The sequence below is a fragment of the Thunnus albacares genome, chromosome 12 (genome assembly GCF_914725855.1).
Source record: "Thunnus albacares chromosome 12, fThuAlb1.1, whole genome shotgun sequence".
Taxonomy (NCBI): Eukaryota; Metazoa; Chordata; class Actinopteri; order Scombriformes; family Scombridae; genus Thunnus; species Thunnus albacares.
In genome coordinates, this window is record NC_058117.1 from 9,171,808 (window position 1) to 9,290,537 (window position 118,730).

The following is a 118,730-nucleotide window of genomic DNA, read 5'->3' on the forward strand; positions in this document are numbered from 1 at the left end:
CTATCACTGTGCCCCATGTGTATTTATGTGTGCGTTTGTCACAGTCAAAAGTAGGTGATCAAATAAATTTCATAACACTCGAGGATATTTGTCAACCACGTAACACTGTGGCCTCACTAAAAGCTGTGGTCTATTGCTTTTCTCAAACCATTTAACATCTAAAAAAGTCAATAAAGAAGACAGAACTCCTGGGTTCTCTCTAACCTCACATCTTCTATGCACGTAGAAAACAAAGTAATCCATCTCTCCAGTCTGCAAATAGGCTATACCCTCCTAGCACTCTGGTGTGTTGGGAGGTCAAATAAAAACATAACCTCTCAAATCAACTGTATAAAACTGCACTCTGAAATATTAGACAACTCACCCTTAAAGGCTGTACTCTGAACCAGAGAGAAAGCACAAAATGTAGGTGGTAACCTTTCTTGAAAACAAATCAGATGATGAAAAACCTTACAAAAGAAAAATCCATCGATGAAAATGTTAACTACGACAGACAGCTCCAGTAATGACATTGATGACATTTATGATTGATTCTAATATGAATCTGTACAGATTGTCCCAAAACGCAGGTGCTGTCCCAGTTTCAGAGCTCCTCCTTCCTAAACAGTGTTCTCAGAGCTCCATCCCCTCCACCCTCCCCCCACCCCGGGAATAACACAAAGCCCAAATTAATACATCAAGGACGAAACGCTTTCACTAGCCCGTCACAAAATATAAGACAAACGGCACACACCTCACTTAGTTATCAATGCAAAAGACAACTCAAAAGAGAAACCAGTCTGACTCTATATTCCAGCTTCGGTCAGTGTTGGAAACACATTACTGCGCATTAAGTATTCTGTAATTAATTCTCTTCAGAGAAAAATAGAGCTGGCTCCAGCACTAAAAAGGTATGAAACTATTTTTTGAGAGAAGAATCATGTTCAACTTATCAATGCTGCTGTTTTTTTTATATGGAAATTGGCATAGGACATGGATGTGAATGGCTGCATGTAACACTTGATGATATGTTGTTCCTCCCTTCAGCAAACTCAGTCCAAGTCACCCCTGACCTCACTGTGTGTGCGTGCGCCTGAGCGGCCATCTTTCCCCAGAAGCAGCCCATTAGGGTCACTTCGCAGTGGAGAGCATGGGCTGCTCCGTATACCAGTGAGTCCCTGGGTCTGGCATGCTGCCACCAAGTGGCAGAGCGATGAACTGCGGGCACGTGCCGCCTCCCGCTCCCACAACTCCCATGCCGACACCCTGCGGGTACGGGTGGTGGTGCGCGTGGTGTCCCATGCCGTCAGTCCGCCCGATGTGGATCTCATCCTCCTCGCCTTCGCCGGTGGTCTTGCGGTAGACGGGGTTGTCGAAGTTCATGCTCTTGGTGGAGTTGCGCCGCCAGTTGCGCCACACCAGGTAGACTCCGGCACAGACCAGGCCGAACACCACTGTGGCAACGATAGGAACTGCATGCGTTTAACACACAGCGGCAGGGACACGGGGAAGGGGGGAGCGTTAACGAGGCATAACGAGTTCATGGCATGAAATGACGGGCACAGAGAGGGAGCAGAACAGGCATGCGGGGGACAGAGAGGGCAGGGGGGCAGTGATAGAGAGGTTGTGTGTGTGTGGGTGGCTCGGATAAACATTGGGGTCAAAGTCAGGTCACACACCAAATGTTTACACATTTTTAACACAGACTAAATCAACTGCGCGAAGCACCATTAGGGGCCTGGCTATGGAGTAAATTATCCTTAGGGAGAAAAAATTAAACTAGCACATTACATCACATTTCCTTGGTAACTCATCCACAGCAGATCTGCCCTTGAATAAGCAATTTAATAATGCTTTATTAAATTACACCAATAAAGCTTTCATGCTTTATTTAATGCTTTTTTTTTTTATACCGTGCTGTCTGTTCACCTTATGAAGTATATAATGAGGACAATCTGAACTAACTGGCTGGCTCATTCTGCTCAGATTAATATACGTCAGTATTACGTATTGTTGTTGCATGCAGTACATTTTGCTTGTTTATGGCTCAATCTGTCGATGCACAGAGGAAGTGCTTGCAGTAATATGTTCTACATGTACAGTTTGTTTTCCTGCAGTCTTTATATTATTTTATTTTATTTAAAAAGTGGTGTCAAAGCATGAGCAGCTTTACTCGAGGGGAAAATATTCCCAAGGGAAATAATTATCTTAATCAAATTGTATTCCTATTTGAAAGGTGGGTTACATTACCCAGAGTAATAGCCATACAGATTTGGCTAAACCAACCCTTTAAGTGCTTTCTTACTGAGATAAAAGGTCTACCGACATGGAGTCCTCTGGCTGTAGCAGAACCCAACACAACAACACAGTGTGAAGTGAATAATGCAGTGTGGCAGCGATGTCAGACGCACAGAAAATGACTCCTGAGAGATCTCAGTGAGGAAGACCTGAGGGCCAGGCTTCTCTCATCCTGCCACAGCAGGGTCAGTGTGAATGGACTACAGAGTGGCCATAGGCAGCAGGTAGACAGCAGCTTTATGCAGCCCTGCACGCCTCTAGTACGGACAGACAAACACGGACAAGGAGGCTTCGGGTGACTTACCAATAGGGATGACCACTCCCAAAACAGCCACTGTCAGGTTCTCGCCCAGGAGGAAATGCTCACTTCCAGCTGAAGAGAGACATGAAACGGGGAGAGAGGAGTTAGAGCGAGAGGAAGAAAAGACACCGGAGTGAGGGAGGATAAGAGTGAGGAAGCACAAGGGATAAAAAAAAAAAAAAAAAATGTGTGAGAAACAGGGTGAGAGATAAGCAGTAGAAGCAGGAGAGGAGAGACGGTGGAAGAGAAGGGAGATAAAACACAGAGGCGGGGAGTGGGTGATCATGCGTGCACGGCCGTGAGTGTTTTACAAAAAGAGACAGATATGAGAAAAAGAAGGTGCAAAAATGAAAGAAGGGAGAAGAAAATGATGAGTTGGTTGGCATTTGCCAGAGTGTGTTCCCTATGTGTGCGGGCCTTGTGACCTTGACACTACCCCTGACCTTCTAAAGTTCATCCATCAAGGACTCCAGTGGCACCCCACAGCTCACACTCATTTACATATCACGTACTAACTAATACTCGTACAGTATTTATGCACACTTACACCAGTGCACGCACCCTGGCAGACATGCCTACATCTCACACGGAGCACAATTTATGGAGGGAAAGGCGACATTTTCAAAGCGACAAGGTACCATCCATCACTCCTATTAAAGTCAGTCGAGCCTGGTTGTTGGGGGCTTATAGATATCTTATAGATAGATATCTCACTTTAATGTCGTCATTACGGTGAGGGTGAGGTTGTTAGCTACATAATGAGTGTGAGTAGGACAAGAGGATGAGGTCCTTCGCAGTAGATGAGGACGCTCAGGCGAAAGTGTCGCTTTATCAGAGGACTGCACCCCATCTCCTGTTAATTCCTGAATGGGCCACTCTGCCTGTTCCAAGTAATACGAGGTCAAATGAAAAATGTTAATCACCTACAGTCTGGCTGGAGGTCTTGAGGTGATAAATCTTGAAATCTGAATGTAAGAACGTGACTGTGGATCTGAATATCAGAGAATGAATACTCACATATCTGTTTTGAAGTATCTAAATGAGACTTATTTCCAGTATTTGCAGAGGTGTTTTCAGCATATTCACATACAGGCGGGGATGATAATCGTTTTCTTACAGTGTTGTGAGACGCTGCTGTCCCCCGCAGGTGTGGTGGAGACGACCATAACGGTGGCAGTAGAGTGAGATCCCAGCGCCTTCGACTCCTGCGACGACACAGACTTGAGCGTGCTGAGTGGGGTGAGGGGCTCGGGGGATGCAGAGGGAGCTGTGGTCAAGTGTGGGGTGGCGTCCGCCTGCGATACACCCCCTGAGGGTGGCGGGAAGTCTTCAGCGACAGTCGCTCTGGTGCCAGGTGTGATCTCAGAAAGCGAAGATGTTGGTGACATGTCGTTTCTCGGTGCTGCTACAAGGACGGAGTAAAGGAGAAACCTTTAACTCAAGAAACTGAATTATTGTAAACATGTTAAAGCAGATATGGAAATGTGAAGTAAATCAGAAGTATTTTTTAGCTGTATAAAATATGGTTGTCTGCTGTGATTGGCTCAGTGGTACTGTAGGATCCATGAATAAAAAACGTCAAACATCACTGAGCGAACCAAAACTCAACATTCACCAGTTATTTATCTTTTGCACTTGTTCTTCCAGTATATACCGCTATATTGCATTAAAATCTCTGATATTCTATAATGCTTCTTTCAGTCAGAAACATTCCTGTTTATCATCTTTGTAAATACAACTGATCTCTGGTCTGCTAAAAGCAGCTGTCTCCTCCTTTGGGGAGACAAGATAGCACGTACATCATATTAAGTTGTGATGAATTGCATTGCACAGTGGCCCATGTTATTGTATTCACTTCCTCTATGTGTTGCTTAGCAACTATCTTTTTTTAATTGCAGGTTCAATAACCATGTAGCTTGGAGGAAGCGTATTCAATAATAAATTATTAATTAGTACCCACTGCAAATAAAATATTTATTGATTTATTACCTCTGTGATAAAATGCATTCATCAATAGTCATTCCAAGACAGCAAACTGTTTCAGGCAGTTTGCCCCTCAAGTGCTTACAAACTTGTACTTGACAAACTTGTACAGTTAAATAACCTTCACAAATTATGACCCATAGATTATTTCAAAATTTGTTTTCTTATTATACTCATTAAGTACACCACATGACTTATACTGAGCTAGTAATATAATACAATATGGAAGACATGCAAGATTATCAAGTCATACATTTTTAATCATGATTTCCCAGATTAACCTTAAATATTATTCATTGCATATTTATAATGTTTATTTTTATGAATATTATTCTGTCTTGTTATCTCATTATTTTAGCAATTTCTTCAATTTCTTTCTGTTTTGCTTTGTTGTTTTTATAATAAACACATACAGACACTCCGCATTACACAAAATAAGAGCTTCTTTGAGCTGAGCAGAAACTGGTTATCGACATGCGGTGTGCACTGTGGCCCTCTGCCCAACAAATCCCTTCAGGTGCTATTGATTACCAAATAGTCTCAATTACCACTCATAAACTCCCTCACCTGGCACACAGCCCCTCATATCAGGCCCCAGGTCCTGTCCGTCGGGGCAGGCGCATGTGTATTTAGGAGAGTGTTCGGTAATCTGTGGAGCCTTAAGACACAAGTACTCGCAGCCTCCATTAGCCACACTGCCCAGATTACAGCTGTCTGGGCCTGGAGACAGTAACAGAGAGAAAAACACATACTGTAAATAAGATTATCACTTATTCAACATGGTGAGATAAAGAGAGTCAGGCAGAGACAGAAGAAGGTATTGTTCTCCGCTGTGAATTCCCTTTAAACAAAGCCAATTATGTTGTGTACACAGGATCTAAAAGAATAAAAACAATAAAATCTGGCAACATACAGAAACTTGTTGTTTTTTTCTGTGCCAGGTACAACCCTACTGTGTTCATCCCAAAGTCTTGTTCAACTACAAACTAGGATGGATATTGAAATGGAAAGATGGTGATGAAATACAGTGAAAGATTAGAACATAAACAGGCATGAACGATGCGCTGGATGCTACGAATAAAAAGAGACAGGCAGACAAAGATAGATATGGAAACTGACTCACTGAAAAGAAAATGCACAGAGACGAACACAGCCATCACATTTATGATTAAGCGCTCAGTTCACTTCAATTCAAATCTGGATTGTCCTGTAAGAGAAAACCGGGTTTGGAGGCAGGGCTCTGACAGACGTGTATGAATGTACTGCGGCTCCCGATGCTTTGATCAGTCTACCACATTCACAAGCCTCACTATCATTTATTCACGGGCCTGAGTCAACAGGGACCCGCGGAGGAGGAAGCTTGGTCACAGGGATGCGATTTAGCTCACACAGTCACATTGCGGGGAGGAAACTGTGTGACGGCACATGAACAGAGCAAAGTCACTCACACCTACTGTGCACGCACCTTGCGGCTGTCTGAGCTGGTGGAAAACCACAATGTCGTGGGGGTCATTGAGGTTTTCAGCCAGTGTGTGGATGTCTTGTCCAGTCAGCCTGTTGACCATGAAGACTGCTGCCCTGTCTCTGTCTGTCCAGTAGATACGATCCTGGATACAGGGAGAATCATTGCCTTAATATGGGTAATAGCACATATTTTATAGCATTGACAGTATTACAGCATGAAGCAAAATGTACTGATGCTGCTGATAATGGAGGTCGTTTTCTGAAAGTCATTCATGTAAGGACGACTTCGATTTGAGGGACAATGTTCTAAAAATAAGTCATCTTATAGTTTGCACAGAAGACAGAAGAGGGGTGAGTCGAACAGAGGAGCTGCGGAATAAAACATGAGTGGAGATGATTGAAAAGACTGTGACTTACACACAGAGAGAGCAGAAACAAAGGAAGGATGCTGGGAGATTACACATGGCAAATTGCTAGCAATACCGGCTTACAGAGCTCATCATTCTAATATATTTGATGAAAAAGAATCAAAAGGAAGTTACAGCAGAAGAAAGATGCAAATATTTGTTGCCACATAAAATCCCATTCATTATTTTTTTCAGAAGAAAGAGAGTTACTGTTCATTTGGCTTTTAAATTTTTTAAATTTGTCAAATTTCAGGATTCAAATGTTTCCTATTTAGATCAAAATAAAAGCTCAGGGGCATTTTTCTTAAGCACAGCTAATTAATTTGTTTGCTTTGTTTCCCTTGTTCATTCTCTCAGCAGTTTACAAAGACACAGTTACAGACAGGAGTTGAAATTTTTTTGCAGTTGCCTTAGAAACTGCAGGCTAATCTCCAGCGAGTGGCGAGACAATAAGCCTCGCCACACAAGTGTGTGTGTGTGTGTGTGCCCATTTGTTTTGAGTCAGTCACTGAGTCAGAAGTAGATGGTAATGCGAGGTACACTACAACAAGCTCCACTCAATAACACTGATGTGTATGTTCAACAGAATTGCTCACATCCTGAACAAGAAGGTCACCTTGTATTCACAACAGGGCAGAGAGCACAGAAGCCCTGGATCGATTATGTATTACACCAGAGGGTATCTATCATCATTTCTCTGAGTTACACTACAGTGCTGGCTGCAGGGTGGACCAACGGCACAGAGTAGGAGAGTAGAGTAAAACAAATCTTCAAGGTTATGCTATGGATGGATTGGAATTTTAAGCCACTGTGACAGTAGAAAACATTTTTCTGTCAGAAGAAAGCATTTTAGATCAAGTCTGGCCTGTTGCTTCTGTGACAGTAAAAAGGCTTAGTGTTCTGAAAGTCACCCAGGACAAGTTTCCTAACCTTTCAGCTCACAAACATAATTCAAACAGAAGTGGATATTTTAAAAAAATGAGTCACTGCTGCTGAATGAAATCTGTATCTCTCTTCCCACTGAGACCAGTTCCCTCTGGGTGGAGTCCCACTGAGGAGCAGGCCACTAGGGCGATGTCATTACCATCCATTTGGGAATTTGCTGCAGTAGTAACAAACACAAAAGGTCTGTGCATAGAGTGCACAGCTGCAGTTTGCGCAGCTTTCTTTGTTAGGACATTGCATCGACTTCCATTGACGTTGGTCCTCACGAGGACTACTGGTCTCGACAAGGTCGGTGTTTATACCAGGAAAGGTCCCAATGAGGTAACAAAAACGCACACACAGATACGCAGGCACAAACACACATAAAGGCAGGCAGTGGATATGCTGTACTGCTTAGCAAAGAACCAGATCTAAGGGTGCTCTCACACCTGTAGTTCAGTTCATTTGAACCAAAGAAAAAAGATGCATTGTTGTCTTTTAGTTCGGGTCCGGTTCAGTTTCACATTGGCTTGTTATAAATCAAGAGCTATAAGCTATGAGCACTAAGTCATACAGACCGAATGGTAACTCATTGATTGAACAGATTTTGGCGGCTGTTATCCTGCATCATCAGCACTGCAATAAAACAGACAGACCACACACAAGGACACACACAGGCTGAGCATGTAGTAAATTGCATTTAACAGCCATTACATTTAAACTCCCAGTCACACTGCAGGCCCCTGCGAGGCTAATGAGAGAGACAGAGATATGATGAGTTGTGGGACGCTGGATGATCTCACGGACAGCTGCCCAAAATCCTTGAAATCTATTGCTGAGTGTTGCAACATGAGGGACTGAATCTATAAAGAGACAGACACACACACACATACACTAACCTCAAAAACAGCTACAGCGTAGGGGTGTCCCAGTCTCTCTGCAGATGCCAAGTGTGTTCTCCGGTGAGCTCCATTCAGGTCCACACTGGCTATGAGATGCAGCTTTGAATCCACCCAGTATAGACGCCTGTTGGCTACATCTGAGAAACACACACACACATACACACACACACATACAGATAGGACTTTCCCGAGCTGAGTAGAAATTGATCGCCTTCACGGTAAGCACTCCTGCACTCTGACCAACAAATCCCTTCAGGTGATATTGATTATGTTTTAAAATGTCAAATTCTCACAATTACACCACTGCAAGTTTTACTGTGTCGATCCATAATATCTGAAATACGTCAAACATCATTCCAAACCAAATATGAAAACTTTATAAATCTATTTTTTCCCATTATCTTTTTAACATTTATACATACTATTTCAAATACTTTCGATCTTTACCTACAATATGCTGATTGAGTGTGTTTTCAGGACTGTGATTCAGGCACATTTAGCAAAACACAACAAATGACAAGAAAGTGTGAAATACAGTACAGTAGGAGGAGTTGAAAAAAAGCGGTTTTCCTCTCACCTAGAGTGATACCATTGGGCCATTCAATGTTATCAGCCACCAGCACCTGTCGGTCCACTCCATTCATCCCAGCCTTCTCTATCTTGGCTCTTGTGCCCCAGTCTGACCAGTACATAAAGCTGGGTGGAACAAAGAAAGCATCATTATTGTGTTATTATGGAGAGCTCACGATGGTTTGTGCTGCACAGCAAGAGATGTGAAAATAATAATGTTATAGTGTATAAGTGTTATTGATACAGCTGCCATATATGCTTCTAATGGCTTAAATTCTTCTTAATATTAGATCATGTCATACTTATTTAACTATGCACAGCTTTGTTTGTGTGTATTAAGTAGTAATCTTGTGTGCATAAGGTTCTTTTAAGTTTTAAGAATGACTAAATATTTCCCAGACTGATCTTTTATAAGTCTGGGAAATCTTTTTTTAATTAAATCACTGACCTCTTTGATAAGTTCACAGCATTATATTACTACTTCCTTTCATGCGGATGTTGCCCTCGCAGGAGGAGTGCAGTATATAATTGCGGTTCCAGAATATTTTTATTGGTTCCTTCTACTAATATTCAAGTTTATTATCACATAATTTGCCTTCCCTTGTACACTGTTGCTTTCCAGACCTGCACTAGACATATCTTAAGCAGCCCATTAAGAAATAAACATGGAAACATCTGGTGCGATGGCAGTTATTTGCAGTAGGTTTAAATCAACCCCAGATGTTTCGACTAGCACATACAAATGCAGTTATAGTATGAGTTCAGTAAGTTTGAACGGTTATTGAACGGTTATTGTGCGATATCATTCATCTACCGCCGCAAAACACTCAGTGGTTTCTATGTAAATGTTTATTATCAACATCAAATGCATTTTCCTGCTAAGACAAACTACCATTTGGTGTCACAGTAAGTAATCTGTGTGATCTGGATTCCTGTTGGGCAGTTATGATTGGGCCTGCAATGTGCAGAAAATATTCGCTGTATGTATGTCTCAGTTTGAGCTATGAGCCTGTTTATTTTAGTTTATTTTTGTGCGTGTTTGTTTTCATCTGGGTTTGGATCACCAGAACACAAAAGCTGCAAAAGCACACGCTGGCATAAATTCATAAAGCTTCCCAGATTAGGAGCGATCATCTAGGACAGAATTTCTAAAAAACTATTGAGTCAGGATGCTAAATAGGTCATAGGCTTGTTATGCTAGATTCTCATACACAGCAACAAGAGCTCTCTCATGTTTATGATTAGACTTGGTCCCACAACAGGATTATATTTATTCAATTTCAGAGTCCCAGGCTGAAATCACTTAACAAATCTTTGTCTGGGGTCACTGACCATCATCTTCAATGTGACAGAACAGGAGAAAACAGGATGAGTACAGTGTCTGCCAGCAAAGTTATAAAGTAGAGGTTAACCAACATGAATTCAGTTTGACACCATTTTATGCTGACATATTGTAAATCGTTACACAGTGGGCCAACACACACACACACACACACATCCTCCTCACCCATGATGGGGATCCAGCGCTATAGCTCTGGGCTCACTGAGGTCGGTGTTGATGAGGACACGTCTCTTGGTGCCGTCCACCGAGGCCACGGAGATGGATTTGTCCCCGGAGTCGGCCCAGTACAGGTTGTGTTGGAGCCAGTCGAGAGCCAGGCCCACAGGGGTCTGCAACGATGAATCCACCAGCGGCACCTGCTGCGAGGGGTCGCTGGCCTCATGGATGAAGGCACTGCAGGGGAAGGATGGGGCGGTGAAGGACGAAAGGGAAGAAATACGAGTGAGTAAGGGATTATGGGAGAGAGTGGGGGACAGCGAGGGAGGGAGGAGGGGGGGGGAGTATTTTGAGGGGAGGAGAATATGTATGGGATCATCTATTGCAAGCCAGACAGTATTGCAAAATCAATGTGAAGTGGAGGGATGTTGACTACATGGGATAGAGTCTAAATACTGTATCGCTCTTATTACATGGCAACCTAGCTAAAACATTTATCATTGTAAAATATGGAATTTTATCATTTCATTACCAGTTTAAATATTTTACAAAATTCTCCCCCCAAAACAACCAACCATAGAAAAAATATCTAGCAATATACAATAATAATAAACAACTAAATAACATTTATTTAAGAATGTTTGTCTTTTTGGAACTTTCATTTGATAAGAAAATTGAGTGGATAAGAGAACACATACAAAACAATCACAGGACAAGTGAATAGCTTACAGATTATGTATTATGACTGCTGACGTGTATACTAATTTTCCATTCTCCAGTGTGCTGTAAAGCGACTGCGGAGTGAAGAATGGGACTGGTGTGAGAGCTGTAGCCTTGGGCCATGCGCCGAGCAGGTTCATCCGGGGGTTAGCGTCCTTCTTAGGTGGACTACTTATCAGAAGAGACAAGGCCTCACTCTGGGGTTGGCCCTACTCGCTAATGATTTGACCCTGGCAGAGGTGTGAGGTGAGGGCTGGGCAGCTGCTCCCCAACAGGAATTTCAATTTAAGTTTCCCCAGAGATCTTTTCTCTTAACATCCATTTTATAAAGAGAACATAGTGCTCCAATTAAAGTACACTCTGGGGAGAAAATGTAGTTGGGATATAGGATAGGAATAGGAAGTCTAGGAAGTCTACATCTAAAATAATAGCAGGTCAGAGCCAGCGACTCAGTGGATTCAATTTCTAAATCTTCAAAAAAAACTGAACAGGTAGATGCTCAGTACAACATGCACATCAAGAACAGTGAAATCATGTTGGGGTGCAACAATAAAGGATTTGGCTAGTTCAATTTCAAAAATAAATTTGAAATGTCACATTTAGTTCAAAATCAGAAGTTAAAAATGTCAGCAGCTGTTTTAACATTTGAAACCTTAACATGTTCCAGCAGTTCATCTTTGGAAAACAGGGGAGACAACATAGGGCCAGACTTTTTTTTTTGCCTAAGAGAGTTTCTAAAGATCGAGTTAATGCTATGCTAATAATGTTTAACAAGTCTATTATGACAGAATGAAGCTTAATCATGCTGAAAATTGATCAAAAGTACATTTTGAGGATTATGAACACTTAAGAAGTAGGCTAATGGTGTGTACAACCACTGATAACTGCATCTTGGAGGTAAAAAAAATCATTTTCATACACAGAGCAACAAAATCCTTCCTAGTACAGGTGAGAATATTTGGAAAGCAATATAATAACCAAAAGCATATTGCTGAGTCCATTCATGCATTACCAGATTCAGGAGTCTAATGTAAAGTCATGTATGTTGCCAAACTCAGGCTTCAGGTTTGTGATCACAATTAATGGTTGGAATTTAAATTTAGGCTTCAAATTTAAGGTTTTTTTTTCTAATCTACACTCCGAAATCTAAATGAAATTTTTCTAATGTAAATTAAGGTTTGGTTTTCTAATCTAAGGGGACATTCAAACTCATTCGCAGTGTCGCGATGCAATTATAACTTTCCAGAGCAGTAAAATTAAGTCTCATAGTATTAAAACCACTGTGCAGTGTTTTAGTGTCTGATAAACTTTCTAACTCATGAAACTCAAACTGGATTCCCTGGATTGTGTTTCATTTTTTCACCAGTGTCTAAAGCAACTCGCACACACCAACGCAGCCCCTGGTGCTTCTTTAAACTCAAGGCTGTTTTCGGGCTGAATGCCCACTAAGATCACGTTTCTAAAATAAATTTATTAATCGCAACTCAAGGTTTCACTCCAAAGTCAGTTTTCTGTTATTGATATACCTGTAGATTTTCCGGTGAAAGCGATCACACCAGAAGACACGGTTGTTGGCCACATCAAGGTCCAGAGCCACGGCGTTCTTCTGGGTGGACACCACCTGACTGTAGTCCCTCTTCACCAGGTCGATGCGTCGGATCTCATGTCGGTTGGTAAACAGTAAGTAAGGGCTTTTCCCTGCACACAAAGCAAATAAATATTTATGGCTATTTTTTTGTTTTTTTTTGAAAATGGGCACAATGGCAAACATGTACTCAGGGCCAAAGCGCTGGTGCTTTTAGCCAGCCTAATTTACATACCAGTTACAGTGAAGGCCAATTCAGAAAATGGGCTGAGGCAGATTTAATATAATTTTAGTATTGCATGAGTATCTGCTTCAATAATGGTCAATCAAATCAGCTCTGAGTTTGATAAAGGGCCAGAGGAACAGGCCAAGTTGGTATGTCCTATTATAAAACTGCTCTCGTCTAGAAGCTGCACAGATCCCCTCTTTGTTGCACTCATGATATGATAACAATTTGGCAGGCAAGTGCAGTGTAATACAACAATTCTAACCTTCACCCAGTGCAATCAAGCTTTGAAAAACATTCTGAAAAAAAACATGGTCTGGATTTAGATCAAATATGATATGAAATAATGGCTGAACCAGCACTTGTGTCAATAATTACACCCAAAACATGCAGCACTATTCTGCTGCAAAGGACATAACTAGAGATAAGACGCCTATAAGCCTGAGATCTCGGTTTTTCAGGACAGCATTGAAATGTTCGTGCGCTGGACTCCGAAGCGTTGACCCTGATGGCAAATGCTGTGTGTCAGAGAAATGATGCAGACATTTCTCTACAGTAATAATACCTCTGTCAAAAAGCATTGCAGCTTAATGTGGTGCTGCGCATTTGTAGCACTGAAGTCAATACTCTAAATGGCATCTTTTAACACAGATAAATAACACGACAAAGCTTGTGTGATACAGCTCAATATCCTCCTCTAACAAGAGTGCGGGGACAATAATCTTTCATTAAAAACTGCTGAGTAGTTGGTGTATTGATCAATGTGCCTGTAGGCATCATTATGTTGTACGCAGCTTATTATCTTCTCCTGCCGAATATAGATCAGGAGCACCTTAGCATTTGGCTGCGCCTCTTTAAGCAGCAAGCTGACAACCTTCACACAGGTAGAAGAACTAAATAGACGTAAGTGAGAGCACGTGCACACACCCACACAGGCACACACACACACACACACACACACACACACAGAGGCACTACTGCAGAAAGAAAACTAGCAATGCAGACCAGGGGCTGCCAAGTTTTGACTTCAGCTTGGAACGAGATTTGTTGCCGTGGGGGAAATTTGTACTTTGGTAGTACTTGTTTTTGTTCATAATAAAATGAGCACTATTCATGGTCAATTGACCCACTTGATCTCTCTCTGGCCTCATGAGCCAACACTTTTTTCATAAGACTTTTCCTTTTTATAATTTGTATTATCGGGTTGCATTTTTGATATACACTCCGTATATCATATATATCCCTAACGAGAAACAGACACCTGCACTATAACATTATGTAGCTTTAAATGGTAGTAGGTTGCAGGCTAACAGGCCATCTTCAAGGTCAAACAAGGATACACAAGTTATATAAACAAAACAGCCTTACAACACATCACAATATTGGATAATTAAACCTGGTTAAACCTGAGGGTTGCTGTTATCAATACTCACAAGGCCGTCTTCAAAGTCTAACAATTGCAACAAAGTACAAACAATATGGATGAATTACATAGCCTCACAACTAACCTAAAAACCTATCATTGAGAAATGTGAGAAAGTCTCACAGAGACAGAGACACAGAGCGTCCTCGTAACCATAGTAACTCATTCTCACTCCTTCCTGCATGCACACAGCACAAAAGGAGAGGGAGGGATGCTGACTGAGATTACTCTGAGCAGCATGCATGGGAATAAATTACAATATAATAGATGTGTGTATATTTCTCTTTCCCCCTGATGGTCTGAATAAGTCGCTGCTGCACGGTGCTGCTGTTGTGTTGTGCTGCTCTGTCTTCTCTGCCTGTGTGCTGTCAATGACGTTATCAGTTATGATTTTGTTTTTCACCGTGTGAGAAAATGGACATGCGGTGTGAGAGCGTGTGAAAAGTGTCTTTTGTCTGAGTCTTACGGTCAATGCGTGAGACTTAGCAGCCCTGCATACATTTCCACTGAGGGCAGATAAACAACCTTGAACAAAGTTAAATCAGACAGATTTCTTGCCCTTGTTGTAGCAGCCTACCAGAACAATAAGGATCAATTGCTCAGTTCCCTCAACACACACTCTGCAACTGCAACAAACTTGAACCCATAGATGCAACAGAATTAGTATCTTTTAAAACCTGCATTGTGTCTGTTACAAGGCCAGCTATGGACTGAAGGTCTCACCTGGTATCTCAAATGCATCTCGTGATCATTTGTGATTCGATCTCCCATCCCACACTCCTATTTGATCTTATCAGAGAGGAAACTATGACTACTGCTAGCTACAAAAACACACATTAGTTTTTGGCCACAGAGCTAGAGAAGAGGACAGCAGTGGATATTTGCATACTGGATAAACAGATTACACCGAAAAACACAACATAAGACAACATTGGAAACAAAGTCCTGGACATGACAATGTAAAATCACACTGTCATAGACAGACACAAAAGATTTGCTTTGTCATGCTATTGGCACACAGAGCTATTTGCACTGAGCACCTAAATCTCAATGTGTCCTTGTTTCATTTTGGGTGCGTTCAAGCCTATTTTTAGAGCTGTCCACTTGTGGTGGGGTCATCCAGGATGCATTTTAATTAGGCCCTGATCTGAACAGGGACCTTAGACACATTGATATTATCACGTCTTAAGGTTTATTACCTTATAACTGTGGCAGGAAGAAGTCAAGTGAGTAACAGATACAGTAACAGAGTGTGCCTGCAGGGAAGGTTTTATCACTCTGGCTAGCAACTACAGCCCACCTTTGTCTTGTAACATCTATATTGAGCCTATCTCTCTCTGACACTGCATGGTAATAGGGTGGCAGCTGCAGCCAGTTGTCTCTAGAGGCAGATATGAAATTCTCTCATTAATAGCTTGCTTGCCTCAGTTTGCCTTCTGACAGTCTGTGTCGTAGCCTCATTGTAGTATCGTATTCCTAAATGTTCCCTCTTTCTGCCCTTTCCTTCCTCTCCTAGCCCAAAGTCTGAAGGATGACATTGCTGTTCAGGACTATGCACTCTTAAAAACTGTCCATTACAATGACAACATTTCCAACCCCTCTAAAGGGGAAAATGGTCCCAAGCTGGTTTTACGGGCTGTCAACAGGAACAGTCGTTCTCATTGCTTCAAACCCAAGCAGTGGAACTGTGATTTCACTGCTCTTGACACACAGCCATACATAGAGTTCTCTCCTGGCCACAATAAACTGATAGCAAATGCACTGGGCAGTCATGCACGGAGAAATACACAAGTGTAGACAGGAGGCAGGGGGGAGGGCAAATACAATGCACACACAAATACAGTGTGTACAAATGCAAACACACACACACACACACACACGCAAAGTGCTGACTTTTCTTAGAGACAATATGGGCCGAGTTTAATTGAGAGAAATGAAATCACAGCATTTGACAGCCACAGGGACCAAATCACCACATTTCATTTGACTCACTGTTTCCTGCCAATTAAGAAATGAACACTTTGGGGGGAATGAAGTGTAAACATATAATCTGGCCTTTCACTGTAATCCTTTCCCTAATAGCTGTCGGCCATAGCTGGAGGTCAAAGAAAATGAATTGGCCTCTTAAGCAGTTCACTTTTTTCTCCACTAGTCTGACAACTGTCGTCAACAAGTCGACCTGGCGGCCAGATTAAATTTGATGTAATTAGCTTCCACTGTGACTGAGCCAGGTACCCCTGAAGAGATGCTTTACCTAATTATAAGTGTTCAACATGGTTGAATGCATCAGTATGTCACTCATGAAACTGTCGAACAAGATGGGACAGATTTGGCCCGGGTAGAAATCGAGTGGTTGCCTTGGTGACGCTTGCTATTTTTTCTTTTCTTTCGTGATTTAGCAATTATGTCAAGTACACAAGCAAGTGCAGAGCAATGATAAGAACCTAACAGCACAAAGATGTTAATGATTATGAGATGAGAAGAGTTTGACACTGTGGCACAAAACCTAGAGGAGAGTGAAATGTTGCACTAATGAGGCAGCGCGATATCTGAGAGAATGTCTCGTTATCAACAACACAGCTTTTTTCCGCGGAGGCAAATTTTTATTTACAACTCAAATAGATTTTGCTAGCAACTATGTGAGCTACATGAATCTATAAACTGCATAAAAATAGGTACCCTTTAATGCACAACATTTTTAAAACATTTTGATTCTCAGGACCTTTTCAATTCTCTAGAACCTACATGAACTGTAGCCTCAAAATAAGACACCTTAACTTAAATCCTATCATCTTAGATACGCTGCACTTGCACTGCAGATCATTGATCAATAAGACTCACCCTCTGCCTTGCAGGTCTTAGTGACGGGGTCCATCTCATAACCTTCATAGCATTCACACTTAAAATCTCCCTTGTAGTTGATGCAGATCTGGCTACAGGCGTCAGGGTTCTCACACTCATCAATGTCTGCAGGGAGGGGAGGGAAGAGAAGTTATCAATCAACTGAGAGACAGAGAGAGACAGTCAGGCAGAGACAGACAGTGACTAATTCACCCTCATGAGCTGCACCAGATGAGAGGGCAGACTAGATTTCAAAAATGTAAATATAGCAATGATTTTCAGTAGAATAAAAGCTGTAATGGGAGCTAAAAATGCACATTTATGGCTTCAAGTGCTTGAAAAACACACTGGCAAGTTGTCATTAAGGGGAGAAATAAGTCCGCAGGGTGTGTTTGATCTGCCTCCTTCCAGCAGATCTCAGGCTTTTTTTTCGGTGTGATGGGGAAACATTAGTGTTAAAATTTTGAGGAAGGGTGTGAAGGCTGTACTGTGTGTGTTTGTGTGTTTGTGTGTGTATGTGTGTGTGTGAGAGAGAGAGAAAGAGAGAGAGTAGTATGATGGTGCTAGTTTCCCTGGGGAGTGACAGGCTGGGAACACCACACAAAGAGACAGCTAGGGGAGCTGAGAGTTGCCCAAAGCAACACACACACAAAGATTCCTACTGGCCAGCCTGCCACTGTTTTTGTCTATCTATCTATCTGAAATGTATGTTTTTTTATTTACCACCACAGGTCTTTTTGTCCAGTAGCTGGTAGCCAGTGGGGCACTGGCACTCAAAGCCTATTGGTCGGTCCATGCAGACATGGGAGCAGCCGCCGTTGTTGATCATACACTCATTTAGTCCTGTGAGAGAAAGAGAAGAAGCCAGTGGTCAGATGCAGCCAATCAGAGATGAGGCAGGGACATTACGGCCGTCCAGAAGGTCATTTAAAATGTCAAAATCAGATTTAGAAAAGGCCTCAGGCTCATTTACTGTAAAATATCTCTGAACAGGATGTAGAGCGGTGAAAGGACTGGTGATATTCAGTAGAGACACAGATATATTAAGAGAAGTGGATACAGCATTGAAGGCGGGCCCCCGTTCATTCCTATGAAAGTTGCTCAGTGGCCCATGAAGCCAAAAAAGCTTGACTTCTTCCAAATAGCTGTGGGGCCCATAGAGCAAGCACACCAGCGACTTCCGCCAGCCGAGCCGGCTACTTCTGATTTAACTTGAATGGGGATAAAACAATTCAATTGTGTAGCTTTTCTAGTCTTTCCAAATGTTATCAGACCAAATTGATCAAATTCTGATAGTCATTTCACGGGGAGTTGTGATGCTCAAAGAAATTCATCCGCTGATTTACAGCCGTGTCTTACACAATGTACGTCTATGGGCCAGTGTGCATCATGTAACGTTGCAATTACACGGTTTGGCCACTATGTTAAATTGGCATCAAAGCCCAGCGCTGTTCCTGGGGGCTTGGGTAGAGGTGTATAAATGTGTGAGGCCCACAGGTTGGGAAATTAGATATCATCATCATCTTCATTTTATCTCAGCTCCTGTACTCAGCTCTTCTCCATCCTTTTCGAATCCTTATCAGATGTTCTCAAAGTGGAGACGGAATCAAAGAGACACAACATCACACACATGGTAAGCTCTTAAACTGAGAATCAGGTCCATCTGCAGGGGATATGAAATCTGTGTGTAGAGGGGATTAAGGCTGCAAACAGGGATCCTGAGATTCTCCGTAAGGATCACAGGAGTGAGTGAGGACATCTGCACCCGACCTATAATGAATTCTCCATTCAATGGAAAGAAATTACATAAAAATTGTACATTTTTATGGATTGAGTTGTACAACCCCCAACCCAGGTTGTAGAGTGCATCCGTAGGCACCGTTATTCTCTCAATACGCGACGACACTTGCGCAAAGGGAAAACATGGCAGGTTGCAGAGATGTGGATACAAAATGTGTGGTCACATTTTTGTTTATGTTTTTATTTTGGGAATGTTATTTCTGTGAGAGGAATATTCTAATATGAGCCACAATGGTCAATTATTGCCTCTTAGTATAACTACAAGGCTTCTTTAAAATACACTTTGAGCATTTCAGGGTTGCCAGCAGGAGGCAGTGTGGCGCTTTGTTTCTCTCTTTGCGAACAGACTCGTTGCTTCCTCATTCTGCTGAGCGACACTGCGCTGAACAGAAGCACCCGTCACCTGCCTCATTCTTTCTCCTGTTTTTACAGGTTTGTGAAGCTTTAAAACTTGTATAACTACATACATATGCTGCTTAACATTTGAATTAAATGTTAGATTGATTTCGTAAGGGTAATTAATACGTTTTTATCATTATGCTAACAAAGACAAGGAGAAAAATGTGTCGCATGTGACTCAAGATGGCGCCGGCTGTAAACTTATCATTGGGATCAAAGTAAGATCCAAGCATGTTCTAGTTTCTGGTAACAGCACATTTCATCTCAGGTTAAATACTATTTTTCTTGGTTTAACAGCTTGTTCTACATGAATATATTATTGGTGTAACAGAGTTTGATGTATACATTCTTGAACACTATAAGTACTTTGAAAAGTTAGATGGTGCAAATCTTGGTGCATTCTTACTGAACTGACATAGTCATTAGTAGCAATGCTGTTTTTTTTTATTTGCACTATAAGTGAGGCTTAATAAGGGAATATGAGAGAACCTAGAAATTCTACATTTAATGGTAATGTTTAGTTGTGTAGTTGTGATCTAAATGGAAACATTAGCTTAGTTAATGGACTGAATGAGGATTCATTAATGCAGTAGTACACTGATTGAACTCAGCTTTATTTTAGTGGTAAATGGAGAAATTTGTGTTTTATCTGAAAACAAAAGAGATTGTAATTAGCCTGTTTGTTTTGTTTTATTTTTTATATTATGGATCTTTTTACTGATAAAATAACATTGAAATACAGAAAGAGAAAAAACATTTTCCATATTGGAAAATAAATTCTGCTGAGCGAAGGTGCACTGAGCAGAAGCACCGGTCTCAACCTCACCTGTCTCAATCATATCTGGTTATGAGTTGTCAGTCTGAGACATGTTACATGGTTATATAAGACATGGTTTATGAATGACTTGATACTGCAGCAAAAGTCAAATTTAAGTCAAGTTGAAATTCTTGGGTCAGTTTTTCAATTTCCTCCGCATATTTGTTCAATACAGCTGAGAATGAAATTCCATCTAGCTACTACATACAGGCCAATTCATAGAGAAGAGTTCCTGTATCATTTCACTGCTGTGTACTGAGAGAGAGACCAATGAATCATTTGTAGAGCTCTCCAGCACACTTTCCTGTCCATGTTTGGTTTGAACAAAAGCCAATTGTCTGAATGAATCATACAAGGTAAACCAACGGAGTGAAAGCTAAGTTCACCAGCAAAAAAAAAAAAATCTCTAACATTTCTTTCAACAGGATGCAGACTTTGCTTTTTACACAAACAATTAAGCATGGCTACACAATGAACAACAGACAACTGGAATGTGGTGATAAAGAGAAAAATGGATTAAACTGCAAGAGAAACCACATTCGTCAATACCAGAGAGTGAATGCTTAATTCTTTTAACAGCATCCTACCAAATCTAGTGTAACACATTTGTCAATAGCCAGTGAGCTTTATATTCTAACCAATATATCAGTCATTGAAAGCAGGGCTACTGTATGTCTGTGAATTAGTGAGGGACAACTGAGGAGAACAGCATCAGCAAACTCTCCAACGAGGACGTAAAAAAGAGCACTGAGGAGCTAAAAAATACAGGGCCCTTAAGTACCAGTTCAATTTTCACATTTTGTCATCTCATGAATACACTTTCTTGTCACATAACCGCCATCTTTTGATCATTGTATTGTGAAACCATTGCACGAATGTAAATCACCTTGCCTGCATGCGCATGTGTTCCTGTGTGCCCATGCACAAAACAAACAAAATGAAGACCCATTCATAAAAACACTGCTCAATAGCACTATTAGTAGTCAAAAACTCCACAGGGTACCATTAAGGTTTCATTCAGTTCATCATATCAATGAGCTAATCAGTAGACATGTTTTTCGAGGCATGTGTTTATCAGGACTACCACGTAGCTTACTTGTTGGCTAGCGCAAGACATTTTATGACACTGCTGATGGTGTTACCACACATCATTTATGCAACAGAGACCACATGAATGCTTTGCTTCCCTACAATTACACATGCTGGTGCCTCATAAATTGCTAAAAGACAATCCTTGAAAGTGTGGTCCTTGTCCACCATACCACACAATGCAGAGTTAAAGCTACAACACCAGCAATACACTGATTGCGGGGCACCAAGATGAACTGTTCACCTAATGGATTGCTGAGGAAAGACAAAAAAATATTTTTAAAAATTGCACTGCTCCATCACATTATTCTTTATTTATTGTGACAAAAATGGAGAAAGATAAACTCTCCAAAGATTGACTGAAGGTTAATTTAGTGAGAACATTTTCATCTCTGCTTTGTGTAAGTGCCAGCAGACTTCGAGCAAGGCAACTGCCAACATTAAAGTCCCATCTCTAATTCAGCTGGATGGCTGACAGCAATCTGCCACTCACAGTAGCTCACACTACTCTCTCCTTGTCAGTTCAGAATTAACTGCAGACGCAAGAAAAGACCAAGACGTGGCTGTATTTCAGGACTCACTCATTCCTGTTTCTTTGAGAGAAGCTGAGTTGATATCAAAGATGCCCCGGGAGAGATCCAGTGTGAAAACATGAGCAGCTTTTTCCACACCGCCTCCAAGGACAGCACTGATTTAGAGGTCACTTTTCTTTTTTCCCATGGGCAAGAATACTTGATGTCTCTCCTTCTCTACTCCACCGCTATCTCTCTTTCTCTCTCTCACCATGGTAACTCATCATGTACTACCCATTTCCAGCCTTTCCCTTTAGCTGAAAGTGGGACGTGATGGTGCAGTGTTAAGAAACAAATGGTGTGCCAAGTAATGATTCAGTACTGTGGTAATATGCCATTATTTCTAATGAGATGGAAAAAACAGAAAACATTTGCTTGAGCGCAGAGAAGAATGCATTGTCTCTATTTTCCCTGATGTAAGGCTGATGCGGTAAATGCAATCACAATGAACATCTTTTCATAAGTGTGTTTCGGTGCAGCGGGGAGCATTATTGCCTGTGTGTGTGGTTTTTGTGTGTGGGGAAACATCTTGCAAATAAATGGTTGAGCGAGCAGAGCGATGAGCTAGGTGTGTGTGGACACACTTTTAATGAGCTGAGAACAAGACCTGAGTTGAAGGAGAGAGGGAGGGAGATGCGAGGGAAGCGAGGGAGGAAGAGGAGGAAGACCGAGGAGAAATGTGGAGAATTACTCCCTGGAATACCTGTTTCAGTCTTTCAATTTCCTTCCCTGGCAGAGGTCAGTCCACTCTGCCAGCTGTAACTTTTCCCTTCCCTACTTCTTTATGTTCCTCTGAGGAAATGTCATTTTATGAGTGAGTATGTCTGCTTTTCAGTCTCTCATTTCAGGTATTTTCTCTAATGAACACTGGCTTTTGTCCTTTGACTCAAACATCACTTTCATTTAATAACGGCCAGTAAATAGATTAAGAGATGAAGATATATGGAGACACTGTTTACACTCTTTCATTTACTGTGAGAGCAGAAGGTTTGCAGAGGAGATGTCTTTGTTAAATCCATGTTACATGTCAGCTACACAACAACAAAACTATTTTTAAGTGTGACAATTAGCATGAAAAAGACTGAAGGTGGGTAGAGTTTTATGTTTCGTATTTACAGAAACCCATCTACAGAAATCAAAGAAAAGCCTGGAATCACCTGCACTGTTTGCCAGAATACACAGAATATAGCTGTGGGATAGATCTTCCGATTTTTTTATTTTAATGTTTTCACCGACTTGTTGGTGACCTATTAAACTGTGATCTAAAACTACAAGGGTGGAGCAACTTGAGTTTTCTGAATTCATGATAAATGCATTTAGATAAATAGATATATAAATATAAACAGACCTGGAAATGTGAATGATACATCCCCTTTAAGGCTTTCACTCATGAGTCTGTACAGTTTCTCATTCATTTCAACTGAAAAACTGATGATTCAAGTGAGAGCTGACTGAATTTACCGCTGAATTTCAGGAGCATTCCTAGTATACATAAATATGGATCAGCATGTGAAGGGGACTGTGCAAAAACTGTGTGCACAGTTGACTTCACTCGCATAAGTAAATGTCAAATGCTGAAACACTGTGTGCAAAAAACAACTAGTAAATATTCAGAAAGATAGTATTCCTGGGCCACAGATCACCAGATAGACACAAAGCAATGACCAAAGTCCAATAAGGGAACTATGTCCTCTTACTTGAGGAACCAGCCAGCCGGAGTAAGGAGGGGGAATGAAAGGGATAAAATCGATGTCATGTTGCTGTCGATTTGCAGTCTCTTGAGATGACATTACACGTTTGTCAATCATGATCATCCCCGCTTCATATTTGGGTGAGGGCAAGGGGGAATAAATCCGGCGCTACGATTGGTCGAACTCTTCTTCTTCTGCTTTGCGGCAGGCTAGACGCTGCTGCCTCTTGCTGTTAGGCTCGAGTACTGCACATGCACAATTGAACTCACAGTGGTCACCAGCTTTTTGCGTAGTTTAGGGTGACAAATCATACCAGCGTACTTTGATGTCAAAATGCGTACCTGCTACACAAAATGCATACAGGTTGGCAGGTCTGCAAACACACACTCTCTCTGGATACATGAATGCTGAGTGCAAGGTGTGTGTGAACTCAGAATAATTCATATTAAAACAGAATGAAAATCATTGTTGTTATAAGAAACATTTTCACTTTTATGAATCTGGATGTGATGGTAAACATTATAACATTATTCGTGAAAACAATGAAGGAAAGTTCAGTATGGTGTGATGTGTGTACATGAAGCCGTGTCCAGGAACTGCAGGACAAAAGCTGGTTCACTTTCTGTGAGTAAAACTAAAGATCAACACTGTCTGTGTGGTTTCTCTGAGCTCTAATCATTTCTTTTATTCTGTCAAACATCTGTGTGATCATTCAGACGTCACACTCTCTTCACTAGTTGAACAGACAAACATTTGTTACAGAGAAAACCATCTGTCAGATACTCGACAAAATCTTACGCCCATCTCACGTGTTAGATCATCATTTTCAAGCTCATCAGACACCATGGCAAGAGGAGAAAGCAGGGTCAGCAGGGTAAGATGTTCAAACCAGGACACACCACTGCACTGCTACACAAGACTATGCATGTTTTAATGGCTTCATATTGTGTCTAAAGCTTAGAAAAATACACTTTTCATCAGCACAGATGAGATTACAATTCATACAAATTTACAATGTTGCCTTAATTAAACTCATCTCACACAGTCAGTCAGATGATAATATGGATACCTGTAAATGTCTGCCTGGATAAATACCTCAGATTAACATGAATACATAAACAATAAATGGGATTTATTGAGTGGTTCTAGTATAAAATGTATTTCCTCTCAGTAATAACAGATGACTGTTTTCCTGGAAGGAAAAACAGCCATCAGTGATATAAAAACATCTTCATGTATTTCTGTGTTCATGTTGCACAGGACTATAACAGAAGCAAGGAGGACATGAGGAGGCACATGGAGGCTGAGAGAAGTTGAGGACTGCTGCTAAGATCATGGTCCTGAAAGAGAGGGAGTCTTGGACAAGTGAGGGATCAAAGACAAAGAGATCAGCAGGGCCAATGGAAAAAGAAGAATATGCACCATTGCTTACTTTGACACCTTGGCCCTGCTGAATGAGACAGAGTCAGCTCTAAAACAGAGCAAGCTGATCTGTGAGACTCTAGAGGAACAACTCTGAAAACAACTGGCTGACAGGCAGGCAGAGAGAGAAGATAGACTCCAGAAGAAGCTCTCTGAATCAGAAAGAAAGTCCAGAAAGGAGCTCTGTACACTGTGTGAGAGTTGGGAGAGGAGGTGACAGCAGTGGGAGAAAGAGAAGAGAGAGCTGGAGGAGACGCTGTTGACCAAAGACAACATCTGGATCTGCGAGGAGGCACAGAGGAGAGAGGAAATCCAGTGCCTGACAGAAAAAACCTCCAGCTTCAGGTTTTGCTGCCTCAGCTCATCTTTTTAATTCTAACAACTGATTTCAGATCATTTCAGAGCTTTGAAACTGAACTCAAAATATGTTGTTTTTCTCTTTTCAGGAGCTCCTGATGAAAAAGGAGAAGAAGACAAAGAATAAGAGCTTCTGGAGCTGGAGTCACCAGAAATAACAGCAACAGCTCCCCAAAAGTCCCCTGTAATTGATAAATGATGATATGTGATATAATTAGATCGTTGAAGCTGGAGTCAGGAACCATCCAAAGGACCACAAGATAAATCATCAATCATAAGAGAGACGAGAAGACAAAACCAATTTCTGATACACAAATCTGTATCGAAATGTTACACTTTTGTCTGATCTTAACTTTTTCTGAAATACTGAATCATGTGAGCAGCTATTGAAATTAAATCATGTGAGAGGTGTAGAGGGTGGAAATGCTAACAACTGATTGACATCTCAAATGTGACGAGGAGCCACAACTACACACTGATTTTATTTATTTATTTTTTATGTTTTTCAGTTGATTTATATTTAAATTTCAAGGAAATCCACTGTTAATAGACAAGTTGTTTTTTTTTTAAAGTTCAATAAATGCATGTTTCCAAAATCAATGAGTAATCATGTTAAATAATCGAATGATCTCAATATTGACCAAAATAATTGTGATTAGGATTTTCGCCATAATCGAGCAGCCCTAACAGGAAGCAAGATCATCATAGAGCAGAAGAAACCTTTTTCTATCATTTGATGGTAATTAGAACATGCATGCGCTTGTTCTGATCAACGGAGACTGCTGTTAATTTGAGCGCATCTCCGAGGCCTTTGAAATGCAACGTAATAGGAGGGAGGTAGTCACATTTTGTTATGGCAAATATGATTACACTGCTACATTAAGTGCTTGAATCCATTTACAATAGATATGAACATGCTCTCTCATTGCGCGGGGCTGAAACAAAAGCTCCGCTGACACACGGTAACAAATGATTGTGTAATTTCACAGCCATGCTTTCCCTCATTTCATACGACTGGGAAATGAAGAAAACGCTTATAAGCAAACCAGATCAAATGCTGTTAATAAACTTTATTTGCATCAAGGGTTTGAAGAGCTTTTATTAACAGCTGACAGGAAATGACTATCAAGTTACTGTGTGCAGAAAAACTCCTCTTACCGCACTCTTTCTTGGGCTCATCTGATCGGTCCTTGCAGTCCTTGACAGAGTCGCACACTTTGGAGCTATCGATACACTCTCCGTTCTTGCACAGAAACTTCAGGGGTCCCTCACATTTGGTGGCTGCAAACATAAAAGCAGAAGACAGATCAGCATCTACGCTAAAAAATCGCGTTCACGTCTATTTGCATAAGCTGTTGCAAACTGATTCAGAGTCTCATGCCTCAACGAGAGTGTGAAGTCAAGTTGAATATCTCTAGAGGTTTGCCAAATTATTAAAGGCTCACAATGACAGCAGAAAATACTGCCCACTCACATATTCATATTATACCACATTAAAAACCTAGTATGATGAAAAAAAACTAGGCTTTAATTTGGTCCAGTTTCACAGGGCCACTGCTTAATTTCCTGAAAAATTATTTTGCAGTACGCTGGTAAATTATGCATCATAGTCAGAAGAGGGAAAAAGTCATGAAATTGGCTCACAAAAAGCACCGCAGTGGATCCACACAACATGACATCAGTGGCCATTAGAGATGTCAAGTAAAGTCAATTTAATTTATATAGCGCCGAATCACAACAGAGGTTCTCAGAGCACATAGAGCAGGTCTAGACAGTACTCTTTAATTTACAGAGACCCAACATTCCCCCCATGAGCAAACACTTGGCGACAGCGGTGAGGAAAAACTCCCCTTTAATGAGAAGAAACCTTAATGCATTCAACAATAATTTGTCCAGAAAAGTCCCAGGTTAGTTTCTTTAATAGAAGTTTCTTGTGATTTTCACGAAATCAAAACCAATTTTCGATACTATTTATGGTCAGCATTTTTCTGTCATGGCCGTTCAGTGTAGTTATATTCTGTAATTAGCTCTCTATCTAGTAGTTTTCATTGTTAGTGGTGAAGTCTGCCTTTGCCTTCACACACACAAGGGATTGAGAGGAAACCACACATGCATAATTTGATTTCATTAATACCAGCCTCACTGTTTAATCTTCACTCTCTTTACACCATATCAGAGCAAACCCAACATTTCCTACTGCTGCTGCTGCTTCACCTTAAAAGCCTTCAACTCAACTGGCGAAACTGGTGGAAACTCAATGTATTTGTCATCACGGTTTAGGGCTGATCACTATCATTCATGAAAAATGCTTCTGTAATACAAGATGAGGTTGGTTTCTGATGTTTTTGATGTTTTGATTTTAAAAATTGCAGGTGTGGTAATGGAACAAGATAAGCACTACTTTTACTGCTGTGTGGAAAACTACTCGCTTCGTGCATGAAATCAGATCACGGTTGCTCATGGTGTGATGAAAAAAAAAAAAGGTAGATTACTGGCTGGATTCTTTATTAAAACATGAGTTTGTTTAGCTGCACTGTAAACAGATGTATCAGTCATTCGTCTTTTGTTTTCCTGACAAAGCAGCGCCTCAGCTTGCTGCAGCATTACTGTAATCCACACTTGCTGTTACCGTCAGTACACACAGGTGTCACCAAATCAACCAGGACTGAAATCTTAAGGATTACAACATAACTCATATTCGCTATTCATTGATTTTTGTTTCATTTGTGCACAATGTAAAGTTAGACTTTAGATGAAAAACACTTACACAACTACACTTTTATCTCTATAAATGATCTTAATGTCAACAACAAATATAGCTAGAAGGCTTTGGTCAACAGTATTATACAGATCATATCCTGTAGCTATAAAATAATCACCATTTCAAACATCCTCTTATTTTATATTTCATCATAAGCAGCTACAGTGTATCATTATTACACAGGTAGGCATTTCTACTGTGACTACCTGCAGACAGAACGACAAAAAGGCAGACAGATTTAAACAGACACAAGCATAAAAGAAGAAGACAAGTGAATAAGCAGAGAAGAGGACATATTCTGGCAGCCAGACAGCCAGACAGATGAAATAGGTGAACCCACCGTTAACACAGCCGGATTCATCACTGTGGTCAGGACAGTCGTGGACTTTGTTACACTGCCTGGTGCCGTGGATGCAAGAACCGTCACCACACTGGAACTCATCGGGACGACACGTCAACAGGGCTGTAAAGAGGTACACAAACAGACACACACACACACACACACATGGAATTGGACTTTTAAATCCCCTTTAATCCTTTCAAGAGGAACACAACATCCTGGGGTCCAATCCAAACCACAAGAACTTTTGTTGCATTTCACCCCATCAGTCTTTCATGAGCCTCTCAACTTTCACCTGTCTAAAAAAAAACTGCAAGACATGCCCCAAAACACGTGGTTTAAAAAAAAACCTTTTTGTAGAAGCATGCACAAAATCAAAAAAACGCAATAACATAAACGTCTTCATACTTCTATCTATCCCCTCGCAGCCTGCGTTAGGTGCTGCCTAGGACAGAGACAGCTAACCTGAGGGCGTGTGATGAATGATTTTCAATATAGTAACGCAAAGATGGAGGCTGCATGAAGCTACGGCAAATTTCATTAATACCCCAAGCACAGACAAGCTTTTCATCAAGGGGGCCCAGTGTGCTCATATAACTTCTCTCTAAACCACACTAAAAAGCAATATATATGGTTGAGTGAAATATGATTTAGTGTTATCACAAGATGAGCAGGAGAGAGGGAATGAAACAGGGCTGCTGCTGGACACACGCATGTTTATTCACATGCATACACACCACACAAACATAATTTTCTCTTTAATGTGTTTCTCTGTATTTAGAAATCTATATATCTGACTGGCTTAATAACCTGCATACAGACACATGCACATGCTGTATATATTCTATAAGAACAGAGTAGCGACAAAGTCAGAAATGTATTGATGCATCACAGCAATAGCATTTGTCTTCAGCTGAAGAGTTGGCAGAAAATTAAATTTTTTATGGCAAAGCAATCCTCGTACGAAAGATAGTGAAGGTAGAAGCATTGAGGGGTTGCTCTGTAGCCTCTGGACAAATACATGGTTGTGCCTTTAACTGTCTCCGGGCCTCTCCCTTAATGCAGGGATGCAGTTGGCTAACAAAACATCAATCTCATCTAAGTGCTGCTTATATGACACCACAGAGTGCGAGAGGTGGGTTTGATGTGTGCACCGCACATCTTGATAATGAATAGTGAGACTATCTGGGCTTCACACTCGAGCTTAGTGAGACAAGAGCTTCAGGGCTCCCTCATCCATGACCAGCTAATAGGAAAACCTGTTTTATCACAAGGCCCCATCTTCACATGGCGTTTATCAACAGAAACACATTCTTAACCAGACATTTAGGGGAAATGTGCTAAATGACAAAGTAACACCTCAGATGAGGGAGGCAATATTGTTTGCTGAGATTCTTCCGATCCCTGAGAAAACAGGTTTAATATCGTGAAAGTAAAGTAAAACTGACCTTCAGCGTAATTACTTCTGAATGTGTTAAAATTTGATTGGTCTGCAGCTATCGTTGAACAAGATGGATAGATAAGATAAGTAATACTATGTATGCTACTGGTTAAAATATTCACAGTGGTAATGCAGTATATGAAGAATCAAATAAACAAAAACAACCCAGAAATATCATGACCTGTTAGATTTAAATGAGAAATGAAAATTGAAAAGATATCCAGACTAATGTAACCAAGAACAAAAGCTTTTATATGTAACTATGGTTCTACAGGCGGCACCAAGCTGAGGAAACGCACTGTGTCCTACTTTCATACTACATACTAATTGTACACAGACTGTACTGTATACTCATTTATAGTCAATCCATTTTACTAGTTTTGTACAAACAGGAAATGATGCGTGCATATGTGTGCAAATGGAATTTCAAATCCCAGTTTTAAAATCTACTACCAGATAATCTTTCCTTGTTTTCCTATATCTCTCTTGAGCTGTTTTCCCAACATTTGCAATTTGATTTCATGTTTAGCAGCTATGAATTGCTCCTCTATTTTCTTTGTGCATTGTATTATGGGATAATAATGTACATTTACAGCACATTTGAAAATCTGTTGTTAATTAGTATGCCTCCTACCACAGACTGAACACACTACACATTCAAAACTTGCTTAGAATTTGTATGTAGTGCTAAATTGGGATGTCGTTTCTTCATTCAGAGAACCGTGGTTACATATGTAGTGATCTCTGTTCTACTAAAACTACTCGACCCAGATACATATTCTCTGTACGGAAAACACTTACAGAAAGAGGAGCACTGTGCTGTATCAATGCAAGCAGAGGACAGCCTTTTGAACATGGGTGGAGAGAAAGTCTTGACACAATAGAGAACATGAATATGGTCTTGTGAAATAAAAGAGAGAAAGGAAAAAAAACTACACAGGGGAGCATAAGTGTAGGGAGGCGAGGACACGAAACAAGACAAAAACTCACGGCAGTCAGACTCATCAGACTTATCCTTGCAGTCGGGATCTCCATCACACTTCCAGGTCAGCCGCACACACTCCCCGTTGGCACAGCGGAACTCCCCGGCAGTGCAGTTGGCCCGGCGGTTGGTCAGGTACGGGACCCCATCGCCGCCGCAGCGCTCCGGCCCCTCGTCTGAACTGTCTGAGCAATCGGGGTCTCCGTCGCAGCTCCACATGAGTGGCACACACTCGGAGGTGTTGCAGCGGAGATGGTTGGGCCCGCAGGTCAGAGGGGAGGTACATTTGAGCTCATCGCTGCCGTCTCCACAGTCGTCGTCACCGTCGCACACGTAGACGGTGGCCAAGCACTTGCGGTTGGCGCACATGAACTCCCCGCTGGGGCAGGCTTTGGCATCTGGAGTACCAAGAGAAAGAAGAAAAACCTCAGGAAGATGTTCGAGCAGCGAACGAGGGCTGCATCTTCTTCCTTATCAACATGGAAGCAAACGAGGGTGTCGCATTTATTTACAGTTTTATGGATCTGCTCTCAATTTCACAATCAGAAAGACGCATCTTAAACATTGGCTACAGGTATAGGAAGATGAGAGAAAGTAAGACAAGAGATGAGAATCCTATTGGCTTGTGTCAATGTCAAATAGCATTTAGCTCGAAGCGCCCCTGTGAGTGAAATACAGGGACATTTTCTCAGGTAGACTGAAAGTCAATATTGATATCATAACTGGGGAGGAGACAGAAAGAGCGGTGGAGAAGAGGATGTCGGTGGTTATCACAATAAGATAGTGAGAGACTTCATCTCCTGGAGAGAAAGATAATAGAGCACTCTATGTCATCAGCCGGTCCCTCTCCTCTCTCTGTGATGGATCTAAAACGCGGTACTTCCTCCTCTGTCAAAATATGGCTATCTTTCTAGTGTGTTTGCTTTCTTTGTCTGCTCTCTGGCTTTTCTTTCTCTTATCCGGGACCAACAAGGACAGATTGGTTATCAATATGCTGTTATTAGCTGAAATGCCAACATGCTATAGGTTACAGTGAAGTTGAGAAAAATGATTTGAAGTTCCAAGACTACCTAGTCATGTCTTCTAAGCTGAATACCCCATGCTCTCCCAAAATATTTAAAACATTATTGTCACAAGCTTGCAAAGTACAAACAACCTTTTTCAGCTTGTCCATTTGACAATGAATCTACAATTTAATACATTTAAATATATGATTTAAATGTAGCGTAACCTCACCAAATCACAACAATTCACCAAGAGTCAGAGGCGTAGATGGCAGTTGTTGTCAGTCTGATAAACTATGCTAGTTAGCTTTTAGCAAGCTAGTTTATCTGGAGTTATTTTTTTTCTTCATTATATATTTAGCTACTGCCTTATTTATTATTTATATATCAAACTCAATTACTATGATATCAGAGAATCAAAATAGATGTTTCAATTACAGAAAATATGTGGGAGGAAGTGGGTAAACTGGGCCATACATCAGTTTGGTAGTTCCTGCACATTTTTACATGTTGTTTTTTCAAGATTTAAACATTTCTATGGCATAATAAGATTTAAACTATATCAAAAAGTCTGGTCTTGACTCAAGTTTTGACCAAATATTTAGTTACCGCATTTTGTCTTTGTAGGGTATTAATAAACATTGTTCTTTCCTGCATTAAAGTCTTTCTATGAAAGAGGGAAACCTTTGTACTGTACCTCTCCTCCTCACAAAGTCAACCTCAAGGCTCCTGTAAGTTCATTTCTCTTCCTCTCTACCCTTTCTAGCTTTCTGTCTCTCTTCAGTCTGGCCAAAAGCACTCCAGTTGTGAAGAGAGTCGGGGTTCCAACTGAGAGTCTACAGCTGCACAGAGGCCACAGGCCAGCACAGGGAGAAGCATAATTTGATATTTACACAAACCACAGGGAGTTCAGTTTCGACACCGCTGCCTTTGGCTGTTAAGGCTGGTTACTGGAAACAATTGCTGTTTTAAAACATTTTACACAGAATCAGCACATTGTGAAGTAGTAGCATACTGTCAGTGACCTGCAGGATACACCTCACATCTCCCACACATCAACTGCCTTACATATACCCTTTAGCAGTACTTGGTTTGATCCTAGAGTCAAGATTTTATGTTCATACATATTTTTTCCACTGGTACTGATGCGTAGATCAGGGATCAGACCAGTACTCTGAATAGGAATTAAAGCATCAGAATTTAACCATTGTTAAAAATAATGATAAGCTGCGTGGTTGTCCTCAATAGGCTGTTTAAAACACTAAAAGCTAACAGGATCAAAACCAGCTATAAAGAGAAATTAAATATTCTAGTAGAGTGGAAAATAATAGGCATTCCTACGTGCAAGATAGTGTCCTAATTACTATACTATGTAATTATACCATATGTTAAAGTCACTATCTGTTTTCTCCGTTGCAAACATCTGTGTTTAATTAATTCACTGGTACTGACATGATTGCCACAGAAGCACGGGGAAAGCTACTGAAACGGAAAACAAGTGTTGTAGATTCAGTTCAGTGAAAGGGTTTATACTCATTAATATTAAACAAGCTCCATCTGATTCTGATGTGTTTTATAACTACTGTCCCTGTTATGCCTCTACTCTTACTCCAAACTAATTTGGCACTAAATAATTAAGGAGATTCAATAGACATGTACATTATTACACAAGGGGAAGACCATTAGTAATGTACATGAGTGGCCTGGTTACACTGGAGAGAGACTTTGTTTTCCACTGGGGGCACTGAGTAAATGAATTTCAGACTTTTGAGCAACTTTGAGCCCACAGAGCGCCTGTCTATGATGTTGTACAAGTCTGTGGGTTTTAAATGATAAATAAATTGCAGTGGGACCCAACATCTTACTGAGTGGCTTGTTTTTTCAGATTTATTATCCATTTATCTAAATAATTAAGTTTTGGCATTTTAAACAAAAGCTGGAAATACCATGAACATTAAATGGATGTGTATACACTGTATATATGCATACATTGCATGTTAAGTATGTAGATTGTATTTATGTATACTTATAGATACTTATGGATTTGCTGTAATGTTACACAACCTTTTATGCATATATGTGTGTATTATTAAACTATATTCAAATCAAAGGTTTTTAGCCGTGCTAGCAGTGAGGCTCTAGTGTACTGATGTAAGGAATCTAAGTGTGGTGCCGCCACTCAGCTTTGCTGCCAATTTGTCCCAGTGGCAACTTGCGGTACTGCATATAATGGAAAGGTAACGCATACCAAGGGTTGTAGTGAGGTGCTGATCACTGGAAGTAGACTTGAGATTAGGAAAAAAGTGTTACACACTCTGGCTCCTTATGTATTTCTCTTTTATTCAGATGACATTTCAGCCCTCAGGCCTTGTTCAAGATCAACAATCATAGTAGGACACAGGCACTGGTATGTTATAGAGGCCACATCCTAGTAACACATCTGATGATTAGGTAATCATGTTCCACCAGTAAGTGTGAGAGAAAGCAATCAAGAGGCCTTCAGTGAATCAAAACCTTTAAAAAACAATGACAGGAACTACAGCCAATCAAATCACTTCAAATCAAGTGACATACCAAAAATAAAGATGTAAATTTTACATTCCAATTTTTTGGTTAACTATATTAAAATATGTTAACTCGCAGTACTGCGGGCTAAAAATCATTTTCCCCATAGACCATCATTATAAAAAAACTCCATTGGTTGGTCCGCCGCTTTGGTCCAGATTGAAATATTGCAGCAACTATTGGATTGATAACCATGAAATTTAGTACAGAAATTCACTGTTGCCAAAGGCTAATCTTAATGACTTTGACAATCCCCTGACTTTCCCCTAGCACCACCATGAGGTGAAATGAGTAAAATGTCTAGTTGTTGCTTTGGTGGATTTTCATGACATTTTGGTGCAGGCATTCATGTCCCCCTACAGATTAACTGGAATGACTTTGGTGATCTCTCACCTTTTTCATCTTGTGCCATTATCAGGTAAGAAAATAGCTTTATTATTATATTATATAATTAGCAAATGTCAGCATGTTAACACGTGCATGAACATGCTAAACATGATACCTGCTTTAAATTCACACGTTAGCCTCGTATCTCAAAGCACCAAATACAGCCTCACAGAGACACTAGCATGGCTGCAGACTCTTGTGGTGGAATGAAGAAGCTGACAAAAAGGTGGAACAAACCATTATTTTGACTCATTCATTTTTGGCATAATGTTGCACATTGCACAAAGGCAAGTAACACAAACTAATAATTCAACAATTAATTCACAAATCATAGAACGCAGCAGACATCTACAGTCATTGGCTGTATGAGTTCTGACTGTGCTGCTTTTATTCTACTAAAATGAGCACCTTCTGCTCTCTTTCTGAAACTGCTGCTGATCACTTTCAAAGTTGACTTTTACAGTTTATTACCAAAACGAAATTTTCTACAGACTACCTGACCTTAATACTTTTTGTTATCAAGGCAAACACACCTTTTGTTTGCCAGCTATAATGAATAACTAATACAAAAATCCATCAATATGTTAAATTCACAGAGAGCTTGACACTGGTGGCACACAGTCATAACTTGCCCCGTCTTTATAATTCCTTGGGTGGGAGAACCTTTACTATGACTACCGCTGTGGTAGTCAGGAGCTGACAGTGTAACCCACTTTACTTTTTCAAGCGGCTTTGATGATGGGAGATTGTTGCCCGCGGCAACCAGTGGCTCAGATGTAGAGGCAAGGGATGACTGGTCATTCTACTCACATTAGCATTACAGCTGATGTAGTGTGTGGTGTGTGTGTGCGCGTGATGAGTCAGGATACAGGACGGAGAGACAGAATAAAGTGTGAAAGATAAAGAAATAATTTTAAGTGCAGGAGGAGGGGAAGTTACGAGATCACATCACAAGATCACGTGTGAATGCATCTTGTCAGGCTTTAAGTTATGGCCAATCAGTGTCGCGAATCCAGCTGCCTCACGAGGTCCAATCACCTGCCAAGTATTTTTTGAAAGTGCCTGCCCCTTTCCAAACAGTTTCCAAGGACGACTTCTGAGATGGTTCTGCGTAACAAACCATCTGGCGCGTCAGGTTAGAGAGGAAGGGGGAGAAAGGAAGACGCAAGATGAAAAGAAAGATATACATGTTGTGTGTAAGCATGCAAAATTAGAGTCATTTATTATTTATCTGCACTTGCACAAGTATCTCTGAGCATATCAGTCACTGTCTGAGCAACTTAACCTCCTCTTAGCATTCTCATAGATATTCATAAATATGGGCTGAAGGAACAAGGAGCTGAGGTCCACTGTAGCCAAAGCCTTGCTCTACTGCAGCAAGGTCACTAGAACATACACACACACGCATCCGCTAAAGACAAGAAAGGTAGAAACACACACATTCACACACACACACACACACACACACACTCTCACACTCACACTGCCTGCCAGTTCAGACAGGTCACACTACCTCACCAGGGAAATTGCTCAGTGGTTGACCTTTACTGTGACGCCACACATACATTTACAGAGCAAACACAGCTAATAGAGAGGAGACAACTCTCTCATCTACAGTAACAACCAAGAGCAGAAAATAGAGGATGAGATGGAAGTAAGTGCACATTAATCTCCACATCACTGAAGGTTGAGGACACAGTTCAATTTTCTTGCAGAGCCTCTCTAGAGTTGCTGCTTAATGTAATGTTGATCAGGGAAAGCTTCCTCTGGTGAGGTCTAGATTCTACTTAATACATAATTCAACATGACTCAATTAGCAGGATGCCTCTGTAAGATTTACTTTTTCAAGTACGCGGCAGGCTATGCACTGTGTAAATTTCTACTAATAGCAGAGCGCACTGGGGCCAACTGGGTGTATTCCTGCTCTGTCAGTTTCGAGAGTGTAACCTCTACACACACACACACACACACTTGGGAATATACAAGTGAAAGTATAAAGTATGTTAGAATGGTGTGTTAACCGTGAGCAGGATTAAACCTGAGTATGCTCACAGAAGCAGGAGTGTGAGAGACCGTACAAAGAAGGCGTATGTTGAGGGAGCTTTCACAACTTACTGGTTCGGTGCAGTTCTAACCAAGTCTGGTGGGTTTGTCCTATTGGTGTGTTTGCATAGGCTGGTGTGAGCACTGGTAATTCAAACTTCTGACACTTGTATGAATTCAAAAGCTAGACTAAACAAATAATTATTTTGCTGATCATAGTTATTCAAGATAATTTGATTCTTTGAAAATGAAGATTGGTTTCAAAAGTAAACAATCGAATGTTAGGCTTGTGCCCTACTCCATGTATTTTGGCAGTAAAGCACAGACACTTTTTGTTTGACAGTAGCAAGACACCTGATTCTTGTCCTCTGTTTTTACCTGTCTGTCATTATTTGTGACCAGTTAATCAATTCTTACTTCCCAGAGAGGATAAATAAAGCCAGTAGTAGCAGTGAAGTGGAGCGTGACTTGATATGACAATAATCAGAATAAACTTCCTGGTGGGTCTACATAGCACTGCAGGACGCCAGGTCACTGAATCTGTTCAATTAATGATTTATATGTCAGGTTTTGTTTTTTGTTTGTAAAAAAAAAAAAATCACTATAAACAGGAAACAAGTTAGCTGCATATGCTCGTAATACAGAATACTTAGTTGATTAAAAAAATATGGTTTTCATACTAAAATACTTATTTTTAATGCAAGGTAACAATAAGGTATTACTACAAAATAATCTTCCTTGTGTAATTATTTTGTAAGTTTATTCTATTTCCCTACTGCATTGTGATATGACTACTATGATGATTTTTATGAATACAGAAGATAGAGACTCAATAATTTTATATTTCTTCACAATCCTGTTTTCCTTTACATTCAGATTTTCTTACACACTCTACTGACATTTCTCATACTATTCACAAAAACTATGCATAAAGTGTAAAATAAAGATGAGTTGTGGGCTGCATGTTTGTATATGAGAGACATGAAGAGTTAGTGAATGTGAAAATACTGTTTATCTTTTAGTTTTTGAGGGAGATCATCAGGTAGGTGCTTGGGCGCTAGTTGTTGCTCATATGTGTGCATGTAGCTGTATCCAGGTTTGCTGTCAATATGGAAGATACAAGTTCACTTCACTCAAATTCACAATAGGAAAGTCCTATAACAGGAAAACATTAATAACCCTGGAGCAACACTATTACATAGCTGTTGCAGAGTTTGAACTTTTACTATCTGGTGTTTCCCCAATTTGTGAAAACTGCTCACAATCAAAGATATGAGGCTGATGGTTGTCATTGCCATCCTGAGTTTCCACAATATGTTCACCAGGATCAGACAAATCTTCCAAAGTGACAATGGTATATTAAATTAAACATGTTTGTAACAGTAGAATGTTGTAAAATAACGACTCTCCTATTAAATGTTATTCCTCGTTTGTTGGTTTTGGCATTTCTCTCGGCGGCACAATTAAACGCAGCACAAAAGTCTGGCATTCTGTACCGTGTGAAGTGGACAGATCTCTACTGCAATATGGCGGCAGCTGAGGCATGTCCCATAAACCGGATGCTGTATCTACATGTATGTATTTATAGCATATGCTGGTGTATGTACTGTAATACTGGGAGGTAATGTGGAGGTGAACTATTTTGAAACCTCTTCTAACACAGAGGTGGTGCTTTAGTACCCATCACTTCTATGTAACAGGAATATGAAGAAAACAGAAACCCCAGAAACCTTAGTCATCATTTTGAAATTGCTGACAGGAGCAAATGCAATAAACTGTTTACTAAAATGCTTTATTCGCGCTCTTGTACGACTGCTGCTGTATCATTTCACACATCTTCATTCATTTATCTTCTCACTCTAAAGTCAAACATACAGCAGAATTAAAGCCGCTTTGAAGTGAATTCTCCAGATGCTCCTGTACCAACAGCTAGGCCGCAACGAACAGACACACTAAGGCGTACTCAGACCAATTGGTAATTTCCACCACTCCTCCCTCGCCACACTTCATGACTGTGAATGTGAAAGATCTGAAGGCTTCAGTCTGCAGTCGTTAGAGTAATACAACACGCTGTGTTTTTGACACATAAGCCAATTATCATCCATGGCCAGCTCTAATTCTCTGAATTGACTTCTTTTAAGCTTGTATTTACACAGGTTTTGTGTCATTTACAACACTTTTAACCACACAACACACTCGCCACTGAGAACGTTGATTTGACAAGTCTGTAAAACATGGATTATTGTTAAAGGATTTGAATGTTCACTGCAAATGTTTTTTTGTTTTTTTTTGCCAAGCAAGGCCAAAACTGTATGGGTAAGGTCTGCTTACGTTTAGGCAATTAAAACACTTATACACACTTATATGGACATCAGACTACCTCCTGAATTGGCATGACCATTGGACCCGTTGGCCATAACTGTAATACAGAATTGTCCAATATGAATATCATTCCTTGAGTCTCTGACATAAACATAACACTAAAGAACCAATGTCTCGTACCTTCAGAATCATCTGCAGTGAGGTAATATTTAAAAGCTTCTTCTCCTTGTTTTAATCTTCCAAACTGGCATTGAGCCCAATCAGTGTTCAGATAAAGTGGCCCGAACAGCACATAATAGGTTTAATTTGCAATGCTACCTAGTACAGTGCTGCGCTGGTGTCTGAGTCGACTTCTCCCTGCTGGTCATGCTGAGTGGAGTTTACCTCTGGAGGGATTTTGGCCTTTGCCTGGGTGGGCGGCTGCCTGCCGCCTGCCCCCATGTCACCACTGAGAAGCTTAAGACTACCGCATCAATACAGACATTAGAATGAAAAAAGGATTAGTGCAGGCTAGACTGGGTCTCAATGGACAGTGCAGTGAAAAGCCATCCAAGCTAAGAAGGCATTAGATCTAAAGTCGATAGAATCACGACCACTTGAGTGTGCGAGGCCACTTGGAGACGGTAAGCCACTGACAGGCCACTTTGCAGGCTGATCTGGGAAAAAAAATATCTTTGTTGCACAACAAATTACAAGCATGACAAGCACTTGAATCTGGTATCTTTAAGAAGGAAGGGGCTTAATATCTATTCAAGAAGACACTTTCTCTGATTTATATCAATAAAAACTCAAAATTATGTATATTATAAACAAATAAAACACTAATTGCTTAGAAGCCAGCCAGTCACAACACAACACACACACACACACACACAAACAACTGTATGTGTGTGTGTGTGTGTGTGTGTGTGTGTGGATGTCTGAGGAAACGACATCATTTATATAGGATAATAAGGATGGCTTTTTTCCTCTCCCTCTGTGCATTTCCGCCACATGCAATTTTGCTCAATCTTCAAAGTCTAAACATCACACCCCCTACAGCTCTGTTGCCTCAATCTATTTTTCTTGATGTGAAGAGGCAAGAGAGAGAGAAGAGAAGAAGCTGATTCTTCACGGCGCTTCAGAAGTAGGGCAAGGATAGTCCCTGCAGGGGGCGAGGGGTGGGGGCAGCAGATGACTGAGTTGTCTGATTGGCTGGTTGGGAGGTGATGTCATTTTGCTGATGGTTCTGAGGGCCCTTGCAGTAGAAAGGCTAAAGACTCAAGGTTTGAAATGTAATGACAGGAAGCTTGAAAAAAAAAATCAACAGAAAGCTCCAAATATCTGGTATTCCACACCAAACATCCTTCCACATCAAAGGGGACTTTGTTGTCAAGTGCAACCGTCTTAAATCAAAACTCACTCTAATTATATAGAGCGTTCCCTACTGTGCTTTAATGTCTTAAGCCGCTGGATGATAAGTGAGATCAGAAAGGATGAAACCCTATAAAATACAAAAAGGAATACGAAAGAAATACAAAAAGGAATCTGAGTTCTTACAAGGGCCTTTATTTTACTGACTTCAAGCTTCGTCTTTAACTTCTGACATCGTCACTGTATGAATTTAAATACCTTCTTGAAATGCATTTAGCGGTGTAAAATAAAAGTAAAACCAGCAGGAGAAAAATGGTCCATTATGGTAGAGAACTGAGCCCCGACTCTGATGAACTCACCGGACGCGCAATCTTCCTCATCCGCCCCGTTCTCGCAGTCCTTCTCTCCATCACATCTCCATGACAACGAGACACACTTGTTGGTGGATCCCCCACAGTCAAATTTCTCTGGAGGGCACGTCTGCTTGCCTGTGGGCAGAGATAAAGGAGATAGGGAGATTAGTGCACTGGTTTTATGGTCCCATAAAGGCAGCAACAAAAACAAAGTACAAGACACCGCTGGACTTGATTTTCTATCGCCCACGCCATGCAGTTAAAATTCATCCAAAACTCCACCACTCCGCCAATTGATTTTACTGTCTGGACTGCAACTAAAGGGACGTGCAGAAAGATCATGAAATATAGCAAATGCACAGTTGGCTTAAAAGCAAAAGAACAGCCCAGCCCCCTCCTCCTTTTCCTGCCAATCTGCTCTAGTTGGCACAGGATGGGTTTGATCCAGATTAGATTGCGTTTAATATGAAGCATGCTGTTAATTATACATCTTTGCTTACAGTGCAGCCTTAAGCCTCCCAGAATGAAATCAGAGGGTCAACCTACATGGCAAACCATTTATCTTTGATCGTTTTATTTTCATAGTGCATTTTAGAATATCACCATCCTCCACAGTTGCATATAAAGGTGAGTTTGCACACTTTTCAAGGGTCTTCTTGAGTTTTTTTTATGCAAGCTCACTGAGGCAGCATTGTTACAGCTAATAAACAATGCCGGAAGAGGATCATTTGTAGGATGATGAGTGAGAACAAGCTCCATAATGAATACCATTTATGAGGTTATAACAGAATCTCTGCTGCTGTCACTAACAATGTTAGGTGTAAACTGTATGGTGGGTAATTGGACCAGACAGAGAGAAGGTCTGCCAAGCCATCTTTCTAAAAAAAAACAACAAAACAAATAACATCTGTTCATATAGAAATACATTTGTTAGAACACTGCACTTAGGCTAAAACTGAATTCCCTTTTATCTGATGTAAATACAATATGCAGGAGATTTTAATTATTAATTGTATATTGTTGACAATAACGGAGTAAGCTTAAGTTGTAGTGAACATTTTAGTTTTCATCTGCAAGGCATTTTTCTGAGTATGAATGACTTTAATGTTCATTTGTAGGTTTTTATGACTGTGATTTCAATTTACTACAATGTAAATTCATATTCTGTGAGATCAGTGTCCAAATTATTTATATAATAGCATGAAGTGCAGTAAAGTTGTTGCATTATCTACCAATAGAACCTTTTCTTTAAAGTCAGAATAATACTGCTAATTTGCCTTAAAGATTAAATTATAGCCCGACCAATATCGGATTTTTGGTGCTAATACCAATAATCATGTTTGAGAGTTTAAAAATCAGATGATGATATTTTGTCTGATATCCATTTTGTTTATTCAAAAATCTTTTTATTGGTATCCAACCAAAATGTAATTTACAATATCAATGCTCTCATATAAATAAATAAATGTCCCTAGCTGGAATCAAACCAGGCACTTTGTGATCATATGGTGTGCATCTTACTGGAACTGCTAAGCCACCGGGATGCAATACATTCATTTAACAGACATGAGAGTGCATTCAGAAGAGCTAAATCTCATCAAAACTGCACTCTCCCAAATAAACAGCCAAAACAGTATCGGAGAGCTACATTATCATCTTTTTTTTTTTTTTTAAGAAATGAGATGGAAGTGCTGGCATGGTCGAGGTGTAGTCTGAAGAGCTGGGTTTTCAGACTGGGTGAAAGATGGGCAGTGACTCCCCTGTCCTGACTTTACCATTGTGCACCCTGGGGCAAGAACAGAAAAGAGTCTCAACTGAGATGAGCAACCACGAGATCCTTTCCGTGACAGGGCTGCCAATCGTCAAGAGGCAAAGGAAAGTTCAAGACCTGAAGAGTCTTGAACTGGATGCAAACTGCATCAGGGAGCCAGCGGAGCGAATGGAGAAGAGGAGTGGTGTGACTTTGGCACTGCATTTTCTTTGTACTTATCGGACAACATACTGTATAATCCAATCCAAATGATCGGTGATAAGCTAATACTGGCTGATACATCAACCGAGCAGATAGATAAGGTAACCACCCACAGATAAAAACCGTTAGATGTTGTCTGAGTATGAAGATTTGTTTGCCAACCCTTCATTTCTGTGTGTGCAACTGTCCCTGCAGCATAGATGGGTGACAGAGGAGAGGTGGGGAGGGAAGGCTGGAGAGACAGCTGGTGCCTTGGGAGACCGAGCAGCAAAAATGGCTGACGCAGCTAGGCCCTGACCCCAGAAAATAAAATAAATAAATAAATAACACTGGCCACTGCAGTGCTCTCGGGGGGACGTGAAGTGTTCCTGCTTTAGAACACTTCAGGCTCGGGGAACATTGTATTGCTCTACTTGGGGAGTAGTGACACCTACCTATTCACCATTTTACAGTCGACAAATTGTAGTTCTGAAAAAATTGCAGTGAACAAAAGCGAACTGTAATTCATGCTTTGTCACTCGACATTTTTGACAACTATATCGATCTAAAACGTTGTGCAGCACAATGTCCTGCTGTTACACTGCTGAAGAGTAAAACAGCAGGTTAAGGTTACTCTAAGACATGAGTGAAGTCACAGTTAACCTCTTCCATCTGCAAGGCTGCTACTACCCTCATGATTTATTTACGTGATGAGTTCTAATGAGTTCTTCTTGTTCTGATTCATGTTTGAGGAAGTTTGTCACCAGCACACAAACTATCCAGTTAAGCTGTGTGACAGAATTTGATGTTGACTGCAACAATGCAAAATTATTCTTGTACACAACAGAGACAATTATGATATAATTCACTCTTTCAGTAAAAAAAAAAGTGAGTAAACAAGTGCAATACAGACAGGGAGGAATGATTGGCTAAAATGAATGATTACAACCGAGTACTGTCTGAAAACTAAAAGACAGACCGGCTGATCAGGGAGGAAATAAAAGAAACATTTCTGAGATGAAACAGACGAGGAGGTGGAATCTTTCAGAGAGGTAATAACATGCTGTCTAAAGGAATTCAAACCAATGTAAGGTCAGAGAGGACCTGACAGAAAACAAGAAACAGACCGAGAATATGAAAGCAAGGGTGATGAGAGAGAACAGAGGACAGAAACGAGAAATACAGAGGGCAGCATCTGAGAAAAAAAAAATGGAATCCATAAGAAGAAAGTCAGGTCAAGAGCAAGATACTGTATAAAGGGGAAAAAGATGAGGAGACAAAATGCTGCCTGACCTTTCACATTCTTATCCTAAAGCAAAATCAAAGCCCTCCATACCAAGTGGAAAGAGATGAAGGGGGAAAGGCAGGCAGAGAGAGCGTGGAGCAGAATCTGAATCCACCAAGCGGAGGTTGAGCTGTCCTGTCCTTTTAACCAATGACTCTTTAATAAAGCTCTGATCCTCCCAAATCCAAACACAGAACACCAAACCTCACTACGACAAAGCAGTGTTACATCACTGCTCCTTCTGACAGGGATAGATTAGAGAAACCATAGATTTTATAAAGACATAGGTAATGAGTTTTTGCTTGAGGAGGAGGCAACATAATAAAAGCCAATTACTCAGACAAACCGACTGCCTGGCTGTTGTTTACCATCAGGGTGAAAAATGAGGATTCATCTCCACTGTGGCGTTTTGGCAGGAGATCTGTTTACAATTCATCACCTTTTACAAGACCCGAGGCAGCATTCATCCCAGCAGCGCATTGGTGTAATAGCTTTAATTTTTATTTGATCACCACGATTGACCTTGTTATTGCTGACAGCCTCTTACCATAAACCTGGCTGTCAATGAAGAAGTGTAGAAATTCTTCAATTTGTCAGTTGTCAGTGGATATGTAGTATAATACTGTGATACATGAACCCTTAATAAGCACTGTAGGGCTGAAAATGTGTTGAACTGATTTGCTTCAGCTTCATAACAAAACCACCACCTACACCACAACATGACACAGACTTCCTGAGGTAACAATTTGCAGCATACTAATGTAAAATATTTAATGTCTATTTTGCTGCTTTCAATCATTAATAGATATTGTACAGTGGTGACTCATCCTGACAGCTTTTACATGTGAATTTGTGCGCTCAGCAGATCGTGACCGCCTGACTTTATACAGCTGCCTCCAGTTTGTTAAACCAGTGGGGAACCATCAGGACCCTCTAGGCCCTTAGAGAGAGCTTTAGATATTCTAATAAATAATATTTGAAAAGCCGTCTGTTCTAATTTTAAAAGTTCATGAAGAAATAAACCCTTCAAACCTGCCTGCTCAGTTTCTATTGGAAGGGTTAAATGAAAGAAGCCCCTCAGAATTTTGCTGCCTCTGCAGTTGCTGGGAAGATGGTGGTACAGCTATAAATTTACAGAGGGCCGAGCAAAAATAATTCAAAGAGACTAATTTAAAATGACAGTAAAACTGACCGATCATATCATCCCTCTAAATGAGTGGGCTTTGTTATTGCTAACTTTCTGACAAGTTCCATCCGCTGTGGGGAGCGCGAATCACTAGCTAGAAAAAAAACGGTGATAAACTAGCTAGCTATCTATCCTGCTGGTTCACGATGGAAGCCATGAGTAAAGTTACCGCTAGTGAGGAGAATATCGGTATCCACACCATTTTCAAGATTAACTTTAAATGAATCTTGAAATGAAAGTAATGCAGTCATCAAAGGGTAAGTTATTTAAAATCTAATAGGGCACCGTGCCAACTGATCTTATTCTGGTTGCCACTGTTTATTTGGGAAAATGATCATAATGCTGAATTAACGGTCAAACTGTAAATTTACCAACTCAGCAGTGCATAATGATTGCTGAACTGGTAAATAATTCTGCATAATGACCGTTTTCCCAAATAAATCATAACATATATATATTTAACAGGCCACTGCACCCATCTAATAATATTACTTGTTAACACTAATAATAATTACTTGTTTGTGGTGGTGGGTTCCAAAATGCCATGACTGCTGTTCACTGTCCATGGTTCTGAAGTGCCTGTCGCTAATGGTTGCATGGTTGTGTGCACGCTGTCATGATGTGTAGGCTTACATGAAATCTTGTTGGTTTTGTGTGGTAGGAGGTGGCTGACGTGGGCCCATTGTCACCGTATTCCGCTGAAGTGCACACACAGCTTGTGTGATGATGTGATTATTTGTAAGGAGGATTTGCATTTTGCTTAAGAAATTAGCTGTTTTTTGTTTTGGTGATAACGCTCACTCTCTCCATGCTGTTTGCTTGTTGCATTGCTAGGGCTGGACTAGCATCTTAATTTTTGTTTCAGAGCTGGAATTGTCACAGGTAACTTTTGCAGCACATAGCTAAAAGGCTTTGATGCCTGTTATGTGTGCATTTATGTGCATGCCTCAGTGAATGACTGCGTATTTGCATCTGTGTGCTGTGAGCATGTACACCTGTGTAGGTCAATGTGAGGGTGCTGATGCTCTAGAGGATAACTCGGCCGCTCTGCCTCAGAGCTAAAAAGGCACAAAATGCGACATGAGAATGTAGCATGAGTCACAGTTAGATTCACTGCTTCATTAAGTTGGGTTAGTGTGGCCATGTCCTCCTCTCTGAATTATAGATCCGGTACAGAGGAGAACACACTTGCTGCTTGCAAACTACAATATGGGAAATGGTTATTTTCAGCAAAGAGCATTTAGCAAGTTATGTACTGTGGCATGACTTCATGCACTTCAATATCGAATTCTGTAGGGCTGCATGTTCTTTTATTTGTAGTTATCATTTATAGTGATTTAATTTTAAGTGAAGTTTACTTTTCAAACTTCAAACTGTAATTCCACCTAAGTGCATATCTTTGTCACTATGAACCCTAACAAAAGAGTGAGATCGACACGTCACCATCCGAGACAGAGCCCCCAACTGAAATTCAGTACAGGAGAAGCACACCTGTGTTTACTCATGAGCTCTGTTATATTAATTGTTTGTGTAACAAAATAAATAAAATTTGAATAACAGTATTGGCCTCAAAAATCCAACATCTCCGGGCTCTGATGGCATTTTGATCAGCCAAGAGAAAGAACCAAGATGCATCACATTACTACTTTATGTGACAGGTGTGGTGACACATGATTAATTTACTATGCAATAAAATATCATAAAAGAGACGAAAGAGTCAACAGGAAAACAACACTTTCAATTGGAAGACTATACATAAGACTCACATAGCATATATACAGTAGATTCAGTGTGTGTTTCTGTGTGTGTGTTTGCCTGTTCTCGTTAGCACCAGTGTGTGCAATACATGTGCAATGTAAACATCTTTACAAAGACAATCTTCCCCCATTATAAAGTCAATAAAAAGGCGAAGCTTTATTGTTAACTCCCCCATTAGAATTTCAGCAGAGTTTGAAGCTCAATATCTACAAAGAGGTTTAGAGAAGGAACTTTTCATCAAAACCTCCCTCAGAGAAATATCTATAATCCACTATAACTGGCATAACACTCAGAAGACCAAATTGAGGGTGGAATATGGTGGATTTAAAAAGAATAGTTCCTTCTGTTTGACTATTCCACATTTCTCCTAAATATACGCCAGTTCAGGGTTATGTCCTCATGTAATGAAAGACTCCTCAAGGAAGAGGATACACTGTGAAGTTCCCCCACGCCTGTCAAGGCCTAGAAATGAATTCAAAAACAGAGAGGACAAACTGGCATGCAGAACTGAGCTAAACTCAGCAAGTTTGTCAGAAAGTGTCAAGTTGCAAACATTCTTCTTGTATTGTTAAATCCTTAAAGGGCACCTATTATGCTTTTCCTTATTTTCATTTTCATACATATAATGTTACAGTGTCAGATGTTCATATTAAACATGGCCAAAGTGTCAAAATAATGAAGTAAACATATGTAGAGGTAATCCCTGTGAGCAAAAAGCACTGGCTTCAGACTGTCTGACTACTTTCAGCTGGCTCGTGACGGATTTCTCTATATGGTCATCTACTTCATGCATAGAGCGCAAATTCACTGCTCCACTCTTCTAACATTATGGGTAGACTTGAGTTGAGCTGGCATGCTTTGAGTGTTTTTCCATTACACAGCAAGACAAAGTAGTTTACTTGTTGGAGGTGTGCTTTTTGTCTATAGCTCTTCATCAAACATCATCATCACTGTGGCTGTTTCTGCTTGTACCATTCCTTCCTGCATTATTTCTAATTGATCTGCTGAACAAAGAGCTCCAAATATCTCTATATGTTGTTGTGTAGACCGGTTTTTTGTGCTGCTAACAAAGCTCTGCCAATATTCAGTGAGGAACATGTTTCATTTCCTGTAAATTTTTCACAATAAAAGTCTCCCTTTACTTAGTCATTTAAAAGCTTTTAATATAAAGCAGTAAATCAAAAAATGTTGGGTTTGCATCGGCAGTAACTTAACACGACTCTGATACGGCTGCCCCTTGGCAGCCTTCCAGAAAGCTGGCCAATCAGAACAGAGTGGGCTCATTGGGTGGGGAGCCTTAAAAACACAGGAGCTAAGACTGCCTGTTAAGAGACAGAGGCTGAACTGAAGGGAATCATCCAAAGTTACACTAGTAGAGTCCCAGAATGAAAATATAGAGCTGGAAATGAGCATGGGCAAAAAAGAGCGCATAAAAATGTCACCAGTTTGGTGAGGGAGCAGAGAAGCAGCTGCACAGCTGGTTGCTGTGGCCCAGTTCCTCCTTGATTACAGATTAATCTAATACAAAAACTATGAGCTCTAGCACTTTGCATGTTTCTTCAAAGAGTCATTCATTTTTCAGTGCTTGTGAGTAACTCACTCAGTGTGGCCCAAATGTGAATTCTTAATATGCCAGTGTAACGCTACTCCAGCGTGTAATTGGGAATCCACTCAGTGAGCCAGAATGATTGTGGCACAGATGTCTGTAACACGGAGGCCAAAATGCCTTTGCAGCGTGTGTGGGTGCCAGTGTGTGTGCTGTATGTTTGTGCACATGTGAAACAGAAAACGAGTACAGAAAGTACGGGAGAGTTGGTTGAGGGGCAAACTGAATGAAAAACAAGATGAGATTTCTGCATGTGAGAGTACAGTCTAGGTTATTGAGCTTTAGCATAACTGGAGCATGACGCATTAAAGGTGTATGCTGAGCTGTATGTAATTAGCCCATGTAAAACAGTTGTGCAGTCACTGGTCCCTGCTATTTACATAATGGCAACTTTCATATCTCTTTGCAAACTATCACATTTAAGATTGGATGCAGCCTGTGTGAAATTTAGCCCTTCCCTCTCTTGTTATTAAAGCAAGACAAGCACCACTTTAGCAAAGTTTAATTGATTAATGCAAAGCTTGGTAGTTTTTGATTTAAAAGTGAAATGTTGCATGGGATTGAGGAGTTTCAGGCAGTTTGCTGTTGTGGATATTTTAAAGTCAGAGGTTGTTTCTGGCATTTTCAGTCTAATCAGAAAAATGCAGCACGTCAAGAGCTTTTCGCTGACAGATGTACAGTTCTTATTATAGCTTTGTAATCTTACCAAGTAGCAGGCTGGTACCAGACAGGTAATTTACCATCTGAAATTAGGTTAATGAGATAGATGATAAGAGAGCAATTCATGAGTAGGTTGGTTGCTGTTTCTGAATATGCTGCATGCATATTCGTACAATGTCCATCCTTCTCTCTTCTCTTCAGTGTGATTATGGCACAGTTGGATCCCCTCAAACAGAAAGACAGCTGTGATGAAGTGGATCTCATTAGCAATCTCTCTGTTCAGGACATGGCCTCGGCCTGACACTTCTCATTTGAGCACATCATCAGGAGGGCTAGACGCTGCATGGTGAGGACAACCTGTGTTTTAGTTATTCTTGACTTTTTGGTAGGAAGGAAGATGACATAAATGTTTCCATTTGGCCTACAGCCCAGGAAAATGGTTAAAACAGAAGCACCGTATTTCTGTGTGTCAAAGGAGAAATCTAATCAACCAATTTTTGTTTGCAGAGCGAAACAAGAACCCCCCAAAAAATTCTTCACTGTTGGTGTTCAGAAAATTTTACATTACTACACCATGTGAATACATAGAGATTTCCATATAAATGGCTTTCTTCCCAGCCCAGATCTCTATCTCTTTATTCTGCAGCCAAGAGATGAATCCTTCCTTCATTTATCTTTAATTGGATTTCCAATATAAACTTGTTATCCTTCAGAGGTCCCTTTATGTCTCCCTCCTTGCACTCAACTTTCTGTGGGTGACATTAGAAGCTCGCTACATTATTCATCGAACCATCCCACACATCCACGGCCAATAAAATGGAACAAAACTAGAATGAATATTCCCTGAAAGATTCATTCCCACACTGCTTGGTGCAATTTAATTCCCTCCCACAACAACTTTTAAAAAGAGTTTAAAGATGATCATGTTGGGTAGAACCAAAATATCTAAAATAGGTTATACCAAATTAGACACAACATCATCTTTGTCAACGTCCTCTATCCTATCTGAAGACTCTGAAAGACATCATTATTAAAAACACTCTTTTAAGTCCTTCTGCTCCAAGTTATAAATGACTCACTCTTTGCTAGTCATCCTGTAACTGTAAAAAGTTTGGGGGAGTGTTTCCTCCATTTAAAATTATTTCTTAATCTATGAGGTTAACTTAACTTTGCAATATGTTGTCATATTATCCTCTAGTTCACTTTATACAATATTCTTAAATATATTTAAATATGTTATATGTATCACTTTTTGTGATCTCTAGTATCTGTGTTTGAAACTATTTGTTTTTTGACAATAGGCATTTTCTCAATCTGTATTCCTCTTCTGAATCATCATCACATACTGTCCTAAATCATCCAAAAATCCACATTTGGCCAAGTACAGCTCAGAAGTGTTCTTGCCAATTTTATTGAGGACGCTCTGAGGACATCTGAGGTTAACAAGTATCCCAGCACGCAATTAGCATCACACAGCAGCAATGGCAATGGGGCAGGCAGCCAAACCCTGTTTTTTATTTCAATATGTGGTCCATTTTCAAAATAATGCCTACTTAAACATTTGTTCCAATGGATCCACGGTCCCCCTGAATCTCAGCAAGCCCTTTGTTAATATTACTTGTGGGACAGATGGGTGGAACTTTAGTGTTTTAAACCTAAAACATAATTTCTTTTGTAAGACAAAAGTCTCAGACTCAGTGTGTAAGTGTAATATTTGATATTGGCCAGATTGGTTTGGCTGAAGGTAAAGTTAAAGGTGCCCTGTGGAATTTTCTTGTAAACAAGGTTTCTGTTTATTTTCAGTGTTACTCATCAAAACTCATTGTGTGAGGTCTAACAAATGTGTTGAGTGAGTAAGGAAATACTTATAAAACGTTTGCAAGGCAGATTTTTCTTAAACATTTGAAACCTGTATTGTTTACATCTATGGTTACTTGCTAGCAGTCGTCTTCTTCTTACCTGCCTTTGCTGTTGTTTTGTTTGCTTTCTTGATCATGAAATCAGTGCAATGTCATCAATCTTGTGCCTACAATAGATTACATACCTTTGCTCTTTGTCATGTTAGCCAGTTGCCTGAAGAGCTGGTAGAATCGAAAATGCCTTTTCAGTCTAATAAATTTCAGGAGCTATGTTCCAGTGTGCAGATACTATCTGCTTTTCCCCAAGACATTATTATTTTTCAGCGCAGTGGTCAGATACAGCCCTCCAAAACAACAATAACACTGTATTTTACTTCCAACTCCATCTGATATCTGTCACCCCAAGAGAATAGCAAGCAGCCATGAGAGAAACAGAAATTAGCATTTAAGGAAGAAAGAAAACAATTAATAACAGACTCAAGCCTCCCACTCAAGCCCCTGCTTGGTTGCGGAAGCGTCAACTCACCTAAGCTCCATCAGGGCTTGTGTGTGGGTGAGCTAGACTGACACAGGTTCAAAGCGAGGCAGCCAGAGATCCTCAGCTCTAAAAGCTCGGCAGAGAGGTAATCGAGGCCTCTCCTGCACTCGCCATCAGACAACACTGAGTATTGGAGTGCGTGGGTGAGTGGTGACTGGTGATGGCTGAACTGTCACCGGAGCCAAGATAGCAAGGGAAATTAGCAACCTGAATGCATTTTCTGCAAGAGTCAAAATAAATCTTGCCTCAAACAAGATGAAGGCGTGACAGCATATGCAGATGCAACATGCAAAATGCCAACATAATTATTCAGCAAAAGCTTCTCTTTTTTTTTTTGCATAAACAATTTGGTCTACTGTAATAGTAGATCCCACTGTGCCCCTCAAATGCTCCATTTGAGATCAAAACAACACAGAAAAACCTTAAAGAGGCTCCTATTTTTGTAGTTGTCGTTGTATTCACCAAGTTAATTGCTGATATCTGGTCATGCGGTGACATCACTAAAATGACATCCAATTGGACAAGAAGCACAAGCAGTCAGATCCAAATTTGAGCCACACTTCTTTCAAAGAAATGGTTGATACTTTAGGTTTTACCTCCAAATAAGCTGGTTTAGATCTTTTTTGCTTGTGACATCTTATTGCAAAGCAGCATCTACTTGCAACGCCTCGTCTCAGGTTGCATGTTGTCAAATATAAAGTGTGATATTCCCTTGTTAGACTGTTTCATTTGAATACTTTTTTAAGGCCTGAAAATATAAAACTATGAAGTATTTTTCAAGACAAGAGCAAAAATTCGAGAAGGAGAGATTAACTCAAAAAAGATGCGAGAAGTTGAGTCATTTCACTTACTGCAGGTCTCCTCTGCCTCATCAGAGCCATCGGGGCATTCTGGTTCCCCGTCGCAGCGCCAGCGTCCTGGGACACACTGGCCATTCAAGCAGGCGAACTCTGCAGGGGCACATGTTTTCCTGGCTGCTCAGAAAGAGAGAAGCAAAGACAGAGAATAACTTAGTGAGAACAGGAAGTTAAAGACTGGGTAAGAGCATGGTCAATCTGAAGTAGGGCTTAATCTGTAGTGAAACTGGTCACATTATGTGAATCCCAGCAATCATTCCTCTCATCGTCGGAGATCATCTCTCACATTATTCCCCTCTCCAGTGCTCTCTCTCCTGCAATCCCTCACTAATTATCTCCACTTTGCCTATTTCCTGCACTCTTATTCATTGTGCTGTCTACCCCCCCCCCCCCACCCCTGTCTCCCTCCCCCGCCCTCCATCTGCTGGTCTCCAAAAACCGTCTAATCTCTCCTTCAGGTTTTTCATCACAGAGCAGTGAAATGGATGCTGATTACCTAACACTGCAAGCTCCGGGAGGTTAAACCTTTTAACCTCCCTAACCTGTTTACCACAGAAAGCTACAGAGCCTAGCAAGGCCACAGGCTGATAAACATGCCAAGTGTGCTGAGAATCGGAAATCAAAAACATGTCAGGAAAAGGCTTATTTAAGCAACAAGAAGAGAACTGAGACTGATCAAATTTTTCACGTAATAGCCCAAAGGTTTTCACAGTTGCTACCGAAATCTTGCACACCTGCTGTGTTCAAAGACTACTACACACAGACTCTCCACCTGTAGCAGGCTAGGCTGCGAGCTCGGCCAGACAGAGCCAGACGCAGGCTGAGGTCAGAGCCATTCAATTTCCTCAGCCTGCGTCTCCAGGAGGACCTGCAGTACGGTCTAATAAATCACTGGATAAAAGGCCCTCAGCTGAGCTCTCTAGTGTTGTTATATTGCCACAACGGTACCTAAGCTGGCCCCCATCTTGGCTGTGATACTTCAAATTACATGTAGCGTTTAGGGATGCGCAGGGAGCTTAGATTTAGCTGAGCAGCTGTGTGGGAAGAGAGCAACCTGTGATTTTTCAAGAGTCTTTCTTTGCTGTGTTCGCGTTACTCCAACTACTGTTCTCTCTTGATATTGTTACACTATCAAGGGCGGAAGAGATAAACACTAAATCACATTTAGTTTCACTGACAGAGATCTGAAACTTGTTTTACTTGCATCTCTAAACAGTCAATTATTTTATCAAAAGCACTGTCCTTCACTGTCTCATATTTGATTGATTCAATTCTGTCTTTTTGGAGAGAACGTTATACATACACATTGTCACCTGTGATTCTATATTTGATTTTTTTTTTTTTTTACTTGTAAAATACACCTGAGTGTTTACAGAGCTTCCTGTACGGCACCGATCGAATTGGTTAATGTAGCATGAGAGGCCAATTTCAGGGCAACAAAAAAGTTTACAGTAACTGTGAGTATATACTGTAGTAGTAATTGAAAGCGACCTAGGTGAGCATATAAGTATTTTATCAAGAGAAATCGTCTCGATTATACCAGCTGGACGGTCAGGACTGCACTGTTTAGTGAGATTTTAGTGCATGAATAAAACTGTAAACCTGTAAATGTTGTTTGAAAAGTGAGGAGGAGATGTCCCGCCACACAGCTTTTTCTTCATGTCACACCCCTGTCTCTCTTTGGCTCTAAAATCTCACTGAAATCTAATTCTCACATTTGGAGTACGGGTTCACCTAAGCCTTATCTATGACTGTGGAGCAGCTACGGGATTGTCTGCCACCAAGAAGCACTTTGATTGGAAACTGCTTGTCTCTAATTCTAAATCTTGTTTAATTGCCAAATTCTCATGTGTCAGCGTGCCAAAGTCAAACCAATAATGGCTCATTTTGGCTTGTTGGTGCCATTAAAATAAATTAAAAAATATCTGATAGCATCTGTAACAGGACATGTGTTTCAGCTGTGAATGTGTTTTCAGCTTTTAACCACGACCCTCGTTTCATTCCACTTCAAAAATGCCAATTAACTTCCTCCCTCGCTTTTCCTGAAAATCGTGACGAACTGACCCCATTACACTAATGAGACAAACATTCCCTGTTCATTGTAACGCCCCCCTCTCCTCCCTTTGTTCCTTCAATCGTAGGTCTATCCCTCTATTTTTTTTACTCTATTTTCCTAAAACCCCAGCCCTGTGTCTAAGCATGTCACCACAAAAAATAAACACATTTTTGATTGTTATTTTTCCTAAATCAGATATCATGGTGCAGGTTTTCCGGAGTGGAGCTTAAGTGCCACTTGTATCCTCATTAGAGAGCTGGAATGTGGGCCTTCGTTAAAACAGTAAGGACAGATGATTATGGAGCAAAGGAGGATTGTGACATCCTTTTAACCAACACCTCCCTCAAGTGCATAAATGCATTAGTGGTGTGCTCACATTATAAAAAAAACCTAACTTTGGTGTTTCCTGCTTTAATCACAAGCACATATGTATCAAAATCTTTTTGTCACTCACGTAGGGAGGTGTCAATACACACCTAAAGACCTTGGGACAACAAGTTTAAAGCCATCATACCTCTTACAACAGAGTAATTAGATTCATAAGACAGTCACCCATCCTCTATAAAACCTAAAAGAAGATATATAAAATACATTTTAACTTCCCAAACAAACCTTCCATTCTCATACATCCAACCAAATCCATGTATGGGTATTAATATTGTGTTAATTAATCTCAGTCCCATGAGATGAACCAAAAGAGAGATGAAGGCAGAGCAGACACCCTACAGCGCCGCAGCGTGTGCCGGTTAAGACTGTGCTTAAGACTTCGTTTGAACTTATGACAAAAACCTTAAAAATCTCAGGTTGATCCAGTATGTGGCCTCTGCAGGTCAGATGTGCCCACGTGGCGCGGTTTCTCTTAGAGTCTTAGCTCCTTACCCAATCCAGCCAAGCTCGCTACTCATTTCAGTCAAGGTCTACAGGGGCCATGGTTCACTTGGCAATAATTACCCAGGCCAGCTCACGCCATCTGCTTGAAATGACTTTCTGTTTTAATTAGGAGAGATTTTAAAATGTTAGACTCGTGGGGGGGGGGACGGCAAGCATGAGGTTGGGCTGAAGGGGAAAGTGACAGTAGAACGAGAGGGGAGCAAGCCGTTAGATAGAGAGCCGAGAAAATAACAGAAGTGAGTAATAGCTGCAGAAATAGAGACGGACATACACAGTAATAATGCTTTACGGAATCCTAATGGAAAGTGTGATACTGAATAAAAACAGACAGTATTACTGTAGATGGCAGAGATAGCACTTACTGAATGTTAATCCCTGTGACATGTACTGCACACATGTAAACCCACCCACTCTCACTCTCTCTCTCTATCTCTCACACACACACACACACACTATATCTTCTTGTTTGGTAGACTCTTACACGGAGACACTCCAGTACATCTGAGAAAAATCTAAGAAAAAAAACAATAGCCATTCAGTGTTGTGTGAGTCACCTATCATGAGCATTACAAATGGGATGTGACACAGACAGAATGAGGGCCCTGCACAGGGGAGTTCACCCAGCCATGTTATGTCTCCTGGAGGAGGTACAGTGGGAAGGAGCTCCACGCTCCGACAACCCCACCTGGAGCCTTCTCCTGCAGGGCCGATGTTGTCAACATTTTACTGCTTCTACTCCTTTTCATCTTTCTTAGACGCTATCCATGCGGATGTGCATGAAAGGCTCATATACAGCGTGGGTTTGCTGTTACATTTGGCTGATGTTGAGCTTTATATGAAATCAGATAAGGGCCAGTCAGTGCTGCTGATGTGACTGATGTGAAACTATAATATTCCTCAGCAGCTTCAGAGGTGTCAGACTGTAAATCTGCCATGAAATCTGCCTCATCCTGTTTTGAGGGGCTGCTAACCAATTTTCAACATTTTTAGTGATGGTAATTAACGGTCAACCGGTCCATCACTTTGGTGCAGACTGAAATATCTCAACAACTATTGGATGGATCTCCATGAAGCTTTATACAGACATTCATGATCTCCAGAAGATACGCTCTATTGACTTTGGTGATCCTCTGACTTTTCCTTTATCATCACAATAACCTTCGTGGTGAGTGAAATCTCTCAACTATTGGATGTATTGCCATGAAATTTGGTGCAGACATTCATGTTCCCCTCAGAATTATTTTCATTAACCTTGGTAATCCCTTAATTTTCATCTAGCTCCATCATAAGGTCAAAGTCAAAACTTTAATTTGTTCAGTACTTTGATTAAATACCTCATCAGCTGTACTTTGTATTTAGTGTTAATTAGCCAATAGTAGCATGTTGAGCAAGGTAAATATCTGCAAAACATCAGCATGTTAGCATTGTCATTGTGAGCATGTTAGTGTGCTGATGCTACCATGTAGCTAAAAGCACCTCAGTGTCTAAAAGTCAAAGGTATTGAATATTTGTACAAAACATAAACTCAGAAACTTCAAAAAGCCATGCCGGCCAAACCTGTGTTTGACCAGTATGTATGTATGTGTGAGTATAGATCTAATGAACGTACATCTTAATGCACAGTGTGCTCAATCAATCATTCAGTGATGTTCAAGAGTAGCGCAGCAGACAGCCTTCAGTCACCTGACATTCACACACACATACACACATTCACAAACTCTAACCCCTTGAAGAAACTTTTTTTTTTAACCATGAAGGATATTAATGACAGCTCTTTCCATTTGGAGGCCATGAGAGGCTTAATAGGTAATGCAGTGATAAGCACATTCTCCTGGGCATTAGAAGACAAATGGCCTCATTAGCCCAGAGTGAAGTACGGGAGTGTTGTCGAAGCAGGAAACATAATGTATCCTGTTGGCTTAAGCCTGCATGCAAATGACTAAACCTTCCAAAATTAATGGGATATCATGGTAGCATACAAAATACAGCATGGCATCAACAAGACTTGGGACATGCTGTTCTTGAAATTGCTTTTTCAAATGATTATAGAATCTAACTAGGCTAATTTGAGGGTTGGGGTTTGCTAGAATAGCCAGATGCACAAACAGAAATGGTCTACTTTGGTCAATTTCAATTTATATTCTTAATATGTCTCTGTTTTTGTATACCAAGGCCCACATAGCTGAATTAAAGTGTCCTTCGAGTGAGTAAATAATTTCTTCTGTTGATGCAATCCTTTTATCTGTCAATAGAGGCTAGGTATTGTCTCCCATCAGTCAGTCCTGTGCTAAGAGAGCTGTGAGCTAGTGGAACCAACAGGAAGATGAAAAGCCACATGAGGCTGAGCTCTAACTCAGCACTGGTTGATAGAGTATTGATCTAGAAACACAGAGCAGTGGTATCTATGGATTCAATCTCTCTTTCTCTCTCTTGCTGTACCTTTTTGCCCTTTAGAACAAATTGGGCAAATCAAATGTTAAAGATAAAGCTAAAGGTATGACATCAGAGTGCTTACCCTATAACCACTGTAACCTAATTGTGCTGCAAAGTAAATAACAATTATTTGTTCTTTATCTAAATCGAGGGTTTAGTGATAGAGGGTGTTGCACTGTATGTTGTAAAGATTGTAAAGTTCTCCGAGGCTAATTTGTTATTTGTGATTTATGGTGTACCGTATAAATAAAACTGACTTGACTTTTCTGATTGAAGAGTCTGATTGGCCAGAAGTTGTGCATTCTTTTAAGACAATGACTCTGATGATGCATCCTCATCACCATTCATATAATAATACTCTATTTGAACTAGCAGGTAAAAATCCATCCTAAAATAGCAACGTTCATTTTAAATTTGGGAAGAGGAAGACAAAATCATGGATGCGGAAAATGAAAATGAAAACACAAAAAGCTTTGGATTTTTACAGAGGAGGAGCTGAAGACAATAATAGAGAATATACATACAGACACATTATAGGGTTTCTTCTGGTAGGCTGCCAGCATTGGCTGTTACTAGGCGACGGCTTGTCCCAGTTGTTGGTTTAGTAAAGTTGACTAAGATAGTGGCTCGCAATTTTACCAGTGTATTCCCAAACTATATTGACATATAATTACTGTCACAGTTTGCCATTGCTTTGGTTATTATTAATATCAATAAGTCAGCAATCCTGCAGCATTTCACTTTAGTTGAAAATAGCCATGTCATAATATATTTATGCCTTAAAATGACTAATAAGAATCACAATGAAGATTATCAAAAGGAGTCCCAGTCTTTATTGTAGGCCTGCTATCAGACCTGCATCACAATACGTTCAGGATGTCAGAGGTAAAGGAGGCTGCTTGAAGCTACTTGCTGCTGTTCACTCCCTTGTGTTTCTTCAGACCTTGTGTACTTATCAAAGACACATACTGTGCTAATTATAGCTCACAGCCTGCTATAAGACATATTTTCTCTCTCCCTGTCAGGTCACATTGGCACAAACACTTCCTGACCAAGGAGGAGCCTGCATGGGCAGCCTCCGCCAGCAGAGCTCCTTAGTGCCTCCAAGGGAGCCTGAGAGTGATTTATAGGAAGACAGTTTGGTTCAGCTTAGCTAAACCCCAAGAGATTTACCTTGATGCCTGAAGTGTGACAGACCAATATTAGACAGCGATACAGGTGGTTGTACACCGCTGTCTGAGAGAGGGCAACAGCGCTGCTGAGCCACATCAACATTCAGAATATATCTTGATTTATAGAGCTGCAAGCTGTTTTTAAGCTTCGATGCAAATTTTTTTTTATTTATTTTTTTTTTATTCATGCTCATGTGACGGTCCACTTCCTTTCGCTCTGCATGCTCATATGGAGAATGCATGGGGGTGAATGCAAACACACAAATACAGAATATACACATACCACAGAGCGGTGAAATCAAACTGACATATTTTGCCGAGATAACACTTACATCACTGTTTACAAGAAAGGCTTGCTGCTGCTCTGAATATCAGTAAAAGCATAAACATATACACACACACATACACGCACATGTTCCTGCGCTTCACCGCGTGATGCTTGCTCCATGTGTCTGACCTTCTGCCACTTTTTTTTTTTTTTCCTGTGTTTACTGGTTTAGAGAAGCAAAATATGGTTCATCAAAATGCATATGTCAACATTTTCATCCTACAGCCTGGCATCTTAACTGAAACACGCTGTACCATAATTCAAAATACAGGGCAAGCCAAAACCACAGGGACCTCTGCACAGAGTCAAACATGCTGAACACTCTGTTTAAATTTAATTTAGTCAAAGGTGGCTGGTAAAACTTCAGGATTCTGGACAAGAAGCAAGACCTTGCCCATACACTGGTATCCGGTTCCCAATTGTGTTGAATGTACTATCAAGCTACAGCAAACAGGGCCCAGCAAGTTTACAGTGACAGTCTGACTTCAAAATGACATTGAGTTTTCTTTACATGCAAGACAAGAATGAAGAGTGAAACAAACGAAGCAAAGCAAACGATCAATTATGGAAATGAAATGAATAGAACAGACATGGCTGTGTCTTTTGCTTCTTTATCAAGCGACATGGACCTCCATGATGCATTTCTTTCATGCAGAGGACTCCTGAACATCCCACAAGGATCCAACGATAATTCATGCTGCCTGTGAGGAGTGTTGTGAGATAATGAATTGACCTACATTAGCAACAACAATACACATTTAACTCCACTACAGCTGCCTGCTTATTATTTTTTACTATACAGCCACTGCAAAGAAACATCATGTGACGTACATCAAATTGATATCATTTCCATTTTTTGCTCTTGTGAACTGTCAGCGTGTAGAACAGTATCTATATCATCAGGAGACATCAGAACGTGGCTGTAAACACAAATATAATACCCATAAAAATTGTGAGTAGGAAAGAAAATAATCAGAATAAAAGAATAAAGGTGAGACCAGACAGAGGAAGGTGATTCAAGCAATATATGGCCTATTTCAAAGTGTGTCATACTTGCTTTACAGCTTGCATATGATAAAACATAGTATCACTGATGCAACCTTGCTGTAATGTCATCCAGTCCTATGTAATTACCACTACTGCTAACCTAGATTCAGCCAGGAATTTTACGTCTCATTATGGAGTTAAAACAATTGTTGTACAAGTGGTTACACAGTTATATTTGGCAGTGCAGGTTCTGCTCTCTAGGGTGTTCCCTGTATGAATTCCAGCAGCCTGCTAATGATTCAGCAGGGAGCACAACCAAACCCCAGGGGTGTCAGAACAGAGCCCGGCAGACATATATCACTGAGATATGCAAGACATAGCTTCAACAGAAACACCTCGAGAAAGAGAAGACAGGAATCACACAGTAGGAGGGTGGATGGTGGAAGGTGGATGTTAGAGGGAGTAAACAGCATGGTCTGCAGCAGAGCAGCAGGTAGGACCTGCAGGGATAAATCTAACTGGAACACCTTGTTTCGTGTGTTGAACATAATTTGTGTTTGTCAGATCAGCTGATGTGGCACAAGTGACTTAAATGTCCTGTCGGAACTATAGGCCATTGTTTCTTTAATTTGTTTGCAAATTTTCGTGCCTTTGAGAATATGAGCAGCTGTGATAAAGAGTTACTGAGCGTTTCATTGAGAAACCTGTGCTTGGAGATTTTGGCAGGGAAATCTAATTATTTTGGACTATGGCGGAAGCAAGTAAGGTTTTAACAGTGGGTGTTTGCAGTAACCAGCCCTTGCTGCTGTTTCTAATTCCATGGCAAGGGTCACATAATGTGCACAATTCCACAGCTGGAGCTGGTGCATCCTCCCCCAAATCCCACTTTTATCACAAAAGAGCAGCAACGCAGGAAACTTCCTAATAAAAGTAATCCTGCCAGACAGATGGACAGGCCTCTTGTGGTAAGATAAAATGCTGAAAGCTTATTTTGATAAAGAGCTACTTCCCTGACAAGTTCACACACAAAAATCACAGGAATTTGCAAAAGGAAGTAAAAGCAATAATGAAGAAATCTTTGCAGACCATGATAAACTGGCAAATAATTGTGAATAAATGTGAGACAATTGCTGGAAACCTTCCTACTGAGGTGACATCCAAATGAAAGGACATAGGCTGGTTGGTGCAGTCTGTCACAAGCCCCACAGCTTTTGGTAATAAAGTCTCCCTGGTCTAGAAAACACTAAGACACACAGTTTGAGGACAGGTCCCTCAGCCAAACAGCTGACACCTTCACTGCTGCTCTTCCCTGCAGAGCCTCTCCTGCACACTTCAGTGGAAATGGTTCCAAAATCAGCACAGCAGCCAGATTCTATTTCCTCCCGGCCTGAAACATACAATCTACAGTTAGGGGTTCAAACCAAAATCCTGCAAAACCTAACTTATGTGCTCTGCGGAGGTTGCACCCTTGTGCTTTGTTTTGTTCTGTGTGTTATTCAGTCCTGAGGTATTTCTCATCACAGTCACGGCAGTCTACCCAGACCTTTTCCTCCGAGATACAGATCAGACTCTCTGATTTTAACCTTTAATAATTCAGAGAGAGTTGACTGCATACACATAATCTTTCTTCACCTTAAACCTGCAGCTTTTAAACAACAGAACAGTCTTTTACAGTTAGCTGCTCCATTGGAGCAGCTGGGGGCTCAGAAGTTTGCTTACATACTGTATGAGGCAAAAATATTTGGGGAAAATCCAAGAGGAGTGTTTTACTTTCCTCAAACTAGAGCCCAAATCTCTAATCTCTAAAGACCACATCTCTAACATCTAGGCAATCATTTCTCAAACATTTCAACATTAATTTTGAAGTTAAAAATAAAATCCTGAGAAAAAGCCTCTACTACAAAGAAAACTGAAATAAAATCTTACATGCCAGTTCACAGATTAGAAGCACAGAACTGGTTGAAGCCTCGCAGGAGATCTCAGTGGGAGAATATTGGTGCTGAGAGTTTACAGTAAAACACGGTGCAAGTTCACTGATTAATTAAGTGCACCAATGCACACCAGCATACAGCTGAAAAGACTGAAAACATCTTCACTTCAAGATGATAACAAAGAACATCTGAGGTGTGTCTACGCCAAAGCACACACACAACCTTACTGTTTGCATGTGCACGCACATTCATCTTTCTATTCACTCTTATCCAACCTTATGGCATTGATGATTGACACAAAAAACAGCCTTTGACCGTCTTTTCCACCAAATTGAGAACTAGTATGACTCAGAAATGAGAGAGAGATCAAATGAATAGAATTTAATGAAGAGGATCGCAGAGCCATTTCCCTGTTCATTTGGACAATCTCCTCTAAGTTTCTATGTAGCTGAGCACAGGAGACAGTCTTCTTAACAATCATTATCCATCTGTCAAAAGTAATTACAACTCTAGGACCAAATGCATAACTCAACATTGACACCAGACTGACACAATCCATTACGTCTGCAACAATGAAAGAGCTGGTGGGGCTATCATTTTAAAGGTACAATAAGAATAGTCCTACCCCATCCTGTCTCATAATACCACCTTGTACCTCAAGAGGCAATAGTGAGTTACTGTAGCATCCAGTCTGGATGAAGAAGTAGCGCAGACCTTAGCAACCAGCAGCAATGGCGGAGATTTTGAGCCAGGCACCTTAAGTTTTAATAATTTTTCAGGTGACAAATTAATCGTTTATATTCCCAATATGTGGTCAGTTTATCCAAGAAACACCTGTTATTCGGAGATGTGAGGAGCTGCTGGCCAGGTGAGAGCAGCTGGTCATCTCAACTGCTAGTACCCGACTCCTGAGATGATCAGCTGGTCAACATCTGTCATCATACCAGGGAGAACATGACCTGATGAAGTGATCTGTGCAGCTCTTTGGTATTTTACTGCTGGCTCTAATGTCTCCGTAGCATTTTGATATCTTGGCAACGCCATAGCACAGATTCACTGTAAACAGTAAGCTTTGCGCTATATTCAGTGAGTGATAATTCTATGAGAGTAGTGGTGGTGGGATGAAGCATTTAGGGGGAAGGGGAAGGGAGGGAGGGGGGCCCATCTCCCTGCTGATACGCTGCCCCCAAGTGTGGGGTATGATTTTGACACGTGGCCACTTCTTACACATTACACCTTTAAAGTGAGTTTGCGATGGGAAAATTTTTTACCACATTTACATCTGGCCACTCCATGAGAGCGTAAATGAGACCCATTCTAGCAGGATGTTGAAAAGGTGTAAATGTATCCATCTCTCCAAGTTGCGTATGTGATCTTTAGTCCTCTGAAGTGTAACTATGTCAGTAAGCGGCCTGTGGAAATAGCCTCTACAGTGTGTGTCCCCTGTGATAACAGCAGCTGAAGAGATGCAAATTAAACTGAAATGACCCGTCATTCTCCCCGTCTCATAAAGTGATACAAACTGCTGTTGTAGTATATATCTGATCCCTGATAAGTGCAAGCATTCTATAATCTGTCTGGGTGAGAGAGCAGCAGGAGTAGTCCATGTGTCATGTTATATTGTGTTAGTTTTAGGACAGTTATTAGCATGCTAGCTAAAGTGTTTTTGGTGTAACTAAACAACTAAATTATGTTTCTTCTACCTATTATCAAACACCTTCAGGCACATTTCTACCACTGGAGTAGGGTTGACCCTGATTTGCACGTAGCCAGAACATGTGTCAAAGTTTGTTTCCTGGTCAAAAAGTGTTTCCCCATGTGGCTACATCTTAGGTTGTGTTAAGGTTAGGTGTTGCAGAAATAATGGGTGGGGGTTAGGGCTAAGGTAAGGTTTAGGTTAACTATCACAAACGACAACTGGTTGCGGTTATAGGGCTATGGTTGTGATAAAGGTTAAAGGATAAGGCTGGTGATTTGCTATATTTTTCTTATTGTCAGCTCTACACATGAGATTTTTTGACATTAAGAAAAATATAGAATATCCTTTAAGGTAAGGGGGAAGAGACTTTGACACAACACCAAGAAAAAACCAAGATGGATGAAATCAGATTTGTCATCTGTTTACACGCATATGTATGTGGCTAAGTGTGAAATGAAGCGTATTGAATTTTATCTGGATTTTATCCTGATATGAGACACAAGTGTAAATCAGGGCTACGATCGATAACGAGATTTAAAGGCACAAAAAACGTAGCTGTGCCGCTTATTATTTGTCCAGATATCTGACACTGAGGAGTTCTGGTCAATCAGATGGCACCCCAGCAAACACTTGTGATTGGTATACAGATCTCTGAAATTTCTCTGCATTTAGATTACTGATCTTACACTAAGGCAGTTTCTGAAGGTTTGTGGTCAACCCAATGTATGTCATTAAATTGTTGTTTCTGAGCACAACACATAAAATGAAAGTCTTTAAAAGCCTTAAGAAAGGTTGATGTCTATTTTCATTACTTTTAAGCTGTCCTCCATTATGTATCTTGGGTTTAAAATAGGATTGGATTTAAGAATAAATGCTAAAAAGTGTCTGCCACTCTTAATTCACAGGAAGCCAAAGGGGCCTGCATGAGCAGGGCCTAGAGCGCAGTCACTCCTGTATATGGAAATGTGTGCCACACTGGATTACAGTGTCTGTCTACTAACTGCGGGACTGTAATGGGAATTGGGAGATTAGCCTTTTACCCTGTGTAGAGAATGAACCACATCTCTCTCTTTTTCTCCTTCCTTCTTTTTCTCTCGCTTTCTTGCAAAGACCTGCCTCCAATAACACAAAACATAATGCCAGATGCGGACTGAATTTTCAGAAAGACACTCAGTGGCCTGAAGAGTAAGGCATTCAAATTGCTGTGACAAGGCACTGAGAGCAGGATATTACATTTCCCACTGCAGACGAAAATTAGCATAACTGTAATACTGCCCGAGGTCAAATTTCTTTTTCTAGAAAATCTGCTCCTAGCAACGAGGCAGCGTAATTAAGACACACTCTGATTGTAGTCCCAGCTGCTGTTTGCCTTTGAACATAACCCGCCAGTCACATGCAAACACAACTCACACGCACAATCACCCGCTTCTGCACATGTGCAAGTAGCCTTTCTGTTTATCAATGTTTCAAGCTCCAAATGTTGCCTGCTTTCAGGGTTTCTTCTCTCCCACAAACACAAATAGCACACTGGAGTCAGACAAGAGAAACAAAGTCTCAGACAGCTATTGATGGACTGTGTGAGGGTTGATATCCTTTAGTGTGGGCCCACCAAATACCTGCAGTAAAAAAGGACCAATCAAAGAGTCCAGAAACCACCCACCATAGAAACAGATTACTCAGACCATGACTAAAGGCTTCTCTCTCACCACTAAAGCTGCTGAAATAGTCACAATGCGATGTTAGCTAAGTAGCACAATATAGCAACTGTACAGGGTGGGCACATGATATAAACCAGGGCTGCCAAGTCTCACATATTGACTGTGAGACTTTTCACACACCACACATCCATTTTCTTACGCAGTGAAAAACCAATTCATGACTGATAACGTCAGAGAAAAGAGGACACTGACAGCACACACAGGCAGACAAGACAGAGCAGCACAGCGCAACAGCAGCACCGTGCAGCAGTGAGTTATTCAGACCATCAGAGAGAAAGCAGGAAATATGCACAAATCTCAGTCAGCAGCTCTTCTGGCGGCAGCATAGTGTATCTCTCTCTCCTCTCATGCCATGCGCACGCAGGCAGGAGTGAGAGTGAGTTACTATGGTTATGGGGACACCCTGTGTCTATGTTGCTCTGAAGATTTCTCGCGATGCATTCTTGGTTTTCATAGCACCCTCAATCTAATTTATCTAGACTAGTGGCTGGCTGTTTCTTGGCTTAATCCAAAGGGTTAGGCAATGTAGAAATGCAGGAAATTTGTTTTAAATTACAATTTTTTGTGGGGGAGGAACCCCCCCCAAAATTGTGTATCTTTCCAAGTTTGCTCCCCTATTTTAAAACATAACCAGGATAGATCTTACTTATCCTATGTCTCAAGGAAAAATATGTGCAATAACTGAAGTGTATATCAAATATGCAACTCAATGAAACACAAATTAGGAAAAAGGTGGTGGTTCATAAGGCCAGAGAGGTAGAGTGGGTAAATTTACCATGAATAACGCTCAACAAAAATAAGAACTACTAAATCTGCTAAATACCAACAAATTTCACTCCAAACTGAAGTCAAAACTTGTCAGCCCTGATAACTTGATATAAAATGACTTTTTACAATGCAAGACTACACATCTTCATCTGATGTGAGATATACATCATCTCCAAGTGAGTGTATTTGTAAAAATGCTGCAGGTGATACAGCAAGAGCGCTCTTTAACTGCAGTTTCTTTCATGCATAAAGCTTAGATGATTCCATTAAAAGCACCGTACATTTTGCACATATCAGAGATGTAGCATTTCAGTTGGCCTCATTTAAACTAATAGGAGAGATGGGGAGTGATTCATTAGTTTTTTTTCATAAAATCTTACTTAAGCCTTAATGGGCTGAGGAATATTACAGCCACACTGGTCTGCATTTCTGAAGAATCTGAAGAAACACAAAAGTAATTTAACGTGGTACTGGGTACACTGGACAAGCAATCACATGGGCACTCACTCTACAACATGAAGAACATGAGATGGCTTTGACACCATGAAGTTTTCAGTGGTTTAGGGGCTGTAGTCAACCAAAGAAAATCTTGGTCGACTAAAATCATGGAGGGGGGGGTGTAACGGGACAGAGTGCACAGTAAACTCGGCTAACCTGTGTCTTCAGGTTAGCCGTGTCTTCAGGTTAGCTAGCCCATTGTTGCTAAATTTGGAGCTAACCCCCTTTACTTTTCCAGCATTTGGGGAAACAACAGACGTGACTTTTTAGCATTTATTAATTGACACACTGTAGTCTGTACTGTACATTTACTGCCAGACTGACAACTTACTACTGACCTTTTCCTCTGCTCCGCTCGCATCCACCGTCACTTCTCTGCCCCTCGCTCTTTCTCACTCGCTACACAAACATGCTCTTAGACGGAGCCACGCTGCCAATAGTTTCCCAGGCAACGACACAGAGGTTGACTCGCGTACCGGATCAGCGCTGCGCAGAGACTCCCAAACGCTGTCGGATATCAATATTATTTTTTTCTTTTTTTTTTTTTTTTTTTGGCCTGGCGGGGGTTCTCGTTGTGTCATTATGGAGAAACACAGATTCAATGAACGGTCAGCACGTTCAGCAAACGTTCAGTATAGTTAGAACCGGCAGTCTCCATTAGGTTGGGCGAGTTCAAAGTTGGTGGTGTTTTGAATACACCCCCGTTGTTTTCACAGGTAATTTGTTAGTCTGTCCCTCCCGCCGCAGGAAATAATGGATTAATCCTGGAAAGCTGTTGATGTAGCACTTTTCTCCTTGTGAAAATAACACGGAGATTATTCGACCTATGAGAATTAAGTCGGAAGACAGCATATCGACCAACTAATCGACCAGTCGACTAGCGGACTACAGCCCTAGAGACTAATTTTAAAGCACATGCAAGTCGTTTACAACACTTAAAATTTTTAGCACAGATTCTACATTTACAAAGCCATTTTTGCAAGCCCTTGGCATAAAATGAATGCAAGCTTGCACCTTAATGGTGAGATCATGACATTCTTTACAATGCACCATGTGTTGAATAAGTTGCAGCTTTCCGTTGCAATAGCAGTTTTCTGTTGCATGAGGCAATTTAATGAAGGATTTTCTGGGGCACTTTTGTTGCTATTTCTACCCTTGTTGTAATAGATGCGGTGTCGAGATTCAAAGTAGGTTGTGGTACTGTATGCAAAGGGAAGGTTTCTGCTGTATGGATACAAAGAACTAACAGATCTGTGCACACCACTAAAGGTTATAAGAGACAGTAAATCAGTGATTTTGCAAGAGGTGGAACAGGTGGATAAATAAACAACACCTGAATATAATAAAATCGAGTACAATAACCCGGCAGCAAGTAATACCTTTGTGGAGCTTTGAGTTCACAAAGGTGGCAATTACCGCAGGGCTGTTGCTTTGTGTTGTACAAGTGAGCAGTTTATATGGTTCTGCTATTAGGTTGTACAATTCAGGCTGAACAAGTGACTGTTTTGCCAAACCACTGTAGCTTAATTATTTGCTATTGTATTTTTTGGCTCAATTTCAAATATGCAAACTATGTTGTTTTTAAATGGCAATAAATTAAATCTGGTTTTCTGTTGTTTTGACTGATAGTTAAATGCAGAAAATGTACTTCACACAGCACTGCAAGTAGAACAGGAAAGCTGCACATACGCCAGGGGTTCCCAGCAGTCTGGCTGTCTGATATGACGAGCAGATGTTTTGCAGTGAGTTGGAGCCTCCCATAAAGATGCTGTGCTTGTCTTCATTTAAACCAAGAGGGTAGCATTGGTTTAATTTCTGTATTGTGACTAGAGTGTGAGTTTACTTTATGGCCTTGTTACTGTAGTGTCGCTTTATCTCTGTAGATAAGTCTTATTCCGTTCTGCACATTCTTAATAATATCCTGTGCCACATGACATACAGAGACTGTGTAGCGTCAGACAGGAAACACAACGTCAACTCTGACCTTTCTGAGGGAGAGACCACAGGTGATTTTTAATGGGCTGCCTGTCTTATCCTCTATACTTTATCTGATCTGCATCACAACAATAACACTGCAAAACAACCACTCTAAAATCAATGACACTGCAGCACTCTTCATCCCTGCTCCCACCCCCCACCCTGCTCCACACCAACATCCTCCTTGGCTCGCCTCTATACTGCCTCCTTTTTTTTTTTTTCCTCCTTTCATTTTTCTCCACTCTCCATCGCTCTTGTTCTTCTTTCTCTGGTGATCCATGTCACAAGAGATTACATCACTCTCTGTGCACAAACCAATAAAACAGCCCATATTCTCTTGTGTATGTGTGTCTGTGCACATCAAGCAATTGTGTGTGTGTGCCTGTATGCATACATATTTGTGTGTGCATGTGAGTGGCCGATGGCTATGCATTTAAAACATATCTATCTCCAGGCAGAGCTTAGCTCATGAGCTTTGATCACAATATGCCTCCCCAAAGCATATGAGGTCAGGCACAACTCTGAAAAACCATCTGCCAGCTAACATTTCCCACTACTCTGCACTCTATCAGCATTATATTTCCCACTACTTCCAAGAAAACTTCTTCTAAAATACTCAGCTATAACTTTGGTGTTAACACACAAGGTCAGGGTGAATCTTTTTTTTCCAACATTATCTTTATTGGTTTTAGAACATAACAACCCTTGAGCTGAATAATGTAATGATAATAATGTACAAAAATCTAATCACATAAATGTCACATCAGCCCGCCCCTCCCTCCCTCCTATCACTACCCACTCCTCTCCCCCCATGGCCCACCCCCCATTATCCACACACACCCATCCCATCCACCCACCCACCCCTTAAGGTCCGACCCCTAATTTATTCAGAATATGTAGCTATTCAAAGAGAAGAGAATAATAAAAACAGTAGAGACTATTAAAAAGAAACATAAAAACAATATAGTTGCAGAGAGGGAATAGATAACAGCCCTTGTGTATCAGTGTAGTTGAAAGAGTGGAATAAAAATTTTTAAAAAAACTGTAACAAAAACATGTTTGACTCGCACATGACAGTTGGATTCAGTACTTATTGAATATAAAAAGAGTGCTATGTTGAGGACTCTGTCTCCAGAAATGTTAGAAAACCACCCCAAATCCTTTTAAACTCCCCTTCAAGTTATACATTATCTTTGCATTTGCTAATTCATCAGTCCATCTAGCAGATGTAGGTGGGTGTTCATCTTTCCATTGCATGGCTATACATTTGTTGACTGTGAAAAGTGCAGATCTAATAAACTTGAGTTTGTTTTTATTGATTTTTACCATAGATGTGTCACCCAGCAGGATTATTCTTGGTTCTGTGTGGAAGCTTATTCCTGTGAAGTCATTAAGCACATTGAATATAGAGGTCCAGTATGTATTTAGCCATGGGAAGGCCCAGAACATACAGTATGTATCAGTGTTCCTACTCCAGTTTTACATCTTGTGCAGAAGTGGGAGTACTGAGGTTTTATTCTGTGTTACTTATTCTGACTACTAATACACAATGCTTCCCATTCCACTTCTTCAAAATTACACCCAAGGTCTTCTTCCCATTTGCATTTCACTCCTACCACTTCCTACCCTATGATTTGAGAAATTCCTGAGCAGGTATAGGATATAAACCCTCTTACTCCCTGTTTGTCATGCACAAGTTTATCTAGAGGCAACTCATCTAATGATTGTAGGTGACCATCTTGTTCTGAGATGATAAACTAATAGGAGAGCTCTTCAAAAGTCTAAAGGACTCCATCTTTAAACAGATTCCCGAAAGTTTTGATACCTTTTGTGACCCATAGTTTTTTGATCCCATCTCTAAGTGCTTTAGGTCAGGGTGAATTTTGAATAAGCATTAAATTATTATACAGTCAATGATTTAAATATAAGCTTTCTAAATTAAAACAGGTCTGACTGACCTTTTCTGATATGAGATCTGCAGAAATCTATTAAAAGCTTTATATAACACTATGATTAAAGATCAGAATGATATGGAAAAATTATTTAAAATTCAAAATCAGATTTTTAGCTACAGTATTTGGTAAGATTTGGAAATTAGGATTTTGTTGCCGTCATATTCATGTCCAGACCTTTACCACAGTAAGAGGGTTTTGCAACTTCTAAAAGACTGATAAGACTTTCATTGTCCCTGGTTCATTAACAAACCATTTTATGTGTGCTTTCATTTTACTTTTTTTTAATCCAAATTTTAGAGGAGTGCAAGTGTCTTGCAAAAAATGCACTTTGATGTAAAACAGGCCTGCAGAGGACTGAAGGAAAAAAGCTGTTCTGCAGAAACACTCCGTACAAAGCGAGTGAATTGTGTCAGAGCTTGAGTCTGTTATGTGATATTCCACCAGTCACAAAGTGTAATTTTTCTATAGATCTGCATTGTAGTTTAGACTTTTGATCAGCCCATCTAAAACCAGTTCTCCACTAATTGGTGTTTTGCAGGAACATAATTTGATAGTCTCTGGCTGGATTCAAGTCTTGCACTTTAATATCTACTGATGACTAGATTAATATAAGACTGATTATTATTTGCAGAAAATTATTCAGAGATCATTACCGATGAGTGAAAGAGAGCTAATTCCGCTCCTACAATGACTAAAATGCTTCAGAGCAGTTTTTGCCTCCGTATATTGATTCAGCTGATGTTCCATAAAGGAGAGGGTAGCTCAGTGAAATGACTGTTGAATTTAAATGTGCCCTTTTCAGTTTTCTTGTAAACAAAGCTATGTTTACAATACAATCAGGGCTATACACCAAAGTGCACTGTGTGAATCCTTGAGGCCTGACAATCATGTTTTAAATCAATAATTGTTAATATCCATGTTTGCAGTCTTCTTTTTCACTGCCTTTTGCTGGAATATTGTTATGTTTCATTGTGCATACCGACTGTCAGTCAGCAAAACAGTGTGAAGGAATGCGTATCACACATGCATTTCTGTTGCTTGTGCACAATACAAATAAAGCAAGGACCCACTCATACAGTAAATACGTTGCTCCATAGCAAGACTAGTGGTCAAACAGGATATCTTTAATATACATCTAGACCTCTTCACAGTCACACAGGAATGGGCAGCATACAGCAATGTCCCAGGCTTTCTTTAATGTATTGGAGCTGTAAACTGCAATATGTTTATACCAGAATTTGTGAAAGTAATGGTCCAAAATGACTAGTTGATGAACATTTCTCAAGTAAAATGCCAAAGATTCTCTGGGTCAAGCTTCTTAGATGTGAGGATTTTTTGCTTTTCTCTGTTTTATATCATTTTAAACTGAATATCTTTGGGTTTAAGACTGAAATCCTCACTTGGAGCTCACAGAACTTATGATGAACATTTTGTAGATTGAATGATTAATACATTACTGAAGTTCTAACACTGCATTTAATTACTGATGTTTAGTCTCCTTTGCCTTTAAAAACGATACACTGTCCACATTTCATCCTAGACAAGCATAATGCTGCCGGAGCCTGCGTTGATGGAGGAGACATGTAGGCAGGTGGACTGATTTCAAAGCAGTGACGTCCTACATGTAAAGCTTCAACACTGTGATGGTGGCGATGTCGTGAGTCACTCCGTAGCTGGGCGAAAGCAGGCGAATGTTGCTACTTCTGTGAGTGGAGGCGATGCTCATAATTCATTCAGATACACTGAATCATCAATAAAAAGAAAGAGACTGAGGGCCTTTGGTTGCTGCGTCACAGCCATTTTCTCAGCATCCCAATTCGCTATGCTGCTGACACTCTCTGTTATCCTGCCTTGACTTCAGACTGGCATAATGTCTTCTGTAGGTCTGTGATGAGTGTGTGTACTCATCCACAAATAGATAAATCCAAATAAAGTGAAACTCACAGCCACACGCAGCCAATCCTGACATCCCCGCAGCTGTCAGCGGAGATTCACAAGCACGCCTGTTGAGTCGCATGAAGTGGCATTTTTCACAGAAATGAGTCACAAGTTGCAAAAGGGCCACCGTTCTTGCCAGCATCTCCCCTTGTGGCTCTGTTTTTCTGACAGTGATTCTGGATGAAAGGCGCTGTCTGCCTGGATGCTTGTGGCCCAGAGGCCTGGGTTCAAAGAGCAGGGAGCCTCTCTCAAACATCCAGCATGTGTCTTATCGATTTTCAAGCCAACCTGGGTTCATTTCACTGCCACAACTGAATCACTGTTATAAAAACCCAAGCTTTGTCTGTGACATTTTCATGCAAACTGAAGGGTGGGATTTCAGAACCTTTAAAAAAAACCTACAATATTTTCTCAGATGCATGCACAGAGTGTTCTGATTTTTTAAAATTCTTGTGTATATCTGAATGAATTAACCCCTTGACATCCACAACCTCTATTTTTTACTAGACGTTTACATGTTTTTAAGCACCCTGTTGTGCTATTTAAGGGATACATCCTGCAGCACTTAAAATGATAACCAAGGATACACAAAAATAAGTTCAAGCTTTTAAACAACATAATCCAAATAGTGGTGCAACAGTGTCTCAATGGACCTATTTTAAGTTTTAAGCCAGATTTAACATTAAAACCATAGAGATCATTCTGTTTAAATAAAACCCAGTGTAGCACAGACTACAGTTTACACTGTTGTATGATAACGTTGCAGCGACTCAATGATTCAACTGAACTGAAACAGCATTTTTCATGAGGCAACTCACACTGCTGAGAGTGTCCCCTGAGAAATATCTGCTTTTCATCCCTTGAAATGAACAGCAATTTCTGGGAGGTGTAATGTTTCAAATGATGCCAACAAATGCTTTCTTTTTGGTGTTGAGCATTAAAAGGTAAGAGGAATGGAGATAAATACATGGCGGGTGAGGGCAAGAGGTTGAGGCTGAGTGATGATTTATACCCCACAGTAATCCCTCTCTCTCTCTCACTCTCTCCATGTCTCTCTCTCTCTCCCTCTCTCTCTCTCTCTCTCACCCTCCATCTTTGCGTAGCGGCACGCACTAATCTGAGATAATAGCTCAATTGGAGCTGCTGACTTCTTAATGATCACTTTGGGCAAGCTGGCTTTGAGACACCCAGACACAGGGCAGTAGGCCAGTAGTGCCAAGCAAACAAACACTAACACAGTCACACACATACACATGTTAATGATGACTGACAGGCTGTGCCAGAGCAATGGCCTCTGAGAGTTTTCTACAGCTGATGCCAGCAAATGCACGGAGCAGTCACCACTACAATCAAGCACTTTTGTTAAGTGGACAAGAACTTGCCCAACTACTCTCTTATATTCTCAGTAAACACACTCATGGCTTGTTGCTTTAATTGACAGAGGATAAAGGTACAGATAAAACCACTGAGGTCAATTCTACTCATTTAATTCAGTTGTTTTTCCAAGATCCGACCCAGGCTATTAAAAGTGTGTTACACTAATTAAGGTTCTGATTATGTGAATTTCGACTGAATGAGTTAACAGCATAAATTGACCACAGACCCAGAGGAAAACACTGCCTCATTGCGTGGGGAGATAAAGGCATAATCCTTTCCACACTGTGTACAGCCGTCAACAGCTGTGGAGATTATGGAGAGAATTTGATAAGAACACAAACATCCTCTCCGACTCACCCCGCAGGTCAAAATTATGTCTTTCCTGACTTTCTATCATTTCAGCCTCACTTGTTTTTAACCTACTCTCTTTGTTGTTCCAGATCATCAGCAACCCCTCACTTCTCCGCTGTCAAACACATCCCTTCACAAAACACAGACAGGCGGACACAAAGGCCGCGGGGGGGAAAACACAGGCACACAAAACAAGACGTGTTTTTAACTTTGATAAAGCTAAAAAACACTACAGGATGATGGGAGTCTTTGTGTTTTTCCTAAACCTCTGACATTCAGCAACAACATTAAATATTACATTGTTATTCTTCCACTGTTAAAGTAGATCTCAGCAGGTGACCAAACAGCTTACTCATAAATACTCAGTGGAAATTACTCAAAATTTTATGAATTACGGCTGTCGGTTAACCTGGATGGATATAGTTTCCACCCAGTTAGCAAAGGAACCACAAGCCAGAACAACAAAAACAGAAACACCAGTACCAGTAAGTAGAGCTGACTGGAAATGTTTGTGCTCCAGTCACTGATCAGTGCCAACAAAAACAGAGCTACACTGCTTAGTTACGCTGTGGGTGGGTGCAGGGAGAGGAAGAGGAGAGGAGAGGAGAGGAGAGGAAAGGAAAGGAGAGCAGACTGATATATTGTAAGTGGATAAAATAGACCTTTTTGTGTTCCAATGGTGCAATTTGGCTTATCATGAACAGTCATTAATAATAGATATGAATATAGATGAAATGAAAACACCATTAAACAAAAAGTATACAACTAAATGCATTGTCGCCAAAAAACATCTGGAGAAAGCAGGATGAAGAAGAAGAAGAAGAAGCCAGAAACTACCACCCTGTCACATCCACAGCTAGGAACAGGCCACATTACATTTTCTACCAAAAAGCCAATAACTGATGGAATAAAAGAGCTCATATGCCAGTTAGCACCACCTCTAAGGGAGGTAAAACTTGCTCACTTCCAGGTTACATTTGGGTAACAGGTAGCCTTCCTAGATGGCTTAAAATTTAAACTGAGATGCAATTCACACAAGACAGTTTTAACTCAGCATTAAGAGGTCTGAGGGAAACAAGCTCCTTTCTCTCCTTTCCTTTCTGAGAGAGGAGGAAGTAGTTGAAAAATTAAATGCAGAGGATAAGCAACAGATAAGCAACACACAAAAAAGGAAATCCCATTATGTGAAGCCCACTAGCTTTCAGTTACCATTCAACTGCTTGTTTCTCAATTTTCCATCATTGTATCCAATACAGTACTTGAAGCATTTCAACACAGAAAATAGTAGGATTTCAAAAAGTTAAAGCCAGCGAGCTACTGTGACTATTGTCAAGTGATGAAAAAGCACTCAAAGAGGTTTTGGAGCCTTTCAGTGGGCATGGCATGACTTCCTCTTTCTAAGAACTAAGCAAGCACCTCTATAGAAAAGCAACAATATTGTTAAGAGCCATAACTAATCTCAGATTACTTAATTTACGGGCAGTGCATCCAAAGAGAACATCCAAATCCCTGACCATGTTCTTGAGACAACAACATAAAAAGATTCACACTCACTGTTTTACTCAGACTGGTGTCAACTGGTGTCAGGTGTAAGCTGTGAAAAGACCAGCTGATGTTTAAACACTGATGAATAAGAAGCATTAAATAAGCATTAATCAAGTGTGCAAGGATACTTTTTGCTATTGTAAAACTTGGTGTGTTGGCAGGACTTTGAGGTTCCAGCACTGCAGCAGAGGAGGCTGCATCCATTTGAACACGTTAGAATGAAGAAATAAACAATGACTACAGGAGGTGTGGAGGAGTGCCAGCAGTTTCACAAGTGTGTTTGCCTCTGAAGGAGTTGTGCGGATTTATTAGGTAAAAAAAAACACAAAGGGAGGAGGCACAGAGTTTGTTGCTGACTCTGCATCACAGAGGAAAACAAAAAGGCTCTTTGAGTTTTACGTGGCAATGAGAAATGCTCCCCTATGTTAAATTCATGAACACAGATGAAATAGATCGTTATCACATCCAAGGATAAGAAGGGAAAAAAAGTCACGCAGACACACTGGACTTTGAAGGTAAGGCAGATAGATGGAGACTGAGTGAAGCACCGCTATAATCAGGATGAGGATTAAACAGCGGCTCCATGTCAGAGTTGGCACAAATCTGACTTCGAGAACTCAAGGCTGATTTCTTTTGTTGCCTCCACTGCTGTCAACTCCAGACAAGGCGAGAGGCAGGGTGGCTTTGCATCTCATCCTCACCAGAACTGTTATGCAACCAGTAAACTAAATTTACAGTTTCTATTATGTGGATTGAACTTACTTTGTGATTCTTTATCAGAAAAGTGCAGAGTGCATTATGCATTCATTTGTGTATTTATGTATGTATTTATGCTCACATGTGTCTTGTCCACACTTGTGTCCTTGCATACTTATGAGTGCAATTATGCATGTATGAATGTATGGGTGCATGCAACGAGTGACTGGTCAGCGGGGAATAGAGTTTAGATGATGGGGGATGGAAAGATAAGAGTGCAGTCTGGGGGTGGACGGGTGGGGGATGGGGCAAAGGGAAAAAGGGTGGAGGATGGAGGAGGCTCATGATGCATAAAGGGTATGATATTAGTATGAGCAATAACAGTGTTTTCAGACCTTCACACCTGTTCTGTGAGGCTCAACTACAAGCAGGCGGGTTAGAAATAAGGTGACACCGGAATGATAAATAGGGAGCTGCGGCAAAGCTTTATACCTGTCAGCATATTTCATAACCATGGTCTGTTGCACACATTCAGTTACCGGATTCTGTGGCTTCGCATTGTGTTGTGAAATAATATATTGTGAATACAAGAAGACTAAAAAAAAGTGAGACTGTCCTTTCATCCGCTCAGAAACTTAATTTAAAAATGCGTCATAGTCAACAAGAAACTTAACTGTGTCATTTCTGCACAGGATTTGCTGTGTGTAAAAGCTAAATCCTCACCGCACTCTCCCCATGTGCAGCATATGTTGTACAAGTTTACACTTCACTGCATTACATTACTATCCTCAGTCTTTAAGCCTCCTCAGATGTAGAAATAGAAAAAGGGTTTACAGGAGCAACCCCCGAGAATCACTTTACTGTAACAGTAACACATTAATTAAATATTGCCAGAGCTGCACATTGCACCAGAGAGCCTCTTGTCCAAATCAAACAGAGTAAAAGTTGAATAACTAACATCCTTAGCCAGTCATTGGTCAAACACTACAAGGATGTCAGTGCAGAGACAGAGCTGACTCCGCACAGACCTACCAGCATCATCTGCCTGCCCACGCACATACAGCATGAGGAAAAGAAATGGAGACAGACTGAAGGCCACTCTCTAATATAATAGCAAGTAAAGACAGACTGTCAATCATCAAATGGCAGGTGACGGTTGTCTCGGCTAAAGAGGCTTTCAGGAGGAGTGTTTTCACTCAAATCTTAAATGTGTCAGAAGCTCTGCCTGACGGAGAACACACAGTGGGTAATAAAACCTTCCCAGACAATTTCCTGTTTTATTAATAAAAGAAGTAAAAGGAAATAAAGCCAGACAGTGTAATGATTTTCTCTAACATCAGGGGGTTTTTGTGTGTGTGTGTGTGTGTGTGTGAAGCAGTGACACATGAATGTTTTAGGAGCAAAGATGCTCCAAATGACCTGCTTTTTTTGGCATGCCCGAGGACATGTTCTGCTGATCTCACAGACCGGGCAACAATGGCAACACCTCCAGATTAACGCACATGCTGGCAGCGCATAAGATTCATGAGGTGGTTGTATACAGCAGGTCTGAGTGTGTGCGTGTGTGTGTGGGAGTTTGCGGGAGACAGAAACAAAGACAGAAAGAGAGAGAGCGAGAGAGAGAGGTGTGTGAGGAGAAATAGAGAGTATGTACTGTATGTTTGCATGTGTGGGGAGGTGCAGGAATTCCTCTCGAGCCACAATTAACCCAGACACAAAAGAACATAGCTGCACGGCAAACATGCAGAGCTTGGAGTCAGCTTTGGCACAACTTCACTGGTTTCAGAGCAAGCAATTCTTCCAAAATATAGGCCACTGGCTCGCAGTCAGAAAGGAAACTGGAATTCCATTATTTCCACGCAGAACAACACATCCAAGATACCTGTCAAAGCCTTGCGCATTAGACCGAAGCACCACGCAATCTGTCTCTCAGCTGGACAGCTTTTCATTTGAAGATGATTGGAAAATGGTTCCACCTAATCAACCCTCATTTTAAAAAAAAACATGCTTGTTGAGCTTTCTATAGGAGGAGTAGGAATGAAATCACCTGCACACATTCAGGGCCTGGGGCACACACATACACACATACACACATACACACACACACACACAAGCCTAATCCCCACTCAAAAACATTATTTTATTTGTGCCTGTATCTCTATAAACTCTGTAAGCTTCTCTGCCTTTCTAAAAATAAGGCACTGCCATGTACAAAATACAAATAGAAAAAAAATAAATAAAATACTAATAGGGAACCCAGGGAGATGTGGATGCATTTTTGAGTCCATAACTGTTAACATTATGAGAAAATACAGCTCATTAAGATGGAGAAGCTTCAATACACATTCCAGTCATGAACAGACCATTAAGTCAGGCTATAATGGATAGCTGATTGGAGTTGTTCCAGGTATTGTGATGTGATTAATGATATGATTCTAATTAGTTTTTTAACTTTTAGAACATTTTTCATTATGAAAAAAAAAACACTTTCTGGACTACCTAGTATAATAAGAATATAATGTGATGTTTTTGTGTCTCAGTGCACATTTTCTCAACTCAAATTTCATTTATTTGTGATTATTTTCTATTTTAATATTGCTGTAACAGGTTATTCCCATTCACTGTGATATCTGCATGGCACCTTAATAATCACAGTTAAGCGTATGACAGACATTCATTTTCATTGGTTCTCCACTGATTTGAACACTTACGACAGTTTTCTTCATCACTGTTGTCTGAACAGTCGTCGTCATCGTCGCACCTCCAGATGGTTGGTATACACCTTTTGTTGTTGCACTGAAACTGTCCATCCTCACACTCATCCGTTGCTGGAAAAAAAAGGGGGGGAGACAGGGTCCAGATGGATCAGCAACAAACGCACATAGTGAGTAGTATCCGCTAGTAGTTCAACTGTCATTTGCAAATGAATGCCTAATTGATATTCAGCATTCATTCGGGTCAATTGGCTGAGGCGCTGGGAGCGTCACGGGGCTGTGTTTGCTTTCAGTTATTGGTCTACTCTTTCAAGATAATTAAAAACTGTTCTGGGGAGGAAAAAAAAGAGGGGGGACAGCAAGAGAAGGCCCCGTGTCTGCCGGACATACAGTAATTCTCCACAACGTGAAGACAAAGATTCAGTCTGGGTTACTAGAGTCTAATACCTCTGATGCAGTATGGACGCTCACAGCCAGCAAACACATGACAGACACGCCACAGTAATTCATTCAGCGACCGAGATACCTCCTATTAAAACTGATAAAACTCATATTATTGAGAATTCATATTAGAGTAAAGTGTTTTTGTCTTTTTCTCTCTTGGTATTAAAACGTACACGCGCGCGTAGTGCCGGGAGCGCTTCCAGTCTCTCACCTCTACAGCCCATCACACACACATACACATACACACATATGCACACACACACACACACACACACACACACACACCACCGATTATAATTTGATATTTCATTTAATGTCACACACGAGAAAACACGGGTGGGAAAAGCACTGACCTTCTGAGAAATGAAGCCTCAGGACTAACAAATGAAAAAGTAGCAGCGTCCTTATATCCGTCCACATTTCTGGTGGAGGTGATGGAGCTCATTCACATCCACAAAACAAAGCCCGAGAGCCGCTCTTGTAGCGCTGCGACGCCGCTGCCTGCCTCTCCGCCGTGAAACACCCCCTCCCTCCGCCTCACTGGCTGCCCGGAGCGTGACGACAGAGCGGGGGGCGGGGAGAAGAGGAGAATAGAATAGAATAGAATAGAATAGAATAGAATAGAATAGAATAGAATAGAATAGAATCTCCCCTCATCTCAAGGTCCATTTCGTAGCAGTTCAGCTTTCACTCTTTCACTGGTAATAGCTATTAAATGGACCTTGGGGTGAAACTGTGATATCAAATACTGTTTCCAAGACCAGAATGAACTCCAAATTTCAAGAATAGAATAGAATAGAATAGAATAGAATAGAATAGAATAGAATAGAATAGAATATGGAAACGTAACAACATTTCCAAGAAGAGGAAGTACAAACAGCCCACTAGCCTACTACACAACTACAGCAGTTGTGCATTCATAATCATTACACAAAAACATGCTGCCTTATTAGCCTATATGACAAATGACTTGCTGTTCTGATTTGAGTTCAAATAACTCAATGATACACAACTTAATAGTGAATATTTCTGACTTCAGAAGTACCCAAACATTGATTTATTTTCATTTGGTTTTTGTTTGCTTGCTCATTTGTTTTATTTAATTAACTAGTTAAATCATGTTAAAATGTATTGCTATGATTATTATTATTACCACATATACTGTATATCGATATAAAGGTCATGTGATAACAACTGACTTATCTCTAACCACTCCAGAAGACCATGAAATACATTAGAAAGCCCATGAAAAATGTAGTGGAGTGGACCTTGAGTTAATATTTTAACTTATTATTTATTTTTAGAGAAAAGGTTAAAACCTTTTCAATAACGTTTTCATGAAGTTCATTAAAGATCTTGAATGAACCATTGATTCAGCCTTAAATTTGTAAAACATTTTGTTTAATATTGTGGCTATTGCAAATCAATCAAACACAGTAACACAACACAGATCAGATGAGATTTATTATAAATGTATTGATGTATTACACGAGAAGCGTGGCCTAACTCAAAGCTCCCAACAAAGAGTTCATATCAATATGTTCATGGTGAAGGCTTGAAACAACCTGCTGTTATCCCTAAAACAAAATATGGAGCTATTGTTATGTATCATCTTCTCCCACATCACAAATTCATAACAAGTATTTCCTGACCACAGGCATGGACAAATTAACATCACATTAGCACTGCAGTAAATAGCTGTTTGATGTAACTGCTATCTCGTTTGCTTTTAATGAAATACCCTGATAGCAAGTGGAGTAACTGCTGTGATCACTTTTCTTCTTTGCTAATGCTGTTTTACATTGTTTTTGTCAGTTGTTTATGTTGCCTATCAGTTAGTCCGCTGATGGAGACATGACTGTTATAATAATTTAATATTTCTACAGTATTGGCTTTGTCTGTTGTCATTTTTGGAAAAGACTTAAAGTTATATGAACTCGCTATTATAAAAGCGACACAGTTCAAGCCTTTATGTCCTCTTGAACTAGAAGAAACTATCACCAAGTTATGTCAGCTAACTTCTAGTGCTACTGCCCACAGATATGTGGATAGCAGATGGAAAAACAGCCCGGATATAACCAGTGGATACAAATACAAAAATCAAGTACAAAAAGAAAAGAAACTAAATAATTATCTACTATAACTATACATATAACCATATATCATTACACACACACACACACACACATATATATAAACAGTAGCCTACATACATAGCCTATATAGGTACATGTATATATATTTTTAAAAATAAATAAACTATGAGCATATACCATATTCCCCAAAAATACTGTTTTCATTGCTTTCTTGCTTGTGAAATATCTAACTCATGACAAAAATGTCCGAAGTTCAGTTTCAGTTTGAAGTCAGATCACTTCTTTTTATGACAAAGAAAATATGTACAAAGAAAATAAGATCTTTGTCCATCACATTGTCTTCAAAACAAAGAAGAATCTCTTAGATGGATCCTTTGCTCAGTCTTTGTCCTTATATAATGCTCCATGTCTGTCCAGAATATTTTTGTTGAAATGCAATGGAAAAAATGGGTACATCTGGTGCAAAATCCTAAAAAAAAAATCCCTCTTTTATGTTGTTAATAACACAATATTTATCATCAGTTAAACATATATTATGCCAATTCAATTCTCCATAAAGGGATGCTCAAAAACATCTCCCTGGAGGAAGAGCAACCCCCCGTATGATATTCCTAATATGTTACAAATGACCATCTGCATTAAGAAGTTGTTCAACCAGTATAAAATTTCCTGTCAGAGATTTATTCTTGTACTGAATATTTTTATTATTCCATATGTAAAATTAACATGTGGAAAAAATGTGTTTATAAACCAGTTTCCAGGCAGTTAAGGGTTGTTGATGAAAAGATTATTTCACAGGTAGCTTATCAGTTTTGTAGTCAAATTGAGTAGGGAGTATTGGAAGCACTGCTACTGTATGTGTGGTATGTATTGGGTAGTGTGGGGGTGTAGACCTTTGGTTGTCCATGTCACACCCACTGAGCCAGCAAAATCAATTTTAGGGCATGACAGACAGGTGATAGCGGTATAGTGGTGGGGACTAGCAGGAGCAGATAGGAGGGGATCAGGAGGTCAAGCAATTTTGTGTCCCTGTGGTGTTTTTTGTGCAGTTTGGGGGGAGTAATTTAGAAAAACCTCTGTAAAGTTCTTAGCTAGAGGTCTACGCAGGGATGTAACAGTGAATCCGCACAAGCAACAAACGTTTTTAAAAATGTAAACAACAGAATGAAAGTCCCACCTGTTTCAGCATCAGCTTTTGTACAGCACCATATCCTGTTCAACAACCCCATTATTAATATACCCCCTAAGCAATAATGTGATATGATTCTCATCTATATGCAAATTATGCGAATGCTAAGGTGAGCCGCAGACTGTACAGTTCCTCAGCAGCAGCAGCAGCAGCAGCAGCAGCAGCAGCAACAGGAAAAGGCCCCCTGTACCTCTTCCATTAGGCAAACTGCAGCTTTATTGCTCTTTCTAAACACAATGAGGTAATACTTGTCTGCAGATAAAAGTGCATCAGTTGTATTTACAGGGTCTCATGGCTTCCAGCCAGAGTTAACGAGGCTGTCTTTCAAATCTAGGCCACGGCCATTGCCGACAGCGTAATCAGTCATTTTAATGGAGATAAGCTGAAGGATAACTTAATCCCCATTCTAACCTCAATGTATAGTAAATACACAAAGCAACACTGGCACATATATGCACACATTTGCACCAACAATACAATTCATAACCAACTAAGTTGAATCATGGTAGTTGGGGCCTGTTGTCATGGTTGCACAGCAACCATCCAGTAAGAACGAGGCAGCAGGACCAGACTGAAAGCAAAAACACAATGGTTGTTAAACGAGTGTTCAAATATGTAACAGGAATTACTGTCTGGAAATGAGCATGTTAGTACTATCAGTCATCAGTGATATTAGCTCATTTCAGGCCCACCTCATTGGAAAGACTCGTTCTGATGAGCTGTGACCAAGATGTTTAGCCATACAGGAAAATATACTCAAAGTTTTCAGGCAAATAACTTGGGAATCACAAAGTTTGAGCTTTTATTTGTAATTTCCATCATCTTAGGGTATATCACCCCATAATGCAATGTAGGCTCATTATGTAACATGAACAGAAACAGCTGCTCATAGAAACAGCTTACATGCTGCAGGTTTTGTATTTCCAAAGGTAATTATAACATGTTAAGTACAGTATGTATTAGCATTCATGCTCATCTAGTTCTTTCAAGTAAAAATTAAAGCGATGCATATTGATGTGGTGCAAGAAATGTTTTTGGTTTAGTCGCAAAACTGATTTCCACCTATCAGAGATAACACAAACTAAATTGAGTTTAGAGTCAATTTGCTGTGAGGAGTGAGTCATGACTAAATGAAAATGCTTTTAGCGCACCAAGGATTAAGTAGGAGGCAATGTATATCTGAGAGAGAGAGAGAGAGAAAGAGAGATTGTCAGTCAACTGAAAATAAAGAAATACTATAGAGCAGATTTTGCATACCAAACACATTGTAGACTGTGCTGTCCCTGCTCTGGCAGGCTGGCTGGTGTATGCCTCGGAAAACTAAGGTGTTGCTATAGGTTAACAACCTTGACCCTCTTCATGCATTCAATAATTGACAAAAACAACAGTTCTATAAAATTAAATTGTAAATTCATTTCAAGCCCAAAATGAAGAGAGCCACACCAGCAGCTCTGTGAGGTTGTACTTAGACACAGTGGTGCTTTTAGTTAAATGCTAATGCCAGCATGCTCACATTCTCACAGTGACAATGTAAACATGCTCATGTTTAGGTATAGCATTTATCATGTTCACCATCTTAGATTACTGTGTTTAGTTCAGCTTATTGACATGCTAGCATTTGCTATTTAACAGCAGAAAGAAAAAAGTACAGCCGAGGCAGATGGGAATGTATTTAGTTTTGCAGTTCAAATTAAAGTTTGATGTAATGATGTTGCCAATAGAAAGTCAGGGGATGACAAAAGTTATTATAATTCATCCTGTGGGGAATATGAGAGTCAGTACTATTTCACTCAAAACCAAAAATGTAAACTTCATGGTGTTGCCAGAGGAGACATTAGGGAATCACAAAATTCATTACAAAATTTCATGGCAATCCATCCAAAAGTTGAGATATTTCAGTCTGGACCAAGATGGTGGTCTGATTGGCTGCAATTGCCATCCTTAGAGCCATGCCACTAATAGCTAAAAAATCTTGCAAGTTGCAAAGTTTTGTCAGTCCATATTACTCGATATCCAACATTTCCCATGTAGCTATTGAGGGGATTCTAGTGCAGGAGGCACAGCACATGCTCCCTGACCAGATACTGTGTGTAGAGCAGACAAAGCCAGACTCTTTCATTATTGTCCTTGGCAACTTTAACAAAGGGAATTTCAGCCTCTCTAAATACCGTCAGCTGATTAAATGTCAGGGGAGATCACTTTAGATCATTGTTACACTACAATCAACAGTGTCTATCTATCATGCCTTCTCCTGCGCTGCACTGGATCACTCTGACCACACCATAGTTCATCTGATTCCTGCATACAGGCAAAAATTAAAACTCTCTAAGATGTTGTGAGGACATCTAAGAAGTGGACCAGTGAAGCTACGTGCTTGGACTGTACTGACTGGGATGTTTTGAGGACCGCTTCCAACAGTCTGGATGAGTACACATAGTCTGTGACGTCATACATCAGCTTCTGTGACAACAGCTGTGTACCATCAGGCACCAGGGTTAGTTACAACAATGACAAACCCTGGTTTACAGCTAAACTCTGACAGTTAAGGTTGGAAAAGGAGGAAGCTTTTAGGAGTGGGGACAAGGACCAGTTTAAAGAGTCTAAATACAGGTTTAGGTCGTGAGAAATGCTAAACATCTGTACTCTGAGAAACTTCAACAGCAGTTCTCATAAAACAACTCGGCCCCTGTCTGGAAGGGCCTCAGACAGATCACCAACTATAAACTGAGCCACCCACTCCACTAATGACTTGCACTTGGCCAATGACCTGAATGAGTTCTACTGTCAATATGAAAGACAATGGGACAGTCATGACATCTGGCCTCTCCACAACTGCCCACCTCTGAGCACCGGTTTCCCTCAAAGCTGTGTCCTTTCCCCTCTATTCTTCTCCCTGTACACCAACAGCTGCACCTCCAGTCATTAGTCCGTCAAGTTCCTGAAGTTTGCAGATGACACCACTCTCATTGGACTCAACTTTGGTGGGGATGAGACTGTCCTACAGGAGGGAGATTGACCACCTGGTGACTCGGTGCTGACAATACAACATGGAGCTTAACACTCTAAAGATAGTGGAGATGGTTGTGGATTTCAGAGAGAACACAGCCCCACCTGCCCCCATCACCCAGTTGACACTGTGGAGTCCTTTGCTTCTTGGGAACCATCATCAGCCAGGACTTCAAGTGTGAGATGAACATCAGCTCCCTCACCAAGAAGGCTCAGCAGATGATGTACTTCCTGTGGCAGCTGAAGAAATTCAACTTTCCAAAGTCAGTGATGGTGCACTTCTACACCACCATCATTGAGTCCATCTTCACCTCCTTCATCACCATCTGGTATGCTGCTGCAACTAACAAGGACAAGGGCAGACTGCACCATCTCATCCACTGTGCCGAAAAGGCGATCAATGCAATCTGCTGTCCCTCCAGGACCTGCATGCCTCCAGGACACTGAGGCGAGCAGGAAAGATCATGGCCAACCCCTCCCACCCCAGACATAAACTTTTTGAAATGCTCCCCTTCTGAAAGAGGCTGAGGTCTGTCAAGACCAAAACCTCACGTCTACAGCCGGCCTCATCAACAAGGCCTGGGACCCCCACTGATACAGATTCTATCCCCCCATGGACATTACACGTAATATTAACGTAACACCCCACAACCTCACATTTGCACATCTGTGATCTTTGATCTTACATGGTGCTTTACATTAATACTATTTGTATTATTATCATTATTATTATTATTATTATTAATGCACACTGCATACTGTTTACTCCTGGTCAGTATTTTGTACATTCATCTCATTCTCCTCTATTTAATATTTAATATTTAATATTTAAACCTGTAGCAGTTCCTCTCACTTAGAATATATTTTACATATTTGTTTTTCTTTCTATTGTAATTCTTTCTTGTTTTAGATTATTTAGGATTACTTAACTTTGTGTATATTTTTTGACTGTTACACACCACAACAACGCCACAGCAAATTCCTTGTATGTGCAAACCTACTTAATAAACCTGATTCTGACACTGCTGAGCAGAGGTGTGTGTATATTTCATATATACATATATTTCAACTACTACTTTCTCCAGAAATGGATACACTGCAAACGTATCTTGTAAAACAGTAGAGCAGTTCTTACTATTCTGCAGACTACAGCACATGCCACATCAAAATCCTTCATCACTCAAGCTTCTTGACAGACTGTTTGCAATTATCATCTCAATTATCAGTGCTGTTACTGAAATTAAACCACTTCATGACACATCTCTAGTTGTAAGTTACTGCCTGACTGACACCTATAGTTATAAACTATGTCTGTACCAGGGCTCCTAATTTTTGGAAAAAGTATTGCAAGGAGCTCTAAAATGTCAGGATTGGTAAGGTCTGTCTGTGTTTGCCTGGTGTGTCACATATTGTCAGGGGCCTCAAGAATTGGCAGCAGATCCCTTTCATTTGTCACAGCAGCAAGTAGGCAGGATGATGTGCCACATTTCCTCAACATTTTGGATTCAGGAAAGGCTTCCATCATCCTCACATACAGTTACAGCGATCACAGAAATCTGTTCCAGTTCCTCTTGCATGTGAACAGCATTTCAGTAAATAGTGTGACTTCTTCTCTGGCCACATTTCTTATTTAATTAACCTTTAGGGGACATTTGCTGAGCATGCATACTCCCCCCCCACCACTCTACATTCACACAGCTGCAGAAACTGGCATCGATAGGCTTTATGGTTCAGTTACAGTATAGCTCTCCAGTGATGGCCTCTGAGCATTGAAGCAATTAAGTTTAAGTACCTTGCTCAAGAACACCTCAACAGCTGCTGTTGAGAGATGAGAGAGACACATTTGCTCGCTGTTTCCTCTCACCTTTCACCAGCTGGTTGAGGGAAACTGGAACAGCAAGGCTCTTGTCACAAACCCTGTTTGTCTAGCCCAGTGGTCTGCAACCGTGAGATTGGTTCATCCTCTCCGGTTGATGCTGCACCTGCCAGTGAAATCAGCTGCGGTAGTGTTGGGCCAGAGTGAGAAAGTGTTCGCACAAATCTCTCTGTAGCGAATGCTTGGAGTCCAATTTGTCAGACAGCATACTGCAAGTAGCATACTGCTGCAGGTTTGCAGAGGCCACAGTCAAGACCTAACGCTCTTACAGCCCCCTACACTAATCTAACCATAACCAACTATCACATTTTTAAAAGCTTTTTTTCCTCCCACACACACACCCAACACAGCTTCCTAGTTTACAACTAAATGTTTGGAAACTTGTAGAAACTGTAAATTATTGCTGTACAGTGTTCTAATATAAGTGATATTGAAGGATGTATTTCTGCTATTTTTTATGATACATGTGGAATATATCATGCAAATATAAATTAAGACAAGGTAATTTGCTTAAATGGCGAAAAATGAAAGGACTTTTGGGGCCCTGGTGGGTGCATGTCCTCTGCTGGATTGCTTCTGTGCTCAGTTGGCTATGCTTCCATGTGCATATACATATATACTAGTACAGTGGTTGAAGGAGTATTCAGTAGCAAAATGTAGTTAAAGTATTGCAGTAGTGGTTTGGTCCCTCTGACTGATATATTATTATATATGACATCATTAGATTATTAATACTGAAGCATCAATGTGTAAACAGCATGTTACTGTTGTAGCTGCTGGAGGTGGAGCTAGTTTCAACTACTTTATATACAGTTAGCTAGTTTAGTCCAGTGGTTCAGGGTCACTAGATAAATCAGAGGGGTCATGAGATGATTAATGGAAAAGAAGAAAAAACAAAGTTCTGATACAAAAATCTGTTTTCAGTTTTGGATTTTCTCTCTTATCTTTGATTTTTGGTGAAATTTTGGATCATTTGAACATTTATTGAAATCAAACCATGTGAGAAGTTTAGAGGGAAAAATCATTATTTGGTGGAGCTGTTAACAACTCATAGACATCTGAAATGTGACCCCGACTACACACGGCTTTTTGTAAGACGTCAAAAGTCAAAAAGGTTGGAAACCACTGGTTTCATCTTAAACAATGTGTTGTATTTGAAAAGACTGTTATATTATCCATTGTGTCAAATCTGTAAAGTAACTAGTGACTAAATCTGTCAAATAAATGTAGTGGAGTAGAAAGCACAATGTTTCCCTCTGAAATGTAGTGGAATGAAAGTATTAAGTCACATCAAACAGAAATACTTGAGTGAAATGCTAGTACCTCAAAATTGTACTTAAGTACAGTACTTGAGTAAATATACTTGTTTACTTTTCACCACTGGGCTAGTATAAGTGGTGCATCCAATATTTTTACAGGGACATTTTGCAGGCTGCTGCGCTAACCTTGAGGCTGCTGCCCCCTGCAGGATGACAACAACAACATCACACATTTTGCACAGGAATACAACATTGTATGTAACTGTACAGTCAGTCATCTTTACAGGAAATGGCACAAGTTGCATTTATAAACTTTCAGAAGAAACTGCATATATAACAGATACCCACCCAATTTCAATGAATTGAATAAATATTGTTTTGTCAATGTGTGACTTTCAATAACACAGTCTTTTTAAGAGGCACATTCAAAGTGATGTAAAGTGCAGCCCCTCAGTATTTTGCCAATGACACATTTCCCACTGGTTATTATTTTTGAAATGAACCAGTGATTAGGAGGTCAAAGTCATCTTTGAGGTACACATCCTTAATGAAGTACTTGCCAATAATAGTGAAAGAAAAAGTGCATCACTGTCCAAACCCATATGGATTACACTGTATATAACATGCCGGAATTTTAGCTACCTTTATCAAACAATAAAACAGCAGAATATCATATATTTAATGCTTAGAAAATTATAATACCTAATTAATTCTCACATCTGTTCATCAATCTTTCCATCAATTTTCTATATTCAGTTCTATTGAATTCTGGAGTCTATCTCAGCATGAAACAGGCAATCAGCAGGACTAACAAACATATTCACAGATTACCCTCACATTTACCATCTGTTCACAAATATGCCAAATATGCTAATACAGATCTTGGTGTATTTCACAAAGGAAAGTGATAATAACAATGGACACTGTATTCAGAATTCATAGGCATTGTTTTTTGTAGCAAGACTAGTAACAATAACTAATAATAATAATCAATATTAAGAGTAATTATTATAAACTAACATGACCTGCTTCATATCTTGATCTAAGTGACTGTACAGTATTGCTTAAGGGACTTGGAAAACACTGATGGTTATTTATTGCCACCTAGTGGTTGAATCAGACTGACAAGAGGAAAAATCAATGAGTGACTCTTTAAAGTCAGATTTTGTTTATTCTATTTATTTATTTTTACTATAAAAGAAACTGGTACTTCAACTACATCAACATAATTAGCAGATTGATCAGCACCTGCTGACCCTATGTCAGTACTCAGCACTACCTGTGGCATTATAATATATGACACTCTTGTAATTCTTGTAAGATCTGGCTTTAGAGAGAAATTATACTTCTTACAGTTACACAAAAGCACAACATGACTCTAGGGTATTATAGTTATTAGTGAGTCAGCCCAGTGGATGGTTTTAACATTTCAAATGTCAGGACAAAAGAGTAGACTATAGAAAAACAGCGGTAAGCAATAATTTTCTAATCATAACATGTAGCATAACCGTGATAAGAATCTGATAAAAAATGTCTCAATTACATCACCATCTATCATCTGATAATAGATAAAAGGTTTCAAGGACCAACCACAGGAAGAGGAAAAGACAGACAGAATAAACACCATGTACAAACCAAAAATGTCTATCTGTTCCATCATTAGTTCATTCCCCCTGTATTATCCTCTTGTCTGCCTCCATCATACTTTTTTCTCATTATGACAAAGTAACAATTTAGATTAATTTATTAGTTGAGGATTTTATTTTAACCTTTAACTTCGGATGAGATTCAAAGTTTCAAAGATTCCAAAGCTGAATTGTACATTTATTGATATTGTCCACCAGGGGGAGAAAGTGCACTCTGTAGGTAGTGTATTTTTAGACATGGTAGCCACAAGTTGGCTGCTATAAATGGAAATTTCATTCAAAAATCAAAATCATTTGTAATGTGAAGACTCAAGATTATAAATTGAAGAGTCAATAAAAGAAAGTAAATGCCTTACCATGTGATAAATCTGTGTGGTTATGATGTATCTGTCAAGCAGAGCTTTCTTACTGCAGACACTTTGACTTCTCAGTGCAAGAGAAGCACAGGTGTAACTAATCAATCAACATCAATCAGCATCAAGTCTTGTTCCATTTAGGTGTACCAGCAAACTAGCATATGTGAGAGCAAGGGCTTGGCACTGGAACAAACCGTATGAAACAGCTATTGAACAGTTTCAGCTGTGTCTTCCCAAGATGATTGATTAGCAACAAACCAAAACACAAGTGTACTGAAATTTGGCTTCTTAAGTGCCAAGATTCTGGGGAAGAAATGTAAATACAGCAGGTAGATTAAGTCATGTTATTAAAGGAACTGTTTTACATTTTGGGGACATATGCTTATCTGTTTTTAGTAAATGAGAAGATTAATACTCTCATATCTGCATCAGTATGTAACAGGAGACAGGAGATGGCTAGCTTAACTTAGCATTAAGACTGACCACAGGAAAACAGCTAGCCTAGCTCTGTCCAAAGTTAAAAAATATTCACTACCAGCACCTCTAAAGCTCACTAATAAACACATTATATCTCATTTGCCAAAACAAAAGTATAAAATACAGAAACAGAAGTGTAAAAATTAAATGTTGTGGTTTTCTGGGGAGGTGTGGAACTGACTATTTCCCAGAATTTCCCAGTAAGACCTTTGGACAGAGCCATGATAGCTGTTTCTCCCAGCATTCAGTCTTTATTCTATGCTTAGCTAATCATCTCCTGGCTGTAGTTTCATATCGTACAGGCATGAGAGTGGTATCTCATGTAACTCTCTGCAAGAAAGAAAGAAAGATAATGAGTATATTTTCCAAAGTGTTGAACTTTTCCCTTAAATTCAAGGCAAAATCTTTTAAAGAAATATTTTCAGTGTTGGCAGGTATATTACAGTCACAGATCAGCAGGCACAGGTCAGTAAGAATCCCTCTGAGGAGAGGCAGCGTTCACTGTGGCCAATCTAAGAGGTCAGCTTAGTGTGTGAGTGACGCTATCCTTTGGATCACAGAAACACCATTATCAGTACACACTGACATCACTCAGCCCTCCACAACAGCAATGCAACAACCCTCCTCGACTCACACACACCACCACCCGCCTTCTGCAGCACAGTCATTGTGTTCATCGGGCAGCCCATTGTCTGTGTGTGAGCACGGTAGACAATGTTGCCAATCTTCTTTCAAACCATGATCCAACACTGCTATTGTGACCCGTCTTTTTCCCACTTAACCAGACAAGATGGTGTTCCCGTGTGATGAGAGAAGGGGGTGGTGGGGGCAGGGGGAGGGTCGGGGTCAGCTGTTGCGCCTGGCACTGGGGTCATGTCCATGTCAGCATCATTCTCAGTTCTCTACTTGTAATAAGTTGTGGGAGTTCCTACTTTTGTACTGTTGGGTCATTGCTGCTTTACTACCTTCAGCTTGAAATCAGGATTTGTCTACCATCTACATCGAGTTTCATCTTTGAAACCAGCCTCTGCAGTTCAAATTAATTCCTCAAGCAACTGAAAAAAAAATCGTTGAAGTTGGATTACTTTCACACATGACTCAGAAGGAGAGCATCTCCTCTAAAGAATGAAACAACAAGACCAAACAACTGTAGGATCCTCCAAACTAACTGTTGTAATGCTATGACCAAGGTTATCTGATGGGACGCAGATGGATGGACAGCAACACATAACACTCATCTAACATCAGGTGAGTAAATGTTCTCACATCAGTCGAGATAATGCACATGATACTCCTCTCTTTCAGCCGATAATACATATATAGATGTGGTAAAAAGAAAACTAACTGTTGAAATGTTTTTAAGACCATTCTGTTTGTTATGTTGTATTCTGATCATCAACCCAAATTCTGCACAATGTTACAAGGTGTCTGGTTTTTGGATGGCTGAGTTGTGACCACCATCATGCCTGAGATGCAGGCCTTCTATCAGCCACGCCATACCATCCGTTATCCCCCAGAGCTCCACCTGGACCCCACCCTGATCCAGCGGCGTGTCCTGGAGGATCAGGTGGAGCTGTTGTGGTTCAGAGAGCCACGCCACTCCCTGCTGTGTTACTGTGCTTCAGTCGCTCTCATACTAGGGCTGGGCCTTGGCGGCGTGGGCCTCCTCTCCACTACCACCAGCCTGTCCGGGGAGTGGCGTCTTGGGGTGGGCACCACCCTGTGCCTCTTGGCCCTGGCTGTTCTGCTCAAGCAGCTCCTCAGCTCTGCCATCCAGGATATGAACTGTGTGCGCAGCCGGCGTCGGATCGACCAGCTGAAGAGCGGTGGGCAGGCTGACCCGGCGCTGATCCTAGCTGTGGGGCTGGCAGTGATGCTCTGTGGGACAGTGCTGCTCTGTGTGGCCACGATTGGCAGCCAAGGTTATGACAGCAGGGAAATGTTGGTGTCTGGTCTGGTGCTGATGGCTGCTGGGCTGGGCATGGCTCTAGCAGTAGTGGGCTATAATGTGCTGGTCTACCTGAAGAGGAGAAGAGAGCAGAGGAGGAGGAGGAGGATGATGAGAGTGAGCAGAGCGAGGAGGCCGGGGACTCAAGCTGTCAGGGTGTTCAGTGTCTCAGGGGGACAGATGAGCCAGACCAGGAGAGAGACATCCTCCAGCAGGACCAGCCTGATCTGAATGGGCTAAACTGGCAAAAACACTCAGCGGGGAAAAAAATCAAAGTCTGTGAAAGGAAGATTAAATTAAATTTGTAAAGCAGACACAAGTGAAAGGGAAATGAAGATAGAAACAACAAAGGAGATGAGATTGCCCATTTAAGACTTCACAGCTCTTGTGGTATTTATCCAGTTATTGTTTTGCCATTAGAATAAAATGGACTACTGCTGAACATCATCAAAAGAACACCTGCACATAATTGGTACCAAAAAAACACACCGCTGTGCAGGTTGCTGTCAATAATGGATCAATGTACTGATAAGCACATGTATTGCATGTTTTTACTGTCTAAATGCACCATTATTAAGCTTGAAAATAAAGACTCAGTAAGTGTTCACACTAAATCCTTTGTGTGTTCATGGCACGAACTCAAAGACTACAACTGGCAAAGAATGAATGAACATGGAATTCCAATGAGAACAAATTCAATGTATTAAAACACTTTTTTTTATTTTACATGATTGCACTCAAGTTCCTGCCTCTCGCACAACAATCAAAATATCACATGTTGGACATTAACAAACTAAAATCTGTAACTTTCTGCAGGCTCAGATTACAACAAAGATGATGGGAGTGTCAAGTTGTTTCACCTCTTTGTGGTTGATTCACAGACAAAATGTAATTTATCAACCAGATAACATGAAAGTGCATATATCATTCACAGTGATGAGGAATTAGCATGGAAACAACAAACAACAAGAAACAAATGAGATCAACATTTCTTATTATTAGTATTGAAAGAATTGTCACGCTCAGTAAATATGCCAATTTGAGAGTTTCACCGGACTCTTACTTACAGATGGATATATACACAAAATTTATTAGCTGGAAATATTACAAAATTCAGCATTAATCAGTAGTGCTCTTTGTGCTCATGAACTCAATGACAAACAGTAATATTTTAATTTTTTTTTCTCTCTGTTTGTTAACTTTCATTATCATTATCAAATAAAACTTCATTTTGGAGATGTCCAATCTTTACAACTTCATATCATGTGATATTTTAAGCAACTGTGGCTCATTCAAGTTTTTATCTTTGCCATACTGTACATCTACTGTTATACCAGTGGTTCCCAACCAGACTGGGACCCCCCAACGGGACACAAGAATCTGAGGGGTTGAGAGATGATTAAAAGAAAGGAGAAATGACAAATTTCTACTGGATAAATAGTTCCTTTTTTTCCTGACTTTTATCTAAACTTTGATTAGCCAAAAAGGCTGGGAACCACTGCTTTAGATAGATTTCTCTATAATGCAATTTAATTTAAGTTGTAAACCAGCTGTCTCCCCTTTTATTTTATCTATCTCACCCTATGGTGAACTGAAGATCATCATCACTGTCCCCCATCCCCTCCTCTCCCTCCTCTCTTTCTCTCTCTGCCATGTGTCTGTCATTGGTCGTGATGTAGTTATCCTCAATGAAGCCATCATCATCATCATCCAGCCCTCTACCCATTCCCATCCTGCCTGACACGCTGCTAGGGAAGGACTCATCTTGGCCATACTGGCTGACCCCGTCGGCCTCTTGGAGCAGAGAGTGTCTGTAACTGGCCAGGAAACGATGGAAGAGACGAAACTTGACAGCCATCACAATGAGGAGTGATATGGTGAGGACTGTGCCCAGTCCAGCAGCCAGATAGGACCAGTCCAGTCGCTTTGGGTTGTCTTGTGGATCAGCTTCCCCTGGGAAGACAAAAGGAACAAAATGTTTTGCATCTACATGTAACTATAAAGACAGAGAGGTCAACAGCAGTGCATTCAAATTGCTTCCTGTAGACGAGATGTTATAGAGTCCAAAGTTCCTCAAACACACCTGGTTGTAAATAGTCAGATGATGGTATAATACGCAGCGGATTTTTGTTACTCACTTTGAATTTTGGTACTGTTGGAGTGATCTTCTTCTTCCATCAGATGTCTTTGAGAGCCTTTGTGACCCTCAAGATCCAATACAGAAACAGAATGTGCTTTTATGATAAAAGCTTCACAAAAGAAAAGCACCACAATGATTCTGAAGCTCCACCAACCCATCTCTGCGTCCTGTAGGAAGATTTAAACAGGCACAAAACAATATTTAAATTAGTTTGACCTACGAAAAGTCCTCTTTTTGTTATTATCCCACCATGACAGCTTAGCAAGGACATGCAGTCCGGAGAACCACAAAGAGAGCAAATTTACATAAAAAAGAAGCTTTAGCTGAACTTTTGAATATATTTATACACAGAGGGATGACTGGGATTTTTGTCCCCCATCTCTTATATTGGAATCCCATTAAGGAAGGGATCTTTTCATAGAAATTATGGAAAGGAGGATCAATTACAGTAGCCAATAACTCTTTAAATACACATATTGGATTGGCAGTATTGTTTTATGACAGACAAATGTGAATACATCTTTTAATGTATGGCCAATTAGACACCTGGACACATACTTAGCATAACTATTAATAAGCTTAGGATCAACACTGGAAAATCATAGTGTTAACATCATCAAAAAGCTTGTTGAAATTTGATTGGTCAACTGACATTTGATTGCTTTAGTTATCAATCTGATTTACATAAATGATCATCATCATCGTCATCAGTATTGTTAGTGATCATGACCCCTTTTGGGGGCAACACGGCCCTCAAACCATAACCCTCTTCCAGAGCACATAGTAGCAAGCTCAAGCTTCAGGTGATAATAATTTATATTCCATGTTACAAGTGGAAAAATTCACAAACATGTCTCTTGTTGCCGGAAAAGATTTATTACAAAAGCAAATCTTTTGTCTTGAATTTGAAAAATAATAGCACACATTTTGTAGTTAGATTGTCCTCTTTTTTATTTATATAAACTGTCACATGATGTGAGAGAGCTGGCTCACCAGGTCTTGAGAAATGTCATGATTATAGTCTTGAACTGCTCACTTATTAACTTTAAACATAGCAAATAATACACTCTACAGACCATAATCCTTAATCCAAGTAGCAGATTAACAGTATATCCACTGCTATACACTGTATGTTTTGGCTGCATATGTTTTTGAGTCAGTAATATTAAGTAAGTAATATGCACAATTTGAGACAGCTGTACATAGGTAATGTAGGTAAAAGTTTATCTGCTGATACAGACCATTACACAGTAGCTGTGTCTCAGTCATAAGTCATATGACTACCACAGACTGAATATAGTCTCATCTACATTACCCAGACACTCAACCTATTGTATTCTGACACAATACAAAACATCTAAAATGACTTACCTTTTACAAATAAGATTACTGACAGAGCAGGTGTTTGTCTCCGAGTCTTGATTGTTAACTGGTGTTTTTGTCTTCCTCTTCAGCTCCTTCTGAAAATATAAAGAGACTTACTGGGCAAAGGTTGCAGGACATGCCATAATGTTCCCCTTCCTGCGCCATGCCCTTAAGACAGAGATGTTAATGAATAACTTGATTTGGTTTGTTGATTGTTTCGACTCTTAAATTCCTTTTCTACTCCCTATTTTAAGCAGGTGTGACCAGTAATACCTCTCTCTGTCTTTAAGAATCTGTAAAATAAATAAATAAATAATTTTATTATGACTATTACTTGAAATGAAAGAAAAGAAAATAGTTTACTCTTTTAAAATAGAGGTCAATAATCAATCATCAACCATCAGAGGGAGTAATTTAACATTCAGTGACAGGAAGCAAGGAGCCTTTGGATACATGGATTGTCACGATAGTTGCATCTGTGCTCTGAGACCAGGTAGTGGCACTGTAATCACATTAGACGTGTGTAAAACAAAAGCGCTGCAGCAAGAAGTCTTGTTGTATAGCTAATGGAGAGCATCTGTGTCAGTTTGTTTTTGGATTATACACACAATCAGTGAGGTAAAAAGTCTGGATTCCACTGTCATGAAAATAGTGTTTTTCTTTTTTATTCTTGAATCACTTCCCACTGCATCATCAGGTCTCTAATAGATAGTGCGGTGAGGAGGGCAATGTGAAATTATGACAGGCTGTCTCATTATTAATGCACTTTCAACCATCATCTCTCATCTCGCCTGTGGGAGGAGATAATGTGTCTTTAAAAGAGCATAAAGTGTCTCAAGGACTCTGACATTTGACTCAGAGATTGTCATGTCTCAGTGCCTCACTAAACACTCTGCACTTTTTATCACCAAGAAGAGAGACACATTTCGCAAAAGATCACCAGAAATCCTCTTTATTTAAAGTCATGAGTCACCTGTAAAGTTTTTTCACTTTTCTTTTAAAATGACAGTGATATAAGAATGAATCCATTTTAACCTCCTAGACTGGAAATATTTTTTTTTGCATTGGGAAAGTCACTGCTTCATTGCCAATGAACCAAATTACTTCAAAGTTACATTAATCTCTTACATTGGCATTGGTGTATTCCTGTACAGCAGCTTTAAGTGTGAAGTCTCTTCATCTGGAGTGAACGATTTTCTATGTGAAACTTTTTTCTCTTTTTAATCAATTCTGTTCACTCTCATTATTTCCCAGCTTACTATTATCTTAAGCAGACATAAGAAGAATAGCAGTGAAGCATTACATGTTAATGTTTTAATACCTCTTGCACCAGTCCTTCAAATTTCATCTAGTCCTTGTTAAAAAGAAAATGAAATCAATTTGTCACAGCCCATTCACTTTAGAGTTACATACTTTCCAGTGAGATGAATAAGGTTCTAACTGTCTTTAATTCGTTCTCTCCAATATGAATTATTTTTCTTTTTCAAGTACATGTTTGCTAGTGTGTCGTGATATTAATTATTTTCAAATGCATTGGATCATATTATATTTTATTATTATAAATCTTATTTGTATCTATATTCAAATCATATTTATATGATCTATGATATGGATGGATTTGCATTGGAAATAGGTGAACACATTCTTTCACCTGTTTAAAAAAGACCCGATGCTGAATCAGATGCCTTTTTGAAATAATTAACTGCCAAATATACATCTATTCACCACAAAACACTCTCTGCAATCTGCCTCCTGCTGTGATATGTGTCAGTGATGGATGGTCTAGTTTTTGCTTACAGGCTCTGGACGTTGTTCAAGCCTTTTATCTGCAATCTTTACTCTTGACCTTCAATCTAGAAATAGAACAATCATCTAAAGAGCTTCATTCTGCTATAGACATGCTGTGCATTTTGCACAGTTTGCTGTGCAAATTTCCATCTCCATATTTCAAAGCAGAGAAGGCACATTAATACATCTATGTAGCTTATTAATACAGTGACATGCGTGTAGTTTGAAGCACAATAGCTCCTAATGGATGCTCTACAAGTCAAGATGTTCTCTGTTCCAATAATACATTTCTCTCTCAATGTGCAGATCAGAGTGCTGTTAGACTGAGAGAGAAAATCCATCCGATTTTGATTCATAATAGTTTGTCTCATTATGCTCATTGTCAGAGCTGGAACTGAGAAAAATGTCTGCATATAATCACATGTGCAAAATCACATCAGTGAGGGAGGAGGTACTGGCTTATTTCATTTATCTTTGACCCAAGGGAAAAAAAGGTCAACGTGACTACATTTGTCATTACGATAATGAAAGCTGTTTCATTAGCATCGGTGTTCTCTCCAAGAAGTGTCTCACTGCAGAGAAAGATTAAGAATCCAAAAGCAGTGGAAGATTTGAACTGCCTGACTTTAAGTCTCACTGACCCATCTAATCTTTTTCTCTTAAACTCCTAAACTGATATAGTGACTTTATAGCAAAGAAAAAGGGAGACATGAAAAGCCCTTCATTATCCAAATTGCTCATTTAACAGTTTCTCTCAAACTATTTGTGCTTAAAAGTGCCGTGCCCTCCTGGAACTAACATCAGATTTATTTTAAGATAAATTGATTAAGAATGAAAAGAGATATGAAATTCCTTGAATTGTGTGTTGTTACCACAATCAGCTAAAATTTGTGGCTCACTTTCACAGATAACTAAACTATCCTTTCCTTTATGTAGTATGTAATGATAGAGAAATAATCACTCAGTTTTGCATGTTGGTCTTCTGTAGATAACAAATACCTTTAAGTGCATCAAAATGCTGCTATGATGATTTCACAGCACTTCACATAGAAAATCATATGAGCTGTTTACTTATTTGTTGCTTTTCCAGCACATGCAATCTGGGCAGTATAGCCTGTGTGACTGAAATGTCAGCATCACTGCATAATAATCATGTTGTGTCTTGTGATTCATCTTTTAGTGATGCTCTTGATGCTCAAGAACTGTGTAAATAAATCACTTTGTACATTCATGGTTGCATCTGAGAAGCACCGCCATCAACGAAGGACATCATATGAAAATAAAGCAAACCCTTAGTCTTGCTTTCCTCTTTCATTCTTTGAAATATGCATGACTGTTAGATTGCTGGGCTCATACATGGGCTCTCAAAAAAACACAATCCTTTCTATTTCCTTTTTCCTGACAGTTACAAATGGTATTCATCAACATACAGTCTGTGCCGATACAACAAAAGAGTTTATCCCTCCAAACATTTCACAAAACATGTAAACACACATTTATGAACATATTGATGAATGAGGCTTTCTATTTTACTTTTTTGTGTTCTTTTCATGGCACAATTTAGTAGTGAAAATAATGCTGTTAACACAAGTGACACAAGTGCTGTTAAAATAAGATATTGAGGTCATTTTCCATACAACAGTTACACAAGCGAAATGTGATCACAGCATGACATTTTGCATGAGGTTATATATACTTAAGCTACTATTCTGACATACAAAAACAAGGGCACTTGAAAGTTTTGAGAAGGAACTGACCATCCATTAGACACAGAGCATAGTGTGTTAGTGAGTTCACTGAAATGCAGCTCTTGTGATGCCATTTTTATCTACAGTAACACTGTAAAACAATCAGAGCTCTTCTGACAAAAGCTAAAGGGCCATTGTAACATTTAAGTACGGTGACATACCGCCATTTACTATGTGTTTTGATGTGAAATAAGAAGAAGAAGAAGAAGAAGAAGAAGAATGAGAGGCACGTTTAATCTCCTGCTCTTTCCTTATATTAATGTACTAAGTTAGTAAGTTTGGGTTCCTTGAATAAAAGAGGCTGAAAAAATGTCATTAGCTCAACGGTACAGTGGTCAGACAGCTATGAAAAACTTTCATCTTCACACTATGAACATACAAAGTATAGCAGTATATAGTGGTATGCTGGTACCATCCACACTGAATAGTAGCAGCAGCTTTGTACTGTAGAAACCAGCTGGCTCATATAATTCATATGAGCATTGTCTGATCTGCCACCTCTAAGGTTCAGATTTGAGGTCAGGTTTTCAGGTAAAAAACGAATCAAACATGTTGCTAGTGCAGGAAGAGCTCTGACGTCTTTCTTGTACTAGCTGATTGGCATTAGCTGTTTCATTCATGCCTCACCATGACTGCCTCATTCACAGTTGTGTGGTGATCAGCTGACTGTGCACCTGCATATTCATGCAGGTGGACAGCACAGCCATTATAATCTGATACTTTCCACTATCACTCTGCTGATTACATTGGCAGATCCCAGCTCCCTCATCCTTATGTGATACATTTTTGGTATTTTGATCTGATGTACTATATAAGTTAAGGATGAATTCCTCGTTGAGGTTCTTTGAGAGGTCCCTCAAAGAGCAGAGCCTTTTCTACCAAATTTTATTTTTGCTATAAATGGTCAATTCCTTCATGCATGTCTGATTGAAGCTGGTTCAACTTAGAGAAACCTTGTAGATAAAATAAACCAACATGTTTGAAGAGCCAGGGAAGTTTTTTTTTTCTTTCTTTCTTTTTTTCATTTTCTTTGGTATTTTCTTTTTTCCCAGCAGGATGGATCACACGCAGGGCCGCGGAACTCAAACAGGAAGAATGAATCCAGGCTTTTTCGACAGTTTCTTGGGATCATCAGTATGGTTCAATATTAGCAGAATATATTCTTGGTTTTCTGTGTAAAAAGATATGTCAAGGTACTATTTTCATGACTGATTATTTTCTTAAATGGGTAAAATAGGCTATATCTGTACTCTGGGACAATTGTTCCCAGATAGGGAACCTTTCTTATGTTTGATTGAACTGATGTTTTTTTTCCTTCTGCCTTGGTTAAATATAAAATGGTTAACTTAAAAACTCTTGCACATTTAGGACAAATGTTTTACAGAAGATTGTGACTTAATTTGAGTTATAGCTAAATACAGCCAGAATAGATGGATGTATGCATTTTGCTTAAGCGCCAATACAAATATTTGTTACGGCTTATATACTTTTTTGTCCTTTTTTTCTTTCTTTTCTGTCTTTCCTGGGTTTTTTTCTTTATCATATGAGGTTTAAGAGGCATCTGAGTTAAAGGGTAATTGGGGTAACTTTTTCTGGTAAGTCAGAGTTAAAAGAATAACTCCAAGAGTGAAAACCGCTCAGAGGTTGATGGCCCAAATTAAAATTAACTAAGATCAAACAGATCATGAACAGATTAAAACAGTTACAGGCAAAAATTGTCTTCCTACAGGAGACACATTTGCTCCCAGGAGATGTCTCTAATATTAATAAGAGATGACCAGGACAGGTTTTTTCTCATCCATTTTCGTCCCAGTCCAGACTGGTTTAGTTTAGTTCATTAGTTTATTTAACAGGTGCCATGTACAACACAACCGTTGGGCCAGAGTTATCTATATAGCTAATTTACATCTGTGGTCCCTGGGCAGGAAAATATTAAAGACAATACACTACAATACAAACAATACAAAACAAACAATTAAAAACAATACAATTCGCAAAATGTACAAACAATACATCACATATTAATCAACATCATACAAAATATACATTACATACTCTCCATGTTGGAAAGCAGTTGATTCCATACAAACGTTTAGATCAGTGATCACATGATTGGTTTAACTTGAGCCAAGTGTTGTTTTAAAAAATACTGAAGCTTGCATTCTCTGATATGGGTGGGAATTGAGTTCCATTTATCTGCTGCTCTGACTGAATATGTTGATTGTCCGAAAGCAGTATTCCTAAATTTGAGCAGTCACCTCTGGCTGATGCCCTGGTCTCCCTCGCATTGTTCCTGCAGAATGACACACAGTGTTTAAGTGGTTGGAACGCAAGATCATGAATTAATTTATACATCAGGCACATATCTGTAAACCAAAGAAAACTGTCAAAGGTCAATAAATTATACTTTTGAGTGATGATACAATGATGGTAGCTCCTTGGTTTTTTATCCTATTTTATATATCTCTATTCCATTTCAGATCCAGAATGTAATCAAAGACCCAGGAGGTAGATTTTTGGTAGTTCAAGGCACAATTAAAGGTGATAAACTGAATCTGATAAATGTTTATGGCCCAAATAATGATGATCCTGGAATTTATACCAAGTTATTCCTTACAGTTTCCAGTCTTTCTGGACAGAATATTATTGCAGACGACCTCAGTTGTACTTCATACCCAGCTAAAGATCGTTCAACAGAAGTTGATCATTCACATATTAACAAAAGAAAGTTAAGATTGTAAGTAAGTATTAACTATTTCTTAATCTCTGCCCAGCTAATATCTAAAATAGAAAATTGCCAGTGCAATAGTATTATTATATCAGATCATGCCTGTATTTCCTTGACTTACATATACTCTAAATTAATTTGTGACCCTCCAAAATGGCGATTTCAGTTAAAGTGACTCCTGGAGCTCTCATTCATAGAATTTCTTGGGAAACAAATAGACTTGTTTTTTCTAATGAATACTACTGAAGCCTCCACAACCACTAGATGTGAGGCCTTTAAAGCAGTTATTAGAGGACAGATCATGAGCTACATTAATACAAATTCTAGGGAAATCAACAGGGACATCGCAACCGTAGACTCTAAAATAAATCTTGTTGAACAAAAATGATATCAATATTTAGGAGACAGCGCAGAGATACAACAGAAATTACTTCTTTATAGAATGAAAGGAAATACATGGAAAACTTCTAGCTTGGTGTATTAAACAGCAGCAACAAGATAGTGCTATTCACTGTATTGAGGATAGTAAAGGAAATATGTTTTACCCAATAGAGAATGTTTTATGACAAACTATACCATGGCCAAATGGCCTTATCTTTGTCATATTCTTACTAAATTTGGCTTTGGGGAAACATTCTGCAATTGGGTTACATTATTGTATAAAAACTCAAAGCCAAAGTCTTAACCAATACTACGGTATCCAAACCAATCTCTATATTTAGAGGATGCTACCAAGGATGCCCCCTGTCCCCACTTCTTTTCATTTTAGCTATTGAACCACTTAGAAATAAGATCCTATAAGGATTTATCTTGCATACAAATAAGCCAAACCAAACATAGGATAGTGCTATTTGCCGATGATGTCATAATTTTTATGAAAAATTCAGATAAATCAATTCCAACATTATTAAATTTTATCTCAATCTTTGGGGAAATATCAAGGTACAAGGTCAATAATAACAAATCTTCCATCATGTTATTAAATGAAAGGGAGTGGAAGAATCCTCATCAGACTGTGGCATAATGTAAAATATCTGATTGTTTCACCTACTAATATAGCACAAACTAAAGATCTACTAAAGAGTTTGGTAGCCTACTCTAAACTCTTGGCACGAAGGATGACATTACCAGTGTCTTTAACTGGCAGAATTAATATTTTAAAAATGAAAGTTTCATTTATTTGTTTCAGAATATACCTCTACCCCCACCAAGATAAATATTTCCAATGCTTATGCTTTTAGTAATTTTATATGGAGCAACATGCCCAAGATTACGTTTATCACACCTAAGTGCTTAAATTTGCAGTGGTACTACAGGGCAGCTCAACCACGAACAATTATGTCTTATTTTTCTTTAGATAATGTCCCAGGTTGGATACAGTTAGGGACTGTTCCCTTGACTCAAATTTACGGCTACATCTATATTTATATTCATCAAAACCGACTAATCCAATTGTATTAAATATGATGAATGTATGGCAGGACATTCAAAAATACATGCACATACACCAACCCCTCTCCCAGTTTAGCCTGATGTGGGGGAATTTATACCTTCAAGATCAGATAAAGGTTTTCAAATGTGGTTTAGAAGGGGTGTTAGAAAACTAGAGATTTATAAAAGGAGGCAACTCTTATGTCCTCTCAAGAACTGTCAGCTAAATTTGATTTACAAAGCAACAACTTTTTTAAATTCCTTCAAATACAAAATTTTATATATATATATATATATATATATATATATATATATATATATATATATATAGCTCAAAAACAAAAAGTTGAATGTCCTGTCCTCTCTACTTGGAAGAAATTACAGTAAAAAATTGCTACAACAAAGGATCGATTTCCTCCTTTTATGATTTTCTAGTCAAAGGATCTCAAATGTCCTCAGAGAAAAGTTTACAGGTATGGAGAAAAGATCTTAATGAGGATTTAACATTAGACAACTGGAAGAAAACATGCGAGGAAACACAGACACATTCCATAAATACTCGCCTTGAGTTAATTCAGTACAAATTGCTGATGCGTACGTATCTCGTACGTATCTCAGATACTTGTAATAAATGTAATGATGTCAAAGGAACACTTCTTCATTGATTATAGGAATGTAGGTTGATAAGGAGTTTCGGGGAAGAGGTACATTGTACTATTGTACAGTTGGTTTCAGTACACCTACCTCCCCTTTGAACCCAGAGTATTTATTATGAATTTATACCTTAAGGATCTAAATACAAAAAAGGGCCAGTATGTGCTTATCAACATGTGCATTTTGCAAACAAAGAATCTGATAGCCCTTAGATGGAAAAGTAAAAGTAAATCATCTATAGTGAGTGGATTAAGGAGATGGCATCCTGTATGGCATTAGAAAAAAATTACATATATACAGCGAAACAAGGAAAGGAAATATGGGATCCCTTAGTACAGTTTCTTAAAAGGGAAGAAACAGGAGTTACGCTGGCAGAAATGCATCATTCTGATCCCTAAGCAGGAAAATTCATGTATAAAGATGTAAGTAGCAATATTGTATTTTCAGTTAGAGAAGCATGTGTGTATGTGTATGTATATATGTACATGGTTATGCATATGTATATGTTTTGAGGTTTTTTTGTTTGTTTGTTTTTTTATCTTCTTGCCCTTTGTCTTTCTTTTCTTATGATGTGTTTCTATATTAGTTGATTATTCTCTGGTATGATTTTTTAGTATGAAATGTTAATGTTCTAGGAACTCGTACTGTTTGTTACCAGTATTTTGTAATGTTTTGCCCGGAGGAGTCTGGGGTAGGGTGGGTGGATTGTCTTTGTTTTACTTTTATAATTCCTTTTTTTTCTTTGTCTCATGTCTATTTATGTTTGAAAAAATAATTGAAAACTATCCTCAAAAAATAAATAAATGAATGAATAAAACCAACATTGACTTATGATAGACGTCCTGATGCAAACCGCAGTCAACCCACTCAATCCAGTTTCACAACCATCCACCCTGACCGCCCATTAGTCCTTGGACGATGACAAGAGGTCAATTGTCAAGAAAACGTAAACATAGGCCATTTAAGCACTAAGCAACAAACAACATATGCTGTCATTTCTTTCTGGCAAGGACATCGCACTGTAAAGCCATCCTTCAGTCCCTGACTAAATATAGCAGATGTGGCTACAAATCTACAGTATCCATCTGTATCAGGGTAAAGCCTTGCTGTCCAGACTCAGGTGTTGGCTGGTGTGTCAGTCTCTTTTTCCTGCCATGTGCCTCATCTTCAGCATCTTTCCCTGATGCACATGATCCTGTACATCCAGAATGTAAAGTGGAGATCCTACGTCCCTTGTTGTTCTAGCATATGCCTTAATCAGTCAACAATTCTTAATGAGTCTTTGGCTTTCATGAAGCCAATTATATGCATTCTCTTCCAAGAAGATGGTGGATACTTAATTTCCATTAATACGGTCTCAATTACTGCTGCAACCACTTAGTTATGGAGCCATGAGGAGGAGAGAAAGTAAGTAAGAAAGAAATTCATCAAGGCATGAGGTTTCATAGCCTCCATAGTGTGTCAGCAGCACTCAAGAGCTGTTCTTTATTTGACCAATCTTATATCTACTTAATATACAATACTTAATATTCACTCCTCTCAACCACCACAACTCCAAATTCTGCTGTTGTTCCTCCCTCTGTCATAGCTGTTCCCAGGCAGAGCAGTCTACCTCCAAGATTCAGTGGCTCTCTTAACCTCTGAACCGCTGGTCCAATTTTTTAATGAGAAATCTCTCAGTGTCTTATGAGGGACTTTCCACCTTTACACCGGTGACAGTCGCAGTGAAGCACCTCTGGAAGAGACGCTCAGGGTCTGGCGGCTGATTATCACAGTGCAGCTTCCTGCTCATGAAGTGCTTTCTGAATCCCTGTGGACCAGAGGCACAGCTCACTCTCGCATGACTGGATCCCTCACTGGGATCTCCTGCTGGAAAGCACACAGACAATTGCACAAGATCCATGGTTCAAGATCACATATCATGTGCTCTGTTCACCTACCAAACACAAAAGAAAAATGGGTCCATTTAAAGATTTAAAACGCTGCTGATTGCAGAGATTTGTCAGAACTGAAGGCTTTCAGAAAGAACAGATCAGAATAAAACTTTTAACTCCTTTTTATGAGTCTACTTGAGAGAGCCTACACACACACACACACACGCCTACACACACACTAACCTGGCACTCTGAGGGGTAGGCCGTTGTCAAGACGACTGGGTTTGGTGGCGATGAAGAGGTAGCAAAGGACACATACGGTGATGAGGAAGGCAAGAAGGACCACCGCTGCAATGGACAGACCAACAAGAGCGCCAATACTGAGAGGAGAGGAGAGGAGAGGAGAGGAGAGGAGAGGAGAGGAGAGGAGAGGAGAGGAGAGGAGAGGAGAGAGGGCAATAAGAGAAGACAAGATGATGTGAGGGATGCAAAAGAAAATACTGAAAGAGAGAAGATCAAATATGGAAAGATAAATAGTGGGGTGAAGGGTATGAGGTGAGAAATTGCATTGAACTGGACATGGAAAAAACTATAAAACTATATTTTGCCTGTGCCAAAGATAATCTTCAGAACAAATCAGATGTGTATGGTGTAGTTCTAACTGTCACACTGGAGAAAAGCAATGACCAGAATGAGAGAAAGGAGGGGCACAGGTAAAAAGGATTCCAGCAACTAAAGAAAAATTAGCTTTTGAAATGATACTGACACAAAGTCAGTGATGTATCACCGGAGAATAGTATCTGATAAGTGAGACCATGTTTAAAAAAGGTGCTGCTGCCTACATTCTGCACAGTTAGACAATTTAAACAATAATCTGTTGACCATGATGGGAAATACATACAACAACCTCTGTGATGTTCAGGAATTTTAAATAGGTGACTAAATAAGAAATATGACAAATAATGACTTCCCTCCTTACCTCAGCCACCACATGTATCCATACTCATACGGGAAAAAACTGTTGGGATCATCACAGCAATACTTAACATCATTAAATCCGCAACAGTAGACAGCAGCAGCATTTCCCGGTTTGGGGCAGGAGAAACCGTCCACAAACACACCGTCAGCGCTGTAGTAACCGCTGCATTCAGCGCTCATGCTGCAGCAGGAAAAAAAACACACTTATGATCCGTTAAACGTGGATTAAAGTGAAGAAAATCTCCGCATCCTCAGCAGGAGTAGTAGTGCGCTCTGACAGTGGCGGAGTGTGTTTTTCCATCAGCTGTTTCCCGGTGAATGAGCCGACTGAGAGACAGAGATGTAAAACTTTGAATCTGAAGAAATCCGGTTCCTTCCCTCCCCCTCTTTTCATCCCTCCCTCCCTCTTTCATCACCCGCAGACACACACATATGTTCTCACCTCCTAACTTAATCTGCTTGAGTTTGTAGACACAATAAGCTTATTTGTTGATGATGGATGTATTGAACACTTTTGTGTTTCCCTTCACCTTAACCTGAACCTAATCTAACCCTAACAGACCTCGACACATCACTGTTTTTCCGCAATGCTGTTAATTACCCACAAAAAAGAGAAAAAGATGCACAACTTCTGTATAAGAAAAAGTTGAGCCTTCTACTGAAATGATTTGTGAATATCTCATAAACTCGATTTTTAAATATTCGGTTTTAATTGTAGGTGATTTCATCACTTAATTGTAGGATTTAACCAACTTAAGTTCAGAAAAACTAATGTCTGTGTTTCTTCCATTACAGTCGCTTCTGCAATAGAGTTAATGTCCATACTGAATAACAATATCTGTCCAACCAACTGCGATTTAATAGCCATGTAATACATTCACCATTTGCTTTTTTTTAAACCCAGTGGGTGTTTTTAAAAAGTTGCTGATCACATACTGTGATAATTATTGGAGCTGTGCCCTGTTTTACATAATAGTCATGTTAATTTGTCCATGTAGGAAGGATGTTGCAAAATCCCTCATGGTACAAAATAGCGAAGAGCTGCATGGTGAGTGTAATGCATGTGTAGCAGGTGTATTAATATATTTGCTCACATTTCAGTAGCACAAGGACACTTATCTACTGTTCTGCCTGATTCATCACCGATTAAAGGTCCTATAATTTTTGACACATAGGCCTACAGCTGTATTCAAATATGTGTTTGACTCCCAGACGAACATTTAAAGTCCCCCTCCACTCAAAAATGTGTTTTACTTATTATTACTTCACTTGGATGTTTAAGGCGTGATCTACTATCATGATTTGTGACATCACATCTAGTTCTGAGCCAGTTGTGGTCCAGTATGCAATTAACACTTATATGGTGTAGAAACCTGAAGCCTCCAGTGCACAAACACTGAGAAATGAAACATATATTTGCATGTTCATAGATTCTGGATTTTTCAATGAGGGAAGGAGTAGATGTAATTTCAAGGATTTTAATAAGCAGTAAATAGTAATTGAACTTTTTTGATGGACAAAACATGTTAAGACACATTTTTTATTCAAAGCAGAGTAATTTATTTATCTTAAAACATGTATGGAGGGGATCTTTAACATTGTACATACTTCTAAATCAAAGCACAATTAATCTGAAGTAGGTAACATTAAACAGTGTATTATTACATTATTGCTGAATCTTGATTACTTAAACGTTCAGCTCAGATGGCTCAACCCACTTATGCAAATAATACTTTGATACCTTATTATATAATACAATAAAATACCCATACAATTTAAAAACTCATGGTACACCCACACAGTTGTTGCCCTTTTTGTCTGATTAAACCTTTTCTCAGGATTGTGTGGGTCTGTGATTGACATCTCCTTCACTTCTTATGAGTACATTAGCTGTATCAGAAATGACTCCCAATTTATTAATGCACTATATTTAAAGTATTATTTGAGTGTCTGAATTTACATTTATGCTCTATACAGTGTCCAAAAAAACTTCCACAATTAAGCAAAAATAAGTTGTGCCCATGCCTTATACATTACATTACAGTTACGAGACTCTTCACCTGTCAGTGCTGACATGAAATGATAATAATTCATGGCCTTGAAGCTCGGTGAACGGAGATATTGATAGTGGAATAAGATTTTTTTTGTCTTTATATCAAAGATAATCCTAAAAATACTATTAGGTAATATTGTATTTAATGTTGATGTATGTGGAGTGATTGGGCTTGGCAGTAACACTGCAACTCAACCCAACAAGCCAGTTATGAAAAGTAAATGTTTACAAGTCATAAAAATGGGATTGTTTCATATCTCTACCATTCATCCATATCACATTAACACAGTGTTATTACACATCCATGCTACACCCACACATGTGTTTTTGATTATTTTACCTAGTTAGACATCTCCTCTGGGCTGTGTAGGCGCAAACAGACGACACATGATTGACATCTCCCTCGCTCTGCTATTACACTGAGTTGTAGGTGTGAGGGATAACTGATGTATTTAACATTCCTGTTGGAGTCTCAGCTTGAACAAGGAAAGAAGTCGAATCATCCAGAATAACTGAATGCACTTAAATGGTTGCAACTGACCTTAAAGCTGCACTTATCAATATTTATACATTAACTATGATTAAAATGACAATGTGAAATGTGAAAGGGGTCGCTCATAGTGACAAACCAAAGAGAATTATCACCTGAGTGCCGTTCCCCTCAGACTTTTGACATCTTTTAGGTCATTGTTTTGGTTATATGGCCAACAACTTTATTGTTTTGGTTCACGGTCGGTGCTCTCATCAACCTCCTTTTTAACAAAAAAGCACCAACAAAAAGCCACTTCCCTGCATCAAATTAGCATTTAACAGCAAAACAGCCAGATATTTCCCTCAGGGATTAGCAGAGACTTAGAGAACTAAATGTTGTAAATATTGGAATGACATTTGCCAGGTGCCCAGAAACATGACTCCAAATGACTTTCTAACAAATTAGCCATATTATCTTTATAAGGTTATGTCAGTGCCCGTTGGCATGTCACCCAGATGTAATATAGATAAGAAAAACTGATAAATAGGTTTAATATCCTTGGTAGATTGTTTGTTTAAAGCTAACATGCTACTATGCTCACTTGGCTTGACAGAAAGCAGCCTGGACTAAGACTGACAAGATCTTGCTGACATCTGATTGAGTCCATGACTTTGCAATAGACATTAAAGCTCCATTTGGTTGAAACTTTTCTCTTACAGTTTTCACAGACTCCGCTCAGTATGACTCATTCTTCACTGAAGCTTCTAATTTCATGCTGAAATAGCTCTTATTCAGACCAATACATTCATTTGCAATGTCATGTGTAATCATATTTCTTGAGATTATTTTTTTCCTTCATAATTCAAAGTGAAAAGAGACAGTGGAATTAAGAGGGAGGGTTTGCAATATATAACAAAAAGGCTCTATACATTCAGACTTCAGCACAACACAGGTTGAGGCACCTAGACACAAAAGCCCTGTCTAAAATTTTAATGACAAAGCACACAGTAAATAAATTCTCGCTGTAAAGAAATATATAATGGAAAATACACCAACTACATAAACTTTGATACTACAGTATTTTGGGACTTGAATGTAGTATTACTATCCACTGAACTTACACAGAATGATGGGGAAAACCTTCAGTTGTCATTGTTTCCTGGGTAGCCTTCTTAATAATGTTGTTCAGCCCCTGTTAGTGACTTTGCTGTGGAAAGTCAACAGATCCACTTCCCTCATAAGAAAAGGCTCATTATTGGTCAAAGTCCTTCACATCGGCTCTCATCGTCAAATGTAAACAACAGTAAAGCAAAGAGAAATAACAGTTAAGACTTCCTGTTAGAAAATGGAGACACATACATCTTTCAAGTGCACTTAAGCCCACACACAATGACACATCATCTTAGCAGTACTGAGGTCGTAGCAAAGTTGGTTGGTCAAATGAACAATATTGGAAAATCAGAACAAAAATATAGAGGCTAAATGTTGAGATTGACATATTATCATGTTATAAAGTTCTTATGGCAAAAATGTTAGCAAACAGGTTAGCAAACACCAGCTGATTCACACATCTGGCAGACACAAAGAAACATTAGCATTCAGTTGGAGTCGTTTTTCAGACCAAGTGATGAATGAATGTACAATATTCATTCTCCCTTTAGCTCTGTTTTTGGTCTTGACTAACTCCTGTTGGAAATAACACTGATAAGAGCAGAGAGACTGAACTTTTTCCCACATTCATAGTAATTTAATCAATTGTTGATATAAACATTGTTTAGAGCAGCTTTAAGGTTACAATTTGGTTTAGGGGGTTAAAGTAGAAATGAAGATTAGGCGAAGAAAAACACCTCCCCAACCAGCCCCCCAACAGCTCACTGTTGTTGATGTTTTCATATACATACGCACAGCTCACAGTGGAGTGCCAAAACATAACCATATCCAATATATCCAATATAGTGCCACATTTAATACAAAACTGTTCTGCATTCTTTTGTGATTCTATTTGATGCATTACAAGCATCTTAAATGGAAAACTGTATCTGCCGTAAGATGTTGTCATTGATTTGATACTTACAAACAAATGACATGAAGCTGTGGAAGTCAGATGTTTGTTTGTAATTATGAACCATTTCTGACAAATATCACACCATGGAAATGTCAAACACTTCATCGCATAATAAGAGACAAGGATTTAATATGTTGTGTGTGAGGTGTACCAGTTTTCCTTAATGTAATTACCTAATCTTGCCCCTTAGTTTGATAACAGAAGTACATACAACAAATATTTTTTTGAATACTGAGGAAATTCAGATTTTAATTCTTAATTCTGATATGGGATGTGGATGCTTTTATGTTGAAAAGAAGGCTTTTGAAGTTAAATGATAATTTTCCAAGAAGAACATTAATAAACTGAGCAATAAAAAAAAATGACATCAAGGGAAGATGAAACTGTCACTGACACTTGGAAAACAAGTCTGTATGATTGACTGAATGGAGCATTCACATATCTTTTCTGAAGCTCAAACTCTTTTAATCAGAAAAGAAAACAGTCCATCCATTCCCTCAGATGACTTCTGTCTGCTCTGAGGATGGTGTGCATACAATACATGTAGCAAATGGGTTAAAACAAGGGGAGAAAACAAATGTAAATCATCAAAATGAAGGATTTACATGATTCTTCTGTATGAGGTACATTGCTGGTGTAGATTGTAATTACTTCTAAGATGGACAGAGAAAGGTAAATTCATGAACGTGATGGTTTTTAATGAGACCACTCAGACCCAGGATCAGGAGCTCCAATAACAAGGTGCAAGGGAATGTCCTCTGGTTTGAGGGATCTGCACATGAAAGATGCTGTTTCTAGTCATCATGTTAAGGAGGAAGTGGACCATTGAAATTCTCTCTGATGAGCATTGATCCTGCTCATCACTAGGCAAACATATGGTGCAGAAATATCATCACAGGTGAGAAATGTCTTATGCGGAGTCTTAGTAAGTAGTAAGTAAATAACGCAATCCTTTAAAATGAAGAAATACGGAAAAAGTTACCATAGCAATTGAGGAAATAATTCCACTCAGTAACATCTGTGGAAAAAGAAGGTTGTGGGTTCAAAAAGGCTTTAACAGTGCTGTTCAGGTGTTTAAATTTCCAAAGGGTTGACTATCTTGAGCTTTATTGGAGATTTCACAGGGACAAGCCATTTAAAATTGCACAAAATTGGGAAAAGTTTTCATTCACTTCTTATTTTTCACAGAAATACCCTTCTCAGTTTTTCTTTTCACTATCGCTTGCCTCTGTGTCAGTCTGCAACTGCCATACCAAAAGCATGTTTGCACAAACTCTTGAGCTCTACAAAGGAGTTTTCAGAAGAAAAAAAATGCATCACATTATTTGCTGGATTTATGAGTAAAAAGTGCAAGGAGTGGACCAGAGTTAGTCAAAGAGAATAATATCTCCTGCCACCCCAAGAAAATGTGTTCCATCATAAAAAGCACAAACATTTTGTTGCAATGAACATAAATTCAAGATATGAGCAGCAGATACACAGTGACAAAGGTGAACAGAAAGAATATTTAGAAAGACAGAGGGATCAGTATCAGCCAGTAGTTCACGATGGAATCAGCTGCTCCACTGCAGCCTGACAGGCAGCAACCGCATTCATTCTTGCTCTCAGTTTAGCAAACCAAGCACCAAATCTGCTAAAAATTTCCCTGAGATGATATGTAATGGAATATGTTGAGGCTCACAGCAGATGACCTGTGGATGTCGAACATGCATGCCCATCTAAATGAATGAGGAGCACACCAGGCCTGACTGCTCGCTCTAATCCCAGATTATCTCTGCCAGTCCAATCCAGAAACAGGGAAAAATTGGCAGAAGAAAGGGGATTATTTGACAGTGGTGAGGGATTGTGGAGTGACATGGCGGTTAAAGCACACACCTACTTGTTCATAAACATCACTCACACACACACACTCACACACACACACACACACACACATACACACACCCTCACAAACGTGCGAACAGAAATGCACTTATTACAGTCACATATATGGACAAATCTGCAGCTTCAAATGCAGCTTGAATATTTCAGACTGAGGCCCGTCCTCTCGTCACCTCATATTCATGAACGTGTCGATGTAAGAAGCAAACGATCATAGCGGTGGCCTGACCCTTGCCGCTGACACCCTGCCCCCCACCCACTAACTCTCCCTTCCCCATCCATCTCTCCTCCCCTATCAGCCCGCAGAGAGCCGTCGATAAACATCCTCCATCACTGTGCTCCGCCACATGACAAATAACGGTGACCACTCTTGTGTGAGCTGCATGCTGCACAGCAACAATCACCACAACACTCAAAATCCCTGCACCACCTCATTCTGTATGTACATTATACGTATGCTGCACTTCTTCTAAATTTAATTGAGATTTTATTTCTGTCTTGCATGTGCAGGGTTATGTGCTCTGCAAATAAGAGTGCAATGCCTTCGACTGTTTGATTTTCTATTAACTGAAAGTAATGCATCAGTTTTCACCTTGTTGACATCAATGAGCTCAAGCAAGTCATTTCTTAATTAGCATCATTGGTATTTTGTGGCAGTGAGCATATTGTAGTGCATAAAACTGTCTTGAAATCAGCTGAAAATGTGATTGAAAATCAAAAAGGTGCAGATAACAATAACGGTATTGAAAGAGGTTTGCTGATATGACTGCATCAGGAGAGAAACCACACCAAACAGCACCAGCCTGTGATTTCCAGACATTCTATTTTTCTCCGCCATTCAGCCTTTGAGGAGGTGGAGTCGTTTGTCAGTGACTGTGTTTCAAATAAAGGCAACGTTTCACACCTGCTCTATATAGCATGTGTTCTCCCTTTTTAGCGCTACCTGGGAACAATTTTGTGGATGTTGTTACATGTTCACTGAAGCATATCAAGCTTATACATGTAACATGCTGCAAGCACAAAGAAAAGAAATGAGCTTATCTCTCAAAACATCCCTACTCGTGTCAAGCCCAACCAGTTACCTACTCCATTTCACACCTTCGTAGAAACCATTAAGTTGGAACACGTACAGGTATGCATAAAGGTTGGAACTGCAAGTAATTTATTCCATTTTACAGCCAATGGATTAAGCTTTTGAACAAACTCTTCATGGTGGATTTGAGACAATTCCTGCTTTAACAGTTACTTAACCCTCTTTCTTCAGCACTGAAAGACATGGCAAATCATTTTTTGCCTCTAGGTTTCTCACGGTATACAAGTCAGACTCCCAAGACGTGGATCCAGCAAATTATGGAGCTTCATATTTGTAAAAATTAACATGACTGTCTCAACACATAAAGTTTGAATGAGTCTTGGCAAGTGATCAGAAGTGTGAAATTGTTATTTTAAACTCAGGAATGATTGTCAATACTGCTTATATCTCAGTGTCTGCAGGAACTTAGATATCACTTTTCCACATTTATATTTAAAAATGTGATTATACATACTGTATGAAAACTGTTGAATAAAACAACTTTGTACTGCAAAAAAAAAACATTGATTCAGAGCTTATTACTCAGAAAATGTAAGAAGGACTTGTCTTGGATACTAATTTTAGATTTTCAGTAGTAATTCCTTATTCGATATTATAAATTGTCTTATGATAAAATCCTGGAAATTGGAATCACTGCAGTTGGTCAAGAAATTGTTCTTCTTTCACTACAGTTTTTGGATTAAAAACAAATTGAGATAATGTGCTAATTATGTTTTGTAGAACTCCCCATGAAATTGTCATTATTAACAAAGATCTACTATTCTTTAATTAGAAAGTATAGCTCTAGGTCTGTAACAGAAGGTGAGTAATTACACATTTCCGAAGCATGTATGATTGGAAAAGAGTGAACCCAGCGATTTGAGTGAAATCCCCATGTCCCTTGGTGTACTGTTATGAAAACTGCAATGTGTCAGCACCAGCACAAGGCTTCTTTTTCCACAGGGAGCAGTTCTGAAGGACCTTGAATAGCCTTTTTATGACCTACGACTAAAGTGGCTCTTGGCTTAAATAAGAGACATTTTCTGCAGGTCACAGAAATGGCATTAGCGATTAGTATTTCAGACTAAAGTGGCTTCTGCATGCAGGGACCCGCCTGAGTCCATGTCCGCATCTTTGGCTGCAGACGACAGCACATCCCAGAACCCAGTCAGGGATTACGCCGCAGCCTCACACCAGATGTGGCATCTGGGATTACAATTAGAGTAATATCATCCATCATGTGAAAGCTTGTTATGTTAACATAACAGGAGAGCCTCTGCTTTCCCCATGTGTCACACGTGGAGCATTGTTGTTAATGGAAATGAAATAAGCTGTTTGCATTGTGTGGGTCTTCGTTGTAATCAGGATGATGGAGGTCTGAGGTCTGAGTGCGTGTCAGACCTGTGGGGGTGAAACAAGCCAGTTTTCAGCTCTCAATACTCTCTTTTCCTTCTACTTATAACTTTAGAGATGTATCTACTTTGGACCCATTTTCACTCCCCTGGCACCTCCTTCCTTTAATCTCATCTTCCATATTTTCCATTTACTTTTTTTTTTTTTTAGTTACTTTATCTTCCATTCCCCATATGTATCCTTGTTTGTGTCTCCATCCAACACACCCCCTTTCTTTGCTTTCCTGTTTTATGGGTTGTAACAAGCTGTTTTCCCCATCCTTCTCTCTAATTGCATCATTATCACAGAGCAGATCAGGGATGTGCACCTGTTGGAGCGAATGTCTACTTTTTGTTTTGATGGTATGGTAGCCATATCATCAATATACCAAAATATAGTCGATGTAAAATGAAACGAAAATAAATTGAAAAATCAAATGACTGATACATTTCAATTTGGTTCAATTGTTGCTGATGTATGTACCGGGATGACCAAAGAAACAGTCATGGCTGTTTTGCACAATCTCATCATATAACCAATACGCACCTATCTCGTTAAAAACACAAAAATTATGATTTTCCGCCCATGGCCATCAGATCTTCATTAGATAGATATGTATGTGGATAAAAAAAATTGAGCCCAGAAATGATAGAATTTATATCTATCATTTTCGCTGATGCAACACACATTAAGTCCTTCATGTTCATGTTCCAGCAGCTATTTTGTACATAACATGCTGTGCATTACAAGTCAGCAAAGCCTTTCAATAAGACATTAGCGTGCTGCAGGCTTTTTGCTTGGAGGACAATTTATTGATGTTTGCACAAAGCCATACACACGGCACAGAGTCAAACTAATTTAATAATATCATTACTGTCTGTCTGTCTGTTTCTCTGGCTCATCAGACACATGATGCTTTATTGCAAGACATCCAGGCAAATCTTCACCATCAGCTTTTGGTTTGGTTCAAGGGGAAGTTGCAGAATGAAAAGAGAGGTCAGTGTCTAAAAGGATTGTTTCAAATGAGAACCAGTGCAGATATAAAACACTGATGGTACCCAGTAACAGAGAATATTGAGTCTAAAGTCTAAGACAATAAATTTGGATTTCCAAAAATTCAGTGCTTTAGTACATCTTAACATTGGTTTTGTCATCACTGAACAGTGTATTTACTCAACTATATAGCCTCTTTTATACAGAGATCCCGTAATATTGCCATAATGAAGACCAGTAACCGCA

General features: G+C 39.8%; 4 protein-coding genes and 2 long non-coding RNA genes across 8 annotated transcripts; 1 reads left to right on the forward strand and 5 right to left on the reverse strand.

The window, feature by feature from the left end:
• Positions 1–643: 643 nt before the first annotated feature.
• On the reverse strand, positions 644–80,506 carry LOC122993755 (low-density lipoprotein receptor-related protein 8-like). Of its 2 annotated transcripts, none has more exons than XM_044368172.1 (18): positions 80,351–80,506; positions 79,551–79,667; positions 52,514–52,636; positions 40,826–40,954; positions 30,801–31,190; positions 28,370–28,492; positions 26,427–26,549; positions 17,845–17,964; positions 17,122–17,247; positions 12,573–12,744; positions 10,336–10,563; positions 8,836–8,954; positions 8,256–8,395; positions 6,027–6,168; positions 5,129–5,281; positions 3,696–3,980; positions 2,582–2,650; positions 644–1,451 (listed from the first exon to the last, which is right to left on the reverse strand). In XM_044368172.1, exons 1-18 carry the CDS (start codon positions 80,415–80,417, stop codon positions 1,111–1,113), a joined length of 2,967 nt encoding a protein of 988 aa, XP_044224107.1. In that variant the 5' UTR covers positions 80,418–80,506; the 3' UTR covers positions 644–1,110. The 2 variants fall into 2 exon arrangements, with proteins under 2 accessions (XP_044224107.1, XP_044224106.1); XM_044368171.1 differs by having other exon boundaries at positions 3,696–3,983.
• Positions 59,923–67,495, reverse strand: LOC122993756. Its single transcript, XR_006406437.1, has 3 exons — positions 67,339–67,495; positions 60,231–60,319; positions 59,923–60,100 (listed from the first exon to the last, which is right to left on the reverse strand). It is a non-coding gene; the product is annotated as an uncharacterized LOC122993756 (long non-coding RNA).
• Positions 80,507–84,141: 3,635 nt separating the features above from the next.
• Positions 84,142–91,603, reverse strand: LOC122994234. The gene is made up of 3 exons (XR_006406535.1): positions 91,426–91,603; positions 88,153–88,270; positions 84,142–84,461 (listed from the first exon to the last, which is right to left on the reverse strand). It is a non-coding gene; the product is annotated as an uncharacterized LOC122994234 (long non-coding RNA).
• A 1,170-nt stretch (positions 91,604–92,773) lies between these two features.
• On the forward strand, positions 92,774–94,488 carry LOC122994183 (transmembrane protein 125-like). The gene is made up of 2 exons (XM_044368739.1): positions 92,774–93,150; positions 93,327–94,488. The coding sequence occupies exon 2, from the start codon at positions 93,365–93,367 to the stop codon at positions 94,079–94,081; it is 717 nt and encodes a 238-aa protein (XP_044224674.1). The 5' UTR covers positions 92,774–93,150; positions 93,327–93,364; the 3' UTR covers positions 94,082–94,488.
• A 61-nt stretch (positions 94,489–94,549) lies between these two features.
• LOC122994159 (leucine-rich repeat-containing protein 19-like) lies at positions 94,550–97,469 on the reverse strand. The gene is made up of 3 exons (XM_044368707.1): positions 97,362–97,469; positions 95,989–96,157; positions 94,550–95,803 (listed from the first exon to the last, which is right to left on the reverse strand). The coding sequence occupies exons 2-3, from the start codon at positions 96,146–96,148 to the stop codon at positions 95,427–95,429; spliced, it is 537 nt and encodes a 178-aa protein (XP_044224642.1). The 5' UTR covers positions 96,149–96,157; positions 97,362–97,469; the 3' UTR covers positions 94,550–95,426.
• Positions 97,470–106,468: 8,999 nt separating this feature from the next.
• On the reverse strand, positions 106,469–108,904 carry LOC122994137 (protein shisa-like-2A). 2 transcript variants are annotated; one of them, XM_044368669.1, is made up of 3 exons: positions 108,558–108,904; positions 107,822–107,958; positions 106,469–107,570 (listed from the first exon to the last, which is right to left on the reverse strand). In XM_044368669.1, the coding sequence occupies exons 1-3, from the start codon at positions 108,734–108,736 to the stop codon at positions 107,389–107,391; spliced, it is 498 nt and encodes a 165-aa protein (XP_044224604.1). In that variant the 5' UTR covers positions 108,737–108,904; the 3' UTR covers positions 106,469–107,388. The 2 variants fall into 2 exon arrangements, with proteins under 2 accessions (XP_044224604.1, XP_044224603.1); XM_044368668.1 differs by having other exon boundaries at positions 106,469–107,573.
• Between the last annotated feature and the right edge of the window lie 9,826 nt (positions 108,905–118,730).

What these genes read in the sequence shown, in the direction of transcription:
- LOC122993755 (XM_044368171.1), bottom strand. Translation starts at nt 80,417, where the DNA reads ATGTGGACGGATATAAGGACGCTGCTACTTTTTCATTTGTTAGTCCTG. An exon ending in GAGGCTTCATTTCTCAGAAG is followed by an intron (nt 79,668 to 80,350) that starts GTCAGTGCTTTT and finishes TTTTTTTTCCAG; the next exon opens with CAACGGATGAGTGTGAGGAT. An exon ending in TTTCACCGGAAAATCTACAG is followed by an intron (nt 10,564 to 12,572) that starts GTATATCAATAA and finishes CTTCCCCTGCAG; the next exon opens with TGCCTTCATCCATGAGGCCA.
- LOC122994183 (XM_044368739.1), top strand. Translation starts at nt 93,365, where the DNA reads ATGCCTGAGATGCAGGCCTTCTATCAGCCACGCCATACCATCCGTTAT.
- LOC122994159 (XM_044368707.1), bottom strand. Translation starts at nt 96,148, where the DNA reads ATGGGTTGGTGGAGCTTCAGAATCATTGTGGTGCTTTTCTTTTGTGAA. An exon ending in CAACAGTACCAAAATTCAAA is followed by an intron (nt 95,804 to 95,988) that starts GTGAGTAACAAA and finishes TTGTCTTCCCAG; the next exon opens with GGGAAGCTGATCCACAAGAC.
- LOC122994137 (XM_044368668.1), bottom strand. Translation starts at nt 108,736, where the DNA reads ATGAGCGCTGAATGCAGCGGTTACTACAGCGCTGACGGTGTGTTTGTG. An exon ending in GGATACATGTGGTGGCTGAG is followed by an intron (nt 107,959 to 108,557) that starts GTAAGGAGGGAA and finishes CTCTCCTCTCAG; the next exon opens with TATTGGCGCTCTTGTTGGTC. An exon ending in CCTACCCCTCAGAGTGCCAG is followed by an intron (nt 107,574 to 107,821) that starts GTTAGTGTGTGT and finishes TGTGCTTTCCAG; the next exon opens with CAGGAGATCCCAGTGAGGGA.